General features: G+C 38.7%; 12 protein-coding genes, 4 long non-coding RNA genes and 1 pseudogene across 17 annotated transcripts; 11 read left to right on the plus strand and 6 right to left on the minus strand.

The window, feature by feature from the left end:
- Positions 1-17623: 17623 nt before the first annotated feature.
- On the minus strand, positions 17624-18193 carry LOC125206606 (uncharacterized). Its single transcript, XM_048105847.1, has one exon. The coding sequence runs from the start codon at positions 18191-18193 to the stop codon at positions 17624-17626; it is 570 nt and encodes a 189-aa protein (XP_047961804.1).
- Positions 18194-20361: 2168 nt separating this feature from the next.
- On the minus strand, positions 20362-21024 carry LOC125206607 (uncharacterized). Its single transcript, XM_048105848.2, has one exon. It carries the CDS (start codon positions 21022-21024, stop codon positions 20362-20364), a length of 663 nt encoding a protein of 220 aa, XP_047961805.2.
- Positions 21025-22522: 1498 nt separating this feature from the next.
- Positions 22523-52388, minus strand: LOC125206608 (F-box/LRR-repeat protein At3g62440-like). The gene is made up of 5 exons (XM_089061555.1): positions 51714-52388; positions 43819-43961; positions 43516-43536; positions 22873-23722; positions 22523-22792 (listed from the first exon to the last, which is right to left on the minus strand). The coding sequence occupies exons 1-5, from the start codon at positions 52386-52388 to the stop codon at positions 22523-22525; spliced, it is 1959 nt and encodes a 652-aa protein (XP_088917681.1).
- Positions 26862-27640, minus strand: LOC125198732 (uncharacterized). The gene is made up of 2 exons (XR_007172465.2): positions 27244-27640; positions 26862-27154 (listed from the first exon to the last, which is right to left on the minus strand). It is a non-coding gene; the product is annotated as an uncharacterized LOC125198732 (long non-coding RNA).
- LOC148923598 (uncharacterized) lies at positions 27649-29076 on the plus strand. Its single transcript, XR_016132948.1, has 2 exons — positions 27649-28378; positions 28837-29076. It is a non-coding gene; the product is annotated as an uncharacterized LOC148923598 (long non-coding RNA).
- On the plus strand, positions 31520-35115 carry LOC148923599 (uncharacterized). Its single transcript, XM_089060772.1, has 2 exons — positions 31520-32593; positions 35044-35115. The coding sequence occupies exons 1-2, from the start codon at positions 31535-31537 to the stop codon at positions 35113-35115; spliced, it is 1131 nt and encodes a 376-aa protein (XP_088916898.1). The 5' UTR covers positions 31520-31534.
- On the minus strand, positions 36114-36884 carry LOC148923600 (uncharacterized). Its single transcript, XR_016132946.1, has 2 exons — positions 36496-36884; positions 36114-36406 (listed from the first exon to the last, which is right to left on the minus strand). It is a non-coding gene; the product is annotated as an uncharacterized LOC148923600 (long non-coding RNA).
- LOC148923601 (uncharacterized) lies at positions 37496-38328 on the plus strand. The gene is made up of 2 exons (XR_016132947.1): positions 37496-37630; positions 38089-38328. It is a non-coding gene; the product is annotated as an uncharacterized LOC148923601 (long non-coding RNA).
- A 3925-nt stretch (positions 52389-56313) lies between the features above and the next one.
- On the plus strand, positions 56314-57350 carry LOC125206611 (F-box/FBD/LRR-repeat protein At4g26340-like). Its single transcript, XM_048105851.1, has 2 exons — positions 56314-56992; positions 57088-57350. Exons 1-2 carry the CDS (start codon positions 56314-56316, stop codon positions 57348-57350), a joined length of 942 nt encoding a protein of 313 aa, XP_047961808.1.
- Positions 57351-58485: 1135 nt separating this feature from the next.
- LOC125206612 (putative F-box/LRR-repeat protein At5g41840) lies at positions 58486-60867 on the minus strand. Its single transcript, XM_048105852.2, has 3 exons — positions 60794-60867; positions 60035-60713; positions 58486-58569 (listed from the first exon to the last, which is right to left on the minus strand). The coding sequence occupies exons 1-3, from the start codon at positions 60865-60867 to the stop codon at positions 58486-58488; spliced, it is 837 nt and encodes a 278-aa protein (XP_047961809.2).
- Positions 60868-65375: 4508 nt separating this feature from the next.
- On the plus strand, positions 65376-67856 carry LOC125206613 (F-box protein At4g22280-like). The gene is made up of 2 exons (XM_048105853.2): positions 65376-66305; positions 67411-67856. The coding sequence occupies exons 1-2, from the start codon at positions 65376-65378 to the stop codon at positions 67684-67686; spliced, it is 1206 nt and encodes a 401-aa protein (XP_047961810.2). The 3' UTR covers positions 67687-67856.
- Positions 67857-81591: 13735 nt separating this feature from the next.
- LOC125203495 (F-box protein At4g22280-like) lies at positions 81592-83589 on the plus strand. Its single transcript, XM_048101847.2, has 3 exons — positions 81592-81637; positions 81696-82354; positions 83170-83589. Exons 1-3 carry the CDS (start codon positions 81592-81594, stop codon positions 83443-83445), a joined length of 981 nt encoding a protein of 326 aa, XP_047957804.2. The 3' UTR covers positions 83446-83589.
- Positions 83590-84285: 696 nt separating this feature from the next.
- LOC125206615 (F-box/LRR-repeat protein At4g14103-like) lies at positions 84286-85179 on the plus strand. The gene has a single exon (XM_048105856.1). The coding sequence runs from the start codon at positions 84286-84288 to the stop codon at positions 85177-85179; it is 894 nt and encodes a 297-aa protein (XP_047961813.1).
- A 6721-nt stretch (positions 85180-91900) lies between these two features.
- On the plus strand, positions 91901-94607 carry LOC148923602 (uncharacterized; annotated as a pseudogene). The gene is made up of 2 exons (XR_016132887.1): positions 91901-93225; positions 93369-94607. The product of XR_016132887.1 is annotated as an uncharacterized LOC148923602 (transcript).
- A 6035-nt stretch (positions 94608-100642) lies between these two features.
- On the plus strand, positions 100643-102672 carry LOC125204513 (ubiquitin-fold modifier 1). Its single transcript, XM_048103190.2, has 4 exons — positions 100643-100797; positions 100894-100991; positions 101432-101464; positions 102501-102672. The coding sequence occupies exons 1-4, from the start codon at positions 100718-100720 to the stop codon at positions 102569-102571; spliced, it is 282 nt and encodes a 93-aa protein (XP_047959147.1). The 5' UTR covers positions 100643-100717; the 3' UTR covers positions 102572-102672.
- Positions 102673-113216: 10544 nt separating this feature from the next.
- LOC125204478 (O-fucosyltransferase 10-like) lies at positions 113217-116727 on the plus strand. Its single transcript, XM_048103141.2, has 10 exons — positions 113217-113555; positions 114159-114237; positions 114331-114398; positions 114649-114737; positions 114903-115100; positions 115224-115428; positions 115506-115673; positions 115786-115953; positions 116029-116219; positions 116294-116727. The coding sequence occupies exons 1-10, from the start codon at positions 113250-113252 to the stop codon at positions 116472-116474; spliced, it is 1653 nt and encodes a 550-aa protein (XP_047959098.1). The 5' UTR covers positions 113217-113249; the 3' UTR covers positions 116475-116727.
- A 2193-nt stretch (positions 116728-118920) lies between these two features.
- On the plus strand, positions 118921-120362 carry LOC125206616 (uncharacterized). The gene is made up of 2 exons (XM_048105857.2): positions 118921-119739; positions 119823-120362. The coding sequence occupies exons 1-2, from the start codon at positions 118921-118923 to the stop codon at positions 120360-120362; spliced, it is 1359 nt and encodes a 452-aa protein (XP_047961814.2).
- The last annotated feature ends 13305 nt before the right edge of the window (positions 120363-133667 follow it).

Raw genomic sequence — 133667 nt, forward strand, 5'->3', positions numbered from 1 at the left:
CCGCAAGCTCTGCGGCGGTCCGCCACCTGACCGCTGGAAAGCATCTTTGACGTGCGGCGACCGCCGAATAGCTGCGGCGGACCGCCACCTGGGCACAATTTTTTCAGCGCGATTTTTCGAAATTCTTCGAATTTTCGCCCCGCTCAACCTCTACGCGAAATTTTCCAGGGTACGTTTTTGTTTTCAGTAGTATACTCACGTCCCTACCGACTCTACAAACTTATTTTACACTTTGTTGTAAATAAGTTTGGGGGGATGAAGTGGTGGACCGTGAGTTTAGGGTTTTCTTTTTGGACCGTGAGTTTAGGGTTTTCTTTTTGTTGTTAGTTTGTTTTTGCTTTAATTTTCCAAAAACCCGTAGGAGATTTTTGTGTTCTAAAAATGTTTTCTTGAATCCATGTCATGAACATAACATGAAGAACTTAGAAACACGCATGCTTAGGGACACATTAGACCGAGTTGCCAATGATATTATATTTCATCTATGTTTAAGTGTGGCTTAACGTTTTGATATGATGGTTGGGTGAAAAGGTGCATAATTAGTGAATTGCTTGTTCGCCTTGAATCGTGCTTTTACCTTGTGAGATTTGAGCCTTAAATTCTTTCTTGTGTGATTTATCTGTATGCATGTATATGTTTCTAGAACTTGCTCCTAGTCTGCCTAAGTTTACATAGTGTTTAAGTTGATTTAGGAGGATGTTAGGCCATCTTTTCTTAGCTACTTTTATATCCAAAATTTTCGACCCTCTCAAATTTTTCCTTTGGAGCCAATTTTGAGCCTTTAAGCCTTTTCTTTAGAAGCCAAAATAAATGGGGGGACAATTCTTTGGGTTAGTATAGTTTTTGTTATCTTCTTTTGTAAAAGAATTGGAGAGATAAGGAGGAAAGTATAAAAAGTAGTGTGCTTAATATTAAGAAAGTACAAGTTGTGAAATTGAGAAAAATTCCAAATATGTGCTTGATCTTAGAAAAAAAAAGAAAGGATGTAAAAAAAAAAAAGAAAAAAAAAGAAAAAAAGAAAAAAAAAATGTGTGAAAGGTTGTGAAAAGAAAATAAAATCAAAGGATTGAAAGTAAATTGAAGGAGAAAAATAAAGTGTTAGAAGTGCCTTAAGTTTTAGAAAAGTGGAGTCATCCTAACTCTACTTGGGATATTTTTATATTTGAGTCACTTTTTAGCCAAATATTCCTCACCTACCAAAGAGCTTACGTTACAACCGAAAAGAAAGACCTTTCGGACTTTTGATGCTTAATCACATTGAGTAGAGGAGGGATTAGACTTTGAGCAAGCCTATGGTAAACTTTGCATGATGCATGATTTGAGTGATTTACACTTTACCTTTATACACTTTGAGAGTGAGAGAAAGAACACTTCCCATCCTTGGAAGTTTGCCACATGTGAGTGCTTGAATTCAAGGTGTTCCACGAGTTAGTAATGAAAGTGCACTATTAAGCCTTGCTTGATTTGATTGTGTTAATCCATGCTTAATCTATTCTTTCATTTTATGAGGCAATTATGACGTCTAGTCCTTGTGCATTCCGTGCGTCTATTCTTGTGTCTTTAGTGTTTTGTTCGAGGACAAACAAAAATGTAAGATTGGGGGAGTTGATACGCTCGGATTTTGCACTGTTTTAAGGCCATTATTTGGTCCGTTTTTGTTATCAAAATCACTCTACATGTCCATTATTTGCATATTCTATACATTTTGATATTTTGACGTGTTTTGTGAGAAATGTGCATATTTGAGCCGAAAAGGGGAGTAAAAACGCATAGTCTGGAAATCTGGAGTCAGACGGCGACCAGCGACCGCCGCGAAGTTGTACGGCGACCGCCGGCGCCCGGCGGTCAGAGCTATGTGGCGGCCCGCCTTGGAAACTTACGCTAAGAGAAGAGTCTCGCCCGGCGACCGCCGGAGGACATGTGGCGGTCCGCCATCGAAGGGCCAGAGTCTCTGGACTCCAACGCGGCGACCGCCGGCCAAGGTGCGGCGGCCCGCCGGAGAAAGGCGGCGAATCCGACCAGCCCTAGATTTGCTCCAAGATTTTCCAAACTTTGAAGATCTTTTCCTTCTATGATGAGGAATAATCTTCCCCTATAAATAGGACCTCAAGCTTTATCAAAAAGAGTTTTTTACACACAACAAGAACAATTCATAGAGATCAAAAGCTAGAGTACTTCAATTGTGCAAGGAGTTGGAGAAGGATTTCAAGAACATCAAGAACGACAAGGATTCAACCTACGGGTTTTATTTGCTTTAGTTTTATGTTCAGATTGTTTTCCCTTCAATCTATGTTTTTAGTTTATTCAGTCATGTGTAACTAAACTCATAGGATTCTAGGGATGTGTTAGTAGCAACTTTGGTTATACAATTCCGTTTTCTATTTAATATCTGTTTTGTTTTTACTTTGTTTCTTCCCTAAGTTAATCATGATGCTTCATAATTGAGTGACAAAATTATGTATGATTCAATACAACTTGCTTCATAACTGTGACAGAGTTCTAGCGAGTTAGATCCACTTAGTAGACACTACAGTTAGCTTCCTTTAAAACGGCACTGTTAATTGAGAGTGAGGACTTTTCAAGGGTCTTAGGAGCTTTTTGGAGTTACGTGTTAGGATTGACAACCCTAATGTTAGTAATCAACGTTTGTATCGCATGAGCATAAGCTAGGTGACTCGTCCTTTCAAAGTATTAACTGTGCTAGGGTATTGTAGTTTGGAATTTGTATAACCATAAAAGTGAAAGCACATCCCTGGAATTCCCCTTATCTCTATACTTTTCTCTCCGTGATTTGCTTGCATTTAGTTGTTTACTGTTTTTAATATTTACTGTTTTCAAAAGTTTCCAAAAAAATTCTTGTTTCTCCAGATAGTAATTGAGTTCTAGTAGAAGATAGACACTTTGTGTACATCTTCCCCGTGTTCGATACCCGGTACTAACCTTTTGCTATACTATACCTACTCTGTATACTTGCAGGTATTTATAGTGCAAATAAAAAGTGCATCAAAGTGGTGGAAGAAGCTAGGGACCAAGCTGCTTCCTATGCTGATTTTCAACACTCGGATCGTTGATCTGCCCAACTAGTGGGTCACTTCAAGTCGAGCTAACGACTAAAAACAACAACGCTTGTTGGGAGGCAACCCGATTTATTTTTGTCTTTAATCTGTTTCTTTAATGTCGTTATTCCTTCAAAAGAAAAAATATTTTACGAGTGGCGGTTGTCGCACTTAACACAGCAGTCGCCACACGTGTGTTTACATGTGCACGATAGGTCGGGCTTAGGGCAGGCTTAGGGCGGGCTGAGAAACCACTGGGCGAGCCGCAGCGACCCGCCAGACGCGCACCTTTTTTCAAGCCAGTGTGGCGGCTCACCGCACCTAACGCGGCGGTCGCCACAGACAGTCCAGTGACGGGAATTGCTTACTTAAGGTATGTTTTTCATTACTTTTCCATTCCTTCTCTAATTCCTTTCTTGCACACACCCCCCACCATTATAAATCACCAAATTCACACACCTACACTCTCATTCTCTCAATTCTGTCCAAGTCTAGAGTTCTTCTTCTCCAATTCTCTCAACAAAAGGTATGAATCCTAACTCAATTTTGAGCTTTGCTTTAATTCTTTCATGGATTTTGATATTTCTTGGATGAATTGTTCGGTACAAACTCTTATTTCATGATGGGGGATGATTGTGTGTGCTTATTTTTGAATTTCCAAGGTTCAATTTGGGTTATGGGTGGTGAATTGAAGCTTGGTGAATAGTGACTCCCTCTTGTTTATACTTGCTAATATGTTGCAATCATGTTCATAGCATTGTGAGGCTATTATTACTTCCATGAATTGCAATACTTGTGAATTTCTAAGAGATTGTTGATTTGTATTGATTTATTGAAGATATGTCTCTGCATGGGGGATGAATTCACGTTGGGGGATGGATTGAAGTGTCCTATTTTGGATGATTATACTCTACATGTTTACATGCTACCATCTAGGGTGCTATGATATATAAACTTGCACATGATTGTTGATTCTTGATTTTTACTTATTTGAGTGCAAGTTTGGGGGAACCTTTGATTGCCCATTTGTTGGTATTCTTTTTAAGGATATAAATTTTCTTTTGTAGGATAATCGGATCAAAGGGAAAGCCCGAGAATGCGAAGAAGTATGGCATTGGCCTTGCCACGGATGAGCAAAAGGCTATGTGGAAGAAGGTGTCAGCAAGAGAGACGGCGCCCTCGAGATATCCCCACGATTTCCCTCTCCAAACTTTGGGGATCATGGAGGATTTTTGGGCATTGTGCGACGTGGGCGATGGGAACGGTCTCATTAATATGTTTCAGAGGAAGTGGTCGCCGTTCACTCTTGAGTTTCTTAGCTCACTCAAGGTCACCAAGGATCACCGCCACAATGTCCCGCTTAGCATCGATTTCCGCCTAGCCAACCGTTGGCACTCGCTTACCATGGATGAGCTTACTGGAGTGTTTCATTGCTTCGACCCCAACCCCGAGGAAGATAATGACTATGATTTTTCCAAGGTTTGGGGCGCGATGACGAATGAGCAAGAGCACGCCGCGGGTTATACCAAGTCTTCATCAATTCGCAACCCCGTCTTGAGGTACCTCCACCGCGCTATGACCCAACTCATGTTTGCTAGGTCGATGGGGGAAGTGTCTCCCAAACGGAGCTTAATGTGATGTGGTGCTTGCTCAACAAGAAGGGATTTGACTATGGAACCCTCTATACACTTTATGTGGACCGGATCAAGAAGAAAGACGGGGGCGTTATATGTTGTGGGGGTTTGATCACAACGATTGCCGAACACTTGGGCATATCTCTCGCCGGTTTGACGGAAGATGGCGGGGAAAGGTTTATCACTTATGAGGTTCTCTTCTCGGTGGGGTTATTGAAGACGGGCTATTGGGGCTAAGGATTTTTCTTGCAAGTAGCAGGGGATCATTTCCCCATTCCAATCCTGCAGTTGACCAAGGTTGACGTTTGGGCAAACCAAGCCAATTGGAAGCTCGACACTCCGGCCCATCGCAGAGCCATTGAGGCTAACCCCATCAATGGGGAGTTTAGGAAGAGGAATATTCCAGCTCGCATCCCCATCTTTGAGCCCGATGATGACTCCGCCTTTGACGCTATTGAAAACTATAATGAGGAAGGGGAGCATTCACATGCCCAAGATGGTGGAATTCTGCCACCACCGCCGCCCCAACATCACCAAGAAGAAGAGGAAGTGGAGGGCCATCGCCACCGGACTCGAGCGAACCGCCGACGCGGGAGGCCAAATCCCAATGAGGAGTTCCAAGCGAACACCTCCGCCCAATTAGGAGAAATTTACTCCTACATGCAAAACGTGTCCAACACGTGAGACAATCGATGGGCGGAACAACAAAGGGAGAATGCCTACAACCGCCAAGGATGGATAGCTAAAGGCGATTGGCGCACGGCGGAGCAACAATTTTGGAAGCAACAAAGATTGGAAGACGTGCATCGACATCGAGAAATTGAAGAGCTCCAACGGATGACCGCCGAGGCTCGACAGGAGCGCCTAACCATGAGTGGCGACATCGCCTATCTTATTGGCGCGTTCGACGACCTCAACGCCCGTTTCCCTCCTCCTCCTCAAGATTGAAGAAGTCAAGCTCAATGACTATAAATGAGCATTTGTATCATGTTTTTGGATGTCTTAAAATAATTTCTTTTTAAGTTTTTGACACTTTTTGGTTTAATTTACTACTTTGAAAAAATTTTCGCAAGTTCTGACCCTTACGTGGCGACCGCCGCAAGTGCTACGGCGGTCCGCCACTTGTACGCTGGAAGTAATATGACGATGTGCGACGACCGCCGGCCACGCCGCGGTGGACCGCCACCTGTGGGCACAGTTTCCAGCGCGATATTTTGAATTTTTTCAACTTTTTGCCCTGCCAAGCCTCTACGTGAAATTTTTCAAGGTATGTTTTCTTTTCAGTAATTCACTCACGTCCCAACCGACTCTACAAACTTATTTTACACTTTTGTTTGGGGGGATGAAGTGGTGGACCGTAAGTGTAGTTTTTTTGTTTTAAGGTTTTCTTTTTGTTTTAAACTTTTGTTTTTTGTTTTTCAAAACCCCATAGGTGAATTTTGTGTTCTTAAAAAATGTTTTCTTGAATCCATGTCGTGAACTTAACTTTAAGAACTTAGAAACACGCATGCTTAGGGACACTTTAGACCGAGTTACCAATGATATTACATTCCATCTATGTTTAAGTGTGGCTTGATGTTTTGATTTGATGGTTTGGTGAAAAGGTGCATAATTAGTGAATTGCTTGTTCGCCTTGAATCATGCTTTATACCTTATGAGATTTTGAGCCTAAATTTCAGTCTTGTGTGATTTATCTGTATTCATGTATTTGTTTCTAGATCTTGCTCCTAGTCTTGCCTAAGTTTACATAGTGTTTAAGTTGATTTAGGAAGATGTTAGGCCATCTTTTCTAGCCTACTTTTATCCAAAATTTTCGACCCTCTCAAAATTTCAAAATTTTTCCCTTTGGAGCCAATTTTGAGCCTTTAAAGCCTATTCTTTAAAAGCCAAAATAATGGGGACAATTCCTTGGATTAGTTAGTTTTTGCTATCTTATTTTGTAAAGGAATGGGAGAGATAAGGAGAAAATTATAAAAGTAGTGTGCTTAATGTAAAAAGAGTACAAGTTGTGAAAAAGTGGAAAATTCAAAATATGTGCTTGATTCTAGAAAGGATGCGTATGAAAAAGTAAGAGAGAAAAAAAAATGTGAAAGGTTGTGAAAAAGAAAAAAAGAAAATCAAAATATTGGAAAGTGAGTTGTAGGAGAAAAATAAAGTGTTAAAAGTGTCTTGAGTTTAGAAAAGTGGAGTCAATTTAACTCTACTTGGGATATTTTTATGTTTAAGTCACTTTTTAGCCAAATATCCCTCATCTACCAAAGAGCCTACATTACAACCAAAGATAAAGACCTTTCGGACTTTTGATGGTTAATCACATCTAGTAGAGGAGGGATTAGACTTTGAGCAAGCCTATGGTGAACTTTGCATGATGTATGATTTGAGTGCTTATACACATTACCTTTATACACTTTGAGAGTGAGAGAACACTTCCCATCTTTGGAAGTTTGCCACATGTGAGTGTGTGAATTCAAGGTGTTCCACGAGTTGGTAATGAAAATGCACTAATAAGCCTTGATTGATTTAATTGCATTAATTCATGCTTAATCTATTCTTTCATCTTTTGAGGAAATTATGATGTCTAGTCCTTGTGCATTCCGTGCGTCTATTCTTGTGTCTTTCTTGGTTTGTTCGAGGACAAAACAAAAATGTAACTTTGGGGGAGTTGATATGCTCAGATTTCGCACGGTTTTAAGGCCATTATTTGGTCCGTTTTTATGTCAAAGTCACTTTACATGTCGATTATTTGCACATTTTGTCCATTTTGGTATTTTGACGTGTTTTGTGAGAAATGTGCATATTTGAGCCGAAAAAGAGAGTCAAAACGCAAAGTCTGTTAATCTGGAGTCCGGACAGTGACCGGCGACCGCCGCAGGTTGTACGGCGACCGCCGGCGCCCGGCGGTCAGAGCTATATAGCGGCCCACCTCGTAAATTTACACTTGAAAAAGTGTCTCGCCCGGCGACCGCTGGAAGTCATGCGGCGGTCCGCCGCCGAAAGGACAGAGTCTCTGGACTCCAACGTGGCGACCGCCGGCCAAGGTGCGGCGTTCCGCTGGAGAAAGGTGGCGAATCCGATTCGCCCTAGATCTGCTCCAAGATTTACCACATTTTGAAGATCCTTTCCTTCTACAATGAGGATTGACTTTCCACTATAAATAGGAACTCAAGCTTCATCAAAAAGAGAGCTTCTTTTTGCAACATAAATTCCCAGAGATTAAAAGCTAGAGTACGTCATTGTGCAAGGAGTTCAAAAAGGATTTCAAAAACATCAAGAACGACAAGGATTCAACCTACGGGTTTTATTTGCTATAGATTTATTTCCAAGTTGTTTTCCCTTCAATCTATGTGTTTAGCTTATTCCATTATGCGTAAAAACTCATAGGGTTCTAGGGATGTGTTAGTAACGACTTAGGTTATAGAATTCCTTTTTCTATTTAATATCCGTTTTGTTTTTACTTTGTTTCTTCCCTAAGTAGTTCTGATGCTTCATGATTGAGTGACACAATTGTGTATGATTTAATATAGCTTGCTTTGACAGAGTTCTAGCTTGTTAGATTCACTTAGTAGACGCTACAGTTAGCTTCCCTTAAAACGACACTGTTAATTGAGAGTGAGGACGGGTCTTAGGAGCTTTATGGAGTTACGTGTTAGGATTGACAACCCTAATCTTGTAATGAACGTTTGCATCGCATGAGAATAAGCTAGGTGACTCGTCCTATCAAAGTAATAACAGTGCTAGGGTATTGTAGTTTGGAATTTGTATAACCATAACTGTGAACGCACATCCCTGGAATTCCCTTATCTCTATCGTTTATATATATGTTTTAATTGCATCTAGTTGTTATTTGCTTTCAAATATTTTCAGTTTTCAAAAGGTTTTCAAAATTCTCTTGGTTCTCCAAATAGTAATTGAGTCTTAGTAGAAGATTGACAGTCTGTGTTTGCCTTCCCCGTGTTTGATATCCGGTACTGACCTTTGCCTATACTATTTCTATTTTGTATACTTGCAGGTATTAATAGTGCTAAAAAATAGTGCATCAGTTTGTTGGGAGGCAACCCAACATTGGTATCATTTTTTTCCTTTTTTTTTATTTTCTTAGTTTACTCACGTCCCTACTGACTTTTCAAACTTATTCTTAACATAGTTTTTGTTGTTTAGTTGTTTTTGTTTATTTTAGTTTTTTTTAAATAAACCCGAGGTGAATCTTGTCATGAGCATAACATAGAAAACTTAGAAATACTCACGTTTAGGGACATCAGACCGAGTTGTCTATGATAAAAAGTACGTTTATGTGTTGGTTGAGTTGACTTGATGCATTGGTTTGAAAGTTTTGTGAAAAGGTGCACAATTAATGAATTGCTTGTTTACCTTGAATCATGCTAATACCTTGTGAGACTTGAACTATAAATTTCTTTATTGGGTGATTTATCTGTAGTCATGTACTTGTTTCTAGAACTTGTTCCTAGTCTGCCTAAGTCTACATAGTGTTTAAATAATAAAAGAGGACGTTAGGTCATCCTTCTTAGCTACTTTATATATCCAAATTTATGACCTTATTCAAAATATTTTTCCCTAGCTAGCCACTTTGAGCCTTTAAAGCCTTTTTCTTTGGAAGCTAAATAAAGGGAAATATCCATACACTCATTGTAGAAAAAAAGTAGTGTGCTTACTTGTGAAAAGTGCATAGACATCTGTGGTTTGAATGATATATCTGGTTGTGCATAAAAGAAAAAAGAAAGAAAGAAAGAAAGTATGTACAAAATAAGAAAAAATGAAAAGAAAAGAAAAGAAAAAATCAAAGGAATTTGGAAAGTGAGAAGAAATTTAGACAAAGTCTAGAATTTATTGAGATTTGAATTGTTGGTGGGGTGCTATATATGATGTAGTAGAAATTGATCACTTTTGCTATGTTTGGGTTTAGTCACTTTTTAACAATATTTACTCACCTTACCGAAGAGCCTACATTATAACATTTGCATGTTGCATGATCTGAGAGCATACACTTTTCCCAACATACACTTTGAGAGTGAGTGATAAACACCCTTCTAAACACTTGTGAGCGCATGTATTTCAAGGTGATCAACGAGCTAGTAATGAAAAAGCACTAATTTGCTTGATTTGATTATTAATTTTTATTGTAATTTTTATTTGTAATTTTGAGAGTGAGTGATAAACACACTTCTTTGTCAAACTCTTTATTTTTATTGTAATTTTTGAGGCAACTATGAAGTCTAGTTCTTAACATCCGTGTTTCTTAATTAGTTTTTCTCTTGTTTTGTTTGAGGACAAACAAATAATTAAGTTTGGGGGAGTTGACAAACACAGATTTTGCATATTTTTAAGGGCTAGATTTGACTCGTTTTAAATGTCAATTATGCAAATTATGTTCTTAAATTGCATATGTTATACATTTGGTATTTTTGATGTGTTTGTTGATAAATGATAGAAAAAGATAGAAAAAATGTGCAAAAAGGCCAAGGTGCAGTAGCCTCTGTTCGAGCCCATTCTTCCATCAGATTTGGAGTTTAATCAGTGATTTATTCATATCATTCTCTTCTTCTTTGAAAGAGCTACGCGTGGATATCTCGCACGTCTCAATCGGAATTCTGTGGAGAAAGTTATGACTATTCTACGAACGTTGCGCAGTGCAGTCAAAGCCGGCGGGAATTTAGGCGGAAATTCACGGAAGAAAATATATTATTTTATTGTGAAGCCAAATCTCTCCCATATCTTGAAGGCCACGAAAATTAACCTTTTTCCAGCCTATAAATACCTCTAATCTCAGAGCCTTCTATCCTTCCCCCTCTACACATTCATCCATCCCATATTCCATACATAATCATCCATCTTTCATTGAAGCGGAGCTCTGCAGATCCAGGCAAGAGACGACTGTAGATTGAAGATTCAACCTTGGGTTTTATCTATTTCTTTCATGTCTCGTACTTTATTTGTAGTTTTTACTTGTCTAATAGAAGAACTTTCTTTTGTGGATTTTTTGGTGAAGATATTCAATTGATTTTCCTTGTTAGTTTTGTAGTTATTTGATTTATCCTTGTGCCTTCTATATTAAATTGATTAGCTACCTCTTGAATACATGTTAGAGTTGATTAGAGTACCCGGGAGACGAAATAATTGACTTGGAAAAGGAATAATTCACACTTTTATTCAATAGAACTCGGGAGAGTTGAGGTTTCACGTGAGGTCATTGGTCTTAACGATCTTTTAGGAGTTAGGTCTAAGAATTAGAAGGGGACTTCAATTATTACACCTAATCTAAGGATTTCTCACCTCGGGAGGGGGTTTAATCTAGTTAAGTGACCGACTTAATAACTCTAGAGACCGTAATTTAAGGAAGTCGATTGTGTTTTGGATCCATAAATTCTACATTCATTCGCCTGTTTTGTATCATAAGTTTTTATGTTTTTTTTGTTATTTGTTTATTTATTTTCTGTCTAGTTTAATTAATCCAAAACCAAAAACTCCGTGTCTCTAGATAGTATGTAATGTTTAGTATATGACAGTTAGTTGCAATCTTATTTCATATGTTCGATATCCTGGTACTGACATTTAGCTATACTAGATCTACTCTGTATGCTTGCAGGTATATTTAGTGCTAATAAATAGTGCATCAAGTCTATATAAAAAGTGATGTAACCAAGAGAATTAATTTCAAGCATAATCACAAGGTAGTCTTTATTGTTTTCCCGTCTTTTACTTTCTGCAATAGCCTTTTATTTTTTGTATTTTACTTTCTGGGTTTCCATACTATACTTATGGAGCAGGAAAAAATTGAAATCGCTAGAAAATATCCAAGGCAGAAACGTATACTTATTTTGCTCAAATTCCTATGACAAAGCAAGTGAAAACAATTACGGAGGAGGAAATACAAATAGGTGAGAAACGTATACAGGTGCTGCCAATACGCTCGGATTTTGCACGGTTTTAAGGCCATTATTTGGTCTTTTTTAATGTCAAAGTTGCATTACATGTCCATTTTTTGTATATTTTATCTATTTTGTATTTTGACATGTTTTGTGAGAAATGTGCATATTTGAGCCTAAAAAGGGAGTAAAAACGCGAAGTGGGAAATCTAGAGCTTCTCCGGCGACCGCCGCAACACTTCTGGCGAATGCCGGCGCTCATCGAAGACAAAGACACGCCCGGCGATCGCCGGGAAGTGCGTGGCGACCGCCAAAAGGAGTCAGAAGCTACTGGACTACGCGCGGCGACCGTAGGCCAAGGTGCAGTGGCCCGCCACAAAAATACGGCGCGTGACAGCTGTCTTCAAACTCAATATTCCGGCGATTCGGAAGTCTGATCGGGGCGTTCTATACAGCATTCTCTTCGTCTTGAAAAGATCTTTAAGATGGTACAAGAATCACCTCAATCGGAGTTTTTTGGAGAGAGTTATGGCCGTTCTACCAAAGTCGCGCAATGCTGTCAGCTGCAGTCTAGGCGGAAAATTGAAGAAGGAAAGAAGATCTTACCTTGTAAAGCCAAATCTTTTCCTTGTACTATGGGGAACGAAAATTACATATTTCCTAATGCTTGGAGGACACTTATTACAAAATTTAAATCCTTCTAAAGCCTATATATACCCCATAACCTCATTCATAGAATTCAACCATTCCTTAGCCCCCAAAAGGGGAGATTTCATAGCTCCTCCTCCAACCCTGATCTTTCAACTTCTTTTTGCCAATTACTTCCATAGCATAAATTTGAGAGTTCTTCATTATGCAAGGGATTGGAGAAAGAAGCAAGAACATCAAGAACAACAAGGATTCAACATACGGGTTTTATTTGCTTTAGTTTTATGTTCCAATTGTTTTCACTCCAATCTATGTTTTTAGCTTATTCAATTATGTCTAACTTAATTCATAGGATTCTTTGGATGTGTTAGTAACAACTTTGGTTATACAATTCATTTTTCTATTTAATATCCATTTTGTTTTTACTTTGTTTCTTCCTTAAGTAGTTTTGATGTTGCATGATTGAGTGACACAATCGTGTATGATTTAATATAGCTTGCTTCATAACTGTGACAGAGTTCTAGCGAGTTAGATTCACTTAGTAGACGCTATAGTTAGCTTCCCTTAAAACGACACTGTAAATTGAGAGTGAGGACTTTTCAAGGGTCTTAGGAGCTTTTTGGAGTTACGTGTTAGGATTGACAACCCTAATGTTGTAATCAACGTTTGTATCGCATGAGCATAAGCTAGGTGACTCGTCCTTTTCAAAGTATAAACTGTGCTAGGGTATTGTAGTTGGAATTTGTATAACCATAATTGTGAACACACATCCCTAGAATTTTCTTATCTCTCATATTTTATCTTTGTGATTTAATTGCATTTAGTTGTCTGATTGCTTTTAATTGTTTTTACTTTCAAAATCCCGAAACTTCTCTTGTTTCTGTAGATAGTATTTGACGCTTAGTACATAATAGCAAGTTGCAATTATATTCCCCATGTTCGATATCCCGGTACTGACCTTTAGCTATACTAGATCTACCCTGTATACTTGCAGGTATTTTTAGTGCTAATAAAAAGTGCATCAAGTTTTTGGCTCCGTTGCCGGGGAATACTTTTGCTTTAAGCTGATATAGTAGAAAGGTTGATTCTACTTATTTAGGGAGTAATATTATTTAATTTTATTTTTCTTTTGATTTTTTTTTTAGGTACTTGAGGAGAGCAAGGAGTGCAACAATGGATGCGTTTCAATATTGGAGACAGCCGACATGGGCATACACCACCAATGATGAATCCGAGCAAAGGTGTCGTGGACTTGAATTCATAATACAAGAACTTGAAAGACATAAAGAGGAGAGTCTACAACAAGGGAGAGAAATTCGAATGGAAAACACGATGAAGTCCATGGAGAACAAATGCAAAGAGATGAATGAAGTACTCGAAAATATGAGCAAGAGGATCACTGAGGCGATACTTCCATGTTTTGAAGAAAAATCAATCATTGAAAAAGAAAAGGAGGAACAGCACCGCACCAATTAGGAGGAACGGTAAGAAATTTGCATCATCGAGGTACAAGAAAATAGGAAGGTGACCAATTAGAGTTGATGAATTTGGAAAGAAACACCGACCTTTTAGAGCAAGGATTCGCAACTCTTGTCGCACAAGTGGGGGAATTGGAATACAATTTGGGGAATTTGGCCACTGCAATAAGGAGTAAAGAAAAAGAGAAGGAACCAACTATCCCTCGCCCGCCGTTGATCATCCTCAGCGGCCCGCTGCACATCTTCACAGCAGTCCGCCGGGAACTTCACAGCCATCCGAGGCTGATTCGGACATAGATGCAGAGCAGCCGCCAGCGGCTGCTGCACCACTTTGCAGCGATCCGCCGCCTGAAAGTCAGACCCAAGAATCGCAGTTTCCTAGCACTGACAACATGACCATGCCTTCCTATGAAGATGAAGAAGATGAGACAAATAAAACTGTGGTTAATTCTTTCAAACCCTCTCTCTCTCTATAATGTTAATTCCTTTTATTGCTGACAAAGCTGATTTTGGTGAAGATTCACAATTAAGTCATGCATGGAGGAAAAGTTGGAGCAAAACCGAAAAATCCAAGTTCAAGCTAAGAAGTTGTCCGAAATATCTGAGGTACGATTTGTGTGGGTTCAATCTTTTGTGTCCATTGTCATATTCTGTGTTTGCACAATCTTACGATGCAGCACATGATAAGTTACAAATCTGATCTAACAAAAACCATCACAAATTCAACCGCTGAATCTCTGGCTGAGGGGGAGAGAACAATCCCAGCCGGAGAAGTCTTTTGAGAAGATGAAAGGCCAGTGGCCAACCCTGAGCAACCACGCCTGGAGAAGAAGGCTGACTACAGCCGAAGAGAAAAAATCAGCAGTAAAGATAAGAAGGAGGTAACAGTTTGTTTGGCCAAGGGGGAGAGGAAGTATCCGACCAAACAATCAGATATGGCCTGAGAAAGTACCACCGGAATGGCCCTTAGGAAGCTTGCCATGACCAACAACAGGGCATTCAGGTAAGGAGAGAAAGCAGCCGAAAAATTATTCGGCCTAGGGGGAAAGGTTAGCCCCAGCCAGATAATTATTCGAGATGATTGGAGCTGCACCTATGCTAGAGAAGATAGTTTCAGGCAGAAATGGTCCGGAGAAGAAGAAGCAACCGAAAAAGGATAAATTATTGCCGAAGAGGTGGCAGCTGTGAGAGGCTTTGAACTCATGTTACAATGGATGAAGCGTTTGGCTTAGGGGAGATATCAACCACTGCCAAGCGATTCAATCTCCAAATCAAGGAGAAAATTGCCGAGGACGAAGGCGCAGAAGCCAACGTCAGACGAGAAAGCAATCTTGGAGTCATGGTGGCCAAGCAGAAGATCAAGGGCTGGCCGAAGTTTATTACACACACCTATGAGTCGGAGATAACTAAAGGTCATCGACAAAGTCTATAAAGAAGAAGGCCAAAGAGGTCGTTGCGAAAACCACCAAAACGGGGGAGGCACTATGGCCACGAAGCTTCGGCTGATGAATAATCAGAAACCGGAGTGAAGGAGTGACAGGAGAAGTCTCACCGTCGGGAAATGAGCAGATTTCGGATAGACGACCAGAAGTGTTGTCAGAGAAGAATGACATACGGAGCAGAGGCTCCACGGTGTTTGGCGATTACTCGTCGGAGATGGCATGGCTTGACAGTCTGTCACCGAGAAAAGACCCATAAGGAGAAAGGAGACTGATAGTTTCACGTCTTCATTTTTAGAGAAGTAAATTTGGGCCTAGTGAATATTAGGCTCATATTTTGAGTTGGAATGGACAGAGAATGGTCCAAAGATGGCTCCTAGATACGAGCAAAAACTGTCTAACGCGCCTGTGTGTCGTTCGGTGGATGAATTGTCCAAGAATAGTAATAGCAATATATTTTCGATGCCAGTGTATGATACGCCTACGACGAGGATATATTCTTTGAGCCCCCCGATCCACAAAAGAATATTAACAACAATATATTGTCGATGCCGATGTATGATAAGCCCGTATACGATGAGGATATATTTTCGATGTCGGTGTAAGATAAACCCGTATACGATGGGGATATATTCTATGATGTTGTTGTCACGACCTTCCTTTAGGGTTAATAAATACGGGTGGTCGCGACTTAAAGAAATTTAAAGCAGATGAAGAATAAGACTAAGGTTTCATTAAAAGTTTGACCAATAATAAGTATTGAAAAAAAAGAAACGACAAGAGTTTGACATTATCCAAAAATAAGTCTTAAATTCTCAAAGTTAAACGAGAAATGAGTAAAAGCAAATTCCAGCGGAAGCGTTCAAGAGGAGTGGCGTCGTGTATGAAGACACTACGTCACCCAAAGTTTAACGATAAACAATTAAGATTCAAATTTTATTTGTGCTCAACACCAGCAAGTGCTCGTCGCCGCTCAACCTGCGCGTAAGGAAAACACATGCAGGGCTGAGTACTATAAAAATACTCAGTGGACTACGCCGAAAACAAGTTATAAAAATAATATTTATCATGCCAATAAGTAACCATCGGGGTTTTAATTTTTAAGAAGGCCCTAGGTACTAAAAATCATATTCCATTGTCAAAAGTCGACTGATTAGTGATTTTTCCATACACGTTTACCATATCTGCTCATACATGGCTTGGAATGTGGCCACAAACCAAGCCACTAGACCGGCCAACCCGTGACCCGTACGCTGACACACGGTCTAACATAGGTGTACACTAATCCATGTAGGGTTTGCGGCCCTATAAGGACCTGAATTCGATTTAAATAATAAATGGCAAAAGCAATTTCAGATACGCACGTTAAAATTTAACAAGTCATGATAAACACGAATTTCATTCCCATCGATAAAAGCATTTAGGACAGTGTCCTTATTTAATGAAATCCCACCTCGAAGCGCTTAAATCTCAACTATATTCTTCCCCTTGGTATCGCGTTTCGCGTGCAAGATATCACCTTTAGATATTAAATAACATATATATCAACATAAGAAAGCAAGCAATAGCAAAGATGCATGCATCCTATGTCTCCAATTATTTTTCTTGGTTAAGATTATAAGTTCTTATAAGTATTTCGATTAATTCCGACCTCTCACTGAAGATTAGGGTATGGGGTTTATATAACCGTGTATCGAGAATAATTTGGTGATTGATTTCAATTGATTGTGGTCTGAATTTTGGAAAGATTTCCTTGCAGATTGCCAAGGAAGAGCGTGGTGTGGGAGGAAGGAGATTTGGAAGTTTATTTGCTAAATAAAATAATGATAATACTTCCTTCTGTAATGACGGACGGAATTTTGGAACGAGATTTGCATAATAAGGAGGCGGCGCGTGAAGGAGGGGAGATCTGTGCAATATCTTTTATTCACATATTCTGTTATTAGAAGTAACCAAGGAAAGTCTTGGTGATCAAGGAAAGGAATAGGGTTTTAATTAAAATTAATTTGGACTTCAAGCACCGGTATTTTTCATTTAAATTGTGTAGCCCGTAATTTATTCTTTTATAAGATCTGGCTTATTTATTTAATTTATCGGATCCAACACGGAATTGAGTCCAATAAATAATCCTCAAGGAAAGGATTTAATTAGATTCACATTGTGATTTTACTATCAAAATTCTAGAGCTCTCATAATAAATTATCATTTATCCGAAAATAATTAAATTCACCGCACATGTATTATTCAAAAAAATAGCCACGTCACATATTCAACGAAGTTGACTCAGTCAATCCATAATCATAACTCCGATTCAAATTATGTCTCAAGGAAATCACATAACAATTCCCCTTGTCATGTAATTAACGGACTTCACGGCATTACAAGAAATAAATGCAAGCACTTTAGGGTTCGAAAATTAGGGTTCAAAAAGTGGGGCGTTACATCCTACCAACCTTAACAAAAATTTCGTCCCGAAATTTGGTACCCTCAAGGAAAGAGTTCAGGGTACAATTCCATCATCTGGTCCTCTTTCTCCCATGTGGCTTCTTCATGCCCATGATTACTCCAAAGTACTTTCACACAAGTAACAGACTTATTTCTCACATTCTGGATCTTTCGGTCAAAAATCATTTGGGGTCTCTCCTCGTAGCTCAAGTCCGGGTTCAGGGTGACTTCTTCGTAATGAATCACGTGCTTTGGGTTGAACACGTATTTGCGCAACTGTGACACATGAAAAATATTGTGCACGTTTCCACGGCTTGGTGGTCCAATAAATCGCGGTTTTAGTTTGCCCTTGACACCAAATCGCGTTATCCCTTTTGACGGGGACACTTTGAGGAAAACTCTGTTGCCGGCTTGAAATTGTAAGTCAGTTCGTCGGACATCCGCGTATGACTTATGTCTGTCTTGAGCTTCTTTTATCCTCTCTCGTATTTGGCGAACAATTCCAACCATCTCTTCAACAGCATCGGGTCCAAGTACCTGTCGCTCGCCAACCTCGTCCCAGTAGAACGGCGATCTACACTTCCTTCCATATAATGCTTCATACGGCGCCATGTTGATCGTGGCCTGAAAACTGTTGTTGTAGGGGAACTCAATCAGTGGTAGTGCGGACTCCCAACTTCCTCCTCAGTCGAGTACCACAGCTCTCAACATATCCTCGAGAGTTTGGATTGTTCTCTCGGACTGCCCATCGGTCTGCGGGTGAAATGCCGTGCTATAATTCAATCGAGTTCCTAGCTCATGTTGTAGACTGATCCAAAATCTTGAGGTGAACTTTGGATCACGGTCGGACGTGATCGTCACTGGGACTCCATGCAATCGTACTATCTCTTTTATGTAAATCTGGGCTAGCTTGTGAATCGGTATGAAGTGTGCACTCTTGGTGAGTCGGTCTATGATTACCCTAATGGCAGTATTCCCTTTAGGGTCCTTGGAAGTCCCATCAGGAAATTCATGGCGATGTGCTCCCATTTCTATTCAGGAATCTCTAGTGGTTGCAACTTTCCATACGGTCGTTGTTGTAGAGCCTTCACTTGTTGGCAGGCCAAGCAGCGCTCCACAAATGCCGCTATATCCATCTTCATACCATTCCACCGTAAGGACTACTTCAAGTCTTGATACATCTTTGTACTTTCCAGGTGGGCAGTGTAAGGAGTCTCATGTGCTTCACTCATTATTTCGTTTTTGAGCACTTCATTATTTGGTAGGCATAACCTTCCTTCGAATGTAAGGGCATTGTCGTCTTCTTCACTAAAATTCCCTGATTCGCGGGTTCTTACTTCTACACGAATTTCCTCCAATTTCGCATCCATCCGTTGTGCTTCAATAATTCTCGACCTGAGATTAGGTTCAATAACCAAGGTAGCAATTCTCCCTTCCACTGTCTCAGGTGCCCTCACCACTTCCAACCGCATCTTACTGAACTCCCGTATCAAATTTTCTTCTTTGGTGATAAAAGTAGCTAGTCTCGGATGGTTCCGCCGGCTCAAAGCATCTGCCACTACGTTTGCTTTGTCGGGGTGGTAGTTGATGCCACAGTCATAGTCCTTCACCAATTCGAGTCATCTTCGTTGTCGCATGTTTAAATCTTTTTGCTCGAAGAAGTACTTTAGGCTTTTGTGGTCGTAAAGATTTCACACCAAACTCCGTAGAGATGATATCTCCAAATCTTTAAGGCGTGTACTACTGCTGCTAACTCTAGGTCGTGGGTTGGATAGTTCAACTCGTGTGGCCTCAATTGTCGGGATGCGTAGGCAATCACTTTGTTATTCTGCATAAGTTCACATCCAAGTCCCACCTTTGAAGCGTCCGTGTATACTACATAGTTTACTCCAGGCTCTGGCACGGCTAGAATCGGTGCACTAGTTAGCTTCTCCTTCAAAAGTTGGAAACTTGCCTCACACTCCGGAGTACAGTTAACTTTTACTCCCTTCTTGAGTTGTTGGGTCATTGGTCTCGCTATCCTGGAGAATCCCCAAAACTAGGAAACTTCGAATCTCGTTCGGTGTTGTAGGAGCCTTCCATTGTTGTACCGCCTTGACCTTGGCAGGGTCTACTCAGATTCATTCCGCCGACACGATGTGCCCAAGGAAATTTACTTCCTTCAACCAAAACTCACACTTGCTAAATTTGACATACAGCTTCTCACTCCTCAACATCTTGAAAGTGATCCGCAGGTGCTCTTCGTGTTCCCTTTCATTCTTCGAGTAGACGAGTACATCGTCTATGAAGACCAAGACAAATTTATCCAGGTATTGATGAAATACTCGGTTCATCAAATCCATGAGCACTGCAGGTGCATTCGTCAACCCAAACGGCATTACAACGAACTCATAGTGACCATATCTTGTGCGGAAAGCAGTTTTCGGTATTTCCTCCCTTCGTACTCTCAATTGGTGATATCCGGACCTCAAGTCCATCTTTGAGAATACACCGGCTCCTCGAAGTTGATCGAACAGGTCATCTATTCTCGGCAGTGGATACTTGTTCTTGAGAGTTATCTTGTTCAGTTCTCTATAGTCGATACACATCCTCATCTATCCATCCTTCTTCTTGACAAAATCTTCCAGGGGCACCCCCCAGGGTAAGACACTGGGTCTAATGAAACCCAAGTCCAACTCTTTAGGCGCCATTCGATATGGTGCCTTAGACACAGGTGCTGACCCTAGCTCTAGGTCGATTGTGAACTCCAATTGTCGATCCAGCGGTGGTCCAGGTAAAGCTTATGGGAAAACGTCCAGAAATCCTCGCACAACGGCAACATCTTCCACTCTCCTTTCTCCCTTCTCCTCTCCTTGTAGGTAGACAAGATAAGCAGGACGCCCTTTCCTTACCATCGCACTAGCTTGAAGCGCAGAGATTATAGATGTTCGTCGGTTCATCGAGATTCCATAGTATACGGTTGGTTCCTTCCCCGGGGCTTGTAAGGCTATTTGTCTCTCTTTACACCGAATAGTCGCAAAATTCGCAGCTAACCAATCTATTCCCAAAATTATATCGATATCCCCCATTGCCATGACTTGTAGGTTGTGAGCGACTAACTTAAGCATAAAAATTTCTACTTTCGAGCATGTTCGAGAAATCTCTATTACCCCTACCACTGGTGAAGTCACCATCATCTTATGTTCAGATTTACTAGTAGGCAAATTTAATGTGTCCACACATAGTTCAGATATGAAATAATGCGAAGCACCCATATCAAACAATACAACAATAGGTGTGTCGAGGAGTTTGCCCATACCTGCCAGGTTTCCGTTCTCGTGACTCCCTTGTTCAATCTTGGGTTGTTTCTTACTCAAGGCATATGCTCCAGCTTGGGAGGGAAGTCTTCGGCGGTAAGTTTGTTGCTGTCTCGGAGGTTGATCTCGATTCACCCTTGGTTCCATCGGTAGTGCCCTTGGCTGCTGTCGGAATCCTTGATTGTTCTGCTTTGACCCAGTTCCCACATTCTTGCTTGGACACTCTCTAAAGAAGTGACCATTTCCTCCACAGTTAAAGCACTTAGTAGTGTTCTGCACTCTACAATTCCCGAAATGGTACTTGGAGCACACATTGCATTGTGGTGGCTTGGGTCGGAAGTCGCCCCTCTAATTAGATGAATTTTGTCCTCCCACATACTGATGTAACGCTCCACTTTCTGAACCCTAATTTTCGAACCCTAAAGTGCTTGCATTTATTTCTTTTAATGTCGTGAAGTCCGTTAATTAAATGACAAGTGGAATTGTTATGTGATTTCCTTGAGACATAATTTGAATCGGAGTTATGATTATGGATTTACTGAGTCAACTTCATTGAATATGTGACGTGGCTATTTTTTTGAATAATACATGTGCAGTGAATTTAATTATTTTCGGATAAATGATAATTTATTATGAGAGCTCGAGAATTTTGATAGTAAAATCACAATGTGAATCTAATTAAATCCTTTCCTTGAGGGTTATTTATTGGACTCAATTCTGTGTTGGATCCGATAAATTAAATAAATAAGCCAGATCTAATAAAAGAATAAATTACGGGCTACACAATTTAAATGAAAAAAAATACCGGTGCTTGAAGCCCAAATTAATTTTAATTAAAACCCTATTCCTTGCCTTGGTCACCAAGACTTTCCTTGGTAAAGACTTAAACCTCTCCGTATCTCCAACAATGTCCGCCATTGTATCAAACTTAGGATTTTCGATTGCGCTGTCAATATGGTTCTTCTACATTCAAATATGTTTAGAATATGCTTTCTACTATTTGATATGCTCAGAAGATTCTGGGCATTGACATTATTAGAAGCATGAAGAAAAAGCTGACACTTCACATAAAAAAGATTCTCAGTAAGTTCAGAGTCAATGATTGACGTTGTGTTGATACTGTATTGACATTAAAATCTTGAAATTTTACACTGTGTTGATATTGTATTGAAACTGAGGAGTTTTGAGTTTGTACCATATATAAGTTTGCATTTTATCACTATCCTATTAAATACTTGGACGATACAAATAGCCTATAAACAAAAAATAATTTCTCAAGATAAACCAGGGGCGGATCTACCTTAAGCATAGGTGGGGCATTTGCCTCTCCTCATATTTTTAATTATATATATATATATATTTCATTTTTCATTTATTACTTTAATTTCTCACTAATTATCCCTCCTCAAGTTCTTAAAATTTCTTTGTATATAAAGTTGCCCCCTTCTTTATAATTCATGTTCCGCCCATGAGATAAATTATAATACTAGATATGAGATGAGAAATTACAAGACACAATAAAAAACTATACAAGTGCAAAAGTAGTAGATGCCAACTAAAAATGAGAAAAAGAAAAGATAACAGAAGAAGCACATAAACGCCAATAAGATGAAAATGGATCACGAATATTTTCTAATAGGGAAATCTAAGATGATTGTGTATAATCTTCCTCAAAATATAAGTCATCATAATATAAGTCATCATAGGCTTCGCGATGCTGATAAACTACAACCACATCACAAGGAATCTCTACCTTCAATGATGACTCAAAATACAAAGTTCCGATTGTCAAATAGTTCATTACGCTCTCAAGCACCGTGCTTCTTTTGCTAGATCCATTGATCACCTTGAGACATTTGAGGTTGGGAAATGGAGGTGGACTTTGTTCAATGGAATCACCAACCAATTCAAGAAACTTTCAATTTCAAAGAACCATTAGTATACAAACATTTAAGAATTAAGAAACACTAGTAGTAGAATTAGTAGTGCACGTACCATGAGAGTGTCCAAAGTGAGTGAAACAATGGTAGCATTTCCAAGTTGGTGAAGCAACCTAACACAATTCAGATGATACCATATCGATTTTTTCCATTTAATTCCATGAATGTCTAAATAGACTAACTCCAACATTGGGAGATTCATCTCCGAACATTCGAAAGGTAAACAACCCTTGTACCTAAACGAGGTAAGCAACGGAGCAGAAATCTCTTTGATTCGGATAACAGAATTAGATCCAAAGATTTCAAGAAATCTAAGCTTGGGAGGAGCCTTTAAAACAAGGCCATTCCACAATCTCAGAGAGAGCTTCTCGAGCTCCGGGAGGCCGGCAAAAGGATCCCTCCAGTCATCATAATTGAAGGAAAATTTGACGTCAAGGTAAAGAGTTTTCAAATTTGGTAAAGAAAATCGTGCGGGTACATGAATCCAGGTGTCTTTCTCCCTGAGCTCGAGCTCTTGCAGCGTCGTGGAGGTGAAAAGCGCGGCGGGGAGCCTGAAATGTAGGTGTTTGGACACGTGGAGGCGGAGGGACTGAACGCCGTGATTGATGGCGTAGAGCACGCATTCTTCCACGAGTGCCAAATCTTCCCGGATACAAAGTTGGGTGTCGAGTGAGAGGTGGAAGTCGTGGACAGCGGCTGCAGCGTCGCGGTGAGAGAGGAATTGAGAGACGTGGCGGTGGTAGGAGGCGCCGCCGCGGAGGTGCATGCGGATATTGAGGAGGGAAAGCCAAAGGTGTTTCCATCTCTTGGAGAGAATGCTTGTTTGAATGGCTTCATAAATGTCGATAAAGGAGAGGATGTGTTGAAGAATTTCGTCCGGGAGTGCGCTAATTCTATCTTCCTTCCTTTCTAGAAAAAAAATAGAAGAGAAAGAGAATTTCCAAAACATAATAACTACAGTATAATGTTTATTTATTGATTTTTTACCAATAATCTTGACGTATTTATAATATGGAAGAATACAAAGATCTACACAACATCAAAAATTAATGAAATAAAATTAATATAATTGTAATAATGTTTTTAATTTAGGCAATAAATATTAGAGATCGTATTTGCCCAATAATAAGGATTTCAAGAATCGTACTTCCTCCTTAAGTTGAATCTTTCCTCTGCAAAGTGGTGCTGCACATCTATGTGCTTCGTTCTACCATGAAAGGCCGGGTTTTTCGCCTTTCCAGTAGTAGACTTGTTGTCACAATATATAACTGTAGCTTCATCATCTAATTAAGCACCCTGCCCAATCACTATCGGTATACCCAACCAATTTGAAGTCTGACACTTTACTATACCATATTCCAAATTTTACTGTACTTCCAACATAACGGAGTATACTTCGAGCTGCACCAAGATGCTGCTTGATTGGATTATGCATATATCTCGACACCACACTTACAAGACAAGCAATGTCAGGCCTTGTATGAGTAAAGGTAGTTAAGTTCTCCAACTAGACTCCTGTATATTGTACCATCAGCATGATTAGTGTCATCAACACGCGGTGTTGCTGCAATTTCACATGCTTGCGGAACACGAGCCTGAGCTAGTTGTAGCTGCTGTGGCAGTTGGTAAGGCTGATCATATGGCTGATATCCGAATGACTGGTGCGGGATAGGAGGATACCAGCAAGTCGACTGGTGGGGTTGGTTGTAGTGTTGTGTCAGCGTCTCCAAGTAGGTAAGCGAGGGGTATTGACAATCGACGCTCGAGTAGCACGACGGCGCGGCTGAGAGCATCGGATGCTGGGGCAGGCCGTGGTACGATTGTTAGTATACGGGCTGTCTGTGTTGCACTTCTGGCGGGTCCCAACAGGAAGGTGGGCGCAGCTGCTGGAAGCGGTCCTGGTGTTGTTGTTGTGGCTGCTGATAGGCGGTGGGTCCCAACAAGAATTTAGGTTTGCCGGCGGCAAAGTGTAGGGCGGCGGTGATTGCTGGTAGGGATGAAAAGGTAGCACGGGTGGTGTAACATCCCGAATTTCTGAACCCCAATTTTAGAGCCCTAGAATTTATTATTGATGACGTGGGAGATGTGAATTATTTGATAAATGAATTTATTGCATGAGTTTCTTTGACCGGGAAGTTTGAAAAGTCAAAATTATTGACTATGTGATGTGGCATGTGATTTATTAAATTATGAGGTGAATTATTTGTTTAAAGGTGAGTGAGAATATTAGGGAAAATTTCCATAAATACTAGCCACCCAAATATTGAGATTTTCGAACCCTAGGACTTTTGGAGAAGGAATTCTATTTTTTCGGATTTAATTTAATTCTTGGGATATTTATCCAAATTAAATCCAAACCCCAATTATTCCTTATTTTTATGGAGAAAAATCGAGCCCCTTATATTCCTAGGTGATTTTCGAAAATCACCTATGTTGGGAAGGAAATATTATTTTGCTTGTTTAATTGATTCCTTACTTGATTTCCTTCCATGCCTAGAATTTAAATATTCTACCAAATTTTTCCATACCTCAAGAGATCTTGCCATATCTTATTTTAGTTGATATTAAAAATCCATGCCTTATTTAAAAGGCTACTACACGCCTATTTCCCTTCCTCCAATGGGAGAATTTTTATTCTATTTTTGCTCTGTGATATTTTATTCTACTCCGAAAAATATACCAAAGCAAAATCTTGGCTAATTGGGAGCCACATAATTCGAAAATTTCATGCCTTGATACCCTAGTCTATTTTTGTTAATTCTTCTTCCCTACTTCACAATATTTATTTATTTAATTGTGGAGAATAAGATCTTACCAAATGTTCTATTTATTTACCTAAATATCTTATTGAACTCTATAAATAAGAAGCCAAAAACCTAACCCTAGCCATCACAAATTTTCGCCCCCTACCCATAATTTTCGCCCCCCTCCCTTCTCCACTCTCTCCAAATTTTCTTCTTCTATTCTCCAATATTTTGTCATCTTTTGAAGAAGAATTGAAGTTTGATCCAAGAATTTTGAAGAACCAAGTCTAATGCTTAATTTCTACCGTTCGTTTTTCTCATAAGGTATTTTTATATTCATCTTCTTCGTTTCTACTCGATTCCTCTTCTTTCTAACCGATTAATCGGTATTCTTGAACCCTCATGCATCTTGTTTGAGTGAAAGTGGGATAAAGGGGATATGGAAATATGTATACATATGTGTGGCGTGTGTGTGCGCGTGTCGTGTGTGTGTGTTGTGTTTGTGTGGTGTGTGCTTGATGGCTAAATACCCTTGTGTGCTTGATTGATTAATGATGCTAAAATAGATCGGTGGGAAAAGGGAAAAGCGTTGAGACATGCATGAGTTAGGAGTTTGTATTGAATCTGATTTGTGATATGTGCCTATGTGATTAAAAAGGTGAAACCTCAGTTGCGAAGCCGGATAACAAAGGAAAGAACATACTTGAAACCTAAGCAGTCGAGGTGGGCTTTACTCTTAAACTCTTTTATGTGCAAATTTATGAATGTGGAGAAATAAGGGTGGTTTAACTGTTATGCCATGCCTATGTCTGTTTTGTTGTGATATTGTGCGTCTGATGCCCAGTGTGAGAGTTCGCTCCATTGGGCTATAGGGCTATGGATATGTTAAACGAATTCGGGTCTGAGTACGGGCCGCAAACCCTACCAGGCTGTGTACACGAGGGGATCGGGAGCCGTCCTTGCTAGTCGGCCGGTCTCGTGGGCGAAAAGTGTGGCCACACTTTCGTCGCACCATGGAAAGATTGTGATTGTGATTGTGGAAATTTATGAGAAAAGTGGGGAGTTGTTTGACTGGCCAGTCTATGGAAAATATATTTTGTGATACTTGTAATACCCGCCTCTTAAGTCGCCTTAGCTTACAAATTTTTTTTTTTTTTTTTTTTTTTTTTTTTGTCGTGCTTAGGAACGCATGCCATCCTTTAGATGTTTGTTAATGTTTGATTTAGTTGTTAACCTTGGCTGATATGCCTAACTAAACATTAAGTTGCGAAATACAAATGAGAAGGGAACGACGAACGAATGAAAAATGAAGTCGTGTTTAATTGCGTTGGTAAACAAAATTTAATATTTAAAAGAATACAAGGTCGACGTCATGAATGAGAATATATGTACACACCCCTGAGCTTACTACTTAGCTTACTTGTTGAACTCATGAAACCACAAAAAGGAATTTAAAATACAAAGGAAATGTTCTTTCGGGCCTTCTCTAACCAAGTCCACGTTACACCCCGTCGCGGCCCATTAAGTCAGCCCTTTGGGCCGAGGGCAGCCACATTTGGAGCAGCCTACGCAGCCTACACTTCTCTTCCCCACCTGCAAAATACAAACAAGATATTTAATGCATATGTACAAGAGAATTAAAAGAGCCCCTTTGCAAGAGAAATGGAACAAACTTGTTTTACCCATAATAAATCTAGAGCCTCCCCAAAAATGGCAAGTCAGCCCCTACACTCCTTTCCACTCCCAATGTCTCTCTTATGCACCCTGCAATAATCAGACAAGTTATATGAATGCAAGAGTACTTGTACTCCAGAATAGAAACAAAATAAATTAAATAAAAGTAGGGTGAAGACCATCAGAAAGGATTGACTGCAATAAGAGAACAAAGAGCTAAAGCAGCTCCTTAATTACTCAAGAGTAAACAGCCAACTAAAGTGAACATAAGACAATGAGTTACAGATTTGATTTTCTGCCAATATCCCAACCACATGTAGACTTCTTTTCTCCTATATATTTTCTTACACACACAACACTCAAATCAGCTTCACATCACCCATACACATTAAAGAGAAGAAACCGAGAGAGGGGCGTGAGGAAGAGACGCCGCCGCCTCCCTTCTAATCTAGGGTTGGAATTGGGGTTTTAGTTGAATTGTGAATTGAGAGAGAGAGGCCGATGGTTTTTGGGAGTGTATGTTTGGGCCCTTCTCTCTTAATTGTTTGGGCTTCACTAATTAAACAAAAGTGGGCTAGGATTGTAAATTAAATCTTGGGCTAAGGAAATAGTTAGAGATGGGCTGCCCTTTTATGGAAGTTAATTATTAAGCCTGGACCACCAACTAAAATAAAAGTATAGGCTAAGAATTTAATTAAATCATGGGCTCCCCTATGATGTTGATTAAATAATTAATGGTTCGCTAATTATTTTCACGAAGACGAGCCTAATTTTCCGGACCTTAGCTTAAGTGCTCGGACGATTAATTTTAAGAAATTATAATACGCTAACGATGAATAGACCTCGAGCCTAATTTTTAGTACTTAAATAAATGGCTTAGGAGGTAACACCCTCTAGTAAAGCGAATAAATTCCTCAAATTTAATTAAATCTGCTGATTTAATTAATACTCAAGAATTCTAGAACTCTTCTAGAAAATTTAGAGAAAGAGTAAAATGATCACGCACTTAGGATGCATTCATGTTTAAGCTTAATGGATACCTCAAAAATCTAATTGAGTATCATTTTATTTCCTAAAGGGACGTCTTCGAACGTCATCTAAGACCAAGTTAAGGAATTTCCGGAAGGAGCTTTAGCTTTTGAGGTGAGCATTCTTTCAAACGTGATTTCAGTATGAAAATGTGATTCTTTGCTCAAGTATATTGTCATGCCATGTTTTGTTTTATGATTACCTATCTGCTTGGCTATGCCAATTCAAGTTAAATCGAATTCGGGTCCCAGTAGGGCCGCAAACCCTACTCGGATTAGTGTACACATAAGGGGACCGTGAGCTAACAAAAGGGGTTGGCCGGTCCAGTGACCGTCGTGGAATGTGGCCACATTCCCGGTTCACACAAGGTTCAGATATGGTATATCTATGTTACGTGATTGCGCAATCAAAATTCTTATGAAAGGAAAAGTATTTAGAGACTCGGGCCTTTTAAATAAAAACCCCGTGATCTCTCAACTGTGGCTTGACAATTAAAATCAAAACTGTTTTTGGCAATGTGCTCACTGAGTATATCAAATACTCAGCCCTGCATGTTATTTTCAAATGTGCAGGTTGAACGTGGACGGGCAGGCGATGGTGTTGGGCATGAATCCTCGCATAAGTCAATAGGTAGCCCAGGGTAGTATGTCTCCATACATACTGCCTTGTCTTGGACGTTTCCGCTGTAATAGGATTCTATGTTAGAAGGATTGTGAACCTAGACCGCACTCTGACTTTATGTTGTCCCATTTCACTTTCACCTGCGGGACTTTTGTCCTAGGCTTCTTCTTTTAAATCATGATTATTTTTCATCCCTTGACTCTAAGGTGCTATTGAATCACGTTTAGATGCAGTCACTATCATTAGGAAGTTTGTGGTCGTGACAGAGTGGTATCAGAGCACCGTTCTTTCGCTCTGGACCCAAGAACCTTCTTTCAAGCCTTAGTCTAGAATGATAGCACTAGGCTAGAACATGACTTAAATGGAAAGTTAAAGGACCCAACACCTCGACTCGTCACGTTCAACCGCAGCAATGAGGTAAGAAAGAAGTTCTTACCAGAAAATTTTCAGTTATTTATGAAAGGACTTGATAAAAGGAAAAATGATTTCTTTTAAAGATATTTCAAAAATATTCAAGGATTTCAAGGAAAAGCATGTAAATTCCATTTTTCTACGAACCAGAGAATTTCAAGTTTAAAATGTTAAGCATAAGGATGTCTTACAAATGCTAAAGTATTATTAGTTATGCATGCCTGATTATGTGAAGTATGATGATAGATCGAGGAAGTTTTTAGAAAGTTACGAAATGACTAATGCATGCAAACCTAGAACGCCTAAGGAGGTACATTAGGCTAGAGTAGCTATGAACGAATAGTCGTGAATGACGACTCTTACACCGCTTCCAAGAGCGATGAAATCAACAGAAAGATGCAAGATAGGGCGAACCCCTAACTTGTCTTGAAAATAGAACTTTAAATGCGAACTACGGCGTACTGTGTTACGACCTTTACGTTTAAAAAGAGAAAGAACGTCCAAAATTATGAGGGCCCACGAGTCACTCAAAACGAATGCTAATACGATCTACCCTATCGGAGAAAAACCCTAATAGGTTATCGATGCGACGGCTAGTACTATATATTTCACTATGCATATTACTTCTATACGTTATTTTCTCTTTTCGCGTTTTTGAGAGCCATTCTTTCGTACAGATGGCACGACAGCGCTACACCCATCGTAGGCCGCTCCGAGCTGGCGCGGATTCCGAGGCAGTGATTCGCTACTACCGGTCCTACCGCCGCTGCCATGGGGATACGCTGGCAGAGTTCGTAGCTCACTACGCAAAGTTATGGGAGGAGGCCAACTGTCACGGGGTGAAGCCCTACGAGGGTATCATGAGGCTCGTCGGTCTGTTTCCTGAGGAGTGGCAGAGTTGGATGACGGCCACTGCCGAGTTGTACACGTCGTCCCCGCCTCCCACATATGAGCCTATTGGGGATATGCCCGGTTTTCTTAGCGCAGTCTCCGCAGGGTGCTTCCACTTCGGTGATGGGCCCCCACCAGGGACGCAGGCGCCCGGAAGCGAGGGATTCCGCAGGTTGCCACCCTTGGCCCTCATGCGGGGTGCAGGCGGAGTATTCGGGGAGGGGCAGTCGTCTCGAGCTCCCGCCCACGAGAGGGGCCGAGTAGAGGTTACGCCCGACTCGAGTGATGAGACCGAGTCTATGGGGAGCAGCACGGCGGATGAGGATGACGACGAGAACCCAGAGGAGGAGGGCGTAGACGACGATGAGGTCAGTGAGGAGGACTCCGAGGGAGAGGACTCGGATGAGGAGCCCGAGGAAGTTTTGGAGTGGGGCGAGATGCAGGAGGATGGTTCCGCTGAGGAGGAGCCACAGGTTGGCGGCCTCGCTGATTTGGAGTTGGAGTTCATTCCCCCACCACCAGCCGGACCACCACCAGAGATACCTCCACCCCCAGTGGAGCCCCACCCGGAGACGTTACGGTTGTCCCAGCAACCGATAGATTTGACTTCTTTCAGCGAGCTGTATCATCGCATTTGGCGTATGCGCAGAGAGTTGGCCGCCGGGACCGATATTCCCTTTGCACCAGTGGCAGCCCCGGGGCCATCAGAGCCGGTGGCAGTGCCGGAGCACCCCGAGGAGCCGGTGCCTCCGATCGAGACGTCCCATCAGGGGACTAGTCATGGCGACCCGATGTGGATCAGCAGCGACTCTGAGCAGGACTGATTGAGCAGGCCTCAGGCGTGTTTATCGTAGTAGCTTAGCATCATGTTTTCCCTTTCCATGTATCGAACCTTTTAGGAGCTTTCTTTTTTTCCTTATTGCCCTCACATGTATCAGATTTTAAGTCCTCGCTAGAGGCAATTTTTTTCCTTAACTTATGACATGTGATGTTTCTTGGCTATGTTATTCGATTTTTTGATTTTACTCCTTATGTTCAAAAGAATGGTGCATTTAATGAACCTAATGCTTGCAATCATGACATTCGACGAGTATAAATCCATGTTAACCTTGTTATCCTTAGAACAGAATGCCACCAAGGAGACGTGCCGGACGGCCAAGAAGGAATGGCGAGGTGCCACAAAATGTACCACGAGGAAATAGAGCGGGAAGAGGGATGACCCCACCACCTCCTCCGCCGCCTCCACCTCCACAGGAGCGGCGAGTAGAGGAACTTTTTCTGAGACAAAACCCTCCGGTTTTCAATGGTTTAGGGGACCCAGTTGTGGCTGAAAACTGGATACGCGCCATGGAACGCATCTTCAACTTCCTGCACTGCAACGATCAGGAACGCTTGACTTGTGTGACCTTCCAACTGACAGGATCAGCTGATTTCTGGTGGGAGGCACGAAAGAAAATTTTAACACCGGAACAACTGGCTCAAATGACTTGGGATGAGTTCAAAACTGGAATGTATGACAAGTACATCCCGAAGAGTTACCGTAAGGCTAAGGAAGTGGAATTCTATAATCTGAAACAAGGACGGATGTCCGTTACTGAGTATGATAGAATGTTCTGCGACATGTCTCGCTATGCGCCTGACCAAGTCGATACTGATGAGAAGATGGCTGAGAAGTTTTGTGCCGGTCTGAGGTACGAAATAAAGATGGCCCTGGCAAGCCTTGGAGGGTTGTCGTACCCTGAATCACTGAGTCGAGCCTTGGATATCGAGGCAGCTATGCCCAAAGAGAAGTCAACTGTACTTGTTACCGCAGCACCACCTCAACAACAGCAAAACTTCCGAGAGAAAAGGAGGTGGGATGGAGATCGTGCTCCAAATGAAATTAAGAGGCCACAACTTGCTCTGAAGCCACCGCAGAATGGTGGAAGGCAAACTGCTCCAAATCAGATGATGGAGTACAGACCTAGAGCCCCTCCCTGTGCTAAGTGCTCGAAGAATCATCATGGGGAGTGCAAGGCTGGGACTGATAGGTGCTTCTACTGTGGCAAGGGCGGACATTTCTCCAGAGAATGCCCGGATAGGAACGCTGGAGTCAGAGGGAGACAGAACTACCAAGGGCAGCGTCCACAACTGCGGGCACTTCAAGCTGAGCCGAAAGGAAAAGCGGCCCTACCCCAAGCTCCGCAACACCAGCGGCAGTTACGGCAGAGGCTTCCCACTCAGCCCAGAGCTTTTGCACTGAGACAGAGGCAGCCTAAGACGGAGCCAGGGAACCAAGAGCAGGGCAATCTGGCAGGTATGGGAACTCCCCTCAACATACCTATAGCCATTTTGTTTGATACTGGTGCATCACACTCGTTCATATCAGCACCTTGTGTGGATACCTTAGAACTGCCTACTGACGAAGTAAAACATAAGATGAGGGTGTCCTCACCCGTAGGAGGCCTTATAGACATCACACGAACTTGCTCAAACGTAGAATTCAATATGGGAAACCTTAGGTTAGTGGCTCACAATTTGCATGTGATGTTGATGTGGAGCGTCGACATCATATTGGGAATGGATTGGTTAGCCGAAAACTACGCTACCATTCTTTGTAAGGAAAGGCAGATCTCGCTGCAATACCCAGGAAGGGAACCCACAATCTTCCACGGAATCTCCATGAGGCGACGAAAGTCCATAATTTCTGCACTACAAGCAACCACTATGATAAGGAAAGGATACCCGGCATACCTCGTTTACCTGAATGGAGAAGAGAAAGAGGACCGTAAGATTGAAGATGTAGCAGTGGTACGAGAATTCCCAGATGTCTTCCCAGACGCACTACCTGGATTGCCGCCAGACAGGCAATTAGAATTCACAATTGATCTCGAACCAGGATCGGCCCCAGTATCGAAGGCACCATACAGAATGGCACCTAAAGAGTTAGAAGAACTCAAAATACAGCTACAGGAGTTACTAGACCTAGGCTTCATCCGACCTAGTGTGTCACCATGGGGCGCACCAGTGCTCTTCGTGAAGAAGAAGGACGGAACATTGAGAATGTGTATCGACTACCGAGAGTTGAACAAACTGACGCTCAAAAACAAGTACCCTCTACCAAGGATTGACGACCTGTTTGACCAACTTCGAGGGGCTGGTGTATTCTCGAAAATGGACTTGAGATCAGGTTATCACCAACTGAAAGTCCGACATGACGATGTACCCAAGACAGCATTCCGCACCAGATACGGCCATTACGAATTCACTGTAATGCCATTCGGACTCACAAATGCCCCGGCAGTATTCATGGACTTAATGAACCGCGTGTTCCACCCATACTTGGACAAGTTCGTCCTAGTCTTTATAGACGATGTACTCATCTACTCGAAGAACGAGAAGGAACACGAGGAACATCTGAGAACCACCTTAGAGACGTTGAGAGCCGAGAAGCTCTATGCTAAGTTTAGCAAGTGTGAGTTCTGGCTCAACGAGGTGAATTTCCTCGGACACATAGTAACGGCAGATGGGATCCGAGTGGACCCTGCCAAGGTGGAGGCAGTACAACGTTGGCAGTCACCGACAACACCGAGTGAAATTCGAAGTTTCTTAGGTTTGGCTGGATATTATCGGAGGTTCATCGAAGGATTTTCTAAAATAGCCAGACCAATGACTCAACAGCTCAAGAAAGGAGCTAAGGTCAATTGGACGCCGGAGTGTGAAGCAAGTTTCCAATTATTAAAAGAAAAATTGACCACCGCACCAATCCTAGCCGTGCCAGCGCCAGAAACAGGCTATGTAGTGTACACCGATGCTTCAAAGGTCGGACTTGGATGCGTATTGATGCAAAATGGCAAGGTGATTGCATACGCGTCACGCCAACTTAGGCCACACGAGCTGAATTACGCCACTCATGATCTGGAACTAGCAGCAGTAGTACATGCCTTGAAGATTTGGAGACATCATCTCTACGGAGTTCGATGTGAGATCTTCACGGACCACAAGAGCCTTAAGTACTTCTTTGAGCAGAAAGATTTGAACATGCGACAACGCAGATGGCTCGAATTAGTCAAGGATTATGACTGTGGTATAAATTACCACCCAGGAAAGGCGAATGTAGTGGCAGATGCCTTGAGCAGGAAGACCATTCCCCAAGTGGCCACTTTCCTCACACAGAATGAGGAGCTCATACGAGAATTTTCCAAGATGCGGCTAGAAATAGTGGGAGCACCAGAGACGGTGGAAAGTAGGATCGCCACTCTAAAGATTGAGCCAGACTTAAGAGCCAGAATTGTTGAGGCTCAAAGGAGTGATGAAACATTAGAGAAAATTCGACTTAAAGTGAGGACGGGAAAAGAGGTGAGTTACCGCGAAGAAGCAGATAACGCCCTCACGTTTGAAGGAAGAATATGTGTGCCCAATGACGAGACTCTCAGGAATGAGATCATGAGCGAAGCTCACGAAACACCCTATACTGCCCACCCAGGAGGTACGAAAATGTATCAAGATATGAAGAAGCATTTTTGGTGGGATGGCATGAAGAGGAGCATAGCGTCGTTTGTAGAAAGGTGCCTAGCATGTCAACAAGTGAAGGCTCTACATCAACGACCCTATGGGAAATTGCAACCCCTGGAAATTCCCGAGTGGAAATGGGAGCACATTGCAATGGACTTCGTGACAGGATTGCCAAAGTCACAACGAGGGAATACTGCTATTTGGGTGATTATAGATCGCCTCACCAAAAGCGCCCACTTTGTACCAGTTCGTATCACTTACGGATCGGACAAGCTAGCTCAGATCTATGTGCAAGAGATCATACGGTTACATGGAGTACCGGTGACGATCACATCAGACCGTGACCCAAAATTTACTTCTAGGTTTTGGATAAGCTTGCAGCGAGAGCTAGGCACCAGGTTAAATTTCAGTACGGCATTCCATCCACAGACTGATGGGCAGTCTGAGAGGACAATCCAAATCTTAGAAGATATGTTGAGGGCCGTAGTGCTCGACCGCGGAGGAAAATGGGAGCCAGTATTGCCACTTATAGAGTTTGCGTACAACAACAGCTATCAGGCAACCATAAACATGGCCCCATATGAGGCACTGTATGGGAAGAAGTGTAGATCACCGCTTTATTGGGATGAGGTCGGTGAGAGAAAGACGCTGGGACCGGATTCAGTAGAGGAGATGATAGAGATCGTCCGCCAGATCCGTGAGAGAATCAAGGAAGCTCAAGATAGGCAAAAGTCTTACGCAGATGCTCGCCGAACCGATCTGCAGTTCAAGGCGGGAGACAAAGTTTTTCTGAAAGTATCCCCGTCTAAAGGAATTACGAGATTCGGCGTCAAGGGCAAGCTAAGACCACGTTTCATCGGACCCTATGAAATTTTAGAAGAAGTGGGTCCTGTGGCGTACAGATTGGCACTCCCACCGAGATTTGGGAACGTGCACAATGTTTTTCACGTGTCTCAATTGAGGAAATACGTATTCGACCCAAAACACATAGTCCACCAAGAGGAAATGGTTTTGGAACCAGACTTAAGCTATGAAGAGAAGCCAGAGGCAATCTTGGATAGGAAGGTCAAGGAATTGAGGAACAAATCTATTGTAACGGTGAAAGTTCTATGGAAGCACCATGGTCACAAGGAAGCTACATGGGAATTGGAAGACAAGATGAAAGAAAAGTACCCAGAGCTGTTTGAGTAACATAAGCAAAATTTCGGGACGAAATTTTCGTTAAGGAGGGTAGAATGTAATACCCGCCTCTTAAGTCGCCTTAGCTTACAAATTTTTTTTTTTTTTTTTTTTTTTTTTTTTTTGTCGTGCTTAGGAACGCATGCCATCCTTTAGATGTTTGTTAATGTTTGATTTAGTTGTTAACCTTGGCTGATATGCCTAACTAAACATTAAGTTGCGAAATACAAATGAGAAGGGAACGACGAACGAATGAAAAATGAAGTCGTGTTTAATTGCGTTGGTAAACAAAATTTAATATTTAAAAGAATACAAGGTCGACGTCATGAATGAGAATATATGTACACACCCCTGAGCTTACTACTTAGCTTACTTGTTGAACTCATGAAACCACAAAAAGGAATTTAAAATACAAAGGAAATGTTCTTTCGGGCCTTCTCTAACCAAGTCCACGTTACACCCCGTCGCGGCCCATTAAGTCAGCCCTTTGGGCCGAGGGCAGCCACATTTGGAGCAGCCTACGCAGCCTACACTTCTCTTCCCCACCTGCAAAATACAAACAAGATATTTAATGCATATGTACAAGAGAATTAAAAGAGCCCCTTTGCAAGAGAAATGGAACAAACTTGTTTTACCCATAATAAATCTAGAGCCTCCCCAAAAATGGCAAGTCAGCCCCTACACTCCTTTCCACTCCCAATGTCTCTCTTATGCACCCTGCAATAATCAGACAAGTTATATGAATGCAAGAGTACTTGTACTCCAGAATAGAAACAAAATAAATTAAATAAAAGTAGGGTGAAGACCATCAGAAAGGATTGACTGCAATAAGAGAACAAAGAGCTAAAGCAGCTCCTTAATTACTCAAGAGTAAACAGCCAACTAAAGTGAACATAAGACAATGAGTTACAGATTTGATTTTCTGCCAATATCCCAACCACATGTAGACTTCTTTTCTCCTATATATTTTCTTACACACACAACACTCAAATCAGCTTCACATCACCCATACACATTAAAGAGAAGAAACTGAGAGAGGGGCGTGAGGAAGAGACGCCGCCGCCTCCCTTCTAATCTAGGGTTGGAATTGGGGTTTTAGTTGAATTGTGAATTGAGAGAGAGAGGCCGATGGTTTTTGGGAGTGTATGTTTGGGCCCTTCTCTCTTAATTGTTTGGGCTTCACTAATTAAACAAAAGTGGGCTAGGATTGTAAATTAAATCTTGGGCTAAGGAAATAGTTAGAGATGGGCTGCCCTTTTATGGAAGTTAATTATTAAGCCTGGACCACCAACTAAAATAAAAGTATAGGCTAAGAATTTAATTAAATCATGGGCTCCCCTATGATGTTGATTAAATAATTAATGGTTCGCTAATTATTTTCACGAAGACGAGCCTAATTTTCCGGACCTTAGCTTAAGTGCTCGGACGATTAATTTTAAGAAATTATAATACGCTAACGATGAATAGACCTCGAGCCTAATTTTTAGTACTTAAATAAATGGCTTAGGAGGTAACACCCTCTAGTAAAGCGAATAAATTCCTCAAATTTAATTAAATCTGCTGATTTAATTAATACTCAAGAATTTTAGAACTCTTCTAGAAAATTTAGAGAAAGAGTAAAATGATCACGCACTTAGGATGCATTCATGTTTAAGCTTAATGGATACCTCAAAAATCTAATTGAGTATCATTTTATTTCCTAAAGGGACGTCTTCGAACGTCATCTAAGACCAAGTTAAGGAATTTCCGGAAGGAGCTTTAGCTTTTGAGGTGAGCATTCTTTCAAACGTGATTTCAGTATGAAAATGTGATTCTTTGCTCAAGTATATTGTCATGCCATGTTTTGTTTTATGATTACCTATCTGCTTGGCTATGCCAATTCAAGTTAAATCGAATTCGGGTCCCAGTAGGGCCGCAAACCCTACTCGGACTAGTGTACACATAAGGGGACCGTGAGCTAACAAAAGGGGTTGGCCGGTCCAGTGACCGTCGTGGAATGTGGCCACATTCCCGGTTCACACAAGGTTCAGATATGGTATATCTATGTTACGTGATTGCGCAATCAAAATTCTTATGAAAGGAAAAGTATTTAGAGACTCGGGCCTTTTAAATAAAAACCCCGTGATCTCTCAACTGTGGCTTGACAATTAAAATCAAAACTGTTTTTGGCAATGTGCTCACTGAGTATATCAAATACTCAGCCCTGCATGTTATTTTCAAATGTGCAGGTTGAACGTGGACGGGCAGGCGATGGTGTTGGGCATGAATCCTCGCATAAGTCAATAGGTAGCCCAGGGTAGTATGTCTCCATACATACTGCCTTGTCTTGGACGTTTCCGCTGTAATAGGATTCTATGTTAGAAGGATTGTGAACCTAGACCGCACTCTGACTTTATGTTGTCCCATTTCACTTTCACCTGCGGGACTTTTGTCCTAGGCTTCTTCTTTTAAATCATGATTATTTTTCATCCCTTGACTCTAAGGTGCTATTGAATCACGTTTAGATGCAGTCACTATCATTAGGAAGTTTGTGGTCGTGACAATACTCGTGATATTCTCTTATAACTGCTTAAAACTCGAGTTCATTGGTAAGGGTGGCATAACTTATAAAATGTTTTGGCAACGAGTTCACTGAGTATTTCAAAATACTCAGCCCTGCATGTGTTTTCCTTATGTGCAGGTTGAACGATGACAAGCGGTGGCGGGTGTTGAGCATGATAACTAATTAAGATGGATGTTTTGAACTTCAAGTGTAGTTGTGTCTTCATACATAGCTGCCCTTTTCTCTTGGTCGTTTTCCGCTGAAATTACTTTGAAACACTTATGATTATTTTGGATATTTTGCACTTTCCTTTCGGTTTAGAGGCCTTAGACCTTCTTGTGGTTTTTATCTTGGAAACTATGTCATACTCCTGAGATTTTTTATCGTAATTTATGATACCTTCCTTTTTCTTATTTAAGCTTCTAGGTTAAGTTGTTGTTTTAATGCTCTGATAGTTCCTTTAAATATTTTGTTTAAACTCTTTAAATGAGAACCCTAGCCAATGTTGAATTCTTTAAGTCCGTGTTGGTAGCAGTCGCCGCATTTATTGTACCCTTGGAAGGCGGGCTGTTACAGGTGGAGTGAGGACGTATTGACGATGGGCGTGCTGCTGTTTGTCAAGCTTATCCAACCTCTTGTCAAACTTGTCCAACTTCTTGTTTATGATAACTATTATCCGATATAATAAATAAGACGAAATTATTTCCTCGTAGGAATTCAGGGATGGATGATGAGATCATGATGAAAGCAATAAATGTTAAGGGATAGTTAATCGTTTCCCTTAACAAGATTTTGGCGTCGCGATTATGAACGGCGGAGAGATAAAATGCAGTCGCGGGAGTTTGCCCGTCGATCAAACCATACAGTACAGAATTGAAACAAAAGCATGAAAATAAAATAAAGGGTAATTATATTCAATAATGCTATGTAGCCACATTATGGCACCCACACAAGGGTGTAATAGTATTTAAACACTACTAAAATATTAAAAAAAGCTAAACCTAGTTGTTAGTGCATAAGTATTTTCCAGGATAGCCCTTTCCTTTTAAAACTCTATATTTTGCATTAATGTAGGACTCTTTATTCTTTCAGCTTTTCTTCAAATAGTAGTACAAAATTAATATTCGGATCATATTTTATAAATAAAGGAGATTAATATGACTAAGGAGTAAGGACGATAATTTATATAGTTTGATTTAATGATGATTTATAAATCAAATGATCAGAGTATAAAAGAATGATAAAAGTAATAATGTTAATAATAATAGTGATATTAGCACGTTAAATACTACTACTACTATTATTATTAGATTATATCACACCTTCAAAATCTTATTTATAAAATATCATAGGATTATTATAATTTTATATTTGAATATTTAAGTATGTTATATGAATATAGTTTTGTAAATTAGGATATGCAGTACTCCTACAAATTAATCCCTCGGTTCATTATAAATAGATCACATTTGCTATTTTGGGATGTTCCTTAAAAATAGACTAATTCTATTTTCATCCGTCCTATAAAAATATGAACATTTTCATTTATGGAAAGTTATCTCTATTTATTATTCATATACATTAAGTTATTTACAACTTATATCACCACCATTAAAATACTAACAATAATGGGGTCTCATTATCCACTAATACTACTTAACTGTCATTCTCCTCTCTCTTACTTTATAATTTTATCTTAATTCTCGTGTCATATCATATGACCATATTTTGGGACGGATGGAGTAATTTTTAGGGACGGACTGAGTATTATTTATGATAGAAGGGTATAACATGTTTAAATTGTTTTATGAATATTATAATGTTATTAATCGATAGAATTTTATTTTTTTTCAATTCATATATGAGATATCGATTAATATTTTGTATTGATTCTAAACGTGAGGTATAACTTAAATCTACAGCATACACCAAAAAATTAACTTAAATAATTATTATTAAACACATATGTTTTAAAAATTAAATTTTAATATTAATATTAAAATTAAATAAACAATTAAACAATAAATAATATAAAAACGGTGCAATTTTATGATAACAATAAGTAATTCAATTACTAAATGAGTTTAACTTGATCATAGAAAATGTAAATATTAATATCACACAGGAACTTGGATTATGATAGTTCAGTTTGATATCATAAGATATTATGTATAGTACTCCATATTAGTATTATATATTTATTTATTATATTATGATATTATAATGTACTGCGTCATTGTAAATTATTAATAAAATTTAAAAATAATGCATGTTAAGGCTAAAAGAAATCCCAAATTCACAATTAAATTTAAGATTAATAGAACCATTAGTCGAATTTGAGATAGATTGGATATCTCACTCATCTCAATGAATACAAGACTAATGAAATACCAAATTGCTCAATTAAATATAAAATCAAATTAATAAAATTTAAAAATAATGCATGTTAAGGCTAAAAGAAATCCCAAATTCACAATTAAATTTAAGATCAATAGAACCATTAGTCGAATTTGAGATAGATTGGATATCTCACTCATCTCAATGAATACAAGACTAATGAAATACCAAATTGCTCAATTAAATATAAAATCAAATTATATTTTCAATTATTAAACTGAATATAAGATTACACAATTGAATTGAATTAAATTTAAATTTACAGTCATTCAGTCAAAATTAAGATAAACTGAAACTTCCAGTTATTTAATTAAATTGAATAACAATTGAATGAAATTTACTAGTGCGAACTAAAATACAGACTAAATTACAAACTTATATATGATTAAAGCGGAATATCAACTATCCTATCAAAATAAAATATACTAATACACTAAAAAAATAATAAAAAGTAAAATAGTGTTCATTTTCAATTAAATATGTTAGTGATATTACTTTTAATTGGAAATGTCTTACTATTTTATTATTCGGTTTCCACTGCAATATATAGATTAAGTCACCTTCAAGAACAAATACTATGACTAAAAAGAAATAAAATCTGAGAAAATAATACAAGGAATAATTAATATAAAGCGTGTATAGAAAATAACTGATTTGTTATAGTGAGCTAAGCATATATTTCTGGATGATTTAATGCAAAGGGTAAAATAGTTATGGATATTTTGATACTTTCTAAGTGCATTAAATTTGATTGTAAAATCTGATTATGGCCAGCCATAATGTGGCCATTTAGCCTCACTCAATTATATTTATGGATTGATTGAGAACAATACAATGTCTCCAAAATAGACTAGCCCAACTTATGAACAAGAAAGCAAGAGTAAATGCTTAAATTGGTCCTAAACATATGCTCATTTTATGATTTTAGTCCTACACTTTATCTTATGAATTTTTGCATCCTGGACATTTTAACTCGAATCACAATTGGTCCTACACTAACAATTTCGTCATTTTATTAAACGGTTTTAACCCGATTTTGACAATTTTAAAATGATTTTAAACTGAATGGAACTGTTAAAACTATCAAAATCGGGTTAAAACCGTTTAAAAATTGACAGAATTGTTAGTGTAGGACCAATTGTGATTCGAGTTGAAATGTTCATGATGTAAAAATTCAAAAGATAAAGTGTAGGACCAAAATGATGACCAGTTTTGGCCTTTATTCAAAGAAATATATAGAAAATATAAGATAAATTAATAATAGACAAAATAATAAGATATGGAAGATATTGAGATATGCTCGTAGGGGAGCACTAGTGTGCATCCTTAATTAGAGTGCTAAGATACATTTAATCACGTGCTGCCACGTGTCACGAAAAAATCAATATTATAAAACAAAAGTGCAATTTACATTTCTGAAATTGTACATGCGTTTCCGCAGATTGCATTTTAGCTATAGGCAAATTGTATTTTTTATTGTTAAGTTTTGCATTTTAATATTAATTGTCTACAATGCAAAATAACCTATATATAATGCAAATTAAATAGTCAATATCTAAAAATGCAAAACTCAACAATAAAAAATGCAATCTGCCTATAGCTAAAATGCAATCTACCAAAATTCATCTATAGCTTCTACAAATGTATATTGCTTATACATTTTTCTGTATATAATATTGCATTTTTTGGTGCCACGTAACAGCACGTGATTTGATGTACATTAGCACTTAAAATTAGTTAGCATATTATTATATCCATATACTCGTATCACATTCCATTTTCTAATTTGGATCTAGTATAGATATTAAAAACATGTACGACACAAAAGATACTTAACAAAATATAATCCATCAAGATAAACTAAAATACAAGAGATAGAGATGAGAAATGATAACACACCATAAAAAACTACACGAGTGCAGAAGTAGCACATTAATGCCAACAAGAGGAAAATGGATCAGGAAAATTTTCTCGTTGGGAATCTAAGATTATTGTGTATAATCTTCGTAAAAATATAAGTCATAGGCTTTGGGATGCTTTTGAACTACAGCCACATCACGAGGAATCTCTACCTTCAATGATGACTCAAAATACAAAGTTCCGATTGTCAAATAGTTCATTACGCTTTCAAGCACCGTGCTAATTTCGTTAGATCCTTTTATCACCTTGAGACATTTGAGGTTGGGAAATGGAGGATGCCTTTGTTCAATGGGACCACCAGCCAATTCAAGAACCTTTGAATTTCAAACAACCATTAATTAGAATACAAAAATTTGAGAAACACTAGTAGTAGAATTAGTAGTGCATATAAAAAGATACCATGAGAGTGTTCAAAGTGAGTGAAACAATGGAAGCATTTCCAAGTTGGTGAAGAAACGTAACACACTTCAGATGAAACCGTTTAAATATTTTGAACATAATTCCATGAATGTCTAAATAGACTTCCTCCAACATTGGGAGATTTATCTTGCCACATTGTAAAGGTAAAAAACCCATGTATCTAAACTGAGGTAAGCAATGGCGCAAAAATCTCTTTGATTGGGAAAACAGTATCGGATTCAAGGATTTCAAGAAATCTGAGCTTGGGAGCCCTTAAAACAAGGCCATCCCACAAGGCCAGAGAAAGCTTCTCGAGCTCCGGGAGGCCGGAAAAATCGAAGGGCAAATGGACGTCAAGGTAAAGGGTTTTCAAATTTGGTAGAGAAAACCGTTTTACATGAATCCAGGTGTTTCTCTGCTTGATCTCGAGTTCCCGCAGCGTTGTGGAGGTTGAAAGCGCGGCGGGAAGCCTCAGATTTAGGCAGCTGAGGCGCAGCGAGGCGGAGGGATTGAACGCCGTGAGTGGTTGATGGCATAGAGCACGCATTTGTCCACGAGTGATAAATCTTCAGAGACCCAACGCTCGGTGTCGAGTTAGAGATGGAAGTCGTGAAGAGGGGCTGCAGTGTTGCGGTGAGAGAGGAATTGGGAGACGAAGCGAGGGACGCGGTGGCGGGAGACAGCGCCGTGAAGGTTCAACCGGATATTGTGGAGGGAAGGCCGGAGGTGTTTCCATCTCTTGGAGAGAATGGAGGCTCGAACGGCTTCAGCTGTGTCGATTAAGGAGAGGATGTGTAGAAGAATATCATCTGGTTGTTCGCTAATTCTATCTTCCTTCTTCCTCTTTGCGAAAAACATAGGAGACAAAGAGAATTTACGAAACAGGATGATTATATTTTTTGTTTACTGATTGTTTACCAATTATCTTGACGTATTTATTAATACGGAAGAATACAAAGATATACACACAATAACCAATATTAATAAAATATAATTATTATAATTGCAATATTGTTTTTAATTTAGTTACCAAATAATTAGAGATCCTGATATGACAATCATATTTGCTAATAATAAGGATTTCATGAAACATACTTCCACCATAGACTATCAAAAGATCGAGTGTTTTCTATCCTTCTTGAAATTAGCTACATGAAATTATCCTGCTTCAATAATGTATATATACTGTGTCCTAGGTCTCCAAGTATGAATAGAATTTAAAATTCCCAAAAATATAGCAAACTTTGAATTTTCTGCAAGTTTGACCCGGCCCGGGTAGGTTTTGTGATGACCTTATATGGTCTGGGTAGTGGTTCTGGAGGAGGACAGATTTTTCACCCGGTCCGAGTAGGTTTTAGCTTGAGCCACCTAACCTGGGTAGGTTTTTCAAATAGCGTGCATTCTTCGCAAAACCGGGCATAACATTCTCTATAAAATTAAGACGTGGAAGATACCAACATGAACCTTTTTCAAAAATGAAGAGAATGGTATCCTTTAGAGTCTAATCAGGAGTCTGATTTTATATCTTTTTCTTTTCAAAACTGTAAAAACCCAAGTTTTTGAACTACTTTTAAGCTATGAATCTTAAGTTGCAAATTTTTCTTTATTATTATTTATATGACTTGGAAAATGACATAAAGAAATTTCGTATATTAGTTGTTAGAAAAATCGAAATTTGTAAATAAAGAGTTTTTCTTGGAATCCTTTAGTGTGATTTATAGAAATAGAAGCGTTGTGACGAAGTTTGACGTGAGGAAAATAATAAACGACAAAAACATAAATCCTAAACTGGGAATTAAAAGGTTCGAATACATAAATTGAACCAATGAAAGTTGAATATTTCATTATAAAAATATTAATCTATTACGAGATTACAAGTTAAGAGACATGCAATTTTCAGGCAGCTTGTTCGACGACCACACATGACTCCGATAGACCTCGATGCATCTTTAATATGTATGCAGCCTAAAAATAAATAAACTAAGTACTTTGATGAATCATAAGCTAAGTGTAGCATTGATTAGTCAAATTGTAAAAATAGTACACGTTGTAACTCATCCATGAACACTTGTATATATGAAACCTCCATCTCCATTTATACCTCTTTCACCAAACAATAAAACATGGAGATATAACTCAATACCGAGATTTCAAGTGAAACAAGAAGCAACACCAAGAAGGTCAACTCTAAAGTCTTTCTTTTCTTTTGACACTTTGAATATGCATCAACAAATCCAGAATGAACTAAAATCAATGAAATTTTGATAGCTTTCTCCAATATGGAACAATATTCATGAAATTTAAGCACATAATTAGAATCCTTTTCGAGGGGAGCATTTTGCCGTATTCTGGCCCCCTCTCCGGCGAACTTCTGGCGATGGTAAGGGCAGTTTTAAAAACACTTAAAATCAAAGAGACCTAAATCTAAGAGCACTCCCAATGGGGGTGGCGAAAATCCGGCGAAAAATCGCCGAACATCGCCGGATTATCGCCGGCCGTTGTGGTGAAATCGGCGATAATTCGGCGATAATCTTACCGTTATTTCGCCAAGCGGCGTTTTTTCGCCGGATTATCGCCGAGCGATCGCCGGCCACCGTGGGCGACGCTCGGCGATAAATCGGCGATATTTAAATTTTTTTTTTTTTTTCGGCCCAACGGCTATTTTTACATCCCACCCCTATAAATATTTCCTCCACTTCCTCCATTCATCACCCACAATCTTCATTCTCTCCATTTTCAATCTCTTCTCCCAATCTTCAATCTTCATCAATCTTCCAAAAATTATGAGCTTTTGGAAGAAAAATTCCCGCTCGGGTAAGGGTAAGGGTAAGGGGAAAGAGTCGAGTTCACAAATTCCCAACACGGATGAAGCAAACGAGCAGTGGATGCACTCGTTGTTGGCGATGGGTTCTCCTCCCGGCCAACTTCCATACGCGGGTCCGTCTCCTTTGCAGACTCCTCCGGCGCGGAGACTTTCTCCGTACTTCAACTCTGCCGGCAGAATGCCCTCTCCAGCCGACGATGTGTATCGGCCCCAGTTCGACACCCCCGGATCAACCCCAGGCGACCAAGAATCTCAGGCCGCGACACTGAGCGCGGAGGACTTCGAGGTGGAAGAAACGCCCACCGAGCCGCCTTCTAGGAGCGGGAGGGGGAAGGCGCCGGCGTCGTCGGCTGCGACTGATACGGGTTCCGATGAGAGGCCGAAGCGGGTAAGGACTACTTACACTCACTCTGCAAGAGTCCGAGCTGATAGCCACCTGCTGGGCGGACACGTCACAGAACGCGGAGCGCAGCAACTACCAGACTGAGATCATATTCTGGGAGCGGGTTGCCGCGAAGTACAGGAGCCACAAGACTGCCTCAATGAAGGACCATGGCAGCGAGGCGATCTGTCGGCATTGGGAGCGCCTCATGAGGGACTGCGGCCACTTCAACGGTATTTATTCTAACTTGTTGGCGAACATGCCCAGTGGCCAGAACGAGCATATGGTCCGAGATGAGGCCATGCAGAGGTATTGTGGTCAGTACTTGTCGAAGGGGTTCAAGTATTGGAACATCTACGATAAGCTGAAGGATCTCCCCAAATTCCGGACGGGGATGCACGTCGCGCTGCACGGGAAATCGGTGCGCTCGCGACTTAGCGTTTCGGAGAGCGAGGGGAGCGCGACCCACATCGACTTGAGTGGGGATGGTCCGCACGAGCGCCCGGGAGCCAAGAAGGCGAAGGGGAGGCGGAAGGGGAAGGGCACAACGTCGGAAGTCGAGTCGGAACCCCACATCGACTTAGAAAAAGCCACTTATTCGAGCAATGTCGCCAATCTGACGCAGATGTACACGTTGTACTTCACCGGCGGCGGGACCCCTGAAGAAAAGGCGGCCCTCTGGAAATGCATCCAAAGCCTGCAGATTACGATGGGCCTCGATCCCGACGCCCCTCCGGCCCCTCCGTCTTAGTTTTTTTTTTTAAAAATCTTTGTTTATTTGCGTTTTTTATTTGTAGTTTTTTTTTTCTCGTTGTATTATATTTTCCAATGATTAATACAACGATGAATTGTTCATTATTAGTCTATTTATTAAATACATTTGTAGGGAAAATTAAATAATATAAAAAATAATGATGTAAAAATGAAATGTTGAGTTAGGGAGAAATAAGGGAGAAATAAGGGAGAAACCAATGTAGCAGTTGGCTAAAAACTGGGGATAAAATGTGATGCTGATGTGGCGCTGATGTGGCAGGAGTTAGGGAGAAATAAGGGAGAAATAAGGGAGTGCCATTGGGAGTGCTCTAAAAGTAGTTAAGTCTATTACGTAAGTTTTTAATCAATGAGTGTGAAGAAAACGAAAATGGAAAGAAAGGAGAATACAAAGAGAAAACCTTACCTTGCCGGAGATGCCGACGACGACGTCGAGCACTGGGTAGGATGACGGTGTCGTGACCGTCTCATGCAGCAGTGACTACCACACAGAAAGTGGCGGTAGGCTGAGGGAATGAGAGGATTTATAAATTTTATTGTAAGTTAAAGTTGAATGCTAATTTAATTTGGGCTTGTTTAAATAAATTAAGTTAATGATCCCAAATAAGTCTAACCTATTAGTCAAGGGAGTGTTATATTGCTAACTCAATACCTAATTGCTAACTACAATTAAATAATAGCCATTAGATATTCAAATTAAGGGCCTAGATCATCAACCAAGAAATATCAATACGATCAACAAAATACGTCAATAAAGCCATATGATTAATTCCATAAAATATCAATAGGGGTATTAATGTCAATTAACTACATGTTTAGTTATAAATAACTTTTAAAAGAAATTCCAAAACTTTAAATTCATATAACATATATCAAATTAAAGATAATTTTATAAGGATTCCAACGATATCATATATGCATATGTTCCGACGACAAAATTTGAAAATAAATTCAAAAAATTTTCAATTTTTTCGTAAAGCAGAAATGTCAACATACTATATAATATATGTCAATATAATACATGTAGAATGTCAATATAAGCAATGGGTTAACATTCTTAAAGCATCGTGTTGACATTCTCAAAGCATTGTGTTGATATTTCCGAAACACTATATTGACATTTTCATCTAAAACCCTAATTTGGCATTTTTTTTTAATCTTTTTTTATTTTATTAATAAAAACGAAAATTACACATGGCAAATTGTAGTTAGCAATTAAATGATGAGTTAGCAATTAATAAAATTAAAAAAGATAAAAAAAAACGTCAAATTAGGGTTTTAAATGAAAATATCAATATAGTGTTTCGGAAATATCAACACAATGCTTTGAGATTGTCAACACGATGCTTTAAGAATGTTAACTCATTGCTTATATTGACATTCTACATGTATTATATTGACATATTTTATATAGTATGTTGACATTTCTGCTTTACGAAAAAATTGAAAATTTTTGAATTCTTTTTCAAATTTTGACGTCGGAACATATGCATATATGATATCGTTGGAATCCTTGTAAAATTATCTTTAATTTGATATATGTTATATGAATTTAAAGTTTTGAGATTTCTTTTAAAAGTTAGTTATAACTAAACATGTAGTTAATTTACATTAATACCCCTATTGATATTTTATGGAATTAATCCTATGACTTTATTGACGTTTTTTGTTGATCGTATTGATATTTCTTGGTTGTTGATCTAGGCCCTTAATTTGAATATCTAATGGCTATTATTTAGTTGTAGTTAGCAATTAGGTATTGAGTTAGCAATATAACACTCCCCATATATCATATTACTTTTATATTTTGAATTATATTTACCTGTATTATAAATCTAAATTAGTTACTACAATCTATCACTATACTTATGCATCTATCTATCCCTATAATTATAGAATTAAATTAGTGTTAGGTTTTAAATTTTGAAACAAAATTCTATTCGTTTAAAGTTTAATTACATATTATAAAATTATATTAGTGGATTCGGTTAGGATTTGAAAATTAATTCTACAATAACAGTTGAACTAATTTATTTTTTAATATAATATAGACGTTAATTGACTATGTATTATTTTAATTTCTTTATTTTTCTATTCTTATTATTGTACTTTTGAGGTTGTTTACAATAATTTTTTTCATAATTTACGAATTAGTCTTATTTTATTTACTAATATTAAATTTCATTAATATTTATTTTAAAGTTAAGGGTTTAGGATTTAGGTTTCAAGGTTTGGGTTTTTATAGTATAGAGTCACTATATAGTATAGGTTTCAAGGTTTGGATTTAGGTCTCACCAGTGCAATCTTAATTTATAGTCTTAAATCTCATTAGGAGAAGTGGTAATTAAACATTCTTTAGGTTTTTTTGTTTTGTGTGATGTAAATTTGCTTTATTTTTTAGTCTCACGGACATAGTCATTTTTCCATTTTATAAAAATAATGTACAGTATTATTTTCCACGTATTTATATTTTAGCCGAATCCTAACTTCCTTCGTTTGTTTTTACTAAGCGGGCCATATTAAAACTTAAACTAAAAACAAACGTTTTTCTGAAGAAAAAAATGGAGTAATATAGAGAGAGTTTAAATGATTCATTTTTCATTTTAAATGCAAAACGATTAATTAATAGTTTCACATAACTAAATGTATTAGTTTCAAATTCGTTATTGTGTATCAGTTTCAAATTGGTTATTGTTTGTGTTGTCTCTATGCTTAATTAATTGCTTAGTTTTGCTTGTGTTTTATGCATTCATCTTGGTGATAATTAAAATTGTGATTTATTAATGAATTTGAATTTTTAACAACGATAGTTTCATATATATTTATAAATGTAATTTACAAGAAATAATAAATGTACACATCCATTTAGAATTCTTTTACTACAATTGATTGCATATTCATTAGAAAAAATAAGTTTCCATCATTATGGTGCAATTGTACACAAACCGGCAGCAGCAATACAAAATCAATTGATTCAAATTCTTTTTATTACTAATAGATTATAACGTGAAAGGTCAAACAATTTGTAACTTATTTATTATTAATTTAATTTATAACAAATAATTTTAAAATTATTTACATTATAAAATTAATATTTTAAAATTAATATTTTAGTTAATTAATTACGTTCTAAAATTAATATTTTAAAATTATTTTAGTCTGTGCATAGCACGGGTGTAATACTAGTTTATTCTAAAAGGGGAGATTTACGAAGAAAGTAACGGCGGGAAATGAAGGATCTTTTCCAAATAGTTGGGAAGTAAATGAGGTGAAAGTGGGTTGAAAAAGGTGGTGGGATGTGGGGCCTACTTTTATATATTAGTTTTAGAATAAAATGTGAGTGTGAATGAGTTAGTGGAATATAAGGTCCACTATCAAAAATAGTAAAAGTGAAAGATGATAAATTTTAGGGGTGAACGGAAATGGAAATAGATGACAAATTTTTAGGGACGGAGGAAGTACACTAGAGATAAGATCAGATGAGAAATGACAACCCACCGTAAACAACTACACAGGTGTAGAAGTGCTGGACGCCAACTAGAATTTAAAGAAAGAGATACTAAAAGAAACACCTAGCTAAACGCCAACAACATGAAAAGTGTGTCACGAATATTTTTTAGTTGTAAATATGAGATGATTGTGGTCAATCTTCCTCACAATATAAGTCATCATTGGCTAGGTCGTTGAAATTCTGTTGAACCACAACCACATCATGAGACATCTCTATCATCCATAATGGCTCAAAACATAAATTTCCTCTCGTCAAATAGTTCATTACGCTCTCAATCACTGTGCTAATTTTATTAGATCCTTTCACCACTTTGAGACATGTGAGGTTGGGAAATGGAGGAGGACTTTGCTATGGACCACCATCCTTTTCAAGAACCTTTCAATTTTAAATAAGAAACCATTACCACGTACATATAAATATAGAACAACAATATTCCCACTGTCCCAAGGAAGATGACACCTTTCTAAGGCGGCACGAGAATTTATGCAATTTTATTTTGTGTGTGAAGTAAAGAAAGTAAAGTAAGAGAGAATGAATAAAGTAAAGAGAAATGTGTTTCCATTTTAAGTAATAGGTCATCTTGTTGGAACAAACCAAAAAGAAAAGTGGGTCATGACAGAGGGAGTAGTAAAAAGTACATCCTTTGAAAATTTGTCACTTATTTTCATTTTTGTTGGCCCCAATAATATGTCACCTTTCACTTTTACTATTTTTGGTAGTGACCTCGCGTTCCACTAACTCATTCCCACTCATATTTTAAAAAACTTAATACTCCCTCCGTCCCATAAAAATATGTGCACTTTCCATTTTCGTCCATCCCACAAAAATATGTGCATTTTATTATTGGAAAGTTATATAAATTTTATAATATAGGTCTCAGTATCCACTAACACTACTTTACCATACCATTTTCCTCTCTCTCTCTTACTTTACAAATTTTGTCTTAATTCTCGTGTCATACCCATTGCTCATATTTTTATGGGACGGAGGAAGTATATAAAAGTATGACTCGCATTCCACTAATTTTTTCAATTCACTTTATATTACATTTCTTAAAATACGTGACAAATCAAATGGTGACAAATTATTTTGGACAAAGAAATGTACCTTAAGAGTGTCCAAAGTCAGTGTAACAGTGGTAGCATTTCTATGTTGGCTAAACAATCTAACAAATTTCAGATGCAACCATTCAAGATTGTTTATAATTCCATGAATGTTTAAACAGACTTCCTCCAACATTGGGAGATCAATCTTCGAACATTCCAAAGGTGAAGAACCCCGATATTGAAACGAGATAAGCAACGGAGCAGAGATCTCTTGGATAACACAACAAGTATCAAAGATTTCAAGAACTCTAAGCTTGGGAGCCTTTAAAACAAGTCTATTCACCGGGAACCCGCAGAGTCGGGGAGTTAAAAGCTTGACGGGAAGCCTCAGAGTAGTTAGGCCGCGGTGGGGCGTGTGGAGGCGGAGGGATTGAACGCCGTGATTGATGGCGTAGATCATGCTATTCTTCATGGCTTTGAGATCGAATTTGTCGTCGAATGAGAGGTGGAGGCTGGCGACGGGGGCTCGGTGGTCGCGGTGGAGGAGGTAGGGGAAGAAGAAGGGGTCGAAGAAGGCGGCGGAGGTGAAGTTGAAGCGGAGGTCGGGGAGGGAACGGCAGAGGTGTTTCCATCTCTTGGAGAGAATTGTGGTCTGAAGGCATTCATGGAAATCGAGATAGGAGATGATGTGTTGGAGAATTTTATCTGGAAATTGGCTGAGTCTGTCCTCCTCCATTTCGGTATGTCCTATTATGTTTCCCATTATACATACTAGTATCACGCCTATGCACAGGGAGTTTATTTTTACTACATTAATTTATAAATTTTAAATTAATTAAATAAAATTAGAATTAATATTAACAATGAACAATATAAGTAATAATTTTAGTTATAAGAAAATCAAAAATCTACACAAAATCAACATTGAAGTATAACAAATTTGAAACAAATCACATATATTAATAATATATGTAGAAACATAAAATCATGGAATAGGAAGATAAAATTCTATCACACCTAAAACTACAATAAAATAAGAAACAAAATCAATAATCAATATGTATTAAAATTGTCATCCGTAGAACAAAGCATAAGATGTGATACACCTATCGGACCATTTTAAGGTGTTGGAGTGTTGATGCATGCCCCACATTTTGGAGTGTTGTCTCGTCTTGAGTGTGCTGGCCCTGTGTTTCATATACAAGCTCGATGCATTTTTCATAATAACAAAATTGGCCCGGATGAGTTTGCCCATATCCAGCAAATTCTGATTGGGAATCAGGATCGCATCCTCAGGTAAATTATCCCTTCACCATTGGCCGCTCCTTGAGATTTATACATGGCCCTTATTATGACTCTTACATTGTCCTGACGAAGCAGCTGCAAAGTCAATTCTTGATTTTCCTGATGATTCCATTGCAAAGGTAACATCCTGTGCCTAATGAAACCAACAGTTTAAAAATCAGACACCCGCACAGAATGATTATTGTTGTACCACTCAGAATTTCTAGGCAGCCTACTACAGAACATAGATGAATGAAAAATTTAAAGATTGGAATTTGGATCCCATGAAATATCTATTTGCTACAAGAAGTGGAGTATCTAGTCATGTATTTACAAAGTTCAAACCACACAGAAGACCACAACGATTACGTGAAGTAATGATATGGCTTCCAGAAACTTGAGGAGAGCCTGCAACTCTGGCTGCGACAGCTGATGGTTCAAGTTGTCGACATCAGGCAGAGGAGGATGGAGATTCACCTGAATGGAAATGATTGAGAATACTTAAAATTAATGTAATTGCACATAATTGAAATAAAATGTATTACATTGAGTCATGATAAAGCAGTCAAAGGAATAATAACCACCCTTTAACTCCCTATTAACTTTAAATAACTCCCCACTAACCTTAAATAATTATCCACTAATTTAACCACCAAGTAACCACAAGTAACGTATCAATAAAATTTAGTGAAAAAAAAAACAATTTTATTTTAATAATAATATATATTTTAAAATGATATTTCTCTAAATACCCTCAAAACTCCCCTTTTATTTATCGTATAGATTTATAATTTATAATGTGTAATAATACAAATATCTACATAATATTAAAATTAAATCTAATGAGATTATTATAATTGTAATGATACTTGTAATTTGGGTACTAAATAATTAGAGATTTTGATATGGCTATTATTGTAATCACAGAAATCATATTCCCTTCATCCTAGAATAGGATTCTAGTAGTCCCATTTTTACAAGTGCAGGTTTTAAAATTATTTGATTTTGTTAAGAAAGATGGTAGAAAAAAAATTAATTGAATGTAGGTCAATTTCCCATTTATAATAAAAATTAACTGTGACTCATAATCGTGGTTAGATTGAATGGCAAACTGGGACTCCTAATCATCAAAGATTTCATTCTATACACGAATGAAACAATTTAGAGAAAATGAAATTTTGTGATTTAGTATTCCATTTCTATAATTTAATGTCTTATTTTTTCCATTTTAGACAAGGGTACATCACACTTCACTAAATCATTACACTTATACTTTATTATGAATTAAAATTAATATATTAAAAATAGGCCTACATCCCATTTATAATCTGCATAAAAATAAAAATAAGATTTGAAACCATGAATACATTATACATTCTTGACATTAGTCAATGTGTGAACACTTTTTGTCTTACTTATAATAGATAGTTAATTTTAAATATGATTATGATTATGGGATGTAATCAAATGTAAACTCTATATATTGTACAAACTCCAAACTATGATATGAACCATTAGAAAATGTCAACTGATAACAAAATAACATCATCAAAAAATATCAACACAATGTCAATGGTTGACGTCGTGTTGACATTGCGTTGACATCAAAATCTTGAAATTTTATATTGTGTTGACGGTGGAGGTACCTCAAGATGTGATTGTGGTTGAAAAGAATTCAGATGATTTGTTTGAAGACGAAAGTGATGAACAACAACTCGAACTACTGTTTGGAATGGAAGATGAAATTATATGATTGTCTCAACATCAGCGGCGGATCCAGGTGGGTCGCGCGGGGTCGGCCGATCCCACGCGGCGGTCCACCGACTGCTACCGAGAAACATCATCTTCGAGCTTTGACATAGTGCAGCTCCGCCTCCGACCCCACGGAAGCTTCAACTCTAGAAGCCGAGGAACAATACTAGATAAATATAGAGGAGGGGTTGCAGAGATATAGAGGATTCTGATGTAGGCAGATGAAAAGACGATGATGGTTCCCAATTCCCATATTTGTTAGGTTAAATGATTGATTTTTTGGGCCAATTTTATTCTTATTTGTTGGGCCACCTAAAATGTTAGTAGCAATTAATTAAATAGGTTGGCTCATTTTGTGAATAAACTAAGCCTAATTATTTTTATAATTTTCGTTTCATCAACTGCAAGTCATTTTTACTTAATCATTTTTTAAAACTATTACGTACTAAATATTTGGTTTTAAAAGAATTTTGAATTGCTATTGTATATAAAAATATTCAATGACTACTTAAAATAATGATATTTAATTTAAAATAATTATTTATAAAGTATTATATTTAGTACTCCCTTCGTCCATGAAAATTTGTCACTTATTTCCTTTTCCATCCGTCCCTAAAACTGTCACCTTTCACTTTTACCATTTTTGGTAGTAGACCCACATTCCACTGACTCATTTCTACTCACATTTTATTTTAAAACTAATATTTAAAAGTAGGATCCGCATGCTACTAACTTTTTCAACTCACTTTCTATTACATTTTCTAAAACCCGTGTCGGGTCAAATGGTGTCAAATTTTAAGGGACGGAGGGAGTATTATTATTTATTATATTCGACCCCACGGATTTCATGTTCTGGATCCGCTATTGCTCAAACATGATCTATTGCAAAATTTTGGAATGCTGCAAGAATATTTTTGCAATATATGATCGCTTTTCTCATTTGAGTTTGTAGTTTAGAACTATTGATCGGCCTCATAATCTCTGGGATTCTTTCATATCTGCCATTAATTATTTTTCATACTATTACTCCTTTTGTTCCAAGAGAGATGACTCCTTCATTTGGCGATACATCCTTTGTTTGGCTATACATGATAAAAAAATATAATTTATTTTATGAGTTGAGTGGATAGAATAAACTAAGAGATGCAGAAATAAAGACATTAAGTAGAAAAAAGTAGAAACAAAATAGAAATTATATTATGTTGCGTTGAATGAATAAAGTAGAAATAAAGACATAAAGGCACTTCAATGAGATGGAGAAAATATTAAAAATTATAATAATCTTATTGGATTAATTATATTTCATTTATATAATTGTATTCCCACATATCATAATACTATGTTACGAATTTTGGTTAACAGTCAATAAATTAAAAATATACTTCCTTTGTCCTATTAAAAATGAAACTTTTTTCTTTTTTGTTTGTTCCAATAAAAATGAAACATTTTCTAAAATAGAAACAACTCTATCTCTACTTTTTCATCTCTCTTACTTTACTCTCTCCTCATCAATCACAAAACAATACTATATAAAATCCCGTGTCGATGCCCAAATGTTTCATTTTAAGTGGTACGGAGGGAGTATATAGTAGTAGTATTTTTTGTAATTTCTGTGTCTTGTAAAAATGGAGAAAGACATAATCAGCCAACTCCCAGATGAAATTCTTCAACACATTCTCTCCTTTATCGACATCTATGAAGTCGTTCAAACAACCATTCTATCCAAGAGATGGAAAGACCTCTGGCGTTCCCTCCTCAATATCCGCTTGCACCTCCACGGCTACGTCTCCTACTACTGCTTCGTCTCCCACTTCCTCTCCCACCGCGATGCCACAGCCCCCGTCCACAGCCTCCACCTCTCAATCGACGACAAATTCAATCTCACACTTGTGGAGGAATACGTGCTCTACGCCATCAATCACGGCGTTCAATCCCTCCACCTCCATGCCCCCATGGACCTAATCCTGACCCTTCCTGCCGCGCTTTTCACCTCCACCACGGTGCGGGAGCTCGAGATCAGGGTGAAACACACCACTCTTGACTTACTTGAACGATTCTCTTTACCAAATTTCAAAACCCTTTATCTCGGAACACATTTGTTCTTCAATGATGATCAAAGGATGGAGCCGTTTGCCGGCCTCACGGAGCTCGAGAAGCTTTCTCTGCGCAGGTTTCCGATGAATGGCCTTGTTTTAAAGGCTCCCAAGCTTAGAGCTCTTGAAATCTTCGAATCTGATAAAATCCAAGAGATTTATGCTCCCTTGCTAACCTCGTTCCGATACGAGGGCTATTTACCTTGGGAATGTTCTAGAATGAATGTCCCAATGTTGGAGAAAGTCTATGTAAGGTTGCTTCACCAACTTGGAAATGATACAACTGTTTCACTGTTACGATCCCAGCAAACTCACCGGTGGAGGAGTCAATGAGTGGAAAGACTACAACAAACTCACCGGTGGAGGAGTCAACGAGTGGAGAGACGGCAGGAGCAACCCCAACGCCGACGCCGACAGCATTGACTGGAGCGGAGGAAGAGTCGGCGCCGAGCGATAACGATCAGATGGGAAGATCAAAGGAGGATTTAGAGAAGATCACAACGAGGAAGCTAAGGCCGAGGAAACAGCTCAAGCAGCCTGATCGCTACCAAGACTTCATCGCCAAGTAGCCGACACCAGCTATTCGACAGATTGTCTAAATGACTATATTTTCTTTAGTTTTATTTCTTTTGGTTTATTTTGTATTATTATGAACGATTATTGTGCCGAGCAGTTTATAAACACCGTCGAGTTTTCTTTGTTGGTTCTTCCCCGATGTATAGGATTAGGTCGAACCAACCCTAGGTCCTATATAATATAAATAGGGCTTCTCATTAATTCTGTATTAAATTAATGAAGAATTATTTGCCCAATTATCTTGCGTAACACACTACAAACCCTAATCTACCGCATGGAGATCTCCTCCGCGCTCGACCCGATCTTCGGGCGCTGGATTTATCTCACGTTACTCTCTTAACCGGACGGTTGTTCTTCGTTAAAGGAGGGAGCCATTAACAACTGGTACTTTCATTGAGAGCTCACCCTCCAAAACACCAACCGAATCACAGCTATGTCGCTGCCCGACAGGAATCCACCACACACAACAACTAGCCACAACGATCGAACCATAGCTACGTCGTTGCCCGACGGGAATCCACCCGCGCACAAAAACTAGTTAAGCCTTCCCACCATCTTGAACCAAAGCTGCGCCGCTGCCCGACGGAAGATGTTCCGCGCACAACACCAGATTTGGTTGCCGAGTCCCGCCTGTCCGCCGAGCTCTAGTCGCCGGACAACCCTGCAACCCGACATCACACCACCAATAGCCCGCCAAAGTTGATGTTTTCGACTCTCTTCATTGGGTTGATGTTCCCACCTTAAGGACAAGGTGGATTTCAACCGTGGGGGAGTTGATACGAGCATATTTCATATTTTGTTTAGATGTTTTAGGGATTCTTATATCTTTTCCATATCTTTTTTTCTTGTTAATTAAATTAGTTATTGGCATTATAAATAGGAGTCATTGTAATCATTTGAAATCAATCAAGAATAACAATATTACTTTATCGTTCATTGGCTTCTCCAAAGTTAGAAAACCGTCTGGCTTGACGGGCGAGTCGGGCACTCGCCCGCGACAGATATTTATAGATTGCCGATCTACGGACGCCGATCAATCCGATAAGAGGTTTATCCTATCATTCAATCACTTTGAACACTCTCAAGGTATCTCTCTCTCATTCTTCCTCTCTCTTTAATTTCTATTGCTCACATGAATGTATGGTAATTGTTGTTTGAAACTGCAAGCTTCTCGAACCACCGCACCGTGATTTCCTTGAGCGCTTTATTTCCCTACCATCAAATGTTTCAAGGTGATAAAAGGAGGTCAAGTCAAAATTCACAAAATGCTGAACAGATTTAACCGTGGACACGCGATTTTTATAAGCGTTTAGATAACATTCAACTCATTGAGAATTGTAATAATCAAACAATGCAAGGGTTAGTTATAAATTGTTTTACAATTATAATTGTAGACTTGTAATTATAATTGTTTTAACAATTAATTTTACCATTCAATTGGATAGCCATGCAATTTAACGTACTTTCATTCCCTAAAACTAGATACATTCGTAACGGGAGCACTTCAAAAATAACACATTTTGAGTTCACAACATCCTTCCGACCGCAATAAATAAATAAATAAACATACTTCCAACCACATGCTGCCATGTGGCATATATAAGCAACAAAACAATGTTGTTAAGCAACAAACTTAGTGGATGACTTAGACGAGCGGATTGCATAAAAGACTGTTAATGTTGCATTAAATGCAATTTATTTTGCATTATAAACTAAAATGAAAATTAAATTGCATATAATGCAATATTATCTGTCCTTTATGCAATCTAAGGTAATTCTTTTGTGTCATCCTTTGTTGCTTAATTATGTTATTATGTTGCATCTACATGCCATGTGGCAGCATGTGGTTGGAAGGATGTTGTGACTCTAAAGGGGAAGTATTGACTAAAATAGTCTCCACCGACTTTGCTAATTTCTCTATAAAGCAATCAAGATAATAAAAATACTAAGTTTATTTGCAATATTTAGATATCTGGATGTAAAAGATCAATAAAAGGATATACACTATAGACTAATATTGTCAAGATTGTCAATATTGATATTTTAGGGTTTGAACATATTTGTCCAAACTAGATAGCTTGCATATTGAAGTGAAAGAGTGTTTCATCTTCTAGCAAAACAAAAAAAATGTAATGTATCTCGTTGTCGGAATTGCGTTCATCCATAATCGCACCATAAGGAAAGTCCACTATCAACGACTCAAAATTCAAAGTTCCCACCGTCAAATACTTCAATACTTGCTTACACACTCTGTACAATTTGTGACATCCTTTCATCACCTTGAGACATTTGATATTAGGAAATGGAGGACTTTGAGCATTGGGACCACCGTCCAGGCACTAAAAAAAACTTATCTTTTAAGAAAACAAAAGTTGAAACGCAATTACTAGCATTTTGAAATTTTAAAAAATAACCAAAATTTACGATGCAGAAGAAAGCATCCTTAAGCTGAAGCCAATGACGCATCTTAATTTTAGTTGGGATAGCAACAATAAGGATACTTTATGAAGCATTTGTGGTATAATTAGACACACAATTTAGCATTCTTAATAGCATTAAAAAGTATCCTTACCTGTTCTTTTTGTTATAGTGAGGTCAAGAGCCTTTTGAGTTTCAAACAACCTTACATTTAATTGTATGAGTACATTATGAAAGAGAGAGAGAGAGAGGTGAATACCTCAAGAGTGTCCAAAGTCAATGAAATAGTGGTAGCATTTCCAAGTTGTTGAAGCATTCTAACACATTGCAGTTGCAATCCTTTCTCTTTCTGAATGTCTACATAGACTTCCTCCAACATTGGGAGATTCATCATCAAACACTCCAAAGGTGAATAGCCCTTGTATCGAAACGCGGTAAGCAATGGAGCCGAAATTTCTTGGATAATAAGAGAATTAGATTCAAGGATTTCAAGAACCCTAAGCTTGGGAGCCTTTAAAACAAGTCCAGGCATCGTAAACCCTCGCAGAGAAAGCTTCTCGAGCCCTGGGAGACCAGAACAAAGCTCCTTCCCTTGATCAGAACTGAAATTCAAATTAAAGGCTTCAAGGTAAAGGGTTTTCAAATTTGGCAAAGAAAACCGTCCCGGTACATAAATCCTGGCGTCTCTCTGCCTGAGCTCAAGCTCCCGCAGCGTCGTCGAGGTGAAAACCGCAGTGGGAAGGCTCAGAGTTAGGTCGTGGAGTCGGAGGGATTGAACACCTTGATTGATGGCGTAGAGCACGCATTCCTCCACGAATGCCTCATCATCCTCAAGGGCCCGAATTTCGTTGTTGAGTGAGAGGTGGAAGCCGTGAAGCCCGGCTGCAGCGTCGTGGTGAGAGAGGAATTGGGAGACGCGGCGGCGGTAGGCAGCGGCGCTAAGGATGTGCAAGCGGATATTGAGGAGGGAACGCCAGAGGTCTTTCCATCGCTTGGAGAGAATGGTTGTTTGAATGACTTCATAATGTCGATAAATGAGAGGATGTGTTGAAGAATTTCATCCGGCAATTGGTTGATTTTGTCTTCCGCCATTCTTTCACGCCGGAGCTCTATTAGGGTTGAAAGAGGGCTTAGACAAATTTTACTATTCAGTTCCGTTTATTTCTAAAACTAATGTTCGTTGAATATATCTCTCTCCTCAAATAAAAATTAATGATATTTTCCATTTCGTTATGTTCTATAAAAATATTCTTTTTTATTTTTGGGAAAAGGAGGTGTATTACTTTATAAAAAATTTGTTGTTGTTATTTTTCAAATTTTAAATAACTATATTATAATTATCTTAATCAGTTACTAGTTCATAATATAATATTAATAATAATAAAAATAGTACTCCCTCTATCCCATAAAAATAGGCCATATTTTCAATGATACATCATATGCCCATATTTTTATGATACAGTCCCAACTAATATGACACAGTCCCTTGCATTTTTAGCAATTACTCACCATAAATTTTTTTCAACACAAAATTTAAGAAAATTGTATTTCGTTTTCTTACTTCCGATTTTATATTTCATTTTCTTAATTACGATTCTTGAATTCTTTATTGACAATTGTAATTACAATAATTGCATTTGGCGCCTAAATTACAAATAATAATTATCTTATTACAATTATCTTATAATTATAGGTATATATAAATATGGGTTTTTGGCTTTTTAAACCAAAACCTTTCCCCGAATTCCGGTTTTTCCCATAAACTATAAGATTTGTTTTTAAAACCACGAACTTTAATTTCGTTAGGATTTTCCCCTGGCGAGTCAACGAAGAAACCCGGGTTGTCTACATGTCACTTTTAATCCTATTTGTCACTAAATTGATTACTTGGATACTATTTGGCACAATAATACATACAGTCACAATTATTACATAACAAATGACAACTTTTGAATACACAAAACACAACTTTAACATTTTGAATTATGCTATTCGGGTCGGAAATGTGCTATTCGGGTCAAGTTGGGAAAATCCTAACGAAATGAAAGTTCGTGGTTTTAAAAACAAATCTCATAGTTAATGGAAAAAATCGAAATTCGGGGAGAGGTTTTGGTTTAAAAAGCCAAAAACCCTATAAATATAATATGTTCAGAATTTTAGTTCAACACATTATTCATGAATTCTTTTTTGCTAAACAATCTCTCACGTGAAAAAAATGGCAGAGGACAAAATCAGCCAATTACCAGATGAAATTCTCCAACACATTCTCTCCTTCATCGACATCCATGAAGCCATTGAAACAACCATTCTCTCCAAGAGATGGAAACACCTCTGGCGTTCCCTCCCCGGCCTCCGCTTCCACCTCAGCCGCGCCGCTTCCCACCGCGGCGTCACCTTAACAAAAGCCAAAGACACCAAAGCCTTCTCTCCCCGCTTCTCTCGCTTCGTCTCCTACTTCCTCTCCCGCCGCGACGCCACAGCCTCCGTCCACTCCTTCCATCTCTCTTTCGTCGGCGCAATCCAGACCACAACAGTCACCCCGGCATTCGTGGAGGGATGCGTGCTCTACGCCATCACTTCAGTCATGGCGTTCAGTCCCTCCGCCTCCACGCACCCACCCGCCTATCTCAGAGGCTCCCCGCCCCGCTCTTCACCTCCACGACGCTGTGGGAGCTCGAGCTCAGGCAGAAATACACCAAGTTTTTTGTACCAGGACGCCTTTCTTTACCTAAGTTGAAAACCCTTTATCTTGAAACCACTTTATCATCGACGATGATCATAGGACCGAGCCGTTTGCCAACCTCCCGGAGCTTGTTAGCCTTTCTCTGCGCGGGTTTCAGATAAATGGCCTTGTTTTAAAGGCTTCCAAGCTTAGAGTTCTTGAAATCTTTGAATACTCTCCTCTTATCGAAGAGATTTCTGCTCCGTTGCTTACCTCGTTTCGATACGAGGGTTATTCACCTCTGGAACGTTCTATAATGAATCTCCCATGTTGGGGGAAGTCTATTTAGACATTCATGGAATTAGATACAATCGGAAATGGTTGTATCAGCAATGTGTTAGGTTGCTTCACCAGCTCGGAAATGCGACCACCGTTGCATTCACTTTGGACACTCTCAAGGTACCTTAATTACCCTCTCTCTTCCATTACTATTCCATCCGTCCCATTAAAAATAAAACATTTTCGTTTTTGGATTGTCCCTTTAAAAATAAAACGTTTCTTAAAATGGAAACAATATCATCTCTACTTTTTCATGTCTCTTACTTTATTCTCCCCTACGCTATTTACACGTATGGATGGTAATACTTGTTTGAAAATGTAAGTTTCTCGAACCACCTCATGGTGATTCCATTGAGCAAGGTCCTCCTCCATTTCCCAACGTCAAATTTCTCAAGATATTAAAAGGACGTCACGAAATTCACACAATACTTAAGAGAGTATTGAACTATTTGACAAAGAGAACTTTGAATTTTGAGTCGTTGGTGGTGTACTATCCTAACGATGTGGATTTGGTTGATGAGCACAACTCCGACGACCAAGACAGTGAATATTTTTGGCATCTTTGAAGAACCTATACATCTAATTTGTTGAAAATGCAGATGATATTAGTATTGTCTATTTTTAATTGACCTTATATCACAATTTTAACTAAAATTATTTGTAATTCATTTTTCATCTTGTTGGCTTCTTTTATTATCTTCTTGTTATCGAAGATCTTTCTGCTCCTTTGCTTACCTTCGTTTAGAAACTGAGGGTCATTCTTTGTAATGTTCAAAGCTTAATCACGTTGGATCGAGGAAGCTTAATTTTAGGGTACAATTACCAAACACTATATAAGCATGAATGGAAACAACCAATAGACATGATTCTACTACATAAGTTTGGGATATACATGAGCAATTGTCCTTCTTTAGAAAGGATGATCCAGCTTCCAATGCCCCGACATTATTGCCACACTTAAAACATTATTATTACTTTTATTGGATGCCACAGTCACTGCCCCGTTCGTCTTCCCCTTGTGCGCTTAGAACCCGAGGAAGAAGTATGGACCACTAGGCTCTCTGTTGACTACATTTCAATCAACGGTTCAGTAGGAGTGTAATTCCTTTTATTAATGTTATAATTGGGTTTAAAGTGTTGATAGCTCCCTAGACTTTGAAGTATGATGTCGAATTGGGATTCTAGATCAATTGATCCTCCCAAAACCTCCATCTTATTCAGATAACTCATCGTCTCGAGGACATGCACTACAAAAAAAAAGTGCAAAATAGTGACGGAATTAGCGACTGCATTTAATAGCTCAACAACTAGTAACAGAATTAATGACTAAAAAGTGTCAGTCACTAATTAATGACAGAGTACCCATCACTAATGCGAAGCAGCCATCTATGTTTTCCATCATAATAACTTTAGTGACGGAAAATCCGTCACTATAAATTTTTTATTGACATGTTTATTAATGACGTATGTGCCGAAATTTGATTTGTCACTAATCTGTTAAGCGAAGAAATTTCACTGATTAATGACGAAATATCCGTCACTAATTGGTGAGTTTTTTTTGTAGTGATGGTCACTCACACTGAACCCTCCAGCTTTCATAGTATTATTCCTGATCCTCTGGATTGCTATATATTTGACACTCTGATTCTGATTCTGTGTGTCGAAGATGTTCCAAGGTTCAACATAATTTCAACAATTGTGTGCATAGCTTGTTGTAGATGTTCAATAACATTTGACATAAAAGTCAACAGGTAGCATTTCCCAATCTCATTAGTTTTGTTATGTGTCACATTTTGACTCAGCATAAATTTTAATAAATATAGAGGAAAATAGGTGGAAAAGTTAGTGGTGTACAAGTTCCTATCTATATATATTAGTTTTATAATAGGTGAATGAAAGTAAATTCAGTGAATTGTGACATTCATTATCAAAAATAGTAACTAGACAATTAATAAGGAACATTCCAAATAAAAAAATTAGGACAAATAATTGAGAATAGAGAGACTTTATGTTTCCTTAACAACACTATCTAATTTTCATTTAAACGTATCAAAGCGTGTCCTATTTTCTAAGAAGAATTCTAAGAAGTACTCACTTTGTTCCATTAGAAATGAAATGTTTTTTTTTTTCCATTAAAAATGAAATATTTCCTAAAATGGGAACAACACTATCTCTGTTTTTTTATCTTTCTTACTTTACCCTCTTTCATTAATTCACAAAATAATATTGTATAAAATTCCATGCCAAAAACTAAATGTTTTCATATTTATTGGGACGAAGGGAGTATTACCTTTTTACCAAATACTTATTTTATACGTATCATTTTCACTTAGGGAAGAAGATATTTGGAGTTTGAACACTAGATCAACTCATTATATTTTATAATTTACAATGCTTGCCATGACACAAAATATTTAATCAGTGTACGTAATAATAAAATAACATACTTGCGTGACAAGGGGAAGTAGGAAGACGTGTTTTGCTTCAGTCAAAGTCAACCAACTAAAATAACACAACCAATCAAACCTCACATTTGGTCACCAAGAAAACTCACATGCTATATATTAATCCACCCTCAAATTCAACACATCAACAAAGAATGGAGGAAGACAGAATAAGCCAACTCCCAGATCAAATCCTCCAACAAATCCTCTCTTTACTCGACACAAATCAAGCCCTTCAAACAACCATCCTCTCCACAAGATGGAAAACCCTCTCCCACACCCTCCCCGATCTCCGCTTCCATCTCAGCCGCTTCGCCCCCTCAAACAACCCCAAAACCGCCCAACCCCTCTCCCACCGCTTCTCCCACTTCGTCACCCGCCTCCTCTCCCTCCGCGACGGCACAGCCCCGATCCACAACTTCCACCTCTCATTCGACACACATCTCCTTATCCACGCCGACCAATCATTCATCGAAAAATGCATCCTCTACGCCGTCAATCACCGCGTCGAATCCCTCCGCCTCCACGCCCGCTGCCGCCCGGATATCACCCTCCCGGCCGCCTTCTTCGCCTCCACAACGCTCCGGGAACTCGAGCTCCGCCAGCTCGGCCGCGTGATCTGTTCACCGGAGAAGCTCTCACTACCTTATTTGAAAACCCTTTTTCTTGATGGGTGTTGGTTTGGCCATGGTGATTATTATGATCCGCCGCTGAAGGAGCCGTTTTCGGGCTTCCCGGAGCTGGAGAAGCTTACTCTGCGGCGGTGTGTGTTTTATGAGCTTGTTGTGAAGGCTCCCAAGCTTAGGTTTCTTGAGATTGTTGATGAGAGTTTGTATGCTTATGGAATGGAGGAGATTTCGGCTCCGTTGCTTACCTCGTTTAGGTACGAAGCTAAATTGCCTTTCCATTGTTCTAAGGTTGATCTACCAATGTTGGAGGAGGTCTATTTGGACATTAATTACAAACAACAACCCGATAACATATACAATTATGTTAATCCTACAACGATGACTCTGAGATGTGTTAGGATGTTTCATCTACTTGGAAATGCTAAGATTGTAGCATTGACTTTGGACACAGTCAAGGTAACTCTATCTCTCCCCCCTCTAATAATCTAACTACTCCCTTCGTCCCTTATTAATTGTCCACTTTTGTTATTTCTCCTTGTCTCCTATTAATTGTTCTCTTTCACTTTTTTACCATAAATGATAAGTAGGTCACATATTCCACTAACTCATTTTACGCACATTTTATTATAAAATCAATACTCCCTTCGTCCAAAAAAAATAGAGCAATTGGTGTATGGCATGGGTTTTAATGTAGAATTAGTGAAGTAAGAAAGAAAGAAAAAAGTAAGAGAGAAGAAGAAAGAGTAAGTGAGGAGGAGAAAAAGTAAGTGAGAAATAGTGTTAATGGAATGATGTGTGGGTTATTATTTTCCATAATTGAATGTATTATAAAATCAATACTCCCTTCGTCCAAAAAAAATAGAGCAATTGGTGTATGGCATGAGTTTTAATGTAGAATTAGTGAAGTAAGAAAGAAAGAAAAAAGTAAGAGAGAACAAGGAAGAGTAAGTGAGGAGGAGAAAAAGTAAGTGAGAAATAGTGTTAATGGAATGATGTGTGGGTTATTATTTTACATAAATGAATGTGCTCTATTCTTTGCGGACGGCCAAAAATGGTAAATGTGCTCTATTTTTTGTGGACGGAGGGAGTATATAATAGCATGACTCATATTCCACTAACTTTTTGAACCCATGGAGAAAATGTATACTAGTAGAATGTACTATACCAACTATATATAATTACTAGATTTACAATGTAATGTACTCAATTTATGTAGGCTCACATTAGAGAGAAGTGAAAATTTTATTTTCTTGAGTACTTTCTCCGTTTCATAACAGGAGTCACGTTTGGTATAAACACATATTTTAAGAAATATAAAGATTAGTGCATTGAAATAATTAGTGGAATATGGAGTTCACTTTTTATATTAGTTTATAATAGAATGTGAGTAAAGTGAGTTAGTGGAATGTAAGACATATTTACCATTTATGGTAAAAGTAAAATTTGACTCTTATTGTGGGACGGAGGGGGTACTAACTATATGAAGGAGACGAATTTGAACGACACCTTCTCGCATGTTGCTTACCTTTAATTTGCTTCTTTTTTTTTTTTGGAAATTAAGGTTCTTGAAAAGTATCGTGGTCTGATCGAGGAAAGTCCATGTCCATTTCCCTACCTGAAATGTCTGAAAGTGATGAAAGGACGTCGAGAAATTACGACGGTGCTAAGAAGGGTGATGAACTACTTGACAGAGGGGACTTTGTATTTTGATTCATTGGTGATGTTGTTACCTCAAGATGTGACTGTGGTTGAAAAGAATTCAGATGATTTGTTTGAAGACGAAAGTGATGAACAACAACTCGAACTACTCTTTGGAATAGAAGATGAAATTATATGATTGTCTCAACATGATCAATTGCAAAAGTTTGGAATGTTGCAAGAGCTTCTTGCGCCCTTTTTGGACAATCCAAGTTGTAAACATGACATCATGAATGTCAAGAAATTTTTGCAATATATATTGATGATCGCTTTTCGCATTTAAGTTTGTAGTGTAGAAGTGTTGATCGGCTTCTTCATGGTCAAAATTTTGTCAGGAAGAATTGTCTCAACCTATCGATTTCCTTTTATACTCCATTTGTCCCATACTACTCGTACTTTTCACTTTGACAGCGTAAATTTGAACGTATGTAATTTGTGTAATTAAATTAAAATTTTAAGTGTAATAAGACAACCCTTAATAAGGGTGTAACAGCCTGCCCTCCTAGGGTACAATAAATGCGGCAACTGCTACCAAACGGACTCGAAGAAATGAACAAAGGCTAGGGTTTCATTTAAAGAGTGTTGACCAAAAGATTAGAAAGAACTATCAGAGTATTTAAAACAACAACTTCACCTAGAAACTTGAATAAGAAAAATGAAGGTATAATAAATGGCGTTCAAGAATCTCCAGAGTATGACATAGTTTCCGATACAAACCACAAGATAGTCTAAGGCCTCTAAACCGAAAGGAGAGTGAAAAATATTCAAAATAAACATAAGTGTATCAAAAACTCAGCGGAAAGCGACCAAGAGAAAGAATAGCTATGTATGACACAACTACGCTTGAAGTTCAAAACAACCATCTTAATTAATTATCATGCTCAACACCCGCCACCGCTCGTCATCATTCAACCTGCACATAAGGAAAACACATGCAGGGCTGAGTATTTTGAAATACTCAGTGAGCTCGTTGCCGAAACATTTTATAAGTTATGCCACCCTTACCAACCATAGTGAACTCGAGCTTTTAAGCAGTTATAAGAGAATATCACGAGTATCACAAAATATATTTTCATAGATTGGCCAATCAAACATACTCCCCACTTTTCTCATCAAATTCCACAATCACAATCTTTCCATGGTGCGACGAAAGTGTGGCCACACTTTTCGCTCACGAGACCGGCCGACTAGCAAGGACGGCTCCCGATCCCCTCGTGTACACAGCCTAGTAGGGTTTGCGACCCATACTCAGACCCGAATTCATTTAACATATCCATAGCCCTATAGCCCAATGGAGCGAACTCTCAAACCGGGCATCAGGCGCACAATATCACAACAAAACAGACATAGGCATGGCATAACAGTTAAACCACCCTTATTTCTCCACATTCATAAATTTGCAACATAAAAGAGTTTAAGAATAAAGCCCATCTCGACTGCTTAGATTTCAAGTAAGTTCTTTCCCTTGTTATCCGGCTTCGCAACTGAGGTTTCACCTTTTTATTCACATAGGCACATATCACAAATCAGATTCAATACAAACTCTTAACTCATGCATGTCTCAACGTTTTTCCCTTTTCCCACCGATCTATTTTAGCATCATTAATCAATCAAGGTCACGTTCATCGCATAAGTTCCATTCGCATCTCAAATCTAGATCTAACATCAACATATGTCACACAAGAGTATTTTGCCATCATACACACACCACACAAACACCACACGCACACACGCAACGCACACACACACATACATGTTCTCCGTATCCCCTTAACCTACTTTCACTCAATAAGATGCATGAGGGTTCAAGAATATCGATTAATCGGTTAGAAAGAAGAGGAATCGAGCAGAAAGAAGAAGATTAATATAAGAATATCTTTTCGAGAAAAACGAACGGTAGAAACGAAGTAAAGAAATGGTTCTTCAAAATCTTGAGGCTCAAACTCTAATTCTTCTCAAAGGTTGAATGATTATTGAAGTAAAGTAGAAGAAAATTGAGAGAGAGTGGAGAAGGGAGGGGGGGGGGGGCGAAAATTATGGGGGCTAGGGTTAGGGGTTCCTCTTATTTATAGTGCTCAATAAGATCTTTAGGTAAATAGAATAGAATATTTGGTAAGATTTTATTCTCCACGATTAAATAAATGAATATTGTGAAGTAGGGAAGAAGAATTAACAAAAATAGACTAGGGTATCAAGGCATGAAATTTTTGAAATATATGGCTCCCAATTAGCCAAGATTTTGTTTTGGTATATTTTACTGAGTAGAATAAAATATTGCAAAGAAAAATAAAATAAAAATTCTCCCATTGGAGGAAAGGAAATAGGCGTGTAGTAGCCTTTTAAACTAAGGCATGAATTTTTATTATTAACTAAAATAAAATATGGCAAGATCTCTTGAGGTATGGAAAAATTTGGTAGAATATTTAAATTCTAGGTATGGAAGGAAATCAAGTAAGGAATCAATTAAACAAGCAAAATAATATTTCCTTCCCTACATGGGTGATTTTCGCAAATCACCTAGAAAAATAAGGGGCTCGATTTTTCTCAATAAAAATAAGGAAATAATTAGGTTTTGGGTTTAATTTGGATAAATATCCCAAGAATTAAATTAAATCCGGCAAAATAAAATTCCTCCTTCAAAGTGGTCAAGGGTTCGAAAATCTCAATATTTAGGTGACTAGTATTTATGGAAATTTTCTCTAATATTCTCACTCACCCTTAAACAAATAATTCACCTCATAATTTAATAAATCACATGCCACATCACATAGTCAACAATTTTGACTTTTCAAACTTCCAGGTCAAAGAAACTCACGCAATAAATTCGTTTATCAAATAAATCACATCTCCCACGTCATCAATAATAAATTCTAGGGCTCTAAAATTAGGGTTCGAAAATTCGGGATGTTACATCCTACCACACTTAAAAGAAATTTCGTCCCAAAATTTGGTACCTCTATGGGAAGAGTTCCGGGTATAGTTCCATCATCTTATCCTCAAGCTCCCACGTGGCTTCCTCAGGCCCGTGGTTTCTCCATTGTATTTTCACGAAGGCAGTGGATTTATTTCTCGAGGTTTGGACCTTTCGATCCAAGATCATCTGAGGTTGCTCCTCGTAGCTCAGATCCGGGTTTATAGCAACTTCCTCGTAGCAAATCACATGCTTCGGATCAAACACGTATTTTCGCAACTGCGACACATGAAAAACGTTGTGCACATTCCCAAGGCTGGGCGGCAGCGCTAAACCATAAGCTACGGGTCCTACTCCTTCAAGAATTTCGTACGGTCCGATAAAATGTGGTTTCAGTTTCCCTTTAACCCCAAAACGCGTTATCCCTTTCGATGGGGATACCTTGAGGAAAACTTTATCGCCGGTTTGGAATTGTAAGTCGGTTCATCGGACGTCAGCGTAAGACTTTTGCCTGTCCCGGGCTTCTTTCATTCTCGCACGGATTTGTCGAACGATTTCGACCATCTCTTCAACGGCATCGGGTCCGAGTACCCTTCGTTCGCCAACCTCATCCTAGTATAGCGGTGATCTACACTTTCTGTCATATAGTGCTTCGTACGGCGCCATGTTGATCGTTGCCTGCAAGCTGTTGTTGTAAGCGAATTCGCTCAAAGGTAGTGCAGTCTCCCAACTTCCACCTCGGTCGTGTTGGTGCACGCAGCGGAAGAGCATGTAAATAAATCACATAATAATCAGATCTATTTAGCAGATTATTTAGACAAAATCTATTCGCGTAATTATCACATGTATCATGCTCATAACTTGAATTAATCATGCTTTAAGAATATTGAAAACCTAAAACATGCTTTTCTACGGAGTAGAATAATACCTAATTAATTCTCCAAAGAATTGAAGATGGCTAGCGACTTCTCCACGTGTAGCTTTAAGTACTAGACCACAAATCTTCTCTCTGGTTCCCGAACTGTACTCTAATATCAGTGTGGGCTGATCTTACTAGAATACTAGGACTTAAATAAAGAAGACAGAAGAAATCCTTTTTGGAATAGGACTCAAATTCGAAATCTCCTACAGCTGAGAGAGATCGAAATTTTCGAAAATTGCAATATGAGATATTGTGTATTTTCTGTCTCCTTTATTCTCCTATTTATATTAAGTTCCTTTTGGGCCCAGACAGGGATCTATGGAAGGCTTTGGATATGGGCTCATCCAATTTACTTTTTACTAATTAAATTGAACCCACAATTTAATATAAGTTATAATTGGAATATTACGAGCAGCCACTACAGAAGTAATATTGAACTCTCCCCATCCAAATCCGAAATTATAAGTAATCCGGGTTTCCGTTTATCTTTCATTTCCCGTGCTTAAGATTAATATGTCCATTAATTAATTAATGTCTGCTATTGACTTAATTAATTAACTTCTTATTAATTCCAAGAGTGGACTTAGCATGAAACACTCATTTATTATTCATAGAGTAATCATACTCCAACTAGCTAGGTTCCGAATAATAAAACTTAGTTTCGCGCTCCTCTTGAGGACATTATCAAACGAGACTCACCTCGTGCACGATTCAATATAATAGCAATCCTAGCACCGCTAGATATCGATCACCACTGCCCAATATATCAGGATAATTGGGCTACGAAAAACCCGCACCATTTGATAAGTCAAAGCAATGCATAATCAATACCGTATGCTCAATGCTAACCTACATTGATTAAGAAATAAATATTTATCAAGACCTCGCCTTTCAGTAGATAGCCCAAGGCAAGTCTTGCTGTTAGATCCGTTCAGTGCTATACCACACCAATGTCATCTTATTTCAGTAAGGCTTAGAAATATACGGACTGACATTGCAACCTTTCTCGATGGGTAGTCTAATTCCATCTAGGTTGTGAAATTCATATTTTTCTTTGTTTAGAACTGACCGTATTACCTTAAAGTGGACGACGCCCACAACCGGTCTACTAAAACAAAGACTTAGACTTTGTTAAGTTAACTTATACATTTAAACATGCATTAACATCCATTAAATGTAAAACATAACAACATTATGACAAAAATAATCTGTTTTATTCATTGGAAAATAAAATAAGAGTTTTACAGTATTCAATCACTCGAAACGTGATTTCTAGTATACAAACTCTAACAATCTCCCACTTATACTCAAAACACTTTCGAGTATACAAAATGTGCTAACGTCTAAATCTCCCACTTATACTGAAAGCGGATTGAGGTCTTGAATTAGTCGAACTCCCATTCCTTCAACATGGCTTTCATACGGCTTTACCGCTAACGCCTTCGTGAAAGGATCTGCCAGGTTGTTTTCTGACTCAATCTTGACCACTTGTATGTCTCCTCTCTGCACTATATCTCGAATGATATGATACTTCCTCTCTATGTGCTTGCTCGCCTTATGAGCCCGTGGTTCCCTCGAATTTGCCACAGCACCAGAGTTATCACAATAAACGGTGATGCGCTTGGGCATATTCGTAACCACACCTAAGTCCAGAAGGAAGTTCTTAAGCCATACAGCCTCCTTTGCAGCCTCCGAAGCGGCTACATACTCGGCTTCCATGGTAGAGTCTGCAATGCATTTCTGCTTTACACTCTTCCAAACTATAGCTCCACCTCCTAAGGTAAACACATATCCGGAAGTTGATTTTCTCGAATCCAGATCAGCCTGAAAGTCTGAATCTGTATATCCTAAAGGACAGAGCTCGGCTGCATTGTAAACTAGAACATAGTCCTTAGTCCGATTAAGGTACTTGAGTATGTTCTTTACGGCAGTCCAATGTCCTTGGCCGGGATTTGATTGATATCTTGCTACCATGCCAACAGCAAAGCAGATATCGGGTCTAGTACAAAGCATAGCATACATGAGACTACCAACTGCCGAGGCATATGGTATTCTTCTCATCTCTGCTATCTCAGATGCTGTCTTAGGACACATCTCTTGAGACAACTGGATGCCATGTCTAAAAGGTAGGAAACCTTTCTTGGCATCTTGCATGCTAAAGCGTCTAAGTACCGTTTCGATGTAAGATTCTTGGGATAAGCACAACATTTTCTTACCTCGGTTCCTAAGAACCTTGATACCGAGAATGTGTCCCGCATCACCCATATCTTTCATCTCGAACTGGCTGGACAACCAAGTTCGCACTGATGACAACATCTTTTTATTGTTTCCAATTAGAAGAATGTCATCTACATACAAAACTAAGAACACAACATTTCCTTTTTCAACCTTCTTATACACGCAGCTTTCATTAGGGCATTTTTCGAATCCAAACTTTTGAACAGTTTGATCGAAACACTGGTTCCATGATCTAGATGCTTGCTTGAGACCATAAATGGCCTTCTTAAGCTTCCAAACCATGTGTTCCTTGCCCTTCACTACATAGCCTTCGGGTTGTTCCATGTAGATGGTCTCCTCAAGACTCCCGTTTAGAAACGCAGTCTTAACGTCCATCTGCCATACTTCCCAATCCATGTAAGCTGCTATAGACAAAAGTATACGGATCGATTTGAGCATGGCCACTGGGGAGAAGGTCTCATCGTAATCGATACCTTCCTTTTGGGTATACCCCTTAGCCACTAGTCTTGCCTTGAAGACTTTAACTCGTCCATCGGGTCCACGTTTACGTTTGTATATCCACTTGCTCCCAATGGCAGTACAGCCTTCGGGTAGGACAGACAAATTGTAGACGTCTTTGTCTAACATAGATTGTAGTTCCGAATCCATTGCTTTCACCCATTCGCAATGATCGACATCAGCCTGCGCCTCTGCAAAATTCCAGGGATCCAGTACATTGCTGTCCGAGGAGTGATCCATACACTCACCCAAACCAATGTATCTATCGGGCTCATGAGAGACCCTCCCACTGCGGCGCGGCACTACAATATCTGGAGTATTAGTTGAAGTTTCTGGAATTGTTGTTACACTTGGTAATTGTTCTTGGTTAATGGAAGTTGAAACTTGAGTTAGCTCTTCTAGAGCAATCTCACTGCTGGACTTATGATTCATTACATAGTCTTCCTCTAAGAATGTGGCATGAGTGCTCACAATCACTTTCTGATCTCTGAGACTATAGAATTCATAAGCTTTCGTTCCTCTAGGGTATCCTATAAACACGCAAACCTCAGTCCTAGATTCCAGCTTAGTTGGATCCTTTTCCAATACATGAGCCGGACACCCCCATACTCTGAGATGTTCTAGATTGGGCTTACGCCCATTCCACAACTCATATGGGGTAGTAGGAACAGATTTAGAAGGTAAGACGTCTAAGAGATAGTTTGCAGAAAGCAAAGCATGACCCCGAAACGAAACAGGTAACCGTGCATAACTCATCATCGATCTGACCATATTTAATAAGGTCCTATTCCTTCTTTCAGCCACGCCATTCTGCTGGGGTGTGCCCGGCGCAGTCGTTTGGGATTCAATCCCAGCTACCGATAAATAGTCCAAAAACTCGGCACTTAGGTATTCGCCTCCGCGATCAGATCGCAGGCATTTGATACTCTTACCATGTTGCGTCTCTACTTTAGCCTTAAACTCCTTGAACTTGTCAAAAGTTTCAGACTTGTAGCGCATCGAATAGATGTATCCGATTTTCGAGTAGTCATCTGTAAAGGTGACGAAATATCGAAAACCGCCCCTTGCCTCGGTTGACATTGGTCCACACACATCAGTATGAATGAGCTCAAGTACTTCTTTGGCCCTATTCCCCTTTGATCTAAAAGATCTCTTAGTCATCTTGCCTTCGAGACAGGACTCACACTTCGAAAACGGTTCCTTCTCAAGACCTTTAATAAGATCTTGATCAACCATCGCATGAATCCTTCTTTCGTTGGCATGACCAAGTCTAAGGTGCCATAAGTACGTTTCATTCATTGAAGTTGAAGGTTCTTTTCTTTTCTTAGAAATTTTCGATGTAGCATTGAGTTCTGATTTACGTTGATTAAATTGTGTAGAAGTGATCGTGTACAGATTGTTTTCCATGATACCGCGACAGATATAAGAACCATCTTTCTTAATAACGCAATTGTCATTAAAAGAAATCGAATATCCATCATAAGACAATTTAGAAACTGAAATTAAATTTCTTCTAAAAGAGGGTATCAACAAAACATTCTTCAAAATCAAAAATCTATCACTAGAAAAACGTAAATAAACGTCTCCCACTGCAACGGCCGCCACTTTCGTAGCGTCGCCCAGCTGGACCTCTATCTCACGATCATGTAGCCGTCTTGTCACCTGCATCAAGTCAGGATCAAAACATATATGATCAGTTGCTCCAGTATCAATAACCCAAGTATGAGTAGATGTCAAAGCCAAACATGACTCGACTACTAGAGCATGGTGCATACCTGTAGCCTTGCCCTTTTTAGGACAATCTGGCTTCCAATGACCTTTCTCTCCACACTTGAAGCATTTTCCAGTTTGCTTCTTGTCACCCCGCTGTTTCTTCTTTCCCTTAGCATTGTTGACTGCTACTTGGTTCGGTGCCTTTTTCTTTCCTCTTCTAGCCTTAGAGCCAGAGGAATTAGGCGCGATACTCATCATAGCTACTTTAGCTTGAACCATAAGGTCCTCCGCCGACTGAAGTTCAGTCAGCAACTCTGCTAAAGTATAATTCCGTTTGTTCATCTCAAAGTTGAGCTTGAACTGCTGGAAGCTAGGGGGAAGACTCTGAAGGATTATAGTAACCTGGGACTCGGGATCGATCGTCCCTCCCAATACCTCAATCTGGTTGAGGTGACTCATCATCTCGAGGACGTGTTGCCTCACAGACGAGCCTTCCTTCATAGACTTCGTCATGATACTCCGAAAGGCTTGAGACTTAGCCGTTCGATTCTGAGTACCAAAAAGATTTGCGAGATTTGTCATGATCTCGGCGGCAGTTTCCATGGCAGAATGCTGATGCTTGAGTACTGATGACATAGAAGCCAACATGTAGCACTTAGCCATCTCATTCGCCTTATGCCACCGTCTATGCGCATCTCGCAATGCTTGGCTGGCACTAGCAGCCGGGACAGCTGGGCGTGGAGTAGTGAGTACGAACTTGTACTCTTCTGCTGTGAGAACGATATCCAAGTTTTGTTTCCATTCGATGTAATTTTGGCCTTCGAGTTTGTTTTCTTTGAGAATGGCAGAAAGAGGATTAAAAGACATCTTGACGAATTTTATTGCACTGCAAACAGAAGATTTTACTATTTGTCATAAACTTATGTAAGGAAATTGAGTAGATTAACCATAAAACTTTTCAAAATCTTACAACAGCAAAATTAATAAATTGTATCCTCCTCAGGAGGTTAATACGCATTAAAATTTCGACAATTTACTGGTCACAACACCGACATATCAATAGCTTCCTCCTCTGGAGGTTGACATGTCAAATGCTTCCTAAGCACGACCACCTGGTTTAGCATTACAGTATTTTATTTCTACAACACACTCCCATAACAATGTTCATGTGTTGATAACAAAATCAAGCTATCTCATAAATTCCGATTGAACCCTGAAACTCGCAATTCCTTAGGATTATTGTCCCTACTCTGTAGGTGGCGATAATATTAGGAATCACTTTCTAGTTCACTCTATTCATTATTTGAGAAGTCCGCCCTTATGAACTTACTGTTTTCGTAGGATTATTGTCCCTACTCTGTAGGTGGCGATAATATTAGAAAATCAGCTTCACAAAATTTGGCAGTCCAACCGATGGAGACCATATATAAACCATTAGTTCATAATTATCGCTTAGATATTTGGGTTATGGTTTTAATTAATTATCCTTTAGCCTTAAGGCAGATTAAGACTAATTAAATTCTGTTGGTATTTAATTTACTGGATAATTAAATCTTTTATAATCTTTAATATCTTAATATAGAAACTATTAATCTAGAATTTAATTCTCATTCATGTCTTACTATAAGATATATCTAAAATAAAATACATTATTTATAATCTTAATTAGACATGAAAAATCAAATTCATATAATTTCCAAGTTCAAGATTAGGAAGAATATCAATTATATTATTTAATGTATTCTTATATATATCATATCTTATAATAGATTCTAGATATATATTATAATTAGGAAACTATTAAATTATTCTTATCTATATCATCTAGGATATAAAATATTCATAGATATAGAAAATAATCCAAATATTCCTAAAATCTAGGGAAATCTTCCCAAAATGTTTTATTTCATTAAATAATATTATTTTTAATGATATCTATTAATTAAACAATTAAATAATCATTAAAATAATCTTTCGTCAATTTCTAGAGATTCGAGGTTGGCACGAATCTACACAACGAAGATACGAAGATATCCCCGGAGATTCTCGCCGGGACGGCGTGTTCGCCCCCCGACGACCGCCGGAAAACCCGCGCCTTACGGCGCGCTCTTCCTTCTCCCTTCTTCCTCCCGGCGGACAACCGCCGAGATTTCACCCTCCGTCGTCGTCGAGCCAGAAGGCGCAGCCAGAGCCACGACCTCCCGGCGATCTCCCACTGCCCGACGAGCTCGCGCGCACCAGCAGCCGGCGGCTGCTCTCGGTTGCGCCTCGCTAGGGCTGGGTCGGCTAGGGTTTCGGTATTAGGGTTAGGGTTAGGGTTTTGCGAAGAAGACCGGCGCCTCGGTGGTTCTCGGACGAGCCACCGTGCCAGGCTTCCTCCGTCCGACGCGTCTGGTGCCGCCTGGGCTCGCGGTCTCGATCGGCGGCGCGCGCGAGCCCCTGCTCGCATGCGCGTCGCCGCGTGATCGCACGTCCTCGGCTCCTGTCGCGTTGCATCGCGTTTGATCGGGGCCGGCTAGGGTTTGGCGGGCTTGGCCGGTGGCGCGCGCGAGCCCTTGCTCGCCGGCGCGTCGCCCCATGCCCGTCGCCCTCGGCTCCCACTCGATTGGCAACCCTCTTCGATCGATCATAGCGCAATTCGTCCCGGCGCAAGCGCCGACGAATCGCACATCTAGTTCGTTCGAATAATTCAAGTTCTATGATTCGAATGTTCTTGAGTTCAACATGCATAAACATAAAAAATAAAAACACAAGAACATGCTTCGTAATCAATCAAGACATGCATACATGAATTTCGCGAAATTTAAATCCAAATAATCAGAGCCAAAACCTGGCTCTGATACCAATTGTTGGTGCACGCAGCGGAAGAGCATGTAAATAAATCACATAATAATCAGATCTATTTAGCAGATTATTTAGACAAAATCTATTCGCGTAATTATCACATGTATCATGCTCATAACTTGAATTAATCATGCTTTAAGAATATTGAAAACCTAAAACATGCTTTTCTACGGAGTAGAATAATACCTAATTAATTCTCCAAAGAATTGAAGATGGCTAGCGACTTCTCCACGTGTAGCTTTAAGTACTAGACCACAAATCTTCTCTCTGGTTCCCGAACTGTACTCTAATATCAGTGTGGGCTGATCTTACTAGAATACTAGGACTTAAATAAAGAAGACAGAAGAAATCCTTTTTGGAATAGGACTCAAATTCGAAATCTCCTACAGCTGAGAGAGATCGAAATTTTCGAAAATTGCAATATGAGATATTGTGTATTTTCTGTCTCCTTTATTCTCCTATTTATATTAAGTTCCTTTTGGGCCCAGACAGGGATCTATGGAAGGCTTTGGATATGGGCTCATCCAATTTACTTTTTACTAATTAAATTGAACCCACAATTTAATATAAGTTATAATTGGAATATTACGAGCAGCCACTACAGAAGTAATATTGAACTCTCCCCATCCAAATCCGAAATTATAAGTAATCCGGGTTTCCGTTTATCTTTCATTTCCCGTGCTTAAGATTAATATGTCCATTAATTAATTAATGTCTGCTATTGACTTAATTAATTAACTTCTTATTAATTCCAAGAGTGGACTTAGCATGAAACACTCATTTATTATTCATAGAGTAATCATACTCCAACTAGCTAGGTTCCGAATAATAAAACTTAGTTTCGCGCTCCTCTTGAGGACATTATCAAACGAGACTCACCTCGTGCACGATTCAATATAATAGCAATCCTAGCACCGCTAGATATCGATCACCACTGCCCAATATATCAGGATAATTGGGCTACGAAAAACCCGCACCATTTGATAAGTCAAAGCAATGCATAATCAATACCGTATGCTCAATGCTAACCTACATTGATTAAGAAATAAATATTTATCAAGACCTCGCCTTTCAGTAGATAGCCCAAGGCAAGTCTTGCTGTTAGATCCGTTCAGTGCTATACCACACCAATGTCATCTTATTTCAGTAAGGCTTAGAAATATACGGACTGACATTGCAACCTTTCTCGATGGGTAGTCTAATTCCATCTAGGTTGTGAAATTCATATTTTTCTTTGTTTAGAACTGACCGTATTACCTTAAAGTGGACGACGCCCACAACCGGTCTACTAAAACAAAGACTTAGACTTTGTTAAGTTAACTTATACATTTAAACATGCATTAACATCCATTAAATGTAAAACATAACAACATTATGACAAAAATAATCTGTTTTATTCATTGGAAAATAAAATAAGAGTTTTACAGTATTCAATCACTCGAAACGTGATTTCTAGTATACAAACTCTAACAGGTCGAGCACCACGGCCCTTAGCATGTCTTCGAGAGTCTGAATCGTCCTTTCAGATTGTCCGTCGGACTGTGGGTGGAATGTCGTGCTAAAGTTTAATCGGGTAGTTCGCGTTGTAGGCTAATCCAGAATTTCGAGGTGAACTTCGGGTCACAATCGGACGTAATCGTCACTGGGACTCCATGTAATTGCACGATTTCTTGTATGTAGATCCTAGCTAACTTATCTGATCGGGGCGGCTTGTAGCGCAGAGATGATAGCGGTTCGCCGGTTCATCGAGATTCCGTGGTATACGATGGGTTCTTTTCCCGGGGCTTCTAGGGATATCTACCTCTCCTTACAACGAATCGTCGCGAAGTTCGCGGTTAACCAGTCCATTCCTAAGATTACGTCGACATCTCTCATCGCCATAACTCGCAGGTCGTAAGAAACTATCTTAAGTTCTCCTAGTACGATTTCTATGTTCAAGCAAAATCGGGAAATCTCTGCTATCCCTCCTACTGGTGAGGACACCATCATCCTATGTTCAGATTTTCTAACAGGAAAGCTCAAGGTATGCACACACAACTCAGATATGAACGAATACGATGCGCCCGTGTCAAACAAAACAACAATAGGAGTATCGAAGATTTCGCTTATACCTGCCAAACTTCCACTCTCGTGATTTCCTTGCTCAATCCTGGGCTGCTTCTGACTCATGGCGTACACTCTAGCTTGGGCAGGCGGCCTTGGACGAAAAGGTTGTTGTTGCCGCTGCGGTTGATCCCGGTTCGCTCCCGATCCCGCTGGTGGCGATCTCGGCGGTTGTCGAAATCCCTGATGGTGTGGCCTTCCCCCGTTTCCCACGTTCCTACTCGGACACTCCCTAGACACGTGACCATTTCTCCCACAGCTAAAACACCTAATCGGATTCGGTGCCCTACATTCCCCGAAATGATACTTAGCGCATACGTTGCATTGGGGTGGTCTTGAACGAGGTCTGCCCTCCTCCGTACGGCGGTCGGCTTTGGGTGGGACGGTATCGCTTGTTATCGTAGTGGGTCCTACTTTCGTCCCATCTCCTCTTATCGTGGTTAGGGCATGGCGGGGGTAGTGCTAGCGTAGTGTTTCCCGTGCTTCTCTCTTTGGGCATCGCTGCCTCAACATCCAGTGCGAGGGCTAGCGCCTCTGCGTACGTAAGGGTCCCACGGACTGCCAATGCCATCCTAATTTCGTGCCTTAGGCCCTCACGAAACTTATCGGCCAGCTTCTCGTCAGTATCCGTCTGTTCCGGCGCATAACGGGTCATGTCACAAAGCGCGCGGTCGTATTCGGTCACGGACAGACGTCCCTGAGTGAGGTTGTGGAACTCGGCTGCCTTTACCTTGCGGTAGCTCTTAGGTATGTACTTGTCGTACACCTCGGTCTTGAAGTCTTCCCACGTCATCTCGTCCACACGATCCTGGGGCATGGTCTTCAGCTTGGTGTCCCACCAAAAGTCGGCGGACCCGGTCAGTTGATGCGTCACGCAGATCATCTTCTCCGCATCGTTGCACACTAAGGTTCTGTTCAGCTTTATTCGACACACATCTCCTTATCCACGCCGACCAATCATTCATCGAAAAATGCATCCTCTACGCCGTCAATCACCGCGTCGAATCCCTCCGCCTCCACGCCCGCTGCCGCCCGGATATCACCCTCCCGGCTGCCTTCTTCGCCTCCACAACGCTCCGGGAACTCGAGCTCCGCCAGCTCGGCCGCGTGATCTGTTCACCGGAGAAGCTCTCACTACCTTATTTGAAAACCCTTTTTCTTGATGGGTGTTGGTTTGGCCATGGTGATTATTATGATCCGCCGCTGAAGGAGCCGTTTTCGGGCTTCCCGGAGCTGGAGAAGCTTACTCTGCGGCGGTGTTTGTTTTATGAGCTTGTTGTGAAGGCTCCCAAGCTTAGGTTTCTTGAGATTGTTGATGAGAGTTCGTATGCTTATGGAATGGAGGAGATTTCAGCTCCGTTGCTTACCTCGTTTAGGTACGAGGCTAAATTGCCTTTCCATTGTTCTAAGGTTGATCTACCAATGTTGGAGGAGGTCTATTTGGACATTAATTACAAACAACAACCCGATAACATATACAATTATGTTAATCCTACAACGATGACTCTGAGATGTGTTAGGATGTTTCAGCTACTTGGAAATGCTAAGATTGTAGCATTGACTTTGGACACAGTCAAGGTAACTCTATCTCTCCCCCCTCTAATAATCTAACTACTCCCTTCGTCCCTTATTAATTGTCCACTTTTGTTATTTCTGCTTGTCTCCTATTAATTTTTCTCTTTTACTTTTTTACCATAAATGGTAAGTAGATCTCATATTCCACTAACTCATTTTACGCACATTTTATTATAAAACCAATACTCCCTTCGTCCAAAAAAATAGAGCAATTGGTGTATGGCATAGGTTTTAATGTAGAATTGGTAAAGTAAGAAAGAAAGAAAAAAGTAAGAGAGAAGGAGAAAAAGTAAGTGAGAAATAGTGTTAATGGAATGATGTGTAGGGTTATTATTTTTCATAAATGAATGTGCTCTATTTTTTGTGGACGGCCAAAAATGGTAAATGTGCTCTATTTTTTGTGGACGGAGGGAGTATATAATAGCATGACTCATATTCCACTAACTTTTTGAACCCATGGAGAAAATGTATACTAGTAGAATGTACTATACCAACTATATATAATTACTAGATTTACAATGTAATGTACTCAATTTATGTAGGCTCACATTAGAGAGAAGTGAAAATTTTATTTTCTTGAGTACTTCCTTCGTTTCATAACAGGAGTCACGTTTGGTATAAACATATGTTTTAAGAAATATAAAGAATAGTGCATTGAAATAATATGTAAGACATATTTACCATTTATGGTAAAAGTAAAATTTGACTCTTATTGTGGGACGGAGGGGGTACTAACTATAAGAAGGAGACGAATTTGAACGACACCTTCTCGCATGTTGCTTACCTTTAATTTGCTTGTTTTTTTTTTGGAAATTAAGGTTCTTGAAAAGTATCGTGGTCTGATCGAGGAAAGTCCATGTCCATTTCCCTACCTGAAATGTCTGAAAGTGATGAAAGGACGTCGAGAAATTACGACGGTGCTAAGAAGGGTGATGAACTACTTGACAGAGGGGACTTTGTATTTTTATTCATGGGTGATGGAGTTACCTCAAGATGTGACTGTGGTTGAAAAGAATTCAGATGATTTGTTTGAAGACGAAAGTGATGGACAACAACTCGAACTACTCTTTGGAATAGAAGATGAAATTATATGATTGTCTCAACATGATCTATTGCAAAAGTTTGGAATGTTGCAAGAGCTTCTTGCGCCCTTTTTGGACAATCCAAGTTGTAAACATGACATCATGCATGAATGTCAAGAATGTTTTTGCAATATATATTGATGATCGCTTTTCTCATTTGAGTTTGTAGTGTAGAAGTGCTGATCGGCTTCTTCATGGTCAAAATTTTGTCAGGAAGAATTGTCTCAACCTATCGATTTCCTTTTATACTCCATTTGTTCCATACTACTCGTACTTTTCACTTTGACAGCGTAAATTTGAACGTGAGTAATTCGTGTAATTAAATTAAAATTTTAAGTGTAATAAGACAACCCTTAATAAGGGATACACTAACTAACTCTAATATCTTAATTAAATACCATAATTTTTTATTTAAAATAGAAATAGTGTAGATAGTTTGAGACAGTCCCAAAATGAAATGTGCAAGTAGCATAGGACAGAGGGAATATTAATTTGTCTCTTCTTTCATCTCTACATTAATTTATTTTTCATACTATTATAAGTATTACTTCTTCTGTTCCAAGGAAGATGACTCCTTCATTTGGTGATACAAGATAAAAATACAATTTATTTTATATGTTAAGTGGAGAGAAGAGAATGAATAAAGTAGAAATAAAGACATTAACACCAAAAAGGCACTTCAATGAAATGGAGAAAATCTTACAAATTATAATAATCTTATTGGATTAATTGTATTTCATTTATATAATTGTATCCCACAAATTATAATACTATGTTATGAAATTTGGTTAACAATCAATAAATAAAAAATATATGGAGTATTGTTTTTTTTTTAAATTATGTCTTGTAAATATGGAGGAAGACATAATCAGCCAACTCCCTGATGAAATTCTTCAACACATTCTCTCCTTTATCGACACAACTCAAGCCATTAAAACCTCAATTCTTTCCAAGAGATGGAAACACCTGTGGCGTTCCCTCCTCAATATCCGCTTGCACCTCCACGGCGACGTCTCCTACTACCGCTTCGTCTACCACTTCCTCTCCCACCGCGACGCCACAGCCCCCGTCCACAGCCTCCACTTCTCAATCGACGACAAATCCCATCTCACACTCGTGGAGGAATACGTGCTCTACGCCATCAATCATGGCGTTCAATCCCTCCGCCTCCACGCGCCCATCGACCTAATCCTAACCCTTCCCGCCGCGCTTTTCACCTCCACCACACTGCGGGAGCTCGAGATCAGGCGGAAATACACCACTCTTGACGTACTACAACGCTTCTCCTTACCAAATTTGAAAACCTTTTATCTCGGAACGCATTTGTTCTTCAATGATGATCACGGGAGGGAGCCGTTTGCCGGCCTCATGGAGCTCGAGAAGCTCTCTCTGCGCGGCTTTCCGATGGCTGGCATTGTTTTAAAGGCTCCCAAGATGAGAGTTCTTGAAATCTTCGAATCTGATCAAATCCAAGAGATATCTGCTCCGTTGCTCATCTCGTTTCGATACGAGGGCTATTTGCCTTTGGAATGTTCTAGAATGAATCTCCCAATATTGGAGAAAATCTATTTAGACATTCATGGACTTACTTCCAATCCGGAATGGTTGCATCTGAATTGTGTTAGGTTGCTTCACCAACTTGGAAATGCTACCACTGTTTCACTCACTTTGGACACTCTCAAGGTATCTCTCTCTTCAATTCTATATCTGTTTCTAATTTCTATTGCTTACATGTATGCATGGTAATTGTTGTTTGAAACTGCAAGCTTCTCGAACCACCGCAACGTGATTTACTTGAGCGCTTCCCAACGTCAAAATGCTTCAAGGTGATAAAAGGGGGTCAAGTCAAAATTAACACTGGGAAATTTGAATTTTGAGTCAACGATGGTGGACTTTCCTAATGGTGTGACTGTAGTTTAACATAATTCTGACGACCAAATATATTTGGCATCTTTGAAGAACGGCCTACCCTCATATTGTTCTTGTAATTATAATTGTTTTATCAATTAATTTTACTCTTCAATTGGATAGCCATGCAATTTAACATACTTTCAACTCACATTGATAAAAATATAAAATTTAATACCGAATTTATAAAGTATGAAAAAATGAGATCCACATTGTAATGTGCAGTAAAAAAGAATTCGAAAAAATAGAAAGTGATTAATTTTGGGGTATAGTGTCAAATGGCAAAAGAAATTTAAATTTTGACAGTTTTTTTTTCTAGGTAAATAAAATATGTTTGAATATTCTTTTAAAAAAATTCAACGATAGACGTAAAGTATCTTGATTTCTATAATTGTATAAATAAATTCATATATTATTATTCAAGAAATTTCTCAGAGCAAATGATCTTAATAGGATAACTAAATATATTTTTGAGAAATTATTTCTTGCATTCTATAAAAAGAAATTAATCCTATTTTCAGGAGTAAAATTATAAACATCAATGCTTACATGGCATAACAAGCATTTTCACTTCAAATCTGAGCAACTTAAAACTTAAAGGCGTGTTTGCATATCATTTCGACGCCAATAGTCAACGCGATTTCTCCAAATTAAACTACTCGATTGATTGATTTGTACTCAGCGCTTTATTTGCACCCCTATACTGATAGAATTCTGCAAATTCTGCAAATCAATTCAATTGCACCCTGTACTGATAGAATTGGTAACTGAAGCTGAAGATGTATTTTTTCGAGAAAATTCTTTTTTTGTTTTAGGGCACTTTAAACATTCCATAAAAGAGTTAGTTTTTTTTAATTCCCACAAAGGGAGTGACGCATGACAGACATGCGTTTTTGTTAATGAAACGCAAGACCAACATGCGTTTTTAATTCTACCCTTGTACTTCTGCACGATAGTTTTCCTCACGTGAATCAAACAATATTTGTGGTGATATTTTGGTTCCTATTGCCATTCACGAGAACTCATGGCCTTTAAGATTCCTTTATGTCTATCAGATATGATGCACACTTTTCTATGGTATTTTACCACATGAATTCTAACAAGATTCATAAACAACTCCCAGCCGTTGTTAGTTTCTTCATCAACAATAGCTATGCAATAAGCAAACAATTCTGGTTAGATCAAAGCCGCAAACAACAAGCAACTTACCTCTAAGTCGTCCTCGTAGCTGAAAAGCATGTATAGCAAGCCCTAATGCCCAAAAAACATAGCAGAACACTTTGTTAGATCCATGACTCAATAGCTCGTTGTACTTTGTTACAGACGTACTCCGTAACGAGGCCGGTTAACTAACTTCTCAGAGTGATAAGGTGATCAACCTTCGACATGCTCGAAGGACAGCTCACGATTTGTTGTTTCACGGACATTCTCCGATGGGCAGCAAATAAGGAACGAAAATTATACTTGTTGCTCAAGACAAGTTTAGGGAAAATAATATATTCATTGATTCATTAAAATAATAACAAGCTCTCCTATTTATAATACTATCAATGACGGACTCAGGAATTGAAACCCGTGGGGACGAACACAATAGGATATAATAATAAATAATTATTTTAAAAATGTTTGAAATAAATCTTTTTGATTTTATTACTTAAATCTTTGTTTTTTAAGTTAGATTTAAATATTTATAAAATTTTAAAAAATAAATAAAATAAAAATGTAATGAAAATTATCATTAATAAAATAACATTATAGATATAATTACTTTTAATTATCTATAACTATTTAAACTTTATCACATTAAGAGATAAACTTACATTATAGATAAACTTTTAATAAAATTATCTATAACTATTTAAACTTCTTCTCCATCTATTCTTCCCACTGGCGCTGCCGCTAAGGCCTCCCTCTTCCTCTCAATCTCTCTTATCTATTCTTTCAAGTGTTATACTCTACGACTCTACCCGTTTTATTTCCGGCAAAGGGTGAAGAATTGCGGTGGATATCTGTAGCTTGACGTCAAGACGGAGCTCCTGGGTCGAAGGTGGAGTTGCGCCGGGTCTAGGAGGTCCATCAATGGAGTTTCCGGCAGCTCTCGGCGGACGACGGTGGGGTCGGTCAACCCCACTCGACCCCACCTGGGTCCGTCATTGAATACTATAATACTAATACCCTAACTTATGCAACAAGAAACAAATATCTAACAAATATGGGAATGATACGGTGAATCAAAATATAACTAAATAATTGGGAGATCCTATGATATATGATTCGTATCAACTCCCCCACGGTTGAAATCCACCTTGTCCTCAAGGTGGGAACCACGAAGCAACAAAGAAAGTTGAAAGCATAAGCTTCGGCGAGGCATCTACTCCTGTATCAAACACACACCGAATAGCTGAACGTATCCCTCGATATTCTTTCACGGAATGATTGCTTACCAAGCAGGTGTCCCACTCGTTGTGTGTATGTCCCCACATCAAACACTTCCTTGTCGACATCCGGCAATAATGCAGCAGCGGGCAGTGGCGCTGTTGAGAGGATGTTATTCACATTGGAGCTGCACGACCAATATATTTCTTTAGAAGCTGAAACTTGGTGGTCTACAGGACTTACAGCTCTATCCTCCTCAACTCCATGCTTTTCACCAAGCAAGGCAATAGACGAAATCGATACACCAGTCGCATCCGAATTAGAAGCATCATCGCTACTTCCACTTCTATCTCTGATTTAGAGTCCATTAAAAGCATACTGCCCAAGTTTTCACAATGCTCCTCTTCCACCGTCCTGCGCTTAGAATAACAGTCAAAATCTCTTGTAACCTCGCATGAATACCCAATCGGCGCAACGAAACTCAATGAAGAAGAATTATCTTCGTCTCGGTCTCTCAATTCATGTGCATATCCACACACATAACTATCCAAACACTCGTCAGGTTTTGGTGAATGTGTATGAGTAATGACTTCTCCAAGTCATCTTTTCTCATCTGCTGCATTCTGACGGAATGCAGTTGTGGTGGCTGAGGCAGGGGTTGGAAAATACAGTCTGTGGGCTCCATACGCGCTGGTGGTTCACGTGGCTAGTATTCGGCATCAGGATTTTGCAGCGCCGCGTCTGAACGCGTGCAGTTGTACGGCGAATGCTCAAAGACCGGTGTTGGGTTTGATTGATGTTGAGGCCGAGAATCACCAAACCGATTGAGGGGCTCCATATGTGCAGCAACGGGTTGGTGTTGCTGCCTATAGGCGTGTGTCTGCTGCTGCTTCCCGTAGGTATGCCGAAGCCGCTGTGCGGGCCAATAACTTGGGGGTGAGTGTTGTGGTGGCGGCCAGCCGGGAGGCTGTTCGTGGCAGGGGCGAAAACGAGTAGGTTGCTGATAGGGATCAGTGTCATAGTTGGACGAGTGACGTCGATGCGCTGCTTTTGATGCCTTCAATTTTGTCACACGTCGATCGATTGCTTCCCGACTTGATTCCAACCTGGAGATAGCGGCATCCAATTGATCGAACATTTGTTCATAACGCCCCAATCCGGTGTAGTTGGGTGACATGGTGACGTTGAATGGCGGCAGTGAAGCACGACAGTGGGAGGTGATCGGTGGTACTTTATTTTTGGTGAAGAAGGTATTTTTTTTTACAGAACATGGAGGGTGAGATGCGGCGGTGATGGTGGTGCTGCGGAGGGTGAAACATTTTTTTTTTTGATATAGATGAACGAAGATAGAGGATGAGTACGGAATAAAAGCACCGGTTGTTACAGACGTACTCCATAATGAGGCCGGTTAACTAACTTCTCAGAATGGTAAGGTGATCGAGCCTTCAACGTGCTCGAAGGAAAGCTCACGATTTGCTGTTTCACGGACGTTCTCCGATGGGCAACAAATAAGGAACGAAAATTATACTTGTTGCTCAAGACAAGTTTAGGGAAAATAATATATTCATTGATTTATTAAAATGATAACAAGCTCTCCTATTTATACTACTATAATACTAATACCCTAACTTATGCAACAATAAACAAATATCTAACAAATATGGGAAAGATATGGTGAATCAAAATATAACTAAATAATTGAGAGATCCTATGATAAATGATTCGTATCATACTTCCAATCAACAATTGTGCCCAGATTTTGTGACTGCAGTTCAGCCATGTAGCTTGACAACTGTCTAAATGACTCCTTCCCTCCACCAAATACAATCTCTATAGCCTTCCTCCGTGCATACCATGCCTTCTTGTAAGTGATCGTCACATCAAATCTCTCTGCAACAAATTTTCTTATAGAGGAGGACTTGAATTCAGCATCTTCTTCCAATTGATGTAGAATCATCACAACAATCATAGACGATGAAAGGTTAGTATGACCTCTGTCATTACGGTGGCCTTCACAACTATATCGTCCCACCCACTTCCTAATTTCCCACATATGATCATCATGCTTCCTTTGGGTAACTGAAACCTCCTAAGTACATTTATTTGCTCGTTCGGCTTCGGTGAGATTCTCTTCATCACTAGTGTCTACATCTATTCCGAACGGCTTTTTGCATACGGTATGCCACCTTCTTAGCTTGCTCTCAACGACCTTGAAATATCGATGACGCCTCACATGCCACAAAGTTACCGCAGTCTTCATATGCAACTTGCTTTGAAATTTCATTCCCAATAAAATCCGAGTCGGTTTTTTCTCATTCCAATTCCTATTGTCTTCTTCAATTTTACCACCTCCACGTGGTAAGTTACGAAAAAATGGTAACCCGGTATGGTCGTACTTTGGAAGTGGTTGTTCACCTCGCACGACAGGTTTATATATTATCTCATCATCAGATAAAACATCACCACCAACAGATTCTTCGCTAAAACTGTCTTCTGACGATGGAGATGAAATATCAGGATGGTGACTGTCAGGAATATCATTAGCATATGCCACATCTACTTGATTATTCATTCCAACATCAACAACTTCTGAAACATTTGCTTGCTCAGTAATACCACAATCAACACTCACATGTTCAACTCGCGCGGATGAAATACCACAATCAACTACACTATAATCAACTGTAGGTTGCCTTTCTAAAATTCTGATGGATGCATACTCAACAATTAATTCAATATGACCAGTAGAATTTTGAGCTTCCTAAAACATATACATCACACTTTGATTCATTGTGAATTCCAGTACATATATAATTGTGCCCTATAATATGCTTCCATGATAATTCAATCGTGTGTTGATTCACATCAATTTTTATTGTAGCACATATCCTTGCAAGTAATTCGGAATATGAAACAAATGAATCAAATACAATACCATCTTTCGCACAATGTGGATCATAACCAGTGCTGGAGCAAGAATATTAACGGTGAGGGGCCCAAACTACCATTAAAATTTATTCAGTGTGTTCAGTGCTAACGACGTGGAAACGTGAGCAATATAAAAAGCAGAGCATGAGAAACGAATGATGAAAAAGTTAATAGTGAAAAGATTTTTTTAGAGCATCGCGCATACTTTACTAATATTATACATATGAAATATTTTCATATTTATTAGATCAAAGAGTTATTTTCTATTATAGAACTACTAAAAAACTAAAAAAATTACTAAAAGAAGCAGCAAATGAACTACTTGCATAGCTTCAAAATCAAATTTAATTGTATTATATTACTACCTCCGTCCCCCAAAATTTGCTATACTTTGACCCGACACGAGTTTTAAGAAATGTAATGGAAAGTGAGTTGAAAAAGTTGGTGGGATGTGGGTCCTACTTTTAAAGTATTAGTTTTATAATAAAATGTGAGTAGGAATGAGTTAGTGGAATATGGGTCCACTACCAAAAATAGTAAAAGTGAAGTATATCAAATTTTCAGGGACAGAGGTAGTATATACTATTTATAATTATAGGTTAAAATTATTTATACAACATTACTAAACAAAACTAGAAGAAATAGGGACTCAGATACAAGAATGTTCAAGGCAGGAACCTAACTCACTACCTCATGGTGCAGAAGGAGAAACGTGAACCAACTGCGCTAGCATTTCATACACTACTAATTTTCGCATACATATATTATGTATAGTACTTATTCAAATGGCTGAGGGGCCCAAAGCCCCCTGGCCCCACCCTGCCTCCGCTCCTGATCATGACCAATGCCCAAGTGTGACTCATGCGTCTTTAAAAAAAAACGTGTTTTTTAACGACGTATTAGAATATGCTATGCAGCGTGTGGCTCATGCACACTCGATAAGTGCTTATGCTAGCTGTCACATTCGGTTAATGAAGTTAGTTAGTTATAGGAGATTTTATCTCATGCTTTTGATGTATGTACACCATGCACCATTGATATATAAGGTGCTGGGTTTCTGTATCGATTTCATTCAATCAATAAGAGAAATCATACTTTCTTTCTTCTCCAAAATATCTTCTTCGGTGTTCATCATATCCATCTCCATGGATTCACGTTTATGATCTTGTTATGGTATCAGTGACAAACATCTTCCGTTCTTTCTTGCTACTCTGATTTCGTAGCTGTTTTCTCCTTCATTCGCTTTCTTTTCACGATGAATGGTCGAGGTAATCGCGGCGGTGATCGCCCTCCTCCATTTGAGGACACTTCTAGTCCTTATTATCTTCATTCTAGCGATAGTCCGGGAACTATCCTGTTCATCAACAACTCAGTGGCTTGAATTATTCGACTTGGAGTCGATCGCTCACAACAGCTCTCCTCGCCAAAAACACATTGGTGTTTGTTGATGGCTCAATTCATCGTCCCCTGCGTGATGACCTTCTTTATCCGCAGTGGCTCAGGTGCAACAGCATCGTCGTATCTTGGCTCCGCAACTCGGTCTCTGCTGAAATCTGTTCAAGCATCATGTATATTGATGATGCATATGCGATCTGGTCAGATTTGAAGGAGAGATTTTCCACTGGCGATTCAGCTAGGATTTATCAACTACGGCAACAGTTCATGTTTCTCTCGCAAGGATCCGCAGATGTTAGCGGTTATTTTACAAATCTGCGCAGTGTATGGGATGAATACAAAAACTCTCAGCCTCTGACATGGTGTACCTGCACTAGATGCACTTGTGATAGTGCTTCAAGATGGCATCAACACCAGGAAGCTGACTGCACTATGCAGTTCCTTGTTGGTTTGAATCCTTCATTTTCTCAAATTAGATCTAACATACTCTCTATGGTGCCTCTTCCTTCTCTGTCAAAGGTTTTTGCCTTAGTTATTCAGGAAGAAAGGCAGCGCAACATTGATGGGAAAGGTTTCTCACAATCACAGCCCGCTCATGCTCATACTCCAGTTCCCAGTGAGCAACTTTTCTCTAATGCTGCAGTTTCTCATGGCCGTGGTCTGAGCAAAAATAAGTTTCTCTGCTCTCATTGTGGTAAAACAAACCATCCTGTGGGGAAATGCTTTCTTCTCCATGGTTTTCCAAAGGAAAGGGTAAAGGCAATGGAGGTAATGCAGCTGCTGGTTCCTCTGGAAAAGCTTTTTCTCAGAATCGATTTGTTAATTTGGTAGAAGATACAACTCCCCTGAGTTTGCCTGCTCCTTCTACGGTTAATCTTCCAAGTATTGATCAATATCAACAGCTTGTTAGTCTCCTGCAAAGCCAGCAACTCCATACCTCATCCCCACCAATCAATACTTCTGCCACAGAAAATTCAGATCCTTTCACAAACAACTTTTCTGGTACAATTTCTTTCTCTTCTCATATTAATTCTATCTCATGTTCTAGTTCTTCTACTTGGATCTTAGACACAGGGGCTACTCACCATGTGTGTCATGATCATTCACTACTCACTTCTGCTTCACCTATAGCCAATGTTGTTGTCAATCTCCCCAATGGCCATACTGCTCCAGTCACACACCTAGGTACTGTCCAATTGACCTCTCTCATCACTCTTTCCTCAGTCTTATATGACCCCTCCTTTTCCTTCAATCTAATTTCTGTTAGTGCCCTCACCAAACATACTGCATGTACTGTGATATTTACTCATAATAGCTTCATCATTCAGGAAGCTTTACTGGGGACAGTGATTGGGAGGGGTAGTCATGTTGGTAACCTCTACATATTTGAATTTCCAGATACATCAAAGGGTTATTCAAGTGTAGCTTCAACTTCATCTCACACTGAGCCTTCAAATTTTGTTTCTGCCTCTGTAAACTCAGTTGTTAGCTTAGATATTTGGCACCAACGGTTGGGGCATCCCTCTCTGAATAAATTGAAGCTTTTATCTGATGTCCTATCTCCATCAAATACTCATCTTAATACATGCCAAATCTTTCCCCGTGCCAAACAAAAAAGGCTTCCCTTCCCAGACTCAAACTACAAATCCACTGCCATTTTTTACATGATCCACTGTGATGTTTGGGGCCCTTTCTCAACTCCTACACACAATGGATTCAGATATTTCTTGACCATAGTGGATGATTTTTCACGTTTTGTTTGGACCTTTCTCCTAACCCAAAAATCTGAGGTCCAACAAGTCATGACACAGTTCTTCTCAACTGTGAATACTCAATTTTCAAAGAAAATCAAAATCATGAGAAGTGATAATGCCCCAGAGTTCAATCTCTCATCCCTACTTTCATCCTATGGAACCATTACACAACATTCTTGTGTTGAAACCCCACAACAAAATGCAAGAGTGGAGAGAAAACACCAACACTTGTTAAATGTAGCTAGGAGCCTTCTGTTCCAATCCCATCTGTCCATTGAATTTTGGGGGGAATGTATTCTCACATCATCCTTTCTCATTAATAGAACACCATCCTCTGTCCTACCCAACAACTTAACTCCATTTCAGTATCTCTTTGGGAAAACTCCATCATACTCACACCTAAAGGTCTTTGGCTGTCTTTGTTTTGCTTCAACCTTGGACAAAAGCAAAAATAAATTCTCTCCACGTGCCATCAAATGTATCTTAATTGGGTATCCTTCGGGTTATAAGGGTTATAAGGTCCTAAATCTGGAGACAAGTGACATTTTCATTAGTAGGAATGTCATTTTTCATGAGTGTGACTTTCCTCTTTCACATCAAACTCCATCCCAATTTCCAGCTGATGTTTCTCATAATTCAGCATCCTCTTCCAATTCTACTCTCATCAATCCTCAAACATCATCAAATACCTCAAACTCAGCTTCTCCCACTCACATATCCATATCAGGCAGACAAATAAAACATCCATCTCACCTCACTGACTACATATGTAACTCAGTGACTTCTTCTTCCAAATATCCAACAGCTGACTACTTTTCTCTGCCAAACTCTCACAGCCCTATCAGAAATCCATTGTTCTCCTCTCCATACTCACTGAACCTACATCATACAAACAAGCAGCTCAACATCCAGAATGGGTGTTGGCTATGCAGGAAGAACTACAAGCTTTGATAAAAACCAATACTTGGCTGATCACTTTTTTACCAGCGGGCAAGGTTCCAATCTCATGTAAATGGGTTTATAAAATAAAGTTCAAGGCAGATGCTACAGTTGAACGCTATGAAGCCCGCTTAGTTGCAAAGGGCCTCACTCAACAGGCAGGAATTGACTTTCATGATACCTTTTCCCCTGTTGCAAAACTCACTACTGTTAAAATGATGCTAGCTCTAGCAGCTGTTAAAGGTTGGATACTTGCTCATCTTGACATCAATAATGTTTTTTTGTATGGAGATCTTGAGGAGGAAATATACATGGTTCTGCCCCCTGGCCTTGTCATCACAGATCCCCCTACGGGAACTGGGCAGCTTGTCTGCAAATTGAAAAAGTCCCTATATGGCCTCAAGCAGGCCTCGAGACAGTGGTATATCAAATTTTCTCAAGTACTATCTGGTTTTGGTTTGCTCCAATCTGCTTCTGATCATTCCTACTACTACAAATATTCTGATGATGGGAATTTCTCTGGAGTTGTCATCTATGTGGATGACATTTTAGTGGCTAGCAGTCGTGAAGAAATGGTAAATCAGTTCAAGGAATTCATTGCTGGGCACTTCAAGCTCAAAGATTTAAGCACACCCAAATACTTTCTTGGCATTGAAATTGCTAGGAATGCTTCTGGAATTTTCATCTGTCAACCCAAATATGCTCTAGACTTGGTAACAGATGCTGGTTTCTAGGCTCTAAGCCAGCCTCTACTCCTATGGATTCTGCAAAATCACTGGCTGGGGATGCAGGGGAGCCTCTAGATGATCCAACTGTATATAGAAGATTGATCGGGAGGCTTGTGTATCTCTGCATAACACGACCAGATATCACATTTGTCGTCAACAAACTGAGTCAGTTTCTTTCTAAACCTTGCTCAGATCACTTAGCAGCTGGTGAGAGAGTTCTGAAGTACTTAAAAGGCACTATTGGTCATGGCTTGTTTTACTCGGCAAAGTCTTCACCTTCTTTAAGCATCTTCTCTGATGCGGATTGGGCAACTTGCCCTGACACTAGGAGATCCATCTCAGGCTTCGCCTTGTGTCTAGGCACCTCACTAATCTCTTGGCGATCAAAGAAGCAACATACTGTTTCTAGATCTTCGGCTGAGGCCGAGTATAGGGCAATGGCACTTGCTTGCTGTGAAGTTGTGTGGATTGTGGCTTTACTCAAAGACTCTGGCCTTCAAGTGCATCAACCGGTGCCTCTGTATTGTGACAGCCAAGCTGCTGTTCACATCAGCTCGAACCCAGTTTTTCACGAGCACACGAAACACATTGAGATCGACTGTCATACTGTTCGTGACAAAATTCTTGAGGGAGTTATCAAGACTGTTCATGTCCATAATTCTCACCAACTTGCTGACATCTTCACCAAACCGTTGGCCACAACTCCTTTTCAAACGTTGCTTTTCAAGATGGATTTCACTACCGTATACAGTCCATCTTGAGGGAGGCTATTAGAATATGCTATGCAGCGTGTGGCTCATGCACACTCGATAACTGCTTATGCTAGCTGTCACATTCGGTTAATGAAGTTAGTTAGTTATAGGAGATTTTATCTCATGCTTTTGATGTATCTACACCATCCACCATTGATATATAAGGTGTTGGGTTTCTGTATCGATTTCATTCAATCAATAAGAGAAATCATACTTTCTTTCTTCTCCAAAATATCTTCTTCGGTGTTCATCATATCCATCTCCATGGATTCACATTTATGATCTTGTTACGACGCATGACCGAGATGCGTCTTAGTATAAAAACGCATGTTAGTCATGCATTTTATTAACAAAAACGCATGTCATGCGCCCATCGGCAGATCCAAGTGGGGTCAGAGGGGGACAGCCGACCCCACCGCCATCCCAGCGAATCGCTGGATAATACCTTCCTCAGCTGCCGACCCCAAGCCGCCAAGGTTCTGCCCCAAACCAGGTTTGACAGGCGCCGCCGCTTTTACCGCAGAGAAGAAGAAACACAATTTTTAGTATTACTAATCAGAGAGGATCACCTACTGCAAACTCTAATCCATCTCTTAATACATACACATATACATAATAAATGATGGTGGGGTCCATCACTCATGTATGTGTGTATATATTAGGAGATGAATTAAGATTTGCCTTAGGTGATTCTTACCGATTACTACTTGAGCTTACAAATTGGTCCTCTCACTTATTAATAATTTAATACTAGTAATTAAACCATTTATTTTGTAGTCTGTATATTAAATTCATTTGGAGGATAATACAAGAGGTGAAAAGGTTTTGTGCGAAAGACTAGAAGTTCGAAGGAATTTATTTAGCAATTGGCGGTGATAATTTTTTTAGTATGTACAATCATCATTCAAGTTTAAGTTAGTACTATTATACTACTCCCTCCGTCCCATCCCATTGAATATGACCCACTTTCCTTTTTAGTTTGTCCCAATCAAGATGATCCATTGCTTAAAATGGAAACCCTTTTATCTCCACTTTATTTCCTCTCTCTTACTTTACTATCTTCATTTAACACACAAAATAAAGTTGCATAAAATCCCGTGCCATCCAAGGAAGGGGTCATCTTCCTTAGGACGGAGGGAGTATTATTTGTTTTTTTTTTTTTTCACTTTACAACACTATTAAATTGATCAATAATTTATTATGGTATCCAATTTAAGTAGACATAGCAATTACCTTTGCAGCTTTTCTTTTGATTATTTATTTGTTTTGTTCACCTTCTCCGAGACTAGATTATAAGTTTTATTATAGCATATAATAAATGATTAATGATTGAATACACATTTAAACTTTTTAAAGGGTGTTACTTTATTTTTAGGTTAATGGATAAATTTCTTTAAAAAAAGACCTCGAGTTTCTATTGGTTTTTCTAGTGCTAATGTTGAGCAAAAACCACAATAATTGAATAATCATGTGATGGATCAAATGACAAAAAATAAGATTTTATCATTAGTTTATCAATTAATAAATTGGTCATTTTTCACTAAGTTTTTGCTTCATGACTATTTGATTTCTGATCTATTGATTTAATGTGTGTCTGGTGCTACTTCCCTCTATTGATTTCTGTTCATGCTAATGAAGGACCTAAATTCAGCATACCAGAGCTTTACCCGATTACACAGTGCGTTTTTTGGTATTCCTCACTTGCATTCCATTGTCAAACTTCTGAGGTCCAGATCATTGCCATGGCTTACCCGAGCACTATTAGATCATGTGTCAAATAAGGTTTGTCTTCTTCGCATTGAACTTTTCTTCCTATTTCTTAATTCATGTCAGCATGTCTCCGGTCTTCCATACCTGAGTTCTTATAAAGATGCAGAATAGAAACTATCAATGACAAACATGTGATACCTGTTTAAGTAATTAAAATTTGTGATATAAACTCAAGGCATGTTGTAGAATTTCTCTGATGGTCATTTGACCTGCCATTTGTAATATATTCTGTCTCTATCACCAGGCCTATCTGCTGTTTATTTAGATACAACTATAAAAGTTAGTGGCATTTGAATTCTTCTAAATTTCTTTTTCAGATAACAACTCTTGAACCAATGATCACCGGCTGCAGAGGTTCTACCGAAATCGATAGGACTGCTTCCTTTTGATAGTGGTGTATCAGGTACATGATGTATCATGCATCACTCACAAGCTAATTCTCCTCTGCGTCTATAATTCATTCTCGCCTTTTTTCTAAGTTGCGTAAAAGTTGTTCAGGAGCATCTTAATTGCTGGCAATCGAAATCAGAGCTGAAACTTGAGGCTCTTCGTGGAATAAAGAAAATAGGAAGCGTCTTGTACTGGATGAGCCTGCTTGATATCGTTCTGCTGAGTCTTCTATGGCCATTTCTTTCAATGTGATCTAGGAGATTTATGGAATTATGATGAAGCATTTATAAGAACAATAAATGGTAAATCAACCAACTATGAAGATCTATAAAACTCTACCTACATTCCCTAGAACATGGGCTTCTTGATTCAGCTTAACTTCTGGAACTAGATAATTTGTCTGGAGCAAGACTTCAAGTATGTGACGATATGCAAGTTAAATTTTATCATCTATCTTCTCATGTTAACAATGGTTTAGTTACGAAAAATCGTTTTGGTCAAGATGTTTCAGTGTTTCTAGCTTCTTATACACTTAATCTTCACTCTACAGAGAGAAGTAGACACTAGCCAATTCATTCAAACTGCTCCTTGGAACTACAACTCCAAGATGGCGAAGATAGCCCTGTCATCAGTCTGTTTAAATCGATTGCAGTTACTAGTGTTTCGAATCCTAGCTTCTCAAATTCAACATCATTCAGAGTCGTGCCAAGGCAAGCAGAAGCTGCTAGTATTTATTTCTTTCTTTATCTCCTCGTCAAACTAGTGAGCATACGAAGTATAGGTAATCTTCTTAGGCAGTGAAAGCTACCTATATGATCCGAAAGATTAGAGTAGTTCAGTTTGTAGGATTCAGCATCATATCCTCTATGACCTTCATCTGTTGCATAATCATGATGGCATATTTTCCCGTAACGTTATGTTGAAAGCAAAGATGGTACTCCCCAATAGCCTTTGTTCTGTTTTGTCCTCCCAAAACCAAAACTACGTCGTTGAGTTGCAGGAATACCTATATGAAGCTGTTGTGGTACAACCAGGCCACCACAGAATGCTGGGGGATTCAGTTGCTTGCTGTACAACGAAATACTTACTCGGCCAACAGTTGCACTTTGAGCTGTTCGACTTTTCACACCAAGTCCTCAACGTTGCAGAGGTCGAGGTTGCATCAATCACATCAGCCCATAGGAATTCACACTTCCTCCAATTGTATGATGTTTTTTCCTTTCCTCATCTCTTTTACCATCTCTGATTCATTCAGCCCCCATGAAAATGAACACTCACACGCATACACATGCGATGTGTCTGATATATACCTTGATCAAAACAGAAAGCCATGAAGAAAGCAAGAGAAGACTGAACAATTATGTTTTCGCAATGTTGAAAGCACGCTGCCCATTCATTGGAGGACAAGCAAGCTTGCGCAATCAAGAAAAGTGGCACGCCACTGCATTGAATCAGCCTTCGAAACATTGCCTCAGAAAGGTGCCTGAATCTTGTAAATACTAATACAACCTTCAACATACTATCTTATGGCTGAGAATCATAATGCTAGAGATTTATAATTCAATTCAATTTTTTGGTCCAAAATGGTATTGTACATGGAATAGTATTTTCTTTGGTGTATATAATCTCGCTTACTCTTATTTTACCCGATCTTTTTTTTCTATTTTATTTTATTTTCTATCTTATTTTATTTTTTCTCTCTCTTTCGCTCACTAAACAACTTCCCTTAAATCTCATATTCTTAATAAACGACTCGGACATATGTAGTAGTACTCCCTCCATCCCAAGGTAGATGTTACACTTTCCTTTTTAGTTTGTCCCACAAAATACGTCATATTTCTTCTTTTGGAAAAAGTTCTCTCTCACATTAATTATAAAATTATATTTTCTCTCACGACTTAACACACAAAATAACACCTCCTAAAATCTCGTGTCATTTCTTAAGTGTGTCATCTACATTGGGAGGGAAGGAGTATTAAAGAACTAGACACAATTTACATATTAATAGAATAAAACAAAAATTCTTGAAATACTCCATAGACGGAGTCGATTAAGTTATTGACTGTTTTGTTCACTTATGATTTTCCGTTTGGCACATCAGTCCCAAAGGGACCACGTATGATAATTGAGAATAATGTTTAACATTACCAATTTCTCCACTCGATTTTGAAAGTTTCAGATTTTGACCAAACTTTAAAAAATTTAGATTATTTGTCTAAAAATTCATTTGACACGTGGTTGTTCTCTATTAGCTGGAGTATATTCCAAATACTCCTCAAACAATACTACTAATTCTGTTAAATTTACTGAATAAAAAGAAAAAATAAATTTAAATTCGAAAGAGATGGCGAGCGGCGGCGGAGGTGGCGGAAAGGTGTCGTTCAAAGTTACGCTGACATCTGATCCGAAACTCCCATTCAAAGTGTAAGGTTTTTCTGCTTATTCTCTGTAGATTAATCATGATCCATTCAAGTTTTGATTATCTTATTTTGTTCCATAAAAATTGATTATTTTTTATAGATTTAGCGTACCGGAAGCTGCCCCCTTTACGGCAGTTCTGAAATTCGCCGCGGAGGAATTCAAAGTGCCTCCCCAAACCAGTGCCATCATCACTAACGGTATGCCTTTTTATTTCTAATTGTTAATTTTTCCTAATTTTATGCTTTCAATTTGGGCGAATTGAGTTTCTCGTGGTTGCAGTACTACATAAGCTTAAAAATTGATTTTTTGTTTGATTCAACTCCTTTTTGGATCTAGGATTAATGTAGATAATGTAATTTTAGAAGTGCATTTTTACATCTGAAAACGAAATTAGTGTGATTAGACTTGGGGTATGATAATTGATTATATAGACAGATTATGCATTTGTCTGCAATTTTATGAGTTTTGATTTATCAATATGTAATTGCATATTTTGGCAGTGCCCTTGTAAAGATCATCGTTTAAAAGATGGCTATATAGAAGTCTAATTCACTTATTGGGATTTTGCGTCCCTGTTACGTGTGTTTGAATTATAAAATTTGCGTCTTCTGCATGTCTAATGCTGTTATTTGATCAGATGGAGTGGGAATCAATCCTCAACAGAGTGCAGGTACTTATTTTATTTCACTATTCAGATTATTGTGTTGCATAATCTCAATTTGTATATGTGTGAACTTTTTCATTTTTCTGCGACTGGCTGGAGATTTTTGTTCTTGATGGCTACCTAGAGAATAGTTACATTGTCTTGGTTTACTCATGTCGATTCTACATAGGTTTGATTTATCAACTTTATGGATATGTGTCTTGATCAGCTAGTTTTGTTACTTGGCCTCTGTTTCCACACTTATAGATCTATGCCCTGGCCTTGTTATTTCTTGACATTTGCATCTATTGCTTTCACCTTTGTTGTTTTGGTATTTCTATGATCTATACCTTGACCTACCACATTGTTTTGCTTCTTTGAACCTGAAATAGAAATGATAGAAGAGGTTTCTGTAATCAAGTGCAGCTTCGTTCGGATATTAATACTGGCTACAATGCTGCATTTCTTCTCCTTAGGATTGACCTGTTGTATACGGGATTTGCGTAGTACACTAACTAGTAGTAGCAACTATGTACATGTAACATGGATAATTTTTTTGATGTAATAGTAATACCCTGTATCTTTGAATTTATTAATCGTATTATTTGGTATAAATTCAAAGATACGTGGTATTACAGTACATGTCTACTATACCTATTTCTCTGTATCTTCCAAGCTCAAATTGCTTCACAAAGATTTCATATCTCGACAAAATTACTACTACAAGCTACCAAATCTTGGTTCAGACATAACAGACCTGGCTAATTTTGACACTTAGGTTATGTGATTTGGTTGTTGTTTATGATCATGTATGTAATATAGCCAAACAAATTCAAATCCCAGTCACTGCTACCTCCGATGCACACAATTTATTACATATAGACGTAAACATCCCTGAATCAAGATTCAAGAGTAGCCCAACAAGAATCCTAGGAATTCAGTAATCTTGTGCTTTTGTGGCATTTTAGTTGAGTTGTTCTGAAATTTTGAATTATAATGCATTTGTGGGCTGGGTCAATGCATGGTTTGCAGGTAACTCTTTTTTTGTGTATTGATTTCTTAGGAAACGTCTTTCTCAAACATGGCTCGGAACTGCGCCTGATTCCTCGAGACAGAGTTGGTGCCTGTATGTAAGCTTGAGCTCGAGTTTTAGACAGTTTTTCCCATATGCATTTCAATATGTATTCCATTGACATAATCCTTTCTCCATATTAGCCTTTTGTGTTCTTTTGCTACCCAGACTGCAGAAAATGGTACAGCCAAACCACTTTACACAATTTAATTAAAAATTTTAAATTTGAAGCCCGTGGGCTAAAAAATATCATGTACATAGGCTTTCATGTTTCTCTTATGTTTGCTCTGCTCAAGTTAATTCTGATCTTCTGATCTTCACTGGTGATAGTTTCTGTCGGTTTGCTGCTTATATTTTCAAGATTCGATTTTTATATATAAGATGTGAAACCCAATTATAGCAATATTCAAGAAAATATTTCACATATGTTGTGTGATACATAGGGTGAATTTAAGGACTCAAGTAGTTGTATTGATGGAGTGGGCAATAAGTAGAGTTAGAGGGTTGAGGCATGTGACAAGTACCAGTCTTTTATTAAGCCTGAAATAATTACCATTTAAAGCCATTGATCCATGGTGAAGGTCCACAACTACTACATCCTTGTCGGTTGGTTTATTACATTTGAATCCAACCTCAATGTGTAGTGTGAGAAATGAACAATGAAATCTGCATCCAGTCTTCTCTCTCATCATTAGGGAATAAGGGGACCTTCTTGACATGACTCGGAAAAAAGTACCGATGGTATTGTTTTAATTATACACGTGACGGGGTATTGAGATGTGATTCGGGCAGTTGGTGGCTCCTTTTAGAGTTGCGGGTCCTCCTCTGTTGTGGGTAAACTGGAAACCCGACTCTGTGAATCCGTTTCGGATTGAAAAAGTGGTGGGAGTGGGACTTGTATGATAAATGATGAATTCTTATATATGTAGTCAAAAGGAAAAGTTTAAAGCATTCAACATATGGGTGATAAAGCTAAGTGCATATTAGCTTTGTTATGATGAGGTTAAGGTGGTACAACAATCCAAAAAAGTAGCATCAAGATGCTAATTAACTCTAGGTTTTTTGTGATATATGTAGTATGTGTACATGTGTCTTTTATTGGAATAACTGGAGTTGCTTAAGAGAGTGATACTGCATAGTACAAGTAGTAATTTGGGGAAGCCACTTTTCTTTTGTTTTTATTTTCATTTCTATTTTTCAGAATCTAGGAAACTTTACTAGTCCTTTGAGTAATGAAAGCAAATCACATGCTACTACTGTTCATGATGATTCCACTTATGAGGCAATGAAACGAACAACACCCACAATTGAGGTGAAGCACCATATATCCTTTTTTTTCAAACATGGGATTCATTGAAAACAAACACAAAAAACTAGAATAAAATAAGGGATTCGTAGTCCCACGCGTATATATAAAGGGATGTTTCAACCACCGGTTCAAGAACATACTGTCTTACAAGTAAATTCACAAATTATGTGCCAGAAACAAAATGTTTCATATGTATTAGGATGAGGGAGTGCATATAATGTAGTCAATGTGCTCTAAGACTATCTAATAAATCATTTTCGCAATGCAATGCTCAAGAATTCTTTTGTAAACCAAACAATTTTAGCTATTCAAGTTAATCATGTCAAACATATTCCAAAGTACATCTCCAAAATAGCTTCGAAATAAACAAATCAAAATTCTAGTATACAATTCTTAATTTTCGAAGGGACATGTGGGACATATTCAATCAAACAGATTAATGAAAGAGAAATATAACTCAAAGTTTTCAATTATATCTAGCTGTCCTTTCTATTAGACCCAATAGATTTAATAGAAGCAACTAAAGTGAACAAAAAGTTTGTTTTTTAATTGAAAAATCCTTACAATTTAGCCGTGGATTCTGGCGGAAAGCGAAAGTGCTAGTGTGGGAATGGCATTTCGCGCCTTTAGCCATAATCTCATATAGTCATATTTTCTCCCTCACAAGATAGGTAGGGCATTTCTTTTAAACACGACATTCAATAAATTGATATACAGCGAGTAAAATAATAGAGGAAATAAAGTACTCCCTCCGTACCATAGTAAGTAATAGAGTCATTTTGTCATTTTTGTACGTTCTATAGTAATAGAGTCATTTTCCTTTTTAGTAAAAGTCAACACATTTTCTACACCTACTTTACTCTCTCTTACTTTTTTCTCTCTTCATCTTTCTATCTTTTTTCATTTTCCACTTTATTCTCTTTTTACCTAACTTACCTAACACAATTTTTTTTAATCTCCGTGCCAAAAAGTTTCGTCTCCATTACTATGGAACGGAGGGAGTAAGAGATATGAAGAGCGAGTAAAGTATGAAAAATTGAAACGACATGAATTTTAATGCACAATTAGTAGAATAAGATAGAAGAATTTGTAAAGTAAGAGAGGTGAGAGAAAAATTGATAAAGTAAGAGAGATAGAGAGAAAAAGTAGTGAAGTAATATTAGTGAATTATGAGATCCACTTTTTAAATAAAAAGTTTTAAAAAAATTTATTTTTAAAGAATGGACCAAAATAAAAATAGATTCTATTTTAAAAAATGACGTAGGTAGTATAATTTTACTGTAAATGGATTAGGCAATCAGAGTATACAAGTATGTGTATCGTTTTCCGGATGGAATAATACACTAATTTTAAGAAATGTAACAACAACCAATTTATCAATAAAATGAGTTTTCATTTAATAACTACATATAAAGCAGATAAAAATGACGGAGAGAAATAAAATATCATAGGACTTCAATTTCATTAACTACGTAAGAGCATCCGCAACGCGGGCTCGATTTTGGCTCGGTCTCGTCTCGTCTCGACGAGACGAGACATCTCGTCGCGCGACGCGACACGGCGAGGCCGGCCTCGAGCTGGCGAGACGACGCGCGCGCCCACGTGGCGCGCGCTGGAGCGTTGCGTGACGCCCACTCGCCGGCCCGCGAGTGGGCGTCGTAATTATGACGTAATAATTTTTTTTTTCATAAATTCAAAAAATTCGAATTTAATAAAAAAAAATAAATAAATAAAATTCAAACGGTCAAATGACCGTAGGGGACCAAACGGTCGAATTTTCAAAATTTTTTATTTATTTTTTATTTTTTTATTCTTCTATAAATATACTCCATACTCCATTCACCATTTTACACACAAACACAACTCTCATTCCTCATTCTTCTTCCATTTTACACACAAACACTACTCTCAAATTGTTGAAAAAATGTCCGGCGATGGAAACTCCAGCGGCGGCGGCTCCGGCGGGTTCGACTTGAACTCGTTCGACGATTGGGCGAGCATGTACAACTGTTTGGGTACTCCCGGTTCATCGCCGGGCACCCAAGGCTCGACCACCCCGCCGGCGTACCAAACACCACATTTTGATGTGGATGCATACTATCGTCCCTCCCCCCCAGAGGTACGGGCAATCGCCAGGATTATCCCAAATTCCGGAGAATTTTTTGGCGCCTGATCGCAGTTTGCCCGACTGGCCAATTGGTGGAGGCTCCGGCTCCGGCTCCGGCAGGATCAACCTCAGTCTCGGCGTCAATGCCGAGGAGGAAGAGGAGGCAGCGGCTGCAGAGGTTGGTGGAGACGGCAGCCGGCATGCATACAGCCAAGCCGAGACGTTGGCTCTGTACGACGCTTGGATCAGCGTCTCGTACGATCCTGTCGTCGGGAATCAACAAACCCACAAGTGTTTTTGGCTAAAAGTCACCGAAGTTTACAACGCCCGAAGGCCGACGAATACTGTTCCCCGCAACGTGAAGATGCTCCGCAGTCATTGGGAGCGAAGCGACAAAGATGTCAAAAAATTTTGCGCGATATACAGGGGAAAAGAGGCAAATTATCAGAGCGGAGCCAGTGGAGCCGACATTCTGAGAGCGGCGTTGCGGGTCTTCAAAGACGACGTCGGCAAAGATTTCAAGCTTGTCGATGTTTGGTCGCAAGTCCACTACCTTGACAGGTGGGCTGGCGGTGTCAAGTCGGGCTCGGGCTCGAAACGCACGAAGCGCACGGTGCGTGGCCACTACTCGTCTAGTGATGGCGGCGAAGGCAACACCTCACGTGAGGGCACGCCAACCGATGATGTAGGGGGGTCTTCTTCCGATGCACGACGTCGGCCGCAAGGGACCAAGGCGGCGAAGGCGGCTAGAGCCAGAGGGAGAGCGAGAGCGAGAGGGATGGGCCGCGGCGGACCAAGCCAGGCGGGCGAGGGCTCGGGCTCCGGCACGGGCACGGGCTCGCACACCCTAATGTCCATGTACTTAGTCGCCACGATGGCGGACCTCTCAAAAATGAATCCTGGCTAAGTTGCAGCCCATATGGCCGGAATTGAGTATATGAGAGCTCAACTTGGTATAGTTGTACCGCCGACTTCGGGGGATGATGATTCGCAGGCGGAGTAGTTTTTTTATTTTTTAGGATTTTAAATTATGTACTTTTTTTATTTTTTAGGATTTTAAATTATGTATTTTTTTCTATTTTTTAGGCTTTTAAGTTGTAATATTTATTTTATTTTAATGAAGTGTGTTTTTATTAATTGAATTTGTTGGAATTAAAAATAAAAAATGAAATTGAATGAATAGTTAAGAGATGGTTAAGAGATGGAGGGTTGCAGGTGCTGCCTCTTAGAGCACTCCCAATGGCCGGCGGCGTTAAATCCGGCGTTTTATCGCCGAATTTCGCCGAGAAATCGCCGCCAATGGGGTGAATTCGGCGTTTTTTCCGGCGTTAATTCTACCGAATTAACGCCGGCCCCCGAAAAAACGCCGAATTAACGCCGAGTGAACGCCGGCCACTGTAGGCGCGTTCGGCGTTTTCCGGCGTTTTTTTTTTTTTTTTTTTTTTTTTTTTTTTTTAATACCCAACGGCTATTTTTTCCCCTATATATAATTCCTCCTCCTCCTCCATTCATCACACACAATCTTCATTTTCTCAATTTTCAATCTCATTTTCTTAATCTTCTATATTCAATCTTCAAAATTATGAGTTCAAATAGGAAAAAATCTCGAAAAGGTAAAGGCAAAGAGTCGAGTTCCCAAAATCCCAACCCCACTGATGAAGCAAATCAGCAGTGGATGGCCTCGTTGTTGTCGATGGGTTCTCCTCCCGGCCAATATCCATATGCGGGTCCGTCTCCATTGCAGACTCCTCCGGTGCGCAGACTTTCTCCGTACTTCCAGTCTGCCCTCAGCATGCTCTCTCCAACCGACGATGTGTATCGCCCCCAGATAGTCACATCGTTGTTCGACACCCCTGGAGCCACTCCAGACGACGAAGGATCTCAGGCCGCGACGTACACAACGGATCCGACACTCAGCACGGACGACTACGAGGTGGAAGAAACGCCCGCCGACCCGCCTTCCAGGAGCAAGAAGGGGAAGGCGCCGTCGCCGGAGTCGACGGCTGCGACTGATACGGCTTCCGATGAGAAGCCGAAGCGGGCAAGGACTACTTACACTCTGGCAGAGTCCGAGCTTATAGCCAACTGCTGGGCGGACACGACGCAAGACTCGGAACGCAGCAACTACCAGACTGAGCTCATTTTCTAGGAGCGGGTTGCGGAGAAGTACAAGACCAACAAGACTGCCTCGATGAAGGACCATGGCAGCGAGTCGATCCGCCGGCATTGGGAGCGCCTCATGAGGGACTGCGGCCACTTCAACGGTATATACTCTAACTTGATGACGAACATGACGAGTGGCCAGAACGAGCACATGGTCCGAGATGAGGCCATGCAGAGGTATAGTGGCAAGTACTTGACGAAGGGCTTCAAGTATTGGAACATCTATGAGACGCTGAAGGATCTCCCCAAATTCCGGACGGGGATGCACAGCGTGCTGCATGGGAAATCGGTGCGCTCGCGACTTAGCGGTGCGGAGAGTGAGGGCAGCGCGATCCCCATCGACTTGTCTGAGGATGGTCCGCACGAGCGCCCTGTGGGAGCGAAGAAGGCGAAGGGGAGGCGGAAGGGGAAGGGCACATCGTCAGATGCCCAGTCGGAATCCCCGTTCTTACAACAAGCCACGTTCTCTTCCAATGCCGCCACTCTGGCGCAGTTTTACACGCTGTACTTCACCGGCGGCGGAACCCCAGAAGAGAAGCAGTCCCTCTGGTCGACCATCCAAAATATGAAGATCAAGATGGGCCTCTCGCCGGGACGCTCCTCCCTCTTAGTTTTTTAAATCCTTGTTTTTTATGGTTTTTTATTTGTAGTTTTTTTTTTCTCGTTGTATTATATTTTCCAATGATTAATACAACGACGAATTGTTCATTTATAAATCTATTTATTAAACACATTTGTAGGGAAAATTAAATAATATTAAAAATGATGATGTAAAAATGAAATGTTGAGTTAGGGAGAAATAAGGGAGAAATCATTGGAGCAGTTGGCTAAAAGTTGGCTAAAAACTGGGGATAAATTTTGGTGCTGATGTGGCAGGAGTTAGGGAGAAATAAGGGAGAAGTAAGGGAGACCATTGGGAGTGCTCTTAGTTAAGAGATGAGTTGAAAAGTATAGTGGGGCTCATGAATAGTTAAGAGATGATACGGTTAAAAGACGGATAAGAGATAACATTGCGGATGGCCATAAACTTAATAATATTACATACTCCTTAATTAGAGTACTTTATTACACGCTCACTACTCTAGTCTACACCTTATATTGAATCACCTAAACCGAGAGTTACTCGGTACAATCGACATGTCTGTCTAGCACACAACTCCCAAAAGCATTTAAGATAAAAAAACCCTCAATATATTATAGCCTTAAATATTGATTCTATTACGTCAAGGTGTCAATTATTCTCTTACATAGTTTACTATCGCATCCATATTTAAATCAATCAGTAAACTGTAATCCACCGTAATTTAAAAACACAAGAATAACTGGAGTAAATTAGCACTCAGACATAAAATATATACTATACTAAAGTTCTACTTTTTGGTAATAGACTCTATTTTTAGATATATATACACTATCAGGGAATTGTTATATTGCTAACTTCATACTTAATCGCTAACTACAATTAAATAATAGTCATTAGATATTCAAATTAAGTACCTAGATCATCAATCCCGAAATGTCAATAAGATAAAAAAAACGTCAATAAGGGTATTAAGGTCAATTTACAACAAATTAGTTGTAATTAACTTTTGAAAAATATCACATAACATAAGTTTAAAACGCATATAACTTTCTCGATTTAAATTATTTTTTCACACAAAATATACTCCCTCCGTTCTGTGGAAGTAGAGGCGTTTCTTTTCGGCACGAAATTTAAGAAAATTTGTGTTAAGTGGGTTAAATAAAGGAAGAATAAAGTAAAAAGTGAAAAAGCTAGAGAAATAAAGAAAGAATAAATTAAGAGAGAGTAAAGTAAGATATAAGAAATGTATTGACTTTTGTTATAAAAGGAAATGACTCAACTACTGTGGAACGTACCGAAATGACAAAATGACTCAACTACCGCAGAACGGATGGAGTATCAAATTAAAGATAATTTCATAAGGATTTTAACGGGATCTCACTTGCATATGTAGACCACAAGATTTCTAAAATCTTATGGTCTTAAATTAGTTGTAGTTAACAATTAAATAATGAGTTAGCAATTGATCGCTCTCCTACACTACTATATACTACCTCCGTTCCATAGTAATGGAGACGTTTCTTTTCGGCACGGAGATTAAGAAAAATTGTGTTAAGTGAGTTAAGTAAAGGGAGAATAAAGTGAAAAATGAAAAAGATAGAGAGATGAAGAGAGAAAAAAGTAAGAGAGAGTAAAGTAGGTGTGGAAAAATGTGTTTGACTTTTACTAAAAAAGAGAAATGACTCTATTACTATGAAACATACTAAAACAGCAAAAATGATGACTCTGTTACTATGGAACGAAAAGAGTACGAAAGTAACACTGAAATCCTTTATCCCAATATATGAAATATGTAAAATAGATTATGCCTTTTTATATTGAAACTAGAATGTAGTAGTAATATAAGATTGTACTAGAAATATAAGAATGTAGTAATTATCTTTTTATTTTTTTGTTGTTTTCCTTTTGTGTTATTTTTTCTTTTTGTCATTAAATATGTAAAAAATCACTATGTTAATTTAATTTTGGAGATTATAATTTTTATATTGGAAAAATATCACCCACTACATCTTCCTTAATAAACGTCAAGAGTAATAAGTAAACTAAAAAAATTAAAATAGTTAAATACATTGACATTGACTTTTTGTTTCTTTTACTGGTAATTCGTGGTAAGTGCATAATATTCCATAGATATTTCTCTTTATTCGACGACGACAAACATACACAGCCAAAATTGTACTAGTGAAAAAAATTTACATTTATTAAAAATAAGGAGAAATAATGACTATGACTCTACATTTATTGATAAATATTGTTTTGTCAAAGTCATGTTACGTATTATCTCTGCCAACTAGACTAAAACTCAATTAAATCTTCATCACAAAACAGTAACAAAAAATGACACTAAAATATATGATTAGTCGCTTTCTGAAAGTTTATACTATTATATTTAAACGTGATAAATTATTGTGGTTGTAATTAGTATACTTATCTAAGTTTAAACGGTTCTCGTACAACTATTAATTTATATATACATTTAAAAATAGATTCTTTTGAGCACATGTTCACCGAAATTCATTTTTGTCTATTATGCTGACGAAGGTAATTTAACGAGAATTTTGTTCTTATCGAGTACAATTAATTTTATCGTAAATGTAACAAGTCAAAGTCTCATTAATTCTCATAATAAAATGCATTTTTCGTATCAAGTTAACGCAATAATCCTAACTTGGTAAGTCGGCCTCCAACCAATGAATTTGTGAACAATAATTACTTAATTTGCATTATATCAATGTAATTTTATTAAATGTTAATTAGATATTATTGTTTGTCAGAAAGGTAATATTGGTGTGAATTATGATTCCTCATAATATAATTCCTGATAAGTTACTTCTTTTATGTTTGAAAATATTAAGAAAAGTTAGTTACGAGTCTGTACTTATAGTAAAAAAATTACATTTAATTAAATTATCAATTTGGCACAAATAATAGTCATTATTATTATTATTATTATTATTATTATTATTATTATTATTATTATTATTATTGTTATTATTATTATTATTAATAAGATTCATGATTGAAATGATTATATTATAATTTCTTTATAAGCTATGAATTCATATACATAATAATAATAATAATAATAATAATAAAAGAATAAATTATTACTAATATAATTATACTTATTTATTACTATGATAATTAAGTACTAGTATATTAACATTTTCTTAATTATCCCCTTGGTGCTATAGTAATTGTCATACTTGGCCATGACACGGAATTCTAAGAGATTAGCTTAAAAGGGAGGTGATCAATTGCTAACTAATTAGCAATCCAAAATTGAGATCAATTTTTAACCATTAGATTAGAAGATCTTGTGGTTGATATAATGCTAAGTGTAATATATTTTAAATTTAAATAATTATTAATTAAATTAAAAGGGTATTAATTTCAAATCTTATATGTAGTAATTATAACTAACTACTTTCTCTCTCCTTAAAATCATCTCAAATCTTTAAATTTACGTAACTCTCTCAATTTAAATTATTTTTTCGCAAAAAATATATCAAATTAAAGATAATTTATAAGGATTCCAACGAGATCTCAATTGCATATGTTCTGACGATGTTCGGGTGATGAAATTTGATAAATTATATTTTAATTTTCGTACATGTTGATAAGCAGCTTTTATCAACAAATGCAACAAAAAATCTCAATATTATGCATGTCCAATCTCAATAAAAATGTGTTGATATTTTATTGTCCTTGTATTGATATTCTAATGTCATATTGTTGATATTTGTAATACACTATGTTGATATAAAAAATCACTCACGAAAATTATCATATGATAACATAATGACGATATTACCCTTTTGTTGATATTTTGTCTACTATTTATTGAGATTTGTGAGCTTTAATCTCATCCACTCATTTTAAAATCCAAGGGTGGAGATTTAGTCTTGATTTTAGATTAGGATGCTATAAACATTAAAATAGGACACTAGCTTAAAGTATTAAATAAATAGATAAAAGTATTTTGACTATATTAATGGAAAGAGAACAAATGTAGATGAAGAGAAATTAAAAATGGTTAAATGTATTAATTAGTGTTTATTTCTTTTTAAAAGTGGAAATGTGATTATTCTAGGATGAAAACATAATTTACAACATAACAATAACAATAACAATAGTAATATTAACTTATTATTAAGTCCTACGAAGTTGCACCGGTGATAGTGATCTCCCAATCGGTAAAAAATGGCAAAGCGGAAGGTGACGCCGGAAACAAATAGTGGAACGCGGCTTAGATCAATTTCCCGAGGTGGCCAAAAAGTGGGCTCGACAGTAAAGCATATGAATTTTTAAAAATTTTAAGTATATCACAATTTTAATAAATATATAAAATTAAAGATTATTAAAAAAGAGTGAAATAAAAATAAAATAAAGTGACAACACCATAAATAATTAAAGGTCTAATTTGGTCTGTGGTGCGACATCTCTAACAAAATGAAATTGACTCATTTCACTGTTTACAGTTTCGTTCCTGAAAAGTTTTGAAACATTGAAAGCGCCATTTGCTCTCTTCCCTCCCATAAATACCACCAAGAAACAGAGGATTAATCCCACATTTGCATGGCGTTAACGTGCACCACCGAATCCGCCACCGCCGCCGCCTGCAGAGGGCGGCGGAGGCTCCACCTCCACTGCAAGCACCGCCACAGAAAGCCCGTCTGCTTCTTCTACGCCGGAATATTCCACAAAAGATACCTTCTTTTCTTGACAATTCTCTACATTACTGGTCTGATCACCTGCGCCGGCCCCCTGCTCAGCCTCCTGCAGCCTCCGCCGCCGCCGCCGCCGGGAGCACTCTACCGCAGCCAGGAGCTTTTCCTCAAGCTCTGGCCGGAGATTCAGTCGGATAATTCCTCCGCCGTTGAGGTCTTTCAATGTTAATCTTGCTCTGATTTAATTTCAAGATTCGATTTTTAAATGTGTGTACTTGGTTTGGTGCAAACTTCCTTTTCCTACTTTTTTTGATAGTTACTGTGGAATTGCTTTTTCACTTTATGATAAAGTAAAGCACATTTGAGTTAAGGAGAGAGTTTCTTGAGAGTTCAATTCAAGGGTTTGCTGGAAAAGATTTGATTTTTTTTATTTGTTCATTTTTTTTTACCATTGTTTCTTGAGTCCCCTGTTTGAATTTTTTAAACATTTCTTTGCTTAACTTATTTGGTTAAGGTGGACAACCTAAATTCTGGGGATTTGGAAACATATTGGGAAATGGCAATAGTTCATGCGGCATGTATAAGTTTTGAAGTTGGAATTTGTGAGCATGTTATTGGGATTGTTGAGGTGATTTTATAATGAACAAGTCAAATAGACCACTTTGTTTTGTTTCTCTTTGTTACTCAAGCCATTTAGTTGAGGATTTACCACTGTATCGTCAAGCAAAATGTCGGTTTTCTAGGCGTTGCATTCGAATTCCTTGAAGTGGATTTGCACATCTTGTTAGTAGTTAATTGAGAGATTTATTTGATGCAGTTGGATAATCTATGGAGGTATAGAAGAAAGCTGAAAGAGCAAAAGCTTTGTCAAAATGGTTATGCTTATCAGCAACCAGGTATGTATTTCTATCTACCTAGAATGATATTGGGAGATGGATTTAATGTTTTTCGCTTATTTGACATCTCGTTTTTCTGTTTCATTCCATCAGTCTCCCCTGGGATTCAGCGCTATCTGGTGATAGAGGCTAATGGTGGCCTTAACCAACAGCGCTCATCGGTATGGAAATTAGGCTCATTCACATAATCTTGAATCTGATTGTTATGTCTGATTACTGATTAGGCTTCCTGAATGTTGCTCATTCTCTAACCAACCTCACTATGAACATAGATAGATAACCAATTCTTGTTGAACTTGCATTGATATACACCCTATCGCTGCCTCTCATGAAAGACGTTTTTTTTATGCATTGCTGGTCACTTTTGTTAGTAGTCTTAGCTATTACATATTTACATTGTTGCATCTACAGATTTGCAATGCGGTGGCTGTTGCTAGAATGCTCAATGCTACTCTTGTGATCCCACACTTTGATGTTCATAAAGTCTGGAAAGATCCAAGGTAACTTCCATGTTCTTAACACCACATCTTCTTTCAAAAAAAAGAAAGGAAAAAATCACATTTGAGTGAGTTATGTAAAGAACAACGTGATATACGTTGCTGCTAAATGAGCATCGTCTCAGTACTGACTGTACAATTTATCTCTCTCATTTTGTACTTTTACAGTAAGTTTGCTGATATTTATGATGAGGATCATTTCATATCCTCCCTAAAAGATTACATTATGGTGGTTCGTAACCTACCAGACGAATTAATGGAAAGCTACAATTCTAGCATCAGTGCCATCCCAAGCATTAAAGTCCCAGCTTGGGCGCCTGCTCGTTATTACATGAATGAGGTTTATCCCGTCTTGCAAGACACAGGGTACATGGCACTAAATCTTGTCTCCTTCGAAAATTGGCATGAAAAATATGGAATATGTTTAATCTTAGGATGAACTTTTGTTATGCTGCATTTGTATTCACCTCATGCTATCTCCTTGTGAAGGGTCATCCGAATCTCCCCTTTCGCTAACAGATTGTCGACTAGCATTCCACCACAAATTCAGCATATAAGATGTCTAGCAAACTATAAAGCCCTGAGGTTCTCATCAACCATAACGGATCTTGCAAAAACGATTGCCAATCGAATGACTAATAAGAGCATGAGTTATGGAGGGAAGTACGTTTCAGTTCATATCCGATTTGAAGAGGTAAACTTTTTTCCACTCGGATTAACCTATGTTAAAAATGTCTTAAGCCTGACCACTTCAACTGGCCTTCAAAGTAGGACATGGTGGCTTTCTCATGCTGTGTGTACGATGAAGGAGAAACAGAGAAATCAGAAATGGAGGCAGCGCGTAAAAGGGGTTGGGGGAAAAAGTTCGCTCTCAAAAATCAGATTTCTGAGGCTGGTCTAAACCGCGTAAATGGAAAGTGCCCAATGACACCAGTGGAGGTTGGTTTCGCTTCCAAATTCTGTTTCTGATCTTTTCTTTCTTAGACAAATGAGTAGAAAAGATCGTTACATTTAAATGATACAAGCCTTCACAACCATGTTGTCAGCATAGGTTGGTTTGATGTTGAGAGGCATGGGATTTTCAAAAAACACTCCCATTTATCTGGCATCCGGAAGAATATACAAGGAGGATACATACTTAGAGCCTCTTCGAAAGATGTTTCCACTTCTCGAGACTAAGTGGTCACTTGCTACTGCTGATGAACTTGCTTCAGTAAAGGTAAAAACATCAAACTTTTTTCCAAAAATCTTTGCTTGATTGAGTGTAATTGCAAAGATTCGCCTCGTATTGTAGGGCTATTCTTCGAGGCTTGCTGCTGTGGACTATATGTTATGCTTGTATAGTGAGGTTTTTGTGACCACTCAAGGTGGAAACTTTCCTAATTTTCTGATGGGCCAAAGAAGATTCATTTACAACGGACACGCCAAGACCATCATGCCCGACAAGACCAAGCTCGTAGTCCTATTACAGAACACGACTACTAGGTAATATTGATCCACATAGAACTCTTTTTATTGTAATGATAAATCCATGGACTAAACAGATACTTGGCTTGCAGTTGGGAAGGTTTCAAGGATGAAATGGATACGATGCTAGCAGAAAGTGATCGGAGGAGCATAATGGTGCCAAGAGCTAAAAAGTCGACAAGAAAGGGCTCGATATACTCAAATCCTTTGCCTGAATGCAGGTGCCTATGGGAATCACAAAACTCTACCACAAACTCAGATTTCTTCTTGTGAGATGCATATACAAAGGTTGATGCTTTATATGTTTCTTTCGCTCTAACATCGCTTCGACTTTACAAGAAAAGGAGGAGTGATCTTGCAGAGGGTGAGTGAATGCTTAAGGTTAGAGGTTGAAGGAAAAATTGTAGGAGGTGTAGACATGATCCAAAGCAAAGGTTTTGGATTATTATTGTTTAGGATGCTTGTGGAGTTGGATTTATTTGTGTATGTCTCTAGTGATTGTGAGTACATATTAGTCTTATTTGCCGAGGCCGTCTTTATTTTATTCCATAGCTCTGTTACTGGTAAAGAATTGAATCTTATTTGTTTCAATAGGCTGTCTAAAACTTATAATTTGAATTTTCATTTAGTGATGGCCAATGAATATTAAGGACAAAGATAAATTTTGGAGAAAGATATATACAAATGATTAAGAATTAAATTCTGATAAAATTTGGTGTGAGCTCTGCTTAAATATATACTCCTTCCATTGCTTTATTCCACTTATTTTTCATTATATTTTTTAAAACTCGTGTCATAACTAAATAGGACTCCTATTCTGGGACGAAGAGAGTAGTATAACACTCGTGCTATACACAGTCCATTAATTTAAATTTTAAAAATTAAACAAATACTCCCCCCGTCCCACAAAGATTGTCCCATTTTTCATTTTGGTTCGTCCCACAAAGTTTGTCTCATTTCACTTTTTTACCATTTTTGGTAGTGGATCCCATATTCCACTAACTCATTCCTACTCACATTTTATTATAAAACTAATATATAAAAATAGGACCTACATTCCGCTAACCTTTTCAACTCACTTTTCATTACATTTCTTAAAACCCGTGTCTGGTCAAAGTGGGACAATCTTTGTGGGACGGATGAAGTAATATAATATAGATATACTCCTTTCGTCCTATAGAAATAGGCCATATTTCTTTTTTCGTCTGTCCTATAGAAATAGTTTATAACAACCTTGATCTCCTTCTCTTTTACTTTATCATTCACGTGTCCCACCATCCACTACATAATTTTAACTAATTTTTCTCCATATCCGTTTATGGCAGAGTTGACCTCATTCTTGTGCTTGACCTTGATTTTGGTTTGTGTCTTGATCTTGGGATCCCTCTTTTGGTTGGTTAAGTGCTTTCTGTGTTACTCCTTCCGTCCCAGCTCAGATGACAAACTTTCTTTTTTTAATTTGTCTCAAATATGATGACACATTTCTATTTTTGGTTCAATTTATACATCCAATCACTTTTACTTACTTCAATTAAAATATTCAAATCTTTTTCTCTCTTCATTTAATACTTACACTCACCTTTTATTTCTCCAATTAAACACATTAATCAACAACTCCTAAAATTATGTGCTGACTAAAAAATGTGTCATCTTAGCTAAGGCGGAGGGAGTAGTTTTTTTTTTTTTTTTTTTTTTTTTTTTAATTTCTTCTCTTGTTAGATTTTGGGCTTGGTGTTTACGTGTTTGCTCTTTTGGTTAGGTTCTTGGTTAGTTTTTCCCGGGCTGTTTCTTGTGCTTTTTTGTTGGGCCATTTAACTACAGGACTTTATCTCGCCAAAGCTGGATGCTCGAGCATTTGTTGTTTCACAAAAAATAAAAAAATAAAGAAGTCCACGAAGACTCGTATAAAATAATGTGTTGTGAACTTGTGAGTGATAAAGTAATTCAAATTTAGGTGACAAAAATTCCACAACTGGCCTGCAAAGTGAATACAACCTAATTAAAAGAAGTCCACGAAGACTCTAATAAATAATACTCCCTCCGTCCAGCAATAGAAGTCCCATTTCTCCAAGGCACGGGTTTTAAGAAAGTTTTGAAGTGTGTAATAAATGGTGTGTGATAGTAGAATTTGGGACCCACCACAATTGTATTAACATTTTTTCTTCCATGCATGTTTATTGCTAATAGATGAAGCTGCCAAATTTGAATAAGGGGCAGAAATTTAAGAAGCTGCCAAAACATAAAAAAATTTCCAAAATTTAAGAATCTGCCGTAATTTTTTGGTTGAATCACTGCTGGATTTTCAATGGCATCAATAAGTGCTGGAGTTTCAATGGCATTAATAAAAATGACCAAATTTTGTGTCTTGTTTTCAGTTTATTCACAGACATAAATTAAAAAATGGATTTAAAAATTACACTCAACATAATCAGAATCCCTTCAAATCCTAATTCATCACAGTAACTTCAATTCTGTTCAAAATACAAATTCCAAATTTGCTCAAAATATAAAGGGGGAAATGAAAATTTCAAATTTCCCTCTACAAAATGTTTGAGGAAAATTTGAACTCCAAAAAGTACACCTCCAAATCTGCTATAAATACATCACCTACCATCATTTAAGACATCTCTTACCAACCTCAAATCTGAAAAAATCTCCCAAAAAAAAACTCCCAACATTTATGTAGATTTAAATCCCTCAGAAAAAATTCATCATAGGGATGGATAATGGGCAGAGGCAAACCAAACACTTGAACAGCAGTATGAAGAACAATATGGTGCAGTTTCTACTCAAGCACAGCCATGATGGAGTGCTTGCAAGAGGGGCTGTAATGGAGGTAGCAGAGACATTTGAAGTCAGTAGGAAGACAGTGTATCGGCTATGGAAGGCAGCCAAGGAGCAGATGCAACGGGGAGAACCTGCAATCATGGAAGGAAAGATCAAAGGCTACCATCATGCTGACAAATTAGAACTTGATGAAGAAAAGGTTAGACACTTATCTGTTCTTGAGAGAGCTTCACTGCGAAAAATGGCTGCAAAATTGAATGTGAGCAAGGGCACAGTAGGTCAGTGGGTAAAGGAAGGTAAACTAAGGCCACATACAAATGCAATCAAACCTTCCCTCACCAATATCAATAAGCTAGCAAGAGTTAGATGGAGTCTTAGTCAACTTCAGCCACAAATTACTCAAGGTAGAGTTCAATATCAAAGCATGCACAATGTAGTGCATATAGATGAAAAATGGTTCTATATGACCAAGACATCAGACAGGTACTACCTCTTGCCGGATGAGGATGAGCCATATAGGTCATGCAAATCCAAGAGATACATCACCAAAGTCATGTTTATGTGTGCTGTTAGTAGACCACATTTTGGTATGGATGGGCAGGCAACTTATGATGGTAAGGTGGGAATATTTCCCTTCACTGAAGTACTGCCAGCACAGAGGAAATCAAAGAACAGGCCCAGAGGGACCATGGAAACCAAGGCAATCCATTCAGTCACAAAGGAAGTGATGAGGGACTGCCTTATCAACAAGGTATTCTACTTTCTTCCATTCTATCAGATCTTAAAAACTCAATAAAGATCATCATTTAGCTATGTTATTGTTCTTCATGCCAGATCATACCTGCAATTAAGGCCAAGTGGCCTGTTTGGGCAAGTAAGGACATTTACATTCAGCAAGATAATGTAACCCCACACATAACAGCCATGGATCCAGATTTTCAAGCTGCTGCCAATTCAGATGGATTTAAAATCCAACTGATTTGTCAACCAGCTAATTCCCCTGACACTAATATCTTAGACTTGGGCTTTTTTAGAGCAATTCAGTCACTGCAGTATGAGAAACCATGCAAGACTGTGGATGAACTTGTGGGGAATGTGTGTAGCTCTTTTGCAGAGCTTTCACCACAAACTCTCAACAGAGTTTTCCTAAGCTTGCAGGCTTGCCTCACTGAAATCCTATTGTGCAGAGGTGGAAATGGCTACAAAGTTCCACACATCAACAAGGATAGGCTACAAAGAACTGTGGGACTGCCCAATGTGCTTGAAGTGGAGGAGGATGTTGTGAGAGATGTGCTACACTACTTACAAATGCCAGAGAACAATGATGGGTCAATGTATGATATTGGCCCTCTGTCAAATGCATTTGGCTTCTAAGTAAGCCAAAGTGAAGTTTATGGAATAGGGTAGTCTGATTTTTTTGGTGTGTTGGTCAGCCCCTATTATTTTTTGGGTTAGGGTCTGCTGTTTTTGTTTTTTTTGGTGTATAGACATAGTGCAAACCTAATGTAATGCACATATTCAGGATGCTGATATAAGACCCTCAGAAAAATTTCATCATAGGGCAGCAAGAAAAGCCTCCAAACCTACTCAAGGGGTGGCTTTTACACATAATATAATCACCACATACAAACCCCATCATCACAGCAACAACCAACAACATATTCCACCAAGTATAGCACCAATTCACCATCACAAAAGCACCTCAGCAAATTTTCATCACAGGGCAGCAAAAAAAACCTCCAAACCTACTTAAGGGGTGGCTTTTACACATAATAGAATCAACACATACAAACCCCATCATCACAGCAACCACCAACAACATATTCCACCAAGTATAGCACCAAATCACTATCACAAAAGCACCTCAGCAAATTTTCATCATAGGGCAGCAAGAAAAGCCTCCAAACCTACTCAAGGGGTGGCTTTTACACATAATATAATCAACACATACAAACCCCATCATCACAGCAACCACCAACAACATATTCCACCAAGTATAGCACCAAATCACTATCACAAAAGCACCTCAGCAAATTTTCATCATAGGACAGCAAGAAAAGCCTCCAAACCTACTCAAGGGGTGGCTTTTACACATAATATAATCAACACATACAAACCCCATCATCACAGCAACCACCAACAACATATTCCACCAAGTATAGCACCAAATCACCATCACAAAAGCACCTTAGCAAATTTTCATCATAGGCAGCAAGAAAAGCCTCCAAACCTACTCAAGGGGTGGCTTTTACACATAATATAATCAACACATACAAAACCCATCATCACAGCAACCACCAACAGCATATTCCACCAAGTATAGCACCAATTCACCATCACAAAAGCACCTCAGCAAATTTTCATCATAGGGCAGCAAAAAAAACCTCCAAACCTACTTAAGGGGTGGCTTTTACACATAATATAATCAACACATACAAACCCCATCATCACAGCAACAACCAACAACATATTCCACCAAGTATAGCACCAATTCACCATCACAAAAGCACCTCAGCAAATTTTCATCATATGGCAGCAAAAAAAGCCTCTCAGGGGGTAACTTTTACACATAATATAAACACCACAATTGGATTAATCTGCCAAACATCAAAAATTTCATCATATAGCAGTAGATTGAGCCTCCTAACCCAAATTGGGGGTGGCTTAAACAAAATACAATCACCACAGAACCTCCTAATGCACAAATTCCAGCAACCAACAACAGATTCCATCAATATAATCAGTCAAACATTACTAATTTCAGCATATATGGCAAGATTAAACCTCCTAACCCAAAAAGGGGTGGCTAAATCAACATAACAAAATAAGCCTATGGAAACCCCTAAATATAGACCAAGCCAGAATCTCCAAACCCTAGATAAGGGGGTGATTCTTGTTAGAGTTTGTATACTAGAAATCACGTTTCGAGTGATTGAATACTGTAAAACTCTTATTTTATTTTCCAATGAATAAAACAGATTATTTTTGTCATAATGTTGTTATGTTTTACATTTAATGGATGTTAATGCATGTTTAAATGTATAAGTTAACTTAACAAAGTCTAAGTCTTTGTTTTAGTAGACCGGTTGTGGGCGTCGTCCACTTTAAGGTAATACGGTCAGTTCTAAACAAAGAAAAATATGAATTTCACAACCTAGATGGAATTAGACTACCCATCGAGAAAGGTTGCAATGTCAGTCCGTATATTTCTAAGCCTTACTGAAATAAGATGACATTGGTGTGGTATAGCACTGAACGGATCTAACAGCAAGACTTGCCTTGGGCTATCTACTGAAAGGCGAGGTCTTGATAAATATTTATTTCTTAATCAATGTAGGTTAGCATTGAGCATACGGTATTGATTATGCATTGCTTTGACTTATCAAATGGTGCGGGTTTTTCGTAGCCCAATTATCCTGATATATTGGGCAGTGGTGATCGATATCTAGCGGTGCTAGGATTGCTATTATATTGAATCGTGCACGAGGTGAGTCTCGTTTGATAATGTCCTCAAGAGGAGCGCGAAACTAAGTTTTATTATTCGGAACCTAGCTAGTTGGAGTATGATTACTCTATGAATAATAAATGAGTGTTTCATGCTAAGTCCACTCTTGGAATTAATAAGAAGTTAATTAATTAAGTCAATAGCAGACATTAATTAATTAATGGACATATTAATCTTAAGCACGGGAAATGAAAGATAAACGGAAACCCGGATTACTTATAATTTCGGATTTGGATGGGGAGAGTTCAATATTACTTCTGTAGTGGCTGCTCGTAATATTCCAATTATAACTTATATTAAATTGTGGGTTCAATTTAATTAGTAAAAAGTAAATTGGATGAGCCCATATCCAAAGCCTTCCATAGATCCCTGTCTGGGCCCAAAAGGAACTTAATATAAATAGGAGAATAAAGGAGACAGAAAATACACAATATCTCATATTGCAATTTTCGAAAATTTCGATCTCTCCCAGCTGTAGGAGATTTCGAATTTGAGTCCTATTCCAAAAAGGATTTCTTCTGTCTTCTTTATTTAAGTCCTAGTATTCTAGTAAGATCAGCCCACACTGATATTAGAGTACAGTTCGGGAACCAGAGAGAAGATTTGTGGTCTAGTACTTAAAGCTACACGTGGAGAAGTCGCTAGCCATCTTCAATTCTTTGGAGAATTAATTAGGTATTATTCTACTCCGTAGAAAAGCATGTTTTAGGTTTTCAATATTCTTAAAGCATGATTAATTCAAGTTATGAGCATGATACATGTGATAATTACGCGAATAGATTTTGTCTAAATAATCTGCTAAATAGATCTGATTATTATGTGATTTATTTACATGCTCTTCCGCTGCGTGCACCAACAATTGGTATCAGAGCCAGTCTTTGGCTCTGATTATTTGGATTTAAATTTCGCGAAATTCATGTATGCATGTCTTGATTGATTACGAAGCATGTTCTTGTGTTTTTATTTTTTATGTTTATGCATGTTGAACTCAAGAACATTCGAATCATAGAACTTGAATTATTCGAACGAACTAGATGTGCGATTCGTCGGCGCTTGCGCCGGGACGAATTGCGCTATGATCGATCGAAGAGGGTTGCCAATCGAGTGGGAGCCGAGGGCGACGGGCATGGGGCGACGCGCCGGCGAGCAAGGGCTCGCGCGCGCCACCGGCCAAGCCCGCCAAACCCTAGCCGGCCCCGATCAAACGCGATGCAACGCGACAGGAGCCGAGGACGTGCGATCACGCGGCGACGCGCATGCGAGCAGGGGCTCGCGCGCGCCGCCGATCGAGACCGCGAGCCCAGGCGGCACCAGACGCGTCGGACGGAGGAAGCCTGGCACGGTGGCTCGTCCGAGAACCACCGAGGCGCCGGTCTTCTTCGCAAAACCCTAACCCTAACCCTAATACCGAAACCCTAGCCGACCCAGCCCTAGCGAGGCGCAACCGAGAGCAGCCGCCGGCTGCTGGTGCGCGCGAGCTCGTCGGGCAGTGGGAGATCGCCGGGAGGTCGTGGCTCTGGCTGCGCCTTCTGGCTCGACGACGACGGAGGGTGAAATCTCGGCGGTTGTCCGCCGGGAGGAAGAAGGGAGAAGGAAGAGCGCGCCGTAAGGCGCGGGTTTTCCGGCGGTCGTCGGGGGGCGAACACGCCGTCCCGGCGAGAATCTCCGGGGATATCTTCGTATCTTCGTTGTGTAGATTCGTGCCAACCTCGAATCTCTAGAAATTGACGAAAGATTATTTTAATGATTATTTAATTGTTTAATTAATAGATATCATTAAAAATAATATTATTTAATGAAATAAAACATTTTGGGAAGATTTCCCTAGATTTTAGGAATATTTGGATTATTTTCTATATCTATGAATATTTTATATCCTAGATGATATAGATAAGAATAATTTAATAGTTTCCTAATTATAATATATATCTAGAATCTATTATAAGATATGATATATATAAGAATACATTAAATAATATAATTGATATTCTTCCTAATCTTGAACTTGGAAATTATATGAATTTGATTTTTCATGTCTAATTAAGATTATAAATAATGTATTTTATTTTAGATATATCTTATAGTAAGACATGAATGAGAATTAAATTCTAGATTAATAGTTTCTATATTAAGATATTAAAGATTATAAAAGATTTAATTATCCAGTAAATTAAATACCAACAGAATTTAATTAGTCTTAATCTGCCTTAAGGCTAAAGGATAATTAATTAAAACCATAACCCAAATATCTAAGCGATAATTATGAACTAATGGTTTATATATGGTCTCCATCGGTTGGACTGCCAAATTTTGTGAAGCTGATTTTCTAATATTATCGCCACCTACAGAGTAGGGACAATAATCCTACGAAAACAGTAAGTTCATAAGGGCGGACTTCTCAAATAATGAATAGAGTGAACTAGAAAGTGATTCCTAATATTATCGCCACCTACAGAGTAGGGACAATAATCCTAAGGAATTGCGAGTTTCAGGGTTCAATCGGAATTTATGAGATAGCTTGATTTTGTTATCAACACATGAACATTGTTATGGGAGTGTGTTGTAGAAATAAAATACTGTAATGCTAAACCAGGTGGTCGTGCTTAGGAAGCATTTGACATGTCAACCTCCAGAGGAGGAAGCTATTGATATGTCGGTGTTGTGACCAGTAAATTGTCGAAATTTTAATGCGTATTAACCTCCTGAGGAGGATACAATTTATTAATTTTGCTGTTGTAAGATTTTGAAAAGTTTTATGGTTAATCTACTCAATTTCCTTACATAAGTTTATGACAAATAGTAAAATCTTCTGTTTGCAGTGCAATAAAATTCGTCAAGATGTCTTTTAATCCTCTTTCTGCCATTCTCAAAGAAAACAAACTCGAAGGCCAAAATTACATCGAATGGAAACAAAACTTGGATATCGTTCTCACAGCAGAAGAGTACAAGTTCGTACTCACTACTCCACGCCCAGCTGTCCCGGCTGCTAGTGCCAGCCAAGCATTGCGAGATGCGCATAGACGGTGGCATAAGGCGAATGAGATGGCTAAGTGCTACATGTTGGCTTCTATGTCATCAGTACTCAAGCATCAGCATTCTGCCATGGAAACTGCCGCCGAGATCATGACAAATCTCGCAAATCTTTTTGGTACTCAGAATCGAACGGCTAAGTCTCAAGCCTTTCGGAGTATCATGACGAAGTCTATGAAGGAAGGCTCGTCTGTGAGGCAACACGTCCTCGAGATGATGAGTCACCTCAACCAGATTGAGGTATTGGGAGGGACGATCGATCCCGAGTCCCAGGTTACTATAATCCTTCAGAGTCTTCCCCCTAGCTTCCAGCAGTTCAAGCTCAACTTTGAGATGAACAAACGGAATTATACTTTAGCAGAGTTGCTGACTGAACTTCAGTCGGCGGAGGACCTTATGGTTCAAGCTAAAGTAGCTATGATGAGTATCGCGCCTAATTCCTCTGGCTCTAAGGCTAGAAGAGGAAAGAAAAAGGCACCGAACCAAGTAGCAGTCAACAATGCTAAGGGAAAGAAGAAACAGCGGGGTGACAAGAAGCAAACTGGAAAATGCTTCAAGTGTGGAGAGAAAGGTCATTGGAAGCCAGATTGTCCTAAAAAGGGCAAGGCTACAGGTATGCACCATGCTCTAGTAGTCGAGTCATGTTTGGCTTTGACATCTACTCATACTTGGGTTATTGATACTGGAGCAACTGATCATATATGTTTTGATCCTGACTTGATGCAGGTGACAAGACGGCTACATGATCGTGAGATAGAGGTCCAGCTGGGCGACGCTACGAAAGTGGCGGCCGTTGCAGTGGGAGACGTTTATTTACGTTTTTCTAGTGATAGATTTTTGATTTTGAAGAATGTTTTGTTGATACCCTCTTTTAGAAGAAATTTAATTTCAGTTTCTAAATTGTCTTATGATGGATATTCGATTTCTTTTAATGACAATTGCGTTATTAAGAAAGATGGTTCTTATATCTGTCGCGGTATCATGGAAAACAATCTGTACACGATCACTTCTACACAATTTAATCAACGTAAATCAGAACTCAATGCTACATCGAAAATTTCTAAGAAAAGAAAAGAACCTTCAACTTCAATGAATGAAACGTACTTATGGCACCTTAGACTTGGTCATGCCAACGAAAGAAGGATTCATGCGATGGTTGATCAAGATCTTATTAAAGGTCTTGAGAAGGAACCGTTTTCGAAGTGTGAGTCCTGTCTCGAAGGCAAGATGACTAAGAGATCTTTTAGATCAAAGGGGAATAGGGCCAAAGAAGTACTTGAGCTCATTCATACTGATGTGTGTGGACCAATGTCAACCGAGGCAAGGGGCGGTTTTCGATATTTCGTCACCTTTACAGATGACTACTCGAAAATCGGATACATCTATTTGATGCGCTACAAGTCTGAAACTTTTGACAAGTTCAAGGAGTTTAAGGCTAAAGTAGAGACGCAACATGGTAAGAGTATCAAATGCCTGCGATCTGATCGCGGAGGCGAATACCTAAGTGCCGAGTTTTTGGACTATTTATCGGTAGCTGGGATTGAATCCCAAACGACTGCGCCGGGCACACCCCAGCAGAATGGCGTGGCTGAAAGAAGGAATAGGACCTTATTAAATATGGTCAGATCGATGATGAGTTATGCACGGTTACCTGTTTCGTTTTGGGGTCATGCTTTGCTTTCTGCAAACTATCTCTTAGACGTCTTACCTTCTAAATCTGTTCCTACTACCCCATATGAGTTGTGGAATGGGCGTAAGCCCAATCTAGAACATCTCAGAGTATGGGGGTGTCCGGCTCATGTATTGGAAAAGGATCCAACTAAGCTGGAATCTAGGACTGAGGTTTGCGTGTTTATAGGATACCCTAGAGGAACGAAAGCTTATGAATTCTATAGTCTCAGAGATCAGAAAGTGATTGTGAGCACTCATGCCACATTCTTAGAGGAAGACTATGTAATGAATCATAAGTCCAGCAGTGAGATTGCTCTAGAAGAGCTAACTCAAGTTTCAACTTCCATTAACCAAGAACAATTACCAAGTGTAACAACAATTCCAGAAACTTCAACTAATACTCCAGATATTGTAGTGCCGCGCCGCAGTGGGAGGGTCTCTCATGAGCCCGATAGATACATTGGTTTGGGTGAGTGTATGGATCACTCCTCGGACAGCAATGTACTGGATCCCTGGAATTTTGCAGAGGCGCAGGCTGATGTCGATCATTGCGAATGGGTGAAAGCAATGGATTCGGAACTACAATCTATGTTAGACAAAGACGTCTACAATTTGTCTGTCCTACCCGAAGGCTGTACTGCCATTGGGAGCAAGTGGATATACAAACGTAAACGTGGACCCGATGGACGAGTTAAAGTCTTCAAGGCAAGACTAGTGGCTAAGGGGTATACCCAAAAGGAAGGTATCGATTACGATGAGACCTTCTCCCCAGTGGCCATGCTCAAATCGATCCGTATACTTTTGTCTATAGCAGCTTACATGGATTGGGAAGTATGGCAGATGGACGTTAAGACTGCGTTTCTAAACGGGAGTCTTGAGGAGACCATCTACATGGAACAACCCGAAGGCTATGTAGTGAAGGGCAAGGAACACATGGTTTGGAAGCTTAAGAAGGCCATTTATGGTCTCAAGCAAGCATCTAGATCATGGAACCAGTGTTTCGATCAAACTGTTCAAAAGTTTGGATTCGAAAAATGCCCTAATGAAAGCTGCGTGTATAAGAAGGTTGAAAAAGGAAATGTTGTGTTCTTAGTTTTGTATGTAGATGACATTCTTCTAATTGGAAACAATAAAAAGATGTTGTCATCAGTGCGAACTTGGTTGTCCAGCCAGTTCGAGATGAAAGATATGGGTGATGCGGGACACATTCTCGGTATCAAGGTTCTTAGGAACCGAGGTAAGAAAATGTTGTGCTTATCCCAAGAATCTTACATCGAAACGGTACTTAGACGCTTTAGCATGCAAGATGCCAAGAAAGGTTTCCTACCTTTTAGACATGGCATCCAGTTGTCTCAAGAGATGTGTCCTAAGACAGCATCTGAGATAGCAGAGATGAGAAGAATACCATATGCCTCGGCAGTTGGTAGTCTCATGTATGCTATGCTTTGTACTAGACCCGATATCTGCTTTGCTGTTGGCATGGTAGCAAGATATCAATCAAATCCCGGCCAAGGACATTGGACTGCCGTAAAGAACATACTCAAGTACCTTAATCGGACTAAGGACTATGTTCTAGTTTACAATGCAGCCGAGCTCTGTCCTTTAGGATATACAGATTCAGACTTTCAGGCTGATCTGGATTCGAGAAAATCAACTTCCGGATATGTGTTTACCTTAGGAGGTGGAGCTATAGTTTGGAAGAGTGTAAAGCAGAAATGCATTGCAGACTCTACCATGGAAGCCGAGTATGTAGCCGCTTCGGAGGCTGCAAAGGAGGCTGTATGGCTTAAGAACTTCCTTCTGGACTTAGGTGTGGTTACGAATATGCCCAAGCGCATCACCGTTTATTGTGATAACTCTGGTGCTGTGGCAAATTCGAGGGAACCACGGGCTCATAAGGCGAGCAAGCACATAGAGAGGAAGTATCATATCATTCGAGATATAGTGCAGAGAGGAGACATACAAGTGGTCAAGATTGAGTCAGAAAACAACCTGGCAGATCCTTTCACGAAGGCGTTAGCGGTAAAGCCGTATGAAAGCCATGTTGAAGGAATGGGAGTTCGACTAATTCAAGACCTCAATCCGCTTTCAGTATAAGTGGGAGATTTAGACGTTAGCACATTTTGTATACTCGAAAGTGTTTTGAGTATAAGTGGGAGATTGTTAGAGTTTGTATACTAGAAATCACGTTTCGAGTGATTGAATACTGTAAAACTCTTATTTTATTTTCCAATGAATAAAACAGATTATTTTTGTCATAATGTTGTTATGTTTTACATTTAATGGATGTTAATGCATGTTTAAATGTATAAGTTAACTTAACAAAGTCTAAGTCTTTGTTTTAGTAGACCGGTTGTGGGCGTCGTCCACTTTAAGGTAATACGGTCAGTTCTAAACAAAGAAAAATATGAATTTCACAACCTAGATGGAATTAGACTACCCATCGAGAAAGGTTGCAATGTCAGTCCGTATATTTCTAAGCCTTACTGAAATAAGATGACATTGGTGTGGTATAGCACTGAACGGATCTAACAGCAAGACTTGCCTTGGGCTATCTACTGAAAGGCGAGGTCTTGATAAATATTTATTTCTTAATCAATGTAGGTTAGCATTGAGCATACGGTATTGATTATGCATTGCTTTGACTTATCAAATGGTGCGGGTTTTTCGTAGCCCAATTATCCTGATATATTGGGCAGTGGTGATCGATATCTAGCGGTGCTAGGATTGCTATTATATTGAATCGTGCACGAGGTGAGTCTCGTTTGATAATGTCCTCAAGAGGAGCGCGAAACTAAGTTTTATTATTCGGAACCTAGCTAGTTGGAGTATGATTACTCTATGAATAATAAATGAGTGTTTCATGCTAAGTCCACTCTTGGAATTAATAAGAAGTTAATTAATTAAGTCAATAGCAGACATTAATTAATTAATGGACATATTAATCTTAAGCACGGGAAATGAAAGATAAACGGAAACCCGGATTACTTATAATTTCGGATTTGGATGGGGAGAGTTCAATATTACTTCTGTAGTGGCTGCTCGTAATATTCCAATTATAACTTATATTAAATTGTGGGTTCAATTTAATTAGTAAAAAGTAAATTGGATGAGCCCATATCCAAAGCCTTCCATAGATCCCTGTCTGGGCCCAAAAGGAACTTAATATAAATAGGAGAATAAAGGAGACAGAAAATACACAATATCTCATATTGCAATTTTCGAAAATTTCGATCTCTCCCAGCTGTAGGAGATTTCGAATTTGAGTCCTATTCCAAAAAGGATTTCTTCTGTCTTCTTTATTTAAGTCCTAGTATTCTAGTAAGATCAGCCCACACTGATATTAGAGTACAGTTCGGGAACCAGAGAGAAGATTTGTGGTCTAGTACTTAAAGCTACACGTGGAGAAGTCGCTAGCCATCTTCAATTCTTTGGAGAATTAATTAGGTATTATTCTACTCCGTAGAAAAGCATGTTTTAGGTTTTCAATATTCTTAAAGCATGATTAATTCAAGTTATGAGCATGATACATGTGATAATTACGCGAATAGATTTTGTCTAAATAATCTGCTAAATAGATCTGATTATTATGTGATTTATTTACATGCTCTTCCGCTGCGTGCACCAACAATTCTTACACAACTCACAATATTAGAGGAGATCTTTCATGCCGGGCAAGAGAATCAGGAGGATCTCCTTGAACCACTCCTCTTCCTCAACAGGACGCCTCCGCCTCTTCACCCGTGGAGTTTCAGGTACGACGGTGGACTCAGGACTCTCAAATCCCGGCGTATCCGGGACAATAAGCTCTGAATCGAGCATGGTCTCCGGCGTATCAGGGACGATAAGCTCCGAATCGAGCATAGCTTCCAGATCTGGGGTTTCAAGGAACATATAGGATTGAGAATCGGTCCAGGGAGGGACTTCCACCATCGGAGTGTCAGGAACTATGGTGGACATCGAATCGACCGAATCTAACCCATAGATGGGGGATAGGGTTTCAGACGGTAAAGCATCCATTTACGCTAGAGTGGGGAAGAGGAGGAGGAGGCGGCGATATGAGGAGGAAGAGGAGGCGGCTTATTTAGGGTTTCCACAGAGATGAGAGTGAGAGACCGAGAGAGAGAGAGAGTTTTGGTTGGTGAATTTGAATGAGAGAGAGTGAGGCTGACAAATTAATTCTGGGGGGGGGGGGTTTGTTTTGTAATGGCAATATAGTTAATTATTGAGAAGGGGGAGGGTAATTATATTGTCCAAATATGGTAAGTAGAACCGGGACTCCTATTGCCGGATGGACAAAAACGGAAAAACAGGACTTCTATTGCTGGACGGAGGGAGTAGTAATGAAGAGGACTCTGGTAGATGCGAATCACTAAAATGTATTCCCTCCGTCCCACTTAAATGCAACATTTGAGAATCGGCACGGGATTTTATGTAGTGTTGTTTTGTGAGTTAAAGAAGAGAGAGGAAAGTAAGAGAGATGAAAAAGTAGAGATAGAGTTGTTTCCATTTTAAGAAACGTTTCATTTTTAATGGGACAGCTAAAAAAAGGAAAACGTTTCATTTTTAATGGGACAGAGAGAGTATTATATTGATTTTATAATTATTCGTCAACTAAATTTTTTTATTTTAGAAGGTTATATTAATTGCTATAATGACATTAAATAGACATGTCTAGAAATTCCAACCATCATGCAAAAATTCCAACAATCATGAAAAATTCCAGCAAATCATGAAAAAATTCCAACAATCATGAAAATATTCCAACAAATCTAGAATCATATGCTCAAATAATTTAAGCTGTTGGAAATTTTGAATAAGTCCGTTACTATAACTTGAAAATAGTAATTTATTAACAGGTGTCTAAACCGTATAAAGCTTAGTTCCTCGTTATTGTGTCAATATTTTTGTTTTGTCATAGAGATTTAAGAAATAAATGTTTAACGTGTCAAGTGAATTGGAAAATAAAATACTACTCCCTCCGTCCCGCTTAAGATGACACGTTTTTCTTTTTAGTTTGTCTCAACTAAGATGACACATTCCTTTTTTGGTAACTTTCTCTCTCCAATTAATACACAACTACTTTTTCTCACTCCTATTAAAATATCCATCTTTCTTTATCTCTCTACTTTAATACTTACATCCACCTTCTCTCTCTCCAATTAAACACTTTAACCAATAACTCCTAAAACCCCGTGCCGGCTAAGCAATGTGTCATCTTAGCTGGGACGGAGGGAGTAGCAGATAGAATAAAGTAAATAATACTTCATTCGTCCCATAAAAATATATGCACTTTCTCTTTTAGTCAATTCCATAAAAATATGGACATTTCCATTCATGAAAAGTTATCTCCAAATCATTACTCATCTAGATCAATTTATTTATAACTTATACCATTATGACTTACTATTACAACTCATTAAACACTTATAATAATGTGAGTCTAACTATCCACTAATACTACTTTAATTACTCTTCTCCTCTCTGTCTTATTTTACCAATTTTATAATAATTTTCGCACTATTTCAAATGCTCATATTTTTCGGTACGAAGGGAGTATTAAGAGAGAATAAAGTACTCCATTGGTCCCGCTATAGCTGAGTCGTATTCCTTTTTGGGTTGTCTCACTGTAATTTAGTCACTTTCTATTTTAGCAAAAAAGAAACACTTTTCTTCTCTCTTACTTTATTATCTCTTGATCTCTTTATTCTTTATTTACTTAACTCATTTAACACAATTTTTCTTAATATTCCCGTGTCGAAAATAAATGCATCTACTAAAAAGAGACAAAAGGAGTATACATTGTGAGTTTTATTTTTAAAAAAAATAAAAATTACTCAATTATCATTAAATTTTCTAAAATAAAAAAATTGACTCTAACATAGAGAATATTCTGTTTATGATTGTTACTACATATTATAGCAATAATGGAGTAGCTCTATTTTTTATATATACTGTAGTTTGCATTATTTCAAATAAAATAGAGGTGTGACAACGGAGAGAATATTATTATTTGTTGACATACTCCCTTCGTCTCTACCTAAGTGACGTATTTTTCATTTTAGGATGTCTCACTCTAAATGACACATTTCTAAAAGTAAATATATCACTCTCTATTTATTTTCTCTTTCTTATTTTATTCTCTTCACTTAACTCACAAAATAACATTATATAAAATTTTGTGTTGAAAAGCAAATGCTCCATTTAAAACTACAAGTATAATTGCAATAATTGAGTAGCTCTACTTTTTGTTAATGTATTATAGTTTGCACTACTTTTATTAAAAAATAGAAGTGTGACAAGGTTGACCGTTCGTATGCAAATAATTGCTACTTCCTCCGTTTCATAGTAGTTGATGCATTTCTTTTCGACATGGAGATTAAGAAAAAGTTGTGTTGGGTGAGTTAAGTAAATGAATAATAAAGTATGAAATGAAAAAGATAAATAGATGTAGAGAGAATAAAGTAAGAGGG

This window comes from Salvia hispanica, chromosome 6, assembly GCF_029641045.1.
Source record: "Salvia hispanica isolate PSC_SH4W2 chromosome 6, Shi_PSC_v1, whole genome shotgun sequence".
NCBI lineage: Eukaryota > Viridiplantae > Streptophyta > Magnoliopsida > Lamiales > Lamiaceae > Salvia > Salvia hispanica.

Bases quoted from the DNA above. Each gene is read 5' to 3' on its own strand.
- LOC125206606 (XM_048105847.1), bottom strand. From the start codon at position 18,193: ATGGCGCCGTATGAAGCATTATATGGAAGGAAGTGTAGATCGCCGTTC.
- LOC125204513 (XM_048103190.2), top strand. From the start codon at position 100,718: ATGGCGAGCGGCGGCGGAGGTGGCGGAAAGGTGTCGTTCAAAGTTACG. The intron at 100,992-101,431 runs GTATGCCTTTTT...TTATTTGATCAG, and splicing joins CAGTGCCATCATCACTAACG to ATGGAGTGGGAATCAATCCT. The intron at 101,465-102,500 runs GTACTTATTTTA...TTGATTTCTTAG, and splicing joins CAATCCTCAACAGAGTGCAG to GAAACGTCTTTCTCAAACAT.
- LOC125206616 (XM_048105857.2), top strand. From the start codon at position 118,921: ATGGATAATGGGCAGAGGCAAACCAAACACTTGAACAGCAGTATGAAG. The intron at 119,740-119,822 runs GTATTCTACTTT...TCTTCATGCCAG, and splicing joins GGGACTGCCTTATCAACAAG to ATCATACCTGCAATTAAGGC.
- LOC125206607 (XM_048105848.2), bottom strand. From the start codon at position 21,024: ATGGAACCAAGGGTGAATCGAGATCAACCTCCGAGACAGCAACAAACT.
- LOC125204478 (XM_048103141.2), top strand. From the start codon at position 113,250: ATGGCGTTAACGTGCACCACCGAATCCGCCACCGCCGCCGCCTGCAGA. The intron at 114,238-114,330 runs GTATGTATTTCT...TCATTCCATCAG, and splicing joins TTATGCTTATCAGCAACCAG to TCTCCCCTGGGATTCAGCGC. The intron at 115,101-115,223 runs GTACATGGCACT...CTCCTTGTGAAG, and splicing joins CCCGTCTTGCAAGACACAGG to GGTCATCCGAATCTCCCCTT.
- LOC125206615 (XM_048105856.1), top strand. From the start codon at position 84,286: ATGGAGGAAGACATAATCAGCCAACTCCCTGATGAAATTCTTCAACAC.
- LOC125206608 (XM_089061555.1), bottom strand. From the start codon at position 52,388: ATGGAGGAGGACAGACTCAGCCAATTTCCAGATAAAATTCTCCAACAC. The intron at 43,962-51,713 runs GTACATTTCTTT...TTTTTCGCAAAG, and splicing joins TGACTTTGGACACTCTTAAG to AGGAAGAAGGAAGATAGAAT. The intron at 43,537-43,818 runs GTTGAACCTTCA...CTCGAGATCAAG, and splicing joins CCTTCCCTCCACAATATCCG to CAGAGAAACACCTGGATTCA.
- LOC148923599 (XM_089060772.1), top strand. From the start codon at position 31,535: ATGGAACGCATCTTCAACTTCCTGCACTGCAACGATCAGGAACGCTTG. The intron at 32,594-35,043 runs GTAAAACATAAG...ATTTACTTCTAG, and splicing joins TAGAACTGCCTACTGACGAA to GTTTTGGATAAGCTTGCAGC.
- LOC125206612 (XM_048105852.2), bottom strand. From the start codon at position 60,867: ATGGCGGAAGACAAAATCAACCAATTGCCGGATGAAATTCTTCAACAC. The intron at 60,714-60,793 runs GTCATTCAAACA...GCACATCCTTAG, and splicing joins TCATTTATCGACATTATGAA to CGCCGCTGCCTACCGCCGCC. The intron at 58,570-60,034 runs GTATTCACCTCT...ATTTGATGGTAG, and splicing joins TGACTTTGGACACTCTTGAG to GGAAATAAAGCGCTCAAGGA.
- LOC125206611 (XM_048105851.1), top strand. From the start codon at position 56,314: ATGGAGAAAGACATAATCAGCCAACTCCCAGATGAAATTCTTCAACAC. The intron at 56,993-57,087 runs GTTCTAGAATGA...TTACGATCCCAG, and splicing joins GGGCTATTTACCTTGGGAAT to CAAACTCACCGGTGGAGGAG.
- LOC125203495 (XM_048101847.2), top strand. From the start codon at position 81,592: ATGGTCTTCAGCTTGGTGTCCCACCAAAAGTCGGCGGACCCGGTCA. The intron at 81,638-81,695 runs GTTGATGCGTCA...GGTTCTGTTCAG, and splicing joins AAAGTCGGCGGACCCGGTCA to CTTTATTCGACACACATCTC. The intron at 82,355-83,169 runs GTAACTCTATCT...TTGGAAATTAAG, and splicing joins TGACTTTGGACACAGTCAAG to GTTCTTGAAAAGTATCGTGG.
- LOC125206613 (XM_048105853.2), top strand. From the start codon at position 65,376: ATGGAGGAAGACAGAATAAGCCAACTCCCAGATCAAATCCTCCAACAA. The intron at 66,306-67,410 runs GTAACTCTATCT...TTGGAAATTAAG, and splicing joins TGACTTTGGACACAGTCAAG to GTTCTTGAAAAGTATCGTGG.